At 41.9% G+C, this 144,179-nt stretch overlaps 2 protein-coding genes and 2 long non-coding RNA genes across 21 annotated transcripts; 2 read left to right on the top strand and 2 right to left on the bottom strand.

Moving 5' to 3' along the window:
* The first annotated feature begins 5,033 nt into the window (after positions 1–5,033).
* Positions 5,034–17,113, top strand: PPP1R3B (protein phosphatase 1 regulatory subunit 3B). Of its 2 annotated transcripts, none has more exons than XM_086379706.1 (2): positions 5,034–5,289; positions 12,219–17,113. In XM_086379706.1, exons 1-2 carry the CDS (start codon positions 5,153–5,155, stop codon positions 13,099–13,101), a joined length of 1,020 nt encoding a protein of 339 aa, XP_086235832.1. In that variant the 5' UTR covers positions 5,034–5,152; the 3' UTR covers positions 13,102–17,113. The 2 variants fall into 2 exon arrangements, with proteins under 2 accessions (XP_086235832.1, XP_086235833.1); XM_086379707.1 differs by lacking the exon at positions 5,034–5,289 and adding an exon at positions 6,011–6,123.
* Positions 17,114–70,285: 53,172 nt separating this feature from the next.
* LOC147343674 (uncharacterized) lies at positions 70,286–74,088 on the bottom strand. 2 transcript variants are annotated; one of them, XR_015155993.1, is made up of 3 exons: positions 73,993–74,088; positions 73,660–73,779; positions 70,286–72,366 (listed from the first exon to the last, which is right to left on the bottom strand). It is a non-coding gene; the product is annotated as an uncharacterized LOC147343674 (long non-coding RNA). The 2 variants fall into 2 exon arrangements; XR_015155992.1 differs by lacking the exon at positions 70,286–72,366 and adding an exon at positions 72,913–73,056 and having other exon boundaries at positions 73,993–74,082.
* Positions 74,089–116,651: 42,563 nt separating this feature from the next.
* ERI1 (exoribonuclease 1) lies at positions 116,652–133,800 on the bottom strand. Of its 2 annotated transcripts, XM_086379702.1 has the most exons (7): positions 133,558–133,800; positions 129,506–129,684; positions 128,051–128,261; positions 123,411–123,494; positions 121,964–122,073; positions 119,081–119,195; positions 116,652–117,786 (listed from the first exon to the last, which is right to left on the bottom strand). In XM_086379702.1, the coding sequence occupies exons 1-7, from the start codon at positions 133,663–133,665 to the stop codon at positions 117,544–117,546; spliced, it is 1,050 nt and encodes a 349-aa protein (XP_086235828.1). In that variant the 5' UTR covers positions 133,666–133,800; the 3' UTR covers positions 116,652–117,543. The 2 variants fall into 2 exon arrangements, with proteins under 2 accessions (XP_086235828.1, XP_086235829.1); XM_086379703.1 differs by lacking the exon at positions 123,411–123,494.
* LOC147343672 (uncharacterized) lies at positions 133,798–142,369 on the top strand. Of its 15 annotated transcripts, none has more exons than XR_015155978.1 (6): positions 133,798–134,077; positions 134,951–135,057; positions 135,376–135,496; positions 135,723–135,867; positions 136,176–136,280; positions 142,188–142,369. It is a non-coding gene; the product is annotated as an uncharacterized LOC147343672 (long non-coding RNA). The 15 variants fall into 15 exon arrangements; XR_015155977.1 differs by having other exon boundaries at positions 135,643–135,867; XR_015155980.1 differs by having other exon boundaries at positions 135,354–135,496.
* Positions 142,370–144,179: the final 1,810 nt, after the last annotated feature.

Genomic DNA, 144,179 nt, shown 5'->3' with positions numbered 1-144,179 from the left:
TTTTATCTGTTTGACTTACAAGTCATTGCTTTCTTAATACAAATTATATTATTGCTCGTTTCTAAGAGGACAATCCAGGCAGTTTTATAAATATCAGGATGGATCCGGCCCAAGTATAATTGTTTACACAAAAGCCCGAAGTGCCTTCAGCATCTGAGGCATTTGACTCCAGAGGCACGCGGCAGAACAGCCCAGCCTGAAGGTCCAAGGCACGCAAGAGCCAAGTGGCCTGTCGTGGCCCTCCAAGCAGCTTGACATGTCACTCTCCTCACAGAAACGCATGCCGCTTGTCATGACATTCTGAGTGCTATACGTTGCATCACGTGTATATAGTTACAATTTCAAATATAATTTATGATCAAACCAGTCATGAATGGGGGATGGATGAGCAAAGAATATAAATACATACTGGGTTCTGCCTAATTCCTTTTAAGCCTGTGGCCAAGCGGTACCCTCTGGTTCCCAGCCTCTCCCTTTCTCTCTGACCAGCCACCACTTAATATCGTTTAAGTCAATAATATGGTTATGAAGTCCCCATTCATAACTTAAAATGGCTGTGTACTTTGAGACTCAGAGCTAAAGCAAAAGACAAGTGTGCAGCTATTTTTACCCGGGGCACAGAGTATATGATTCATTAGTGAAAATTCTCATATGGTTTTTTGGTGAGATGAGGTATAATTTACCCAAAGTCCATAAACCAAGACCTTATTAGGATTACTTAACACTTAAACTTCCTCAACAGTGAGACTAAAAAGTCAATACTGATCCTCCTAAAAATGATCTGGTGACATGAATTAAAAGTCTAAAGAAGGTACATATCCTGTGGGAAACAGACTTATAAGAAAGAATCAGGGATGCTGTCCTCCAATATAAAACAAAAAGTTTAATATAAAAAGAACAAAACAAAATGAAAAGTTAAAAAAAAAAGAATCAGGGATACAGACAAAGATTTAAATATGAAGGTCCTTATCGAAGTATATTTTTAATAGAGAAAATTTGGAGTAAAAAAATCTAAGTATCCCATAATAAGAAAATAAAATGTGGTCTCTTTATGTGAAGGCATATTATGCAGTCATTAAAAAGCATGTCAGGAAAATTCTAATATCAATACACTGAAAATGAGCAGCCATGATTAGAAAATTAAAATATTAAATTTTATATATACTATGATCCTGATAATAAAATGTTTGGGCACAGAATAAATACTGAAAGAAAAAACAGTAAGTTACATTGGTAGTTTTGACTGGGTGGTGCTGATTCCGTTTTCATCACAATATTTTTCTGTGTTTTCCACAATGTCCACAGTGATCTTGTATTAGTTTTAATAAGCATAATATACAGTGCAAATTAAAGATATATCTGGATCATACAAAGCACTGCGCTAGATATAAAGCTGGAGCATAAAAGCTGTTTTGTTAATGTAACTTTTAAAGGAATGGTCCGTACATCAGCATCATACAGAAACTCAGAAACTCTCAACTATGTAAATTACTGATGGGCTCTAGGAGCTTTGACATGTAAATTACTCAAGATCTTTCCAAGATCGTCTCTACTGTGCTAAGGACATATTCTCATTGACAGAGGCTTACAGAATCCCTTTACTGGTATTCATCTGCCTGTCCCATAAAACATGACCTAGCAAGTCCCCTTCAGCAATTCTGAAAGAGGGACAGAGGGCCCCAGGTAATATGATGCACCCAGAGCGCATCTGCAGCTCTGACAGGTGCAAACAACGCCTCTCATCTAAATATAAATGGACTTAAGCAGTTTGGAAACAGTCTTTCCCACTTTCTATTCTGATCGAGCAAAAGAATGCTCTCTTCTTTAGTTCTGACTCTCTATGCTGGTTATTTTTTTATTTAGATTCACTTAAATTCAAAGAGAAGCAATGTTAGAACTCTAAGACGACAGAAAGAAAAGGATTTCCAAAATCTTGTGTGATTTGAACTGTTTTTGAAATTGTTAAGTTGAGGAGGAGATAAGGTATTAACATTTTTTAAAGTTTTCTGGACGAGCAAAAAAAAAAAAAAAAAAACTGATGTTAACACATGCAGAAGGAAAGACTATCTAGTATTTAAGCCAGAAAGAGGATCTGGTTTTTAATCAATGGAGTGGAAATTCTTTGGGGGAACATATAGAAGAACTCTGTGCCATTTCCAATTCCTGCCATTCTCTCTCCCATTACCCCTAAACGTTTTCTCCCCCTTCAGGATCCTGCTCAATGGTCACTTCTCAAAGGTCAGCCTTCTCTAACCCTCCCCTCTTCCCTCTCCCCCACTGACACACACACAGTCTTTCTTTTAGCTCCCCAGAGATCTGCCTTTCACACGTTCATTCCACATCATTATTTGTCAGTTTAAGAGCTTCTTGAGAGTAAGATAATATATCACTCATTTTTCCATTTCCAGCACCTAGGCTTAAGTTGGTTAATAGTGCACTATAGAACAAATGAACAAATGTGTAAGACACAGCTAAAAAGTCACAGATGAACCCAAGTGCAAGAATAAGACAGTGCTACCACTAACAACCATGAAAAAAGAGAAGTTTATGGATGATCATTGGCTATCCTTAGCCACTGGCTTCTTTTTATTTGGGGGAGAAGAATAGGCTTATTAAAGAATATTAAGGCTACAATTCAATGCCAGATATTAGAAAAGGAACTTGGTAAGCATTGACTAAAGGGTTGAAATTTTCCGTTTTCAGTTTCCCTCTTTGTTGCTAGAAAATGAAACCGCAAAGCAAGATTGTCTAAGGACCAGTACATCTCTCAGGTTCTGGGGTTCAGGACTGATATGAATTCTCCTGCAACAGTTCTCCAGAGCTTGCAACCCAGCTCTATTCCAATCTCAAAGACTGTACTCTTTTCAAACTCTTAGATGCCACAGTCCTACCTACCAAGACTGTGGTGTGCCACAACTAAGTTTAGCCCCACTCTCCTGGTTTGAAATAGTCACCTAAACCACAGGGGAAATTATTACCCATGATTTCCTAGATCTATGTAAGGAAGATACTTCCAAACCCAAATGCTATAAAATTGTATTTACTTGTCCCAACTCCTTCCCACTTGGGTTCAGATCACCCTTTACCTGCATATGTTTTGCAATACCTGTTGGCTCTTTATCTCTGCCCACTCCTCTAGCATGCTCCCTCCACTTGAGAAATGTAGGCAGCACTTGGCTTCATAAATTTTCAAACTTCTCATCAGCTAATAAAAGGGTGTTTAGAGTTGGCAAAGGAATTATTGCATAGGAATTTCATTTGCCAACTGCCTAGCAATAGTTAATTTCCCAGGTGGTCCTTAATTAGATTTATCCACTGAAAGAGAAGGAAGAGGACTAATGATCACCCTTCAGACAGGAAGACTGAGTCTGAGGAAGCTCTCTATAGCACCGAAGACTCCAACTACATTATCGTAATGGACCAGAGTTTTTGTCTTACATTGCTAGTAAAGTTAGAAGCTGCTTTTAAATCTCTTATAGCAGAAATTCCCATATGCTATGGTCAACATAATAAATTTTTATAAAGCTAAATATACGCAATATGAAGGGCTAGCCTCTACTGAGATTAGGCCCTTCCTGTATTTTGTTGTTGCTGTTAAAGAGTGTGTGCATGTGAACTCAGTAGTGTCCAACTCTTTGCAAACCCATGGGATTCTCCAAGCAAGAATAGAGTATTTCTTTCAAAAATAAAAGGTGGTAACAGAAGATGGTAGGACTTGTTTATGTTTTTAATTGGCACTTTAAAAAGCTGGTAATCCTATATTAATTTCCAAAATTCAATAAACCTGGAAAACTGGGATCCTCATCCCTAAAGTGGTTAGCTCAGAGCTGGTCACCAAGGAAATGATATCTATGACTGCTGCTGCTGCATGCATATTAAATTGATCTCATATGGGTGGAGGGGCTTCTAAACTCTATTCTAAACTCATCATTCTCTACAGATCTCAAGCTGAAGCCCAGAGATCAAGGAGGCCCTGTAGATACAGGTTGAATCCGTTCATACAGATTCAAGTTAGGTAGTTTCCTCGGAAATATACCTACCTGCTGCTGCTGCTGCTGCTGCTGCTAAGTCGCTTCAGTCATGTCCGACTCTATGCAACCCCATAGACAGCAGCCCACCAGGCCCCTGTCCCTGGGATTCTCCAGGCAAGAATACTGGAGTGGGTTGCCATTTCCTTCTCCAATGCATGAAGATGAAAAGTGAAAGTGAATTCGCTCAGTCGTGTCCGACTCTTAGCGACCCCATGGTCTGCAGCCTACCAGGCTCCTCCATCCACGGGATTTTCCCGGCAAGAATACTGGAGTGCGGTGCTGTTGTTTTCTCCAATACCTACCTGAGAAACCCTCAACTATTATGCAATATTCTGAGATGGGTATTGGTCCTTTGCCTCAATAACAACTTTATTAAAAGGATTTTACTGTATTCCATTCACAAGGACACCCGGACGGTGATCGGCACAAAGCAAGCGTTCAGTAATTACTTATTTTCAACAGTATCCTAGAAGCTGGGGATACTGATCCCGACAAGGCTCCACCTAAAACGGAGGGAAACACATTTGGCATTCTCTCCGGGCTCCTCTGGGCTCCACGTGTGATGGAGGAACTAGCGGTCACCTGTGAACCCCGTGGCTGAAGAGTAAGACGAAGGCGGGGCCGACGGGACGGGTGAATGGCTCTGCAATCCCGTCCGCGCGCGTAGGGTGACTTTTCCCGGCTAGGACTTTGCCTAGGCAGTAGGAACTGTGCCAGGCGCCGGCGTCCAGCCCTCTGGCTGTAACGGGATGCCGTGCAGCAGGCAAGTGCCTCTGCCCCCTGGCGCCCGTTCCCCCCGGCTTCGGATGAAATTGTGACCCACCGCCCTCTTCCCAGCCCTTGGAACCCGGCCCTATCGCTCTGGGCGCGCAGCCTATCACGTGGCGCGGCGGTGCTGGGGAGGTGGGACCGCGGCTCCGCGGTTATTGGTGGACGGCGCGAGTCTCGGGCGCGCCCATTGGCTGCGGGGGGCGTTCTCGGGAAAGGGGGGTCTGGGAAGGCGTCCCGAGTGGGGAGAGGTGGCCTGAAAGTTAAAGGGAGCCGCGCGGCGGCTGGAAGTTAGAGTCCCAGGTGAGGGGCCGCAGGGAGGAGGCGGGAGGGCTGCTGTAGCGCACGGACGGATGCGGCTGCCCGCGGAGGGCGCCCACCTGAGCCCCGGCCCCCGCTCCTGCTGTCGCCGCCGCTGCCCCTGCCACCCTGGCTGGGATGCTGCCGCAGGCTGGCGCCTCCGCACCTCGGGGCTTATGAGCTGTACCAGGTACGTCCCCCACCAAGCCCTCAAGGCCCGGTGCCCGACCGCAGAAACGGCGACGAGGGCACGCATTAGGGACCCTCTCTGGTTCCTGCCTCACACACTTTCTCAGGCCAGCTTGCAGTTACACTGTGGGCATGGGACACTCTAGAAGGGCTTGAGGAAACTGTTGCTTCCTCGTGGAGAGGGCAATGCAGGGACCAGAGGTTGGATGGAGCCTGGCGGGACCCACGTGATGCACCGATTGGGGGTCCTGGCCAGGATGGGAGGCTGGGGCTGGGAGTCCAGACGACTCTTAGTCCCTACTGTGCCGAATTCGAACCTGACACTAGGCTTTTCCGCCTGGGAACCGACACTCCTAGAGCTGAGCCCTGGGATCTTGAGCAGAAGGGAAAGTCGCTGCGTCTCTCACCCCGCCTCGATTGCCCGTTACAACGTAGGGAAACACACTAGGTGATCTCTCAGGTCGCCGAGGGCTACGGGACACGGAGCGCACCGGCGGCTGGGGCCACTCGGAGCCGAGCCACCTCGGGTCCCCGGCCCCCAGACGGGCCGTCCTGGGCCGGCGGGGTCGAGGTGGCCGCGCGGGGACGCTCTCGCGGCGCCTCTCCGTCCGGGGTGGCCCCGCCGCCCCGCCCTGGTGTGATAACTAGGGCTCCTCCTCCTCGTCGTCTTCCTCCCCCTGCCGGTCACAACTCCGGGAACCCAGCCCAAGCCCTGCCTCCCGGACACACACCGAGGCTCACGTAGTCTGGTGGCGGCAGCCTCCCCTGCCACCTCCCTCCGGGTTCTCCGATGCAGCGAGCCAGCTGGAAAGGGGGCTTCCCCGCGGCCCCACAGGTGGGTTCCCGCCCGGCGAAGGATCTCTGGGAGGGGTTGGGAGCGGGGTGCAGCCCGGGCCTGGCTGGACCCAGGAGACAGTGACCTGTGGGATCTTCGAAGCCAGGACGCCCCGGCCTGCCCCTGTGTCCTGTTCCTGTCCGTTTTGAGTCCAGAAAAAGAGGTGTGGAAGCGACTCAGTGCAAAAGAGGGAGCAGAGAGCCCAGAACATACTAGAAGGTTTGGGCTCTCTCCTGGTATTGTTTGCTGCAGAAGAGGAGAAAATTGAGAACTTGGAGAGTTGCTAGAAGATGTTGGGGCCTGTGGTGTGTGTGGCCAGGCCTCCCTGGGAGACCCACGGCCCAGGAGAAGCCAGAGGAAGGCCTTCAGGCTGGGGTGCAGAGGAGAAGAGGAAATGGTTCATTTGGCAGGGTTGTCCAGGAGCCAAGACTAAAGTGAAGACAGCTGGAGGATTTACCCCAAAAGTAAAGTTGAGGTATTTAGGGAAAAGTTAGTGGGAAAAGAAGAACCATCAGGCAATATCAGCAACCCAGAATGTCAGAGCTCAGAGGGATCTCAGGGGAGAAGCTCAAGCCCAGAGAGTTTGAGTAATTTGCCCTGAGTGCTACAATGGCACCCCACTCCAGTACTCTTGCCTGGAAAATCCCATGGACAGAGGAGCCTGGTAGGCTGCAATCCATGGGGTCGCTAAGAGTCGGACACGACTGAGCGACTTCACTTTCATGCATTGGAGAAGGAAATGGCAACCCACTCCAGTGTTCTTGCCTGGAGAATCCCAGGGACGGGGGAGCCTGGTGGGCTGCCGTCTATGGGGTCGCACAGAGTCAGACATGACTGAAGTGACTTAGCATAGCATAGCCACAGCAACGTGTAGGCATTCCTAGGCCAGTGTGCTGTATTTCATATTGGACACTTCTAGATGCAAACACTGTGCCATTTTAACTTATCTCTTTCCTATAACATGCAACCTCATCCACAGATATTTATCTCAGAGATGCTTTGGATGGCAGTGACAGAATAGAGGAGTCCAAGTGGCATCTAGGGCTGCGAATAACAGCCCCATGGTCAGAGTACCATGGGAAAGATGCCAACTTTGTTCACACTATGGCAGCCAAACCTTTTGGGAGCAAATAGAGAAATGCCAAAGGCGTAGGTGGCCACATCTTTAAAGCAAAAATTATACCTGGTAACTTGGTTGTCAACGCTTACCTTCACAACGTAGCTTCAGTGTTCCTGGTGAGTTATTGGTGCGTCTGATATTTCTGTCTTTTCTTATCAGAGTGCAAGAGAATGGGGGAGGCAATGTGTTGGCCTCAATACAAAAGAAAAAGATTTGCCTTCTATAAAAGGCACAGCCAGAGAGTCAGTAGTTCAGCTGCTTGAAACTGTGAAGGTTATAGGGTTATTTTCTGTACAAGTTGATAGATTTTAGAGAAGAATCACCATTACACGTAACCCTTGCCAGCTGTCTTGAGAGGGTGTGTTGTTTGTTACTAGTGGAACAGGGAAAACTTTTATGCAAAACTCTCCATGTTCTTTCTGATTTGCATGGAGTGTTAGGGTTTGTCCTCTTTTTGACCAGAAACACTGAAATGTACCCTTAGACACGTCCAGTCTCTCATGGGGCAAGACTGATCTCCTAGGCATCTATTTGGAAGCAAAAGTTTTGAGAATCCCTGCTGGTCTGAGTAACAGCTACTCACAGTCTCGTGACCTTGTCCTGCAAAGAACTGGTATCCAGGTCCGATGTCATCTCTGCTGGTTCAGTTGTGTGTCCACATCTCCTTCTGGTTTTTTTTTCCCTGACCAACCTTGGTGACTCATATTACCTGGCTTGGGCGAGGGAAAGGGCAGAGCTCCCAAAGAGTCTCTCATAAGAGAGGGCGTGAGTACAGCCCAACGCATCCTGTGTTGGAACTGATCATTTTCATGCCATTTAAGGATTAAAGCACCTATCCAGGTGCCTGCCTTTCAGGAACTTAGGAAGCTCTGATTACCTTGCGTGTCTCCAGTGACAGGAGTGTGTCTGGGTGTTGGTCATCGTGGTCAGGGTCCATCAGGGAGTTTCTGAGCAGAAGATCAGGAAGGCTTACACCAAACCAGCACTTTGGTGCACCAGTTCTTGGAGAATGATCTGGTGAATAAAAACTAGAATCTACCTGTGAGGACAGACAAGGGAGCCAAGAGTCAGACTTCACCCTCTGTTGAGGCCACAGGGGTTAGTGACCTCCCCTCCAGCGCTGGCGACACTGAAAAAGTGAAGGGATTCTGGGCCGGAGCCCAAGAGGAACACCTGGGCCCCCAGGTGGTTCACCTTCCTTTTGCCTTTCATGGAGAAAGTCACACAACCAATTCCACTCTGGAAAGTGCCAGTGGAATTGTTTGTTTAGTTCCAGTCCACCGTGCCAGTGGAGTCTGGCTCTGACTCCAGCCTTACCTCCTTAACCCCCCAACCCCCTGTTCTTAAAGCTCGGTGATAAAAGGGATCCCAGGGGTACATTTATACCTCTGGGTCCAAATACTGAAACTTTACCAAGGCTTTCAACTAAGCCTCTCCAACTGGCGGGGTTAGAACTTGAGAGCAATTGCAGTTGACTGCAAGTGTGCAGGAGAAGGCAATGGCACCCCACTCCAGTACTCTTGCCTGGAAAATCCCATGGACAGAGGAGCCTGGTAGGCTAAGAGTCAGACACGACTGAGTGACTTCACTTTGACTTTTCACTTTCATGCATTGAAGAAGGAAATGGCAACCCACTCCAGTGTTCTTGCCTGGAGAATCCCAGGGACGGGGGAGCCTGGGGGGCTGCTGTCTATGGGGTCGCACAGAGTCGAACACGACCGAAGCGACTTAGCAGCAGCAGCAGCAAGTGTGCAATTGCTTTTGCTGATCTGCTTGTGTCAGAATTCTGTTTCCAAAATATTTTGAGAGCTCCCCAATCATTTTCTAATGATCTGTTTTAAGGTGGTGCGGGAAAGCACGTAGAGAGCCTGCAGTTGACCTTGTGCTGACTCAGGCCAGGAGGAAGCTGCTGTGGCCGAGGAGGAACCCTTCCTCCCTTAGTTCATACCCAGGTTGTCAGGGGTGGGCAGAGGAGGAAGGGCTGGGATATGTGGCTTTGCCTGCTGTTTGGTTATTTTTAATTAACAATTCATTCAAAAAACAAAAGCTACCTGTGTTAAAAGTAGAACTGAATGATTCCAATGCATTCTAACAGAGTTTTGCAATGAACAGAGGAAAAGAAAAATTGAATTACTTTTTAGGCATAGGGTTTTTTGGTGTTTGTTTGTTTTACATTGAACCCCTTAGTGAACCCCCCACTGACATTTTTTTTTTTTAAAGCTGTCTTGCCCAGTTCCGTCAGAACTTGCCTTTCCAGAACAATTGCATGGGTGTAAACAAATATAATAGCCAATTTGCTCCTAAAATTTTCACTTGTTTCACTGTGTTAGAGGAGAAACAGTAACACAGATATCCTTTAAAATGCATCTTGATGGCTACTTTCTGGCTATAAATTAAGATAAAAACATTTAGAAAGGTTGGGCCATTTCAGACTAATACAGGTACTTGTGTTTATTGTTTTGTCTCTGAACGTGTGGGTTTCTCCACTTGGTCATTACTAAGTGATTCCTGCATCCCGAGGAAGTGCTGTTTTTGTTTGTTTTGGAAAATGGGATCAAACCCAATATGTCTTCATACTTTCTCATTTTTCTTTATATATTTGATCATCAAAATCAAGCTGAAGAGCAGATATTATTTATGGGTCTGGTATTGTATGTGAGACCAATGATCTCCACTCTTGTCAGAAGATGAGCAACATTTTGCCAGTCTTTCTCCTGAACTACCATCATCAATCCACAGCACAGCAACCCCCATGGAGGGGAGATGAGGGGAGGCCTGAGAGTTGGTACCCCAACATACCACCACACACTGTTGCCACACTAGAGCCTTTGCCATGCAGGAAGATGTGATTGGCAACTAATCCAGATCCTGTGTTCTGTGATTCTCAGACCAAAGATTTTAATCCAGATTTCATCACTGACTTCTTCAGTTAGCCCTTTGGAACTGTCAAATCAGGATATCAATTTGCCATGGTAAATAGAAATTCAAATAGCTTGGCTCTAGTGTGACAATAGTGTTGGGTGAATTTTGGCAAATCTTAAGATATCTGAGATGTTTTACTATATTCATTCTTTTTACTTGGTTAGAGAAGTTCTATTATTTTAGAAAAGATAAGACAGTACAAATCAGGAAAACAGAAATTTCCTGAAATCCCATCACCTTGATATTTTGGCAGTTTTAAGTATATCTCTAGTCTTTATTCTGTGCATATATGTAATAATTTTGCCCTACAAGTCTAGTCTTTCTGTATAATTTTATCTTCTCCATTTTTTACATTGACAGTGAAAGTGAAAGTCACTCAGACATGTTCGACTCTTTGTGACCCCATGGACTGTATAGTATAGACTTGATTGTATAGATTGTACAGACTGGACTGTATAGAATTCACCAGGCCAGAATACTGAAGTGGGTAGCCTTTCCCTTCTCCAGGTTATCTTCCCAACCCAGGGACCAAACCCAGGTCCCCTGCATTGCAGATGGATTCTTTACCAGCTAAGCCACAAGGGAAGCCCAAGAATACTAGAGTGGGTAGCCTATCCCTTTTCTAGCAGATCTTTCTGACCTCAGAATCAAACCAGGGTCTCCTACATTGCAGGTGGATTCTTTACAAACTTAGCCATCAAGGAAATCCATGTTTTACATTAATCTTATATTATGAATTTTTATGCCTTTTAAATATTTTTTACAAATAATGATTTTAATGATGATATAAAATTGTATCACATGAATATAGTGTATTTGATTTAATCGGCTACCTGTTATTGGTCAGTTTATTTTCTCACATTTCTCCCTCCACTTAATGTTGCATTGAACAATTTAATACATTAATCTTCATGCATTTTAAATTATTCCCTTAAGTTTAACACTTGTATGTGATATAAGAATCTGAAAATATAAGATTTAGAAATTTTGTGCCATTTGGACTAATACAGATATTTGTACTATCTTTTGAAATTCTTTCCTAACTCATTAGGTAAAAACAGGCACTATTTTCTAATCTAAATTTCTTAAATTATTTATAGTTTTGACATTTTGCATATTTATAAGCCACTTTTAAATTTCTTCTATGAATTTTCTATTTGTGCTCTTTGCTCATTTTTCTACATGGAATATTTGACTTTGTTATTATTTTATAAAATCTCTTTATATATTAAGGTATTAACACTTTGCTGCCATGCTTTTTGGAAAATATTTCCCCAGTTTGTCTTGTTTTTTTTTTTTTTAGTTTTACTTACTTTATTCCCTTATAGAAAAAACATGGTTTTTATGAAGTCAGATTCATGTAATCTTTAGCATGATTCTCTTTGCTTTTTATTCTTACAGAGGCTGTTTTCACTGTAGAAAAAAAAATTATTCACTGATATGAAAAGTTTAAAAATACTAAATTTCTGGCACTTTTTAAAAAACATACTAGAATATAAAAATCTATTGTACATTGAATGAAGACAGGTTGGGGTCTGTCTTCACTACTGAATCTAGGGTCTGGCATCATGCCTGGCACATAGCAAACGACAATCAGTATTTGTGGGAGGAATTAATTTCTTTTTATTGGATGAAAGCAGGATTTACCAAACTGTGTTCAGCAAGGTGCTCCACAAAAAATGGAGGCTTCCCTCATTAGGAATAAGTTTTGGAAACTCCACAAACAGCATGCGCTTTTCATTATTCCCCACAATCATCAGTGCACTGAAGGCCTCAAGAAGTCCTGACAGGGAATCCCATGAACTGGTTTTAAGACCAGTGGTTCCATACTTCTTTGGTTTTAACCTTGGGCCTCTCCCCCTGCCCACCCTCCACTTATACGCTTTTAATCTCCCCTGAAACCACGGTCACACTGGACCACCCTTGAGTTAACAATGAGCTGTGGCCACGTGGGCGGAGATGAAGGCAAACGCAGCTTGCCAGTCCCTGTTGGAAGGATGAATCTGAATGTCTGTCTGACCTCCTTTCTGTTTCTGTCTTTCCTCTTGGCCAGGGTTCTAGCGTGTTCCTCTAGCCCCGTGATGGCCGTGGACATCGAGTGCAGGTACAGCTGCATGGCCCCCTCCTTGCGCAGAGAGCGGTTTGCCTTCCAGATTGCCCCAAAGCCAAGCAAACCTCTCAGGCCTTGTATTCAGCTGAGCGGCAAGAATGAAGCCAGTGGGACGGTGGCCCCGACGGTCCAGGAGAAAAAGGTGAAGAAGCGGGTGTCCTTCGCCGACAACCAGGGGCTGGCCCTGACGATGGTCAAAGTGTTCTCCGAGTTCGATGACCCGTTAGATATTCCGCTGAACATCACCGAGCTCCTGGACAGCATCGTGAGCCTGACAACAGCGGAGAGCGAGAGCTTTGTGCTGGATTTCTCGCAGCCATCAGCGGACTACCTGGACTTCAGAAATCGGCTTCAGACCGACCACGTGTGCCTGGAGAACTGCGTTCTGAAGGACAGGTCCATTGCAGGCACCGTGAAGGTGCAGAACCTCGCGTTCGAGAAGACGGTGAAAGTCCGGATGACCTTTGACACCTGGAAGAGCTTCACAGACTTTCCCTGTTGGTACGTGAAGGACACGTACGCGGGTTCAGACAAGGACACGTTCTCCTTTGACGTCAGCTTGCCTGAGAAAATTCAGTCTTACGAGAGGATGGAGTTCGCCGTGTGCTATGAGTGCAATGGACAGACGTACTGGGACAGCAACAAAGGCAAAAACTATAGGATCATCCGGGCGGAGCTGCAGTCTACCCAGGGAACAGCCCAGCCGCCAAACGGACCAGATTTTGAAATAGCCTTTGACCAGTTTGGAAGCCCTCGGTGTTCCTACGGTCTGTTTCCGGAGTGGCCTAGTTATTTAGGATACGAGAAGCTTGGGCCATACTACTAGTGACAGCCTGGGATGGAGCCGGGCTCAGTGGGTGCGGATGAGCCGAGCTGCAGTCGTCCTGAGATGGAGAGGGAAGCCCGGAGAAGAGCTGAACTGCCATCATACACAGTTTTGAAAGTAAAGGATCCTAGTCACTTTTCTCCTTCAATCAGCCAAGACAGCCAGGTTTTGATCACAGAACTGGGTTCACGCTTGGAGGAGATGGCTGTGATGGTCCGTTTGGCAATGACGGTCTGTCTGAGCAGGATGATGCTGGAAAGGGTCTGGACGGGACCCAGGCTTGTGGGCAGCCCTGGCTAGGCCAGAGGATGTTGGCTCAGTGATAAGGAGTCCCTCTCCTCTTGGGTGTGGGAAGTCAGTCCCCTGGCAAGCCCTCGGTCCTCCCCGTGGCCCCTCTTCTGGGGGTCTTCACCACCCAGCCGGGGCCTTCTCACCTGTTGCATGGGCTTTACACTTTATCTCTGCATTTTTTGTGCACTTGGTTTTCTTCCACAGTTCAGCTGCTGTTCAGGAAAAGATGATGCAGGCCGATCAACTTGTGATGGAGACGGGCATTTCCTCTTTCTGACCCTGTTTTGACAGCCCAGCAGAGAACGACACACCAGCAATGGGAAGTCAGCTGGCTCCTGGGCGGTGTCACCAATGGTGCACTAGGCTGATGCCAGCAGGACAGGCATGAATGGGACGCTTAGCTTCTCCTCTTGGCTTTGGGGGAGCTTTCTAAGCCCTCGCTCTTACCCTGAGTCACCGGACAGCTTGGTTACAAGACTTGTTGTAACTTGCTCAGCTGGCTTGCCCGTGTCTCTTTCTTCACAAAAGGATTTTAGAATCTCTTTTCCTGGAGAGTCATCATTTACGCCATGTTTGGGACGTTTGGATTTGCAGATTCAATATATCCTCCACACCTCCAGAAAACATTTGGTTGTATTTTGACTCTGATTTACAACATCCACATTGTAAACAACACTTTACCAGCCCCCACGGACTTTGATTTGGTAGTTCTTATTTATGGTGTGTGGGTGTGGAAAGGGATGGGGAGAAAAACCTCATCAAGTTCTCAGATTTGATTTTTACTGTTTGCCAACTCTGAAGTATCATAGACTCATTGTTCTTAACCACATTGGACTAAAACATTAAAAGTCTGTTGGTTCACCCTGTTGTGAGATTCCTGGGACTTTCCTCATCCAATGGATCCCCAAATCCTGTGATTTTTCTTGGGCAAGATTCATTGGTACTTGGGAGTGTTTAAAAAGTACTTTTATATGTGTATTTGTAGAAGGTTTGGGTTTTGTTTTTATTTTCAGAACTTAATTAAAGGACCGCCTCGTTTTTCTTCTGCCTGATCTTACTAAAGCGAGGTCTTCCTAAGGGGAGGCAGGAGACGGGATACCCCACTCCCTAGATCTGGGGACACAGACCTTGGACTCTGCACGCAAAGAGCCTTCTTTTGCTTGCATTCTCCAGATCAGTTGGAAGAGACCTCCTGGTTTCTGTGGCTTTTGTAAATCAGCATTGAGCAGATCTCGAGTGTCTTGGCTCCTAGAGTTTTGTGGTTGGGTTTATTTTTTTTTCTTTTCTTTTTGAACTTTAAAATGTTTTGATTTTTTAAAATGCTCTTAAGTGGTGTTCCATAGAGTTCTTATCCCTGAAACCGGCTGTGATTAGTCTGCAACGTAGTGCTTAATTTTTTATGTCTCTCCCCCGTGGCCAGTGCTGGGGGATTACATGCTAATAAAATTTAAGGGACAATCACATTTTTTTCTTATGCTGACATTGGGCAGAACTAGGTTTTATGTAAGCATGTCTTACATCCAGTACACAGACAAGATTCTCTATATTATAAATCTGGTGATCAGAATTGTTATACAAGAGTGTAAATCTACACCATTTGGAAGCAAACCTAATTTTATACGGGTCATGAATTTATTTTGCTTTAAGAAGTCCCCTCCCTGCTGTAGTTTATGAAAGGTACAAAGTGTGCTGTCATTTCCTTATGACTAGATCGTTCTCTGTTAGTAAGAAAAATGCCCCAAGTGACTTCTGTATGGTTTTCAGTCATTGTGATCTGAAGGCATTCCCGTGTCAAAATTTGAAATATGGTAATTCAGTGATAAGTATCTCTTTCAAAACAACCACAAACCCTCCCCCTACCCTTCTTTCCTCCCAGCTCACCCCAGCTTTTGTGCTGGGGGCACTGGTTGCAAACCCCCTCACCAGCGCACCTGGGTTGCTCACCCCACCGGGCAAGTCCTTACCTGCTGGCAAAGAAAGACCCTTCTCTGACTAAAGCGAGTGCCTGCCCTGGCTCCCCAGCAGCATTGTCAGGCAGTGAGGTTTTGGCCTCTGAAGAGCACTATCTCCTCTTCACCAGTCAGTCTCCTTTTGGGCTTCCCACATGGTGCTAGTGGTGAGGAACCCACCTGCTAATGCAGAAAACTTAAGACAAGTTTGAGCCCTGGGTTGGGAAGATTCACTGGAGGAGATCATGGCAACCCACTCCAGTGTTCTTGCCTGGAGAATCCCACAGACAGAGGAGCTTGGCGGGCTGCCGTCCATAGAGTCATAAAAAGTTGGACACTACTGAAGTGATTTAGCACACGCATGCTGTCTGCTTTGGGGCCAGTTCTCTCCCAGGATACCAACAGCTGGCCTCAGGACCTGCTCCCAGGGGCTCTCTCCTCGGTTCCTAACTCACCAGCAGTAATATGTCCACACACTTCAGAAAGGGACAGGTTTCTTATCTGGAGACATGACTGTAGCCTGACCTGTAGGTCTGACTGTCTTGGTTATAATGACAAGTGGCCCCTTCCCAACTCGCCCCCGCCACCGCCCCCCCAAAGGACCAGCCTTCTGCCAGTGGTGCAGCTGTCCAGGGGCGGGGAGGCAGCTTCATTTCTGTTTCACATTTATTCCCCCATATGTCCTGGGGAGCGTTTGCAAATTAGGTGCAATAAATAAACTAGGTGCTCTAAAGATAGATTTTATACAATAAGCTTTCAGTGTTTCTTGGAAGATGGCAGCATTTGGGCAAGACTGTTTGTTTTTTTCTTCAAGTGTTCTTGTTACAGGTGAAAAACAGTGAAGTTACGTAGTTCTCCAGAGATTAAAATGATTTCAGAGTCAGGGTAGAGTGTATTTTCTAAGATTGAACGGTGGCAAAACATTATTCTTTCAATGTTTTTTCTAAAGATGTAAATTTTAAACTGCTAAAAGAATGTTTTGGGGTTTTGATCTTTGCTTATTATTTGACATTTTTAAAAACAAGCATTACTTGTAGTCACTGGGATACTAAATGACTTCTCTCTATATATACATATGTGTACAAACCCCCCAAAAGTATTGGCTCACTTTTCAGAAGAGCCGTGGGCTAGGGTTTCCCTCTTAATGGACAGTGAGTGAAAACTTCAGTATCCTTCCGTCAAAGCCCTTGACAGGATGTGATTTGCTAGAGAAAGCACCATGGCTTCTGCCCTGGGAGGTCCTGACGTCCTCGTCTTTCCTGAAATGACCACGGACATTGGGGCTAAGATGTTATACTTACAGTGGGATCTCTCAGGTCATCTGAAGACACTTTGCCAGCGTATCTTCACTTCCTGAAGTGGGACACATCTGAACGAGGAGGGACAGACAGCCGTGCAGACGGGCAGCTTTTCCTTGTTAGGGTTGTAAAGCATTGGAGTGCAAGTTGTAAAGCTGTGGATGCTTTTAGTCTTGTTTATCAGTTTCTAAAGTCGGCTGGACCTGTGAGGACTCCAAGAACACAGCTGTGGTGGTGGCAGTCTGCTCTTACTTCTATGTGAATGTAGAACCGGAGACTCAACTTCATTTTCATGCCTAAAAGTGCCTTGTCGAGAAAGTTCCACAGGTTTTTTTTTTTTTTAATACATATTTTTGTACAAAAAGGGGAAATGCACTTTAAAAATCACAAGAATGGATGCCTTGTGTGTAGTATAAGAGAGTGGTTTGTTTGGATCTCAAATGCAAAAATGTAATAAAGGTAGAAAACCCAAAATGGAAAGTGTCCTATTTTAAAACTGACTCTCTTACAGTCAGAGGTTGGGGAGGAACATTTTCAATCAGTGTGTTTCCACATATAGAAAGCCAGTTTCCAAAAGGGCTAGGACACAATCAGTGGCTAAGCTGAAAAGCTGGAAGATGCAGAGAAAGGAGTAATTGCTTTTTAAGCTGTTAAAGCAGCCAAGGCTGATTACAACTAAGAAAGTGATTGCCAGGGAAGAGGAACAGGGGCCTGAGTTGTTATAAATCGTTTTTAATGATCTCAGGGTAGATCTCTTCCTACCCTCTCACTTGCTCTTGAAGAGTATTTTTGGTTTAATGTATGCAACAGTGGGAAAACTAATAAGCAGCTATCATAACTTGGAACTGTTTAATCAGACAGACTTTGCAACCAGCAAACCACACAGCTCCTAGTGGGGCCCTGCCTCCAAGGGGTGCAGGACATTCACCCTAAGTAAGAGTTCAGAGATGTTTTATTTCAAAGTTCAGAAGATGGGATGCAGGCGAGGTCAACTGCTGCCAGATGTTTCCTGCCAATCAGTCTCAGCTACAGGGGAAAGGCAGTGGTGTTTCTGCCGTAGAAAGAGTATTTTCAGTCTTAGCACCTGGTCAATAAGTGCCCAAAGTGAGCTACAAGCGTAACCATCTTTCTCAAGCCTGGCAAACACTGCCCACGTTTTGGCTTTCCAGAAATAAGGGGAAAAAAGAACACTTGTTTTTATGAATGTCGACTTGAGATACAATGTGGTTTTCATAATCATTACATAATTCTCATTTGTGAGATGGACATTCAGGAGATATCTAGAGTAAAAAGAAACAAGGAAAGAAAAAAAAAAAAAAAAAGCCAAACCAGTTTTCTAGAGCAACATCCCCAGAATAGCAAATATCCAGCTCTGTGAATAATTCAATGGAATATTTGTTGCTCATGGGCAAGGCCATTTCTAGGTACTGTTTCTTTTTTTTTTTACCTTCAGTTTCGGCTGTACCGGATGCAGGGTCCACGTTGCTGCCTGCGGGCTTCTCTAATCGCAGTGATCCGGGGCTACTCTCTAGTTGCAGAATACGGGCTTCTCACTGCAGTGGCTTCTTTTGTGGAGACTGGGCCCCAGGCAAGCAGGCTTCAGTAGTTGGGAAACATGAACTTAGTTGCTCAGTGGCATCTTCCCGGACCAGGGATCAAACCTGTGTCCCCTGCATTGGTAGGCGGGTTCTTACCCATTGTGCCACCAGGGAGGTCATCTAGGCACTATTTCTACTCAACCCTGTATGAGACAGTCATGTTTTAGGTGAGTCCTCTAGGAGCCGTGGAAACTGGTACTGCCAGGGTATCAGTAGTGGGTAAGCCTGGCGCCTGGCCTTGACCCTGCCGCCCCCTGTCAACTGCTCTGCTGAAGGGGTTCTGAGTATTTTTAGCAGGAATAAGGTAACCAGGGGCTCTGGCAGTGCCCTGAGTACTTCTTAGAGTTGGCCAACATGTTTGCTTTTAAAATGCTTCTAAATATAAACTTGTAAGAAGTGCCACGTACACTTTGCATTCTTCGTGAGGATCACAGGAACAAGAGCATTCCAGACGACGGTGTGGTCGGAAAACCATCAGTGTTCACGCTGGAAGGGCTATCTGGGAGCTCTTTTTATGGATTAAGAGACAAAGGCCCTTGGTGTGTTCCCAAGAGTCACAGAGCCAGTTGGTGACAAAGCTGAGTGGACTGCACATGAGAGTCTCTTTTTCTTTTTCCAAGAACTGTCCCCCAAAACTGGAGCCTCTCTCATGGAACCGAGACTAAAATTCTGAAAAGACATTCCTCGTGCTAGAAAGATGTGATTCCCTGGGGAGGCATGAACACCTGCATCTTTTTTTTTTTTTTGGCTGCACCCCGTGGCTTACAGGATCTTAGTTCTCTGACCAGGGATCAAACCCATGCCCTTCCTGCAGTGGAACCGCAGAGTCCTAGCCACTGGACAGCCAGGGAAGGCCCTGAACACAAGGGGCATATGGCAAGGACCATTGACCACGTGGAAGCATGAAGGTCAACATTAAAAGATTTGGGTATCCTAGGGCCTAGCTGGACAGCAGGGTGTGATTGATCGTAGGAAACCGCCAATGGGCCCCATCTACCCACTCATCTAAGGATTCGGAGCCCACACTGCCTTCCACCTGTGGCCCAGGACCCCCTAACCCTCATTTCTTCCCCTGTGACATCACCCATTCCTGGAGAGGAAACAAGTAATCTCAACAGAGGTCTTCGTCCACAAGGGGTTCTCCGGTAGGTGACACTCCCCAGACACTTCCCCAGTATCAGACCCAGTGCCAGACTTGAGTCGAGACAAGGTAGGAAGGGGATGCCTAATACTCAGTCTTCTTTGGAGCCAAAGACAACAATGATCCAGGACCCTGGGCCTCGACGCCAAATGCAAGATCAGGTGGCTAGATCAGGGCTTGGCAGCCTTTTCCCATAAAGGGCCAGATAGTCATTATATTAGGATTTGCACATCATGTTTACCTATGTCACTATTCTTTAAAAAAAAAAAAATATATATATATATAATAACCATTCTCAGCTGTGTTCCAAAAGCAAACTGGCCAAGGGCTGTAGTTTGCTGACCCTGGTTGAAGAATCACATAGAGTGAGCCCTCAGAGGAGACTTGTAGCCCCTCAGCTGAGGCCTGGAGTCAACTTTCTAGTTTGTTTGTTTAAACACCATGTAATTTATGGTCTAAACTGGGATGCTTTTCAGAATGAATGGGGGGCTCTGAATGACCCTGGAGAACTCATGGAAACCAGCAGCTGGGCAAGCCCTGCTGTGTCAGGCCTGCCAGGCTCACCTATCCTAGACTTGAGGATCTCCTTAGACCTCAAGGAACTCCAAAAGCCCCAGCCATGGAACTTATGGAACTTCCCTGGCTGTCCAGTGATTAAGACTACTTGCTTCCAATGCAGGGGGTACAAGTTCAATCTCTAGTTAGGGAACCAAGATCCTGTATGCCACTAGGTCAAAAATAAATAATAACTAAAAAATTTTAAAAGCCAGGAGAAACTATTTTTTAATGCCTTAAAAAAAAAAAAAAAAAGCAGAAAAGAATGATTAAAAAAGAGAGAAAACCCCAGTGAGTCATGGGCCAGAATCAACTCTGGCTGGATAGTGCTTTTGGGGAGATGGGTTATATCAGAGTGGTGATTTTGTCTGTGGTTTCGATGTGTTTTTGTTGGTTAGGTTTGTTTCCTAATGGTAGTGTTGATGGCCAAAAGGCCTCTGGAAACTTCAGCCAATTCACTCTTAAAAGCAGAGAATTTAAAAGGAAAGGGGTTATTAATGGTTTGGGCTTACGTCCTACGTCTCTCCACCCCCACCCTGGCGCCCCAAAATAGGGCACGCACAGCCTAGCTCCCCAAGAAAGATGTTCACTGTGGACTGAGACATAGGCTGAGTCTCGCAGTATTCCAAGCCCCAGTCGCCAGAAAGTATTTACCACTGAAGTGCTCCCAGGAATTTTGCAAACCACAGAGTCTCAGCTCATCTAACTCTGGCCCAGCACATTCAAGAGGCCTTAAGCACCACAGAAGACCAAACAAGTAGAAATTTATCTCCAAAATGCTCTGGGTGCAGACTCTGAAGGTCCCCTCTCCCTTGCCAGTGGCCATCTTGGTGATGTGGACACACAGGCTCTTCAAGTTTTGTCACCTCCTGCAGCCAGCAGTCAGCGGCACCCAGTGCTGCAGGAAGGGTGACAATGGGGAGAGGACCCCAGTATGAGTGCTGCGGGGACTGGGAAATGTCTTTATGAAGCCCCGATTCATCCAGCGTGGGCGGGGTTCAGCTTTCCCAGTTCACTCCTTTTCAGGGAATGTGGACACATCACACGTCACAGCCTGCACTGCAGAAAGAAAACGACCCCCCGCCCCCACACCTACTGGGCTCACTCCCAGGGCCATCTCGTTCAGTGCCATCGTAGACATCTTGGTCCCATTTGAATGTGGAATTAGCCAGGTGGCATTTTGCAGATCTTATCACATCATTTTATTATAATTTATTTTAGTATTAATTATTCACCATTCATCAATTGCCTATTGAAACAAACACTGAAATATCTGCCAGATATTTTCACAAATTCTTTTTTGCACACTGCTTTGCACATTCCTCATGCAAGAAGCATTTGTTAGTTTGAATTCTCCAGTCTCCAGTTGCTTTTCTTACCGACTGATCGGTGACCTCACTGTCTTGGGTCCTCCCGTCTTATGTTTCTCGTATGTTACCACTCCAGTATTCTTGCCTGGATAATCCTATGGACAGAGGAGGCTGGCCAGTTACAGTCTGCAGGGTCGCAAAGAGTCAGACAGGACTGAAGCGACTTAGCATGCATGTACATGTTATGTTACTACTACTGCTACTACTCTCTCTCACACACACACACACATAGACTGCAAAGAAAAATAAAAATGTATTTTCTCTGCAAGCATCCTTTTGCAACTGGTTTGTTTTCCTACTTTGAAATGTGGAGTCCCTACCCCAGAGTTTCTGCAGGCGGTGTGTTCTGTCCCAGTGTTGCAGAGGCAACACTAAATGCACAACACAGTTGGCAGTGGCTGCAGCAGGAGAGACAGAATGCCGCCAGGCACTGTCGCCCCTACACAAAACCCCTACACAAAACCCTCACCGCTATCTGCTAGGTCTCTGCACTCTCTCCCCAGATGGGGGATTTGAGACACTGGGTTCTAACTGCAACTTCAGCCTCAAGGAACGGTGAATCCCTGGCGGTTCAAAGGTTTTATGAAGCATTGTAATCTGTTCTTAAACCAAATTTTACAAGAATCCAATTTGCAAAATAGACAGAGAGGAAGCTGCCCAAGGTAGATACTACAGGAAGGGATCAACAGCCCTCTGCCCCCACCCCAGATTCCTGAGACACTTCCTAAGGGCCCTGAGCTTCTGAAATAGAAGCAAGGACCTTTGCCTTCAAGCCCAGAGTACACTGCCCCTGCTTCCTATGCTAGTGAATGTGGGTCAAGGATACTCTGTAAAATAAAACAAAAGAGAGCTAATAAGCAAACCCTCTATGGAAGGAAAACACAATGATTTAACCTTATATTATGCAAAAGGACTTTGGTTATGTTATGGTTATGTTATCAAGGTTAATTACCATCCATGTTTCACAAAAATCATTGGCTTGTTCACACAGAACCACATCTGACTTGCATATTATTGTACCTGCATGTCTTACACTTAAATACAAAAAAATAAACTGCTCGACATGGCAACTTCTACTCCTTACTGACAGTGCTATGTACAACAAAATGACTGAGTGCTTCTACGGGTAAGATTGTGACCGGGGCCAAGCACTCTGGCAGATATAGAAAGAAAAAGACATCACCATCACCAAGCTATTTATAATCTCTCCAGTGGTTATTCAAGTCTTTTCCCAAATTGTACATCTTTTTACTCCATTTACTTGTATCAAACTAAGCCCAAAGAGAAGCCTAATGTTTCTTTATTTTAAATTAAGCTTTGTTATTTTGAGATAATTGTAGATTCACATGCAACTTTTAAAAATAATAAAGAGAGCCCATGTACTCCTTACTGAGATTACCCGAATGGGAACATCTGGCAAAACCATAATACAACGTCACACTCAGGATGCTGACGTGGGTAAAGGCAATAGAGAACCTTTCCACCACCACGAGGCTCTCTCATGTCCTTTTAAAGACACACAGCCTCTCCTTGCTCTACCTCTCCCTACACTCCCTGCCCCCACCCGCTGAGTCCTTGACCCTGGCAACCACCTCTCTGTTCTCCCTCTCTATAATTGTGTCATTTCGAGAAACGTTATATAAATGGAATCATACAGTATGTAATCTTTGGGAACTGTCTTTTCCCACTCAGCATACTTCCCTAGAGATTCAGCCTACTTGTCCCATGGATCAAAAGTGTTTCTGTCTATTGCTAAGTATTATTCCATGGTATAGATACCCCACAGTTTGGTTAACCATTAATACACCAAAAAGCAATTCCATTGTATCTAATCTGGGGCTATTAGGAATAAAGCAGTTATGAATATTCATATACAGGTTTTTCTGTGAACTTGTTTTCACTGATCTGGGGTGAATGCCCAAGAATGAAATTACAGGGTCACATGGTAGTCCTGTGTTTATTTTTCTGGATTTTTGTTGTTGTTGTTTTAATTTTTTGGCCACGCAGAGTAGCATGCAAAATCTTAGCTCCCTGACCAGGAATCAAGCCCTTGCCTCTACAGGGGGAAGCACTGGAAGTTCAAAGTCTTAACCACTGGTCTGCCAGGGAAAAGCCCTAGTTTTATAAGAAACTGCCAAACTGTCTTCCAGGTGGCTATGCTATTTTACAATCCACTGGTGATGTATCCCATTTCTCTACATGCTCATCAGGTTCTGGTGGTGTCACTATTTTGTATTTAGCAATTCTAATAGGTGTATGCTTCTGCGTCACTTCAGTCATGTCCGACTCTGTGCGACCCCATAGACGGGAGCCCAGCAGGCTCCCCCATCCCTGGGATTCTCCAGGCAAGAACACTGGAGTGGGTTGCCATTTCCTTCTCCAATGCATGAAAGTGAAAAGTGAAAGTGAAGTCGATCAGTCGAGTCTGACTCTTCGTGACCCCATGGACTGCAGCCTACCGGGCTCCTCCGCCCATGGAATTTTCCAGGCAAGAGTACTGGAGTGGGCTGGTGGCTTTAATCTGCATTGCCCTAATGGCTAATTCTATGGAACATCTTTTCATGTGCTTATTTGCCATTATTATCTTCTGTGGCAAAATATCTGTTCATGTCTTTTGCCCATTTTCGAATTAGATTTTTGGGAATTCTTTTAACTGTTGAGTTTTGAGGGTTCTTTTTATATTGTCTATACTAGTCTTTTGTCAGATATGTAGTTTGAAAATATTGTCTCTGATTCTGTAGCTTGCCTTTTCACCCTCTTCACATGGACTTTCCCAGAGCAAAATTTTTTACTTTTTATCAGTTTAATTTTTCCCCTTTATGAGATCACGCTTTTAGTGTCAAGTCTAAGAATTCTTTGACTAGCCCTAGAACCCAAAGATTTCCCCCTATTTTCCTTTAAAATTTTATAGTTTCACATTTTAAATTCAAATATTCAATTCACTTTAACTTTTATATGAGAACCTTAGCTCAGAGTTTATTCTTTTTGCCTATAGACATCCATCTGTTTTACCCCCACTGGCTGAAAAAGCCTTCTCTCCTCCATTGAATTAATTTGCTTCTCCATTGAAAAGCAGTTCGGCATATTTGTGTGGTTGATTTCTGGGTTCTCTATTCTGCTCCTTGATGGATATGTCTGTCCCTCCGCCAATACCACACAGCCTTGATCACTAGCTGTATGGTCAGACCTAATACCAGGGAGTGAAACTTCCCACTTTGTTCTTCTTTTTCATGATTATTTTAGCTATTCTAGAAATTTTTTTTTTCATAAAAACTAAAAAATAATCTACAGCAGCAGCTGTAAGTGTCTTTCTATAGTTCTTTCTGTAATTGCAAGCGAATGTACATACATACACACTGAAAAAAAGAGGTTTAGGTTTGAGCATCGGAGAATGGTCTTAGTGTTATCATAAACTACACTTTCAGTTTTCCTCATCAGTTTGCTTGTGTTCTCATTCAGGATGTGTCCATGAATCAAAGTATTTCATAAGGCCCGAGTAAGGCAACTGTAGAACCAGGGGCTGTTAGGAGACCATGAGTTCCAATCTCCAATTTTACAAATGCAGACAATGAGGCCCAGGGAGGTTAGGAGACTTGATGAAAGCTGAACAGAAAGTTCTTGAGGAAAGTCAGCCTACAACCAGGGCTCTGACTGCAGTCCTGAGCCTGGATGTCCTGTCACTTGGCTGGTTCTGAACTTGAGAAAGCACATTTCAGCAGCAGGGCTATTTACCTACCAAGATCAGAAGTCTTTTTTTTTTTTTTTTTATAAAGTCTTTTTTTTTTTTATAAAATTTTTTTTTATATTTATAAAGTTTTTTTAAATAAAGTCTTTTTTTATATTTATAAAAATAAAGATTTTTAAAATGGTTCACATTTTAAAAATCTTTATTGAATTTGTTACGATATTGCTGCTGCTTCTTTTTTTTTATGTTTTTGTTTTCTGGCCAAGAGGCATGTGGGATCCTAACTCCATGACCTGGAATTGAACCTGCACTCCCTGCATTAGAAGGTGAACGCTCAGCCACTGGATCACTGTGGAAGTCCCCAGAAGTCATTCTTGCATCATCTTCTGCTGGGCTTTCAATCAGGGGCAGGGAGGGAGGCAAGGAGGAAGACAGGACAAGAAGATGAAATTTTAAGAGCTTGATTTCTGCTTCTGCCTGCCTTAACCAGCTCAGAAGTTTCCAGATTTCAGTCCTTTCTAACATGTGAACAATGGAGGTGACTGGAACATGATAGAAAAATAGACATGCTCCCCCCAGTGTTAGGTCTAACTGGGTGGAGAATGAGGAGAATAACACCTTGAATCATCAGTCACTGCTGCAGCTGCTGCTGCTGCTGCTGCTGCTGCGTCGCTTCAGTCGTGTGCGACTCTGTGCGACGGCAGCCCACCAGGCGCTAGTCAGTCACTAATTACAAGTCACTGTGGGTGATTCCGTAAGTAACCATCCTGTCCCTTGCCCTCAAGGAGCTTACAATCAACTTGAAAGGCTTGCAACTACTAATTGCCCAAGTGACAGGAAATGTGAACTCATAATGAGGTAACTGTCATTACCAATCATGGGAATACATTCATTTTCTGGTGCTTATTTCAGCAGAGATCAAGGCCACTTTGGGGGCAGAAAATATAACCTCTTGGTGAGAACCACTGAAAAAAATCAGTTGTTTGTTTTTGTCCTTCTTTCATTAGGCACGATACATGTACAGACCAGCCGACAAGCATTCTGTGCTGACAGTCCTGTTCCTGTTATTACAGCCAAGGCCCAGATGCAGCACAGAAGGCACAGGCAGCTGCCTCCTCCCCACCTCCTGACCATTATTACAGTCCAAAAGTGGACTTAGAGGCACTTGAGACCCTCTAATGTTAACAGTTGTACCATACCCGTGGATGGCCTAATAGTTTAAATCCTAAAGTGAACAAAAAAGCAACCACTGCAGGTAATTTCCATTTAGCCTTTGCTTACTTTTTCCTTCTAATCTTAATTAGATTTTCTTAAAACAAAAATTTTCTTTTCTTCCCTTCCATCCTTATTCAGTCCAACAGTCATTGGGTAGATACAAGCAAGGGGTTAACAGGGCCTGGGAAAGGATGGTATTGAAGCAGGGTGACGGGGCAGCCTGTGCTAGCTAGGAATGATGATCTTTACAAAGACTATCAAGAGCATGGTGGAAAGGCAGACTCGTGTTGGCAGGGAGAATGGCTACACACAGGGGATTGAGCAAATAAATATATTAAGGATAAGGGGACCCAGAGAAACAGAAATAAAGATGTAAAGATATGCATGTATTAATACATACAAATGTATGCCTGCATGTGTGTATAAAAATGCATACATTTCCTAGCTCTGTCCTCTGGGATGGCCTGGGAGAAGCAATACCCTGGTAGCATTAGGCACACTCAGCATCGAGATCTTGGCTTCTAAATATCATCCTCCACGAAAAGGACCAAGGTTCCTTAGAGAACTGACTGATTCAAAGCTGGGACAGGGAAAGTACAAGATAAACCAGGAATAGCTTGTTGTGCAGGCAGTGGTCAAGAATGCTGGGCACAAGTCAAAATGACACATAAGACTGTTTCTCAGGGCTCCTTTTGTCAAAATCTAGGTCAATTTGAGCACCAAAATAATTAATGAAAATAATGGATTATAACTCATTGAATAATAGACGATAATGAATAATAACTTATTTGTTTATAAACAGATACACTTAAAAATGGGAGATGAGAATTCCTCCCTAAAATACAATGCCTACTAGTAAATGTGTAAGAAGGATGCAATTTAAAAATTACTATTTGGCAAACATCAGGGTAATAAATTTAGGCAAGAAACATCAATGGGAGCTAAAACAAGTATGTGAGAGTGGAATGAGTAATGGGATATTTATATGATAGTATTAATTACAAAAGAAAAATGTAACTTTCCATTGGAGAAATGGGACACACTCTCTTAAATCAAGGGATCAAAAGCTATCACGGGGGCACAAAGTTAATGGGACAATACGAACACAATAGCACTTTCCTGATATTCCTGCTCCAAGGGCATAACCTGGGGCTAATCATGAGGAAACACAGGATAAACCTAAGCTAGGGATCATTCTGGGAAACGTAAACTTCATAAAGGTCAAGGGCATGAAACTCAAGATCTAGACAGACTAGATCATGTGGTCGGGAAATGGCATGTTTGCTACCAAGCACATCATGAGTGAAATGCAGAAGGGTTTCACTCTGTGTGCAATGTATACAATTCTTTGTTCTAATCTTCCAACTTTTTTGTAAGTTTGCAATTGTTACAAAAATTTTTTTTTAATTAAGACAGATTAATAGTTATAGGAAAAGAGTGGGATAGACTGGGAGTTTGGGATTAGCAGGTGCAAACTATTACATTTAGAATGGATAAACTATTAGGGTCTACTGTGTAGCACAGGGAACTACATCTAATCTCCTAGGATAAACCATAATGAAAAGGAATGTTTAAAAAAGAATGTATATATGTGTATAACTGAGTCATTTTGCTGTATAGCAGAGAGTGGTACAACATCGTAAATCAACTATACTTCAATAAAATCTTTAATGACATTAATAGTTATAGATTAGAAACATGACATAAGTGACAGTAATGTGTGTGTCAAAATGCAGTCTGCAGACAGAGCTTGGTCTGTGGATTTCACCACCCACATCAGGAGAAAGGGCTTGCGCCACACTGCATATCAACGCTTCACAAAACATGCTGTGGTTCAGCAGACGGGTTTTTCAAAGCCTGACTTTCTCCATGAAGGAAGTAATACATTGACTTACATTCTGCACCAAGCCCGTCATATCATTGGAGACCGTCACTTATTAATAGAATAGCACTGGTGTAAATGACAATGAAACATGGATTAAAACTGCACAGAGCAGGCTATTGGACTGGAGTTCTCTCCTGTGAGTCACAGTTAAAAATAGTCATAAGCGTATGCTTCTCAAGTGTCCAGTTCAGAACATACTCTTAGAAGCATTTTGGATGAAAGTGGTCATCACCCACAGGACCCAGAGTGAACTGCAAGTACCAAAAATCTCATAGACTTTTTCTGTTCAAGATGGTTTCTATCTTGGTGTCTATATGGCCCTCAAAAGACGGGAACACCTTTCCATACTCCCACAAACTCACTGTTAATTCTTACCAAATGAACACTGATCTGATTCTTTTTATGGAGAAGAAAAAATACTAACTGAGGAAACATGTCTAAGTGAATTAACAAAGGAAAAAAAGTTGCATGAAACTTCAAGGAAAACCTCCCCTGTACCTAAAAGAGAGGTCTCCTACAAATATCATGCTTAGCATTTGTGTCTAGAAAACTGGAAAAAAGCATCTGCATTCAATTTTAAAGATTCTTGGTCTTCTACTTGTTAGTAATTCTACTATTTGAACAAAATTTCTACTGGGCGTGTCTCTCTTACATGGCTGGAGACAGTTCTACTTGCTAGTTTAACATTTTGCCTTTTGGGTGGATTCTACTTGCTCATTCCAAAACAGTGAGTGAGTTTTGTTTTTTTTTTTAACTTCCTGTGTTTATGCACCAACCCATACTGTTCCACTTCTGTTGCTGAGAACGTGTGTTGCCAGGGTAAATATAATCACCTAACTTCCACATTGCAGTTCAGAGTAGGAGGGACTCCAGTAGCTTGGGGAGTGGCACAGCATGCTGGGTCACATGGCCTTTGGGGCCATCCAAGTCTGCCAGCTGGAAGAACCATCAAAGAACCAGCAGGATATTTGGTGCCAGCCCAGCACTGTCAGCAACTGTGGCACATCCAGGAAGAACACAAACACCACTGCCTTGACCCAGTAAATCAAAGGTCCTTCCTGCTCCAGCTCCTCTGCAGCATTTGGAGGTGACATCAAACATGGGGCTGTCTGCTCTGCGCTGGTTATTCCCTCCTGGATCACGTTCCTTGTCCTGGTTCTCCAGGAACAATCTCATCAGCACTGCTAAGTCTGAAAATGTGAGCAGCACGCATGCAAACAGAACCCTGGGGATCGTGAGGAACTCTGAAAACCAGATCACATCCATGGAAATGTAGTGGCTGCTGGGGTAGTGAGAGCCCTAGGGATGAAGCTATGTCTGAGATACCATTTGATTTCCAAACTTAAAAAACACTATGTGTCTTGATGCAGGTTCTCCATCATCTGGCTTCTGCCTACCTCTGAAGCCACATCCCCTGCTACCTACTGACTCAACTCCTGCTGCCTGCTGACTCACCCCTTACCAGTGCCAAGTTGCCTGGTAGTCTCCACATTTCCCACACTATCTCCTACCTCCTAGGTTTGCTCATAAAACTCTTTCTGCCCTATTGGCTAAAGGCCAGTGTTTGGCTTGGAGTCAATACTCAGGATGGGCTGCCCAGGTGGCTCAATGGTAAAGAATTCACCTGAAAATGCAGGAGATTCAGGTCCAATCCATGGGTCAGGAAGATCCCTGAGGAGGAAATGGCAACCCACTCCACTGTCCTTGCCTGGGAAATCCCATGGACAGAAAAGCCTGGTGGCTATAGGGATCTCAAAGAGTTGAATGTGACTGAGCACGCACGCAGGCACGCAGGTACTCAGGATGGTGTTGAACTGAGCTGATGAGACCCCAAGCCCCTTTTCATTCTGTGGACTACACAAGCCGCTGCCGCCTACTTGTCCATTCCTTAAGGTTTCTTGCTGGTCTGTTTTCCCATAAATGAAAGATCTGACACACCTCAGCAATAGGTTAAGCCCATCTCAGAGACATAAATGCTGATCAGAATTTTAACTTGGAGAAAATAACCCTTTGCATCAAATTAACCAACAATACAACATAGCCCATACACACGTCTCAGGTAATGAGGGGAACCGCCTCATCCAAACTAAAGAAAACACCCAGGGTGTGACAATGGCTATTCTTGTGCTGTTGTCATTTTTCAGTCGCTGAGTCACATCTGACTCTTTTCAACCCCATGGACAGTAGCACACCAGGCTTTCCTGTCCCTCACTATCTCCTGGAGTCTACCCAAGTTCATGTCCATTGAATCAGTGATGCCATCTAACCATCTCATCCTCTGTTGCCTTCTTCTCCTTTTGCCTTCAATCTTTCCCGGCATCAGGGTCTTTTCCAATGAGTCTTTGGAAGGACTGCTGCTGAACCTGAAGCTCCAATACTTTGGCCATCTGATGTGAACAGCCAACTGTGCTAACAAAGCACTGATCCTCATGATTCTCAGTTGCTATGGTAATTGTCTCTGTTGCTGTAACTCCCATGGGTGAAGATATTTGACAAGACGCTGTCATTTCCCATCATTCAGTTCTGTTCAGTCACTCAGTCGTATCCAACTCTTTGCAACCCCATGGACTGCAGCACTCCAGGCTTCCCTGTCTATCACCAACTCCCAGAGCTTGCTCAAACTCATGTTCATCAAGTCAGTGATGAAATCCAACCACCTCATCCTCTGTCATCCCCTTCATTAAGGCAACCTTATAATTTTTCACCCAAACTAGGACATTCCTGAAGGTCAGAGGATTAATATTAATAATCATTTCAATACATATATAAGTAGGACATTTCTGGGAATTTGGGATACACTGCCACACTACCCATCAGGCTTCATGGTATCCCACACAAAGAGTCCCTCAGTGATGTTTGCTGACTGAATGTACTTTAGTTTTTCCTCCTCAGTTTCAGTGTGAGATCCTTAAGCGCAAAGGTGATGTCTAATGCGCCTCCGATATTACTCATAATGTTGGAATTATAAGAACTGCTCAACAATAGCTGTTGACTGACTTACGGTGAGACATGCTTCCCAAGTGAAAATTCCCAGTGGGTAGCTGAAAATACAAGAATAGGACTCTGCTGATAATATTCTGAAGGAGATCAGCCCTGGGATTTCTTTGGAAGGACTGGTGCTAAATCGGAAACTCCACTACTTTGGCCACTTCATGTGAAGTGTTGACTCATTGGAAAAGACTCTGATGCTGGGAGGGATTGGGGGCAAGAGGAGAAGGGGACGACAGAGGATGAGATGGCTGGATGGCATCACTGACTCGATGGACGTGAGTCTGAGTGAACTCCGGGAGTTGGTGATGGACAGGGAGGCCTGGCGTGCTGCAATTCATGGGGTTGCAAAGAGTTGGACATGACTGAGCGACTGATCTGATCTGATCTGATCTGATAATATTTTAAGGCTAGAATGTTTGCGTGGCTCTTTAGCATAGAGAGAGCTTCCCTGATAGCTTAGTTGGTAAAGAATCTGCCTGCAATATAGGAGATCCTGGTTCAAATCCTGGGCTGGGAAGATCCCTAGGAGAAGGGAAAGACTACCCACTCCAGTATTCTGGCCTGGAGAATTCCATGGATTGTGCAGTCCTTGGGCTCTCAAAGAGTTGGACAGGACTGAACAACTTTCACTTCACTTTAGCATAGAGAAGATGTGTTAGCTAGAAATAAAAACTCTCCCACCAAGGAAAACTCAAGTCAATGATGAGACCTGAAAGACTTCTCTAGAAGGATGAAACCCACCTGTCTTCAGCTGACCTAGAACATGACAAAAACACTAACTGTCGTGCTTTATGAAGTGGGAGAAGGGGAAGAGTGGAGCTTGGAGATGAATTTGTTCAGAGGGAAAAAGTAATGAAATAAATAATTTTAAGCAACACCAACTTTGATAATGATAACTGAAAAGAGTAATAGTAAAAAGACAGACTTACACTGTTGAAATAGAAAAGGACCTTGGCTCTCTCTGACTCTTATGGCCCCATTTCACAGCTGAGAAAATTAAGGCCCAGAAAAGTAAAATGGCATCTGGTTACCTTGTCCCCTTCTGGGAAATTATTGCCATGAGAATTTGACAGTATTTAATTATTCACCGTGGTTGCTTCAGCAGTCTTGGGAAAGCTTAAGTCTTCCTTCTAAGGCAAGAATATTTTCCCTCTTTAGATAAGGAAGTGGAAACTTTTCAAAAGTTTTGCCAAGATAAGAGCCTTCTCTTCTAACTTGGTGACTTCAGTCCACAGATTAAAAACTATGGATAAGAGCCTAGAAGTGGCAAAGAGGTGAAGACGGAAAGGCAAATAGAAGTCATCAGCAAAGTGGCAACACCTGGCCCCTCACGTGGGCCCAGCCGGTCCTTGCCAGCTTCAGCACACAAACTGTGAAGTGTCAGCCTCTGATTTAGACAGCCCCAGAGTGAACTGGACAGTTTGGTCTCCGAGCAAATGGAGGCCATAAATTGATGACAAACCAGAGAGTCCTATTCAAATACTGTTAGCATTTTAAGCAGTGACCAGAAATGTCACCCTTGTAAGGTCACTTTCTTTTTCTGAGATTCTTGCAATATTTCAAGGGTCTTCAAAGTGAAGTCAAAGTGAAAGTCGCTCAGTCGTATCCGTGGACTATACAGTCCATGGAATTCTCCAGGCCAGAATACTGGAGTGGGTAGCCTTCCCCTTCTCCAGAGGATCGTCCCAATCCAGGGATCAAACCCAGGTCTCCCGCATTGCAGGCAGATTCTTAACCAGCTGAGCCACAAGGGAAGCCCACTGTCACAAAATTGTGAGAGGCAACACCTTGGTACCTATCATTCACACATGGACCACTGAAAGATTGAATTCACTTCCTACAGCTATGCAGTGAGTCAAAAGGAAAGTTTATGCTCCTCCTATGAGAACCATTTCTGGAAAGATAAGGATGGTGAAGGTCTCCACCAGCTCTGACCCAAACTGTCATTTTCAAAAAGACTGTCTGCACACCAAGTCTGTGGAGGAATAGTCTTCTATTCCATTTTTTCCGTCCAAACAGGATGATTTTTCTAGCATGATTATTTCTTTTAAAGGCAATGCAGAGACTTCCCTGGTTGTCCAGTGGCTAAGACTCCATGCTCCCAGTGCAGGGGGCCCAGATTTGATCCCTGGTCAGGAACTCGATTCCACAAGCTGCAACCAAGAGTTTGCTTGCCGTAACTAAAGATTCAACATGTTGAGACTAAATATCCTGCAAGCCACAACTAAGAGCCCGGTGCAGCCCAATAAAAAAATAATTTTTTTAATGCAATGTGGGGGTGAGGAAGGGACAAGGTGGGCCCTACTGATTCCAGAAACTGACAAAATTCTGGTGCCAGGGAGTCATTTCAATCAAGACTTGAATTCCAAAATGGATTAAAGATCTAAACGTAAGACCAGAAACTATAAAACTCCTAGAGGAGAACATAGGCAAAACACTCTCCAACATACATCACAGCAGGATCCTCTATGACCCACCTCCCAGAATGTTGGAAATAAAAGCAAAAATAAACAAATGGGACCTAATTAAACTTAAAAGCTTATGCACAACAAAGGAAACTATAAGCAAAGTGAAAAGACAGCCTTCAGAATGGGAGAAAATAATAGCAAATGAAGCAGCTGACAAACAACTAATCTCAAAAATATACAAGCAACTCCTACAGCTCAACTCCAGAAAAATAAATGACCCAATCAAAAAATGGGCCAAAGAACTAAATAGACATTTCTCCAAAGAAGACATACAGATGGCTAACAAACACATGAAAAGATGCTCAACATCACTCATTATCAGAGAAATGCAAATCAAAACCACTATGAGGTACCATTTCATGCCAGTCAGAATGGCTGCAATCTAAAAGTCTACAAGCAATAAATGCTGGAGAGGGTGTGGAGAAAAGGGAACCCTCTTACACTGTTGGTGTGAATGCAAACTAGTACAGCCACTATGGAGAACAGTGTGGAGATTCCTTAAAAAACTGGAAATAGAACTGCCTTATGACCCAGCAATCCCACTGCTGGGCATACACACTGAGGAAACCAGAATTGAAAGAGACATGTGTACCCCAATGTTCATCACAGCACTGTTTATAATAGCCAGGATATGGAAGCAACCTAGATGTCCATCAGCAGATGAATGGATAAGAAAGCTGTGGTACATATACACAATGGAGTATTACTCAGCCATTAAAAAGAATACATTTGAATCAGTTCTAATGAGGTGGATGAAACTGGAGCCTATTATACAGAGTGAAGTAAGCCAGAAAGAAAAACACCAATACAGTATACTAACACATATATATGGAATTTAGAAAGATGGTAACAATAACCCTGTATACAAGACAGCAAAAGAGACACTGATGTATAGAACAGTCTTTTGGACTCTGTGGGAGAGGGAGAGGGTGGAATGATTTGGGAGAATGGCATTGAAATATGTATAATATCATATATGAAACGAGTCGCCAGTCCAGGTTCGATGCACGATACTGGATGCTTGGGGCTGGTGCACTGGGATGACCCAGAGGGATGGTATGGGGAGGGAGGAGGGAGGAGGATTCAGGATGGGGAACACATGTATACCTGTGGCGGATTCATTTTGATATATGGCAAAACCAATACAATATTGTAAAATTAAAAAATAAAAAAAAAAGACTTGAATTCCTTAATTTACCTAATGAACACATGTAGATTGGTGGATTCCTCAGAGAACAGACCCCACATCCAGCCTACTGTGCTGTGAGTCTAGGGCTGGACACGGTGACTGATATGCAGGCGTAGAAACTGAGCCCCACGAAGTGACTGGAAATGTAAACAACTTTTCCTCCCATCCTGAGCAGATTAAGCAGATAGCTTTTCTTCTGTTAGGTGGAAAGCTCAACCACTCAGCTCTAGAGCACAGACCATGAAGATGGATGACTGCTGCACCCTCAAGTTTGGTTCATTTATAAGAATTAGAGCCCTAAAAGCCAAAAGTGACCCAGCCAGGATCTTAGCACACCCAAGAAATGACAGATAGGCCAACAGGACTGAGTGGAACATGACAGATGCTGCAGGGAGGCGGGCTATAGAAGGGGTCAGAGATTGAAGAACACTATGTTAAAATGAGAGATCCTCGTTCTATTATTTGAGTTAAGTTATTGGAAGATATATGGGGATTAAAGATATCAAGGACAGTTACCATGGATACTACCAAATTTATGGTCAACAGGTAAAACTTTGCCAAGAGACTTCTTTCTAGTTCTTGGCCACCAAAAATAAACCTGAGAATTAGGCAAAGTAGTTTTGGAGAAGACCTCAGAGTTCCTCCAGACTTACTGATGAGGAAGTAGAGGTAAAAGTTTAAAAAAAAAAAAGGCAAGATGAGTTGTTCAACCTCACACCAGAAGTAGGCAACAATGACGGCTATAGTCAGACCCCTTGACTCTCAGATGAAAGCAAGTCTTCACCATCCAGAGGGGACTCCTGGCACTGCAGGGGCCACTTGGACCTAGATAACTCTAGGTAACTCTCCCTACATAGGAATGAGACAAGGGAATCAGAAAGGTAAATATTCAGGGTATATATTTACATGGTCATGTTTTGTCTACAGGGAAGGAGAAGTAAAACCCATATCCACCCTATGCTTATAAGAAAAGAGACCTTAAAGATCCAGACTTTAGTATTTTTTCCATACACTTTCAGCTATGTGTGTGTGTGTGTGTGTGCGCGCGCGCGCACGTGTGTGCTTAGTCACTCAGTCATGTCTGACTCCTTGTGACCTCATGGACTGTAGCCCCCTAGGACTGTAGCCCCCTAGGCTCCTCTGTCCATGGGGATTTTCTAGGCAAAAATACTGGAGTGGGTTGCCATGCCCTCCTCTTCAACTGTGTGACTGGGAGACAAATTACTTGATCATTTTAGGTCTCACTAACTCACTTGCATAATGAGAATAATAACTGTACCTAATTGAAAGGTTTTGGAGAGGGCTAAATGAGATAATGCTTATGCAACATTTAGCACTGTGCCTGGCAAAGAACATATGAGCTGTCATTATTACAGGCAGACCTCATTTTATTTTGCTCCACTTCATTGTACTTTTCAGCTATTGCACTTTTTATAAATTGAAGTTCTGTGGCAGCCCTGCATTGAGCAAGTCTATAGGTGCCATTTTTCCAATGGCATGTGCTCATTTTGTGTGTCTGTATCACATTTTGGTCATTCTTGCAATCTTTCAAACTTTTTCATTATTATCATATTTCTTATGATTTGTTATCAGTCATACTATTCATACTACTATGACTCACTGAAAGTTCAGATGGTGGTTGGCATTTTTTAGCAATTACATATTTTTTAATTAATGTACATATGTTTCTTTAGATGTAATGCTGTATGTGTGTGTGTGTGTGTTTCTGTGTTGGTCGCTCAGTCATGTCCAACTTTTGCAACCCAGTGGACTGCAGCCCACCAGGCTCCCCTGTCCATGGAATTCTCCAAGCAAGAACACTGGAGTGGGTTGCTGTTTCCTTCTCCAGACATAATGCTGCTGTTAAGTCGCTTCAGTCGTGTCCGACACTATGCGGCCCCATAGACGGCAGCCCACCAGGCTCCCCCATCCCTGGGATTCTCCAGGCAAGAACACTGGAGTGGGTTGCCATTTCCTTCTCCAATGCATGAAAGTGAAAAGTGAAAGTGAAGTTGCTCAGTCGTGTCTGACTGTTAGCGACCCCATGGACTGCAGCCTAGCAGGCTCCTCCATCCATGGGATTTTCTAGGCAAGAGTAGTGGAGTGGGGTGCCATTGCCTTCTCCGGATGTAATGCTACTGCATGCTTAATGGACTACAGTATAACATAAACATAATCTTTATACCCACAAGCTAAAATATTAGTGTGACTCACTTTATTATGATATTTATTCTACTTAAGTGGTCTGGAACCCAACCCACAACATCTCTGAGGTATGCCTGTAGAAAACAGTAGGCCTAAATCCAACTGTAGGAAAAAATATATTAAATATTAGTGGAATACACATCCCAATTAAAAAGTAGGACTTGTCATAATGGATTAAAAAAAGAAAGCAACACTGTCTACTAGAGATGCACAGTAGATATAAAGAGAGATGGGTTGTGACCAAATGTAAAGTAAAATAATGAAAATAGGTACACCATTCAAAAAGAAAGCATACTAAGGCCAAGTTGCAGTAACATCAGATCAAGTTGACTTCATAATGATAGAAGTATCCATTTATTAGGAAGACATAACAATTATACATGTGTATGCACCTAATGGTGAGCGACTTCACTTTCACTTTTCCCTTTCATGCATTGGAGAAGGAAATAGCAACCCACTCCAGCACTCTTGCCTGGAGAATCCCAGGGATGGTGGAGCCTGATGGGCTGCCGTCTATGGGGTCTCGCAGAGTTGGACACGACTGACACGACTTAGCAGCAGCAGCAGCAGTGGTTCAGTGGTAAAGAATCTGCCTGCAAAGCAGGAGGCCCAGGTTTGATCCCTGGGTTGGGAAGAGCATGGCAACCCACGCCAGTGCTCTTGCCTGGAGAATGGGACAGAGGAGCCTGGCGGGCTGCCGTCCACAAGATCGCACAGAGTCGGACACGACTGAGTAAGCAGCAGCAGCACCATGCACCTAGTAACAAGAGCTTCCAAACATACAAAATGAAGGAGATGTGACATTTTATTGTCTCTCATTTTATTATGAGAAAAAAGGTGATAGGAAGTGTTGATGGCAGGTGGAGGGGGACACCGTGTTTAGGTAAGCACAGGGGAAAGCCTGGCTCATTTCCTATAAGCATTAGGAACAATTCCTATGTTCTTAGCCTCTCTTTGATATGATTTTCACAGCAACCTGGGCATCATGTAGAAATATTTCACTGGAGTATGAGAATAATTGTATATATTGGTAACTAGTAATTTTATGACTTTGGAATCAACAGACTTTCTTGAGATCTTTGCGAACTTGCTCTGTGCCTGCCAATTGTGCTGCATACTACAAACTCTCTGACTTCAAAAAGCTTAAAATACATTTCAGGAGATAAGTAGGAAAGACAAAAAAGCAATTCCTAACAATACAAGGCATAACTGAAGTTTCAAATAACCAGTGCAGATATACAGTAACCTATGTAAAAGGGTATTCAAGAACAGGAAGAATTTGGAAAGAAATAAGTAAGGGATTCAAGGGGAGCGTGTGTTGTAAGCAAAGTTTCAGAAGCAATGATCCTGACTCCCCAGGAAACAAAAAGCGTATCAGACTGGCTGGAAGAGAGCTTCGTCTAATAACCCTGCCCTCCAGATGAACGAAACAGATCAAGACAGCAGTTATTGTTGGCCCCGTCTTTTGCCATTCATAAAACAATGCACACGTTTGGATTAAAACTCTGCAAACAATGGTCAGGGAGTGTGGGCCAGATGTACCCTGCAGGAGGTGGGAAGAAAGCAGAAATCCCTCCTCATTTCATGCGGGGAAGATATGTTTTTTTATGCCAAGCAGAGCCCCTCAAATGGTGTGAGAAAGCCAAGGTCTCTGTGGTTGGTGTGATGGATTACCCAGGCAGGGGAGGACAGAGGCACTCTTAACTTCTCTCTGAAACAAAGGAGAATGATTTGCCCCCAAGAAGAAGCAGGCCAGGGATAAGGATTTAGTGGCGATTTAAGCACGTAAATGAATAATATCACCCTGAGCCATCCTCTGGAGTTCATTCTCTTACTTGAGGTTCCCTCGGCATTTCTGTACACCCCTGGCCTCTCCAGAAGGCACTTGCTTAGGTAACATCTCGGGATTTTCCTTCTCATTCTTTCAGGTATGGATACCTCACCACTGCATGGTGACTAGCTGCACAAAGTCAGGGGCTGCTTCCTCTTCCCCTTCAGGTGTCCCTAAGGTGTGAGACCCTGCAGTGCCATGGACTAGTGCATGAAAGTGAAAGTGTTAATCACTCAGTCCTGTCTGACTCTTTGCAACCCCACAGACTGTAGGCCACCAGGCTCCTCTGTCCATGGGATTTTCCAGGCAAGAATACTAGAGTGGGTTGCCATCCCCTTCCCCAGGGGGATCTTCTCGACCCAGGGATCGAACCGGGGTCTCTCTTATTGCAGGCAGATTCTTTACTGTCTGAGCCACCAGGGAATTCCTGAATGAATGCATAGTTAATGCCAATTAATGAATCTGGAGAGAATTGCCTACCCTGCAGTTTTTACTACCCGGCCTGCACGTGTAGGCAGACTGGTTATGGGCTGAGATAACCCACTGGTCAAATGGGGCTCTCAGAGAGGTGTCTGCTGATAAACTGGCCCCTGCTGTTTTGTTCAGTGTCTGACTCTGAAAGCACAACCGCTTCCTCCTATCTCACTACAGAAATTCCATGGTGCAAGAGAACAGGTCTAGCCTTGAGGCCCAGCTCTAAAAAAGGTAAATAGCAGCACCAGAGGAGGTTATAGGTCAAAGTGTTACAAACCTGGGTTCTTGGATTCTTTAACCAATAGAAATGGATAAGAGGCCAGATGAGGAATTGAGGCAAGGCTTTATTGGGTCTCAGGAGGGAGAGAAAACAAGTAACAGATTCCTTTGTTCACTCCCTAGGCAGAGGCTGAGCATGTTCCTTAAATGGGCCGAGTAGGGGCTGGGTTGGTGGCTCTGGCCAGAGGAGGGGCTTAGGCGGTCTGCTGTTTGGGGCCAGAGTGAGGCACTCTGCCTGTGGCAAAGGTCATGAGGAAGGAGGCTAGACATACGCAAAGGCAGGGTTGAGCCTCAGGAGTCCCCCTGGAAATCCTCGAGCATCTACCCCCATAACCAGAGCCTGCCTGCTTTACTACTTGTGCTCCCACCTACACCTCTGACTTTAAGGGGGGCTGTCCCCCACCACCTCTTTCAGAGAAGGAGTTAACCTAGAGCTCCAGTTAATAAAAACTCCTGGGCGTGACAAGAGTGTTTTAACCTACAAACTCCTCTGAAGGTTCTCTGGCCTGCCTGACAGGCTTGTCCGGCCACATGTGATTGCTCACAGCCTCCCAACGGTGAGAGGCACGAGATGCTTTAAACCTTCTAAAAACAGGTTCCTTAGAAAAGTTAGAAAACTATTAGTATAAGTATAATGGGCTGATTAGAAATTGTATTGGTGAAGGGTTTTTCATTTGTTGAGCCAATGTTTGTTGCTAAGTCTCCACATCCCCTGCCCTTACACACGTTAATGAATATATAGAAGAAATAAGTATTAACCTTTGATATTAATCATGTTAGACCTTAGGCTAAGTAAATTCTTTCCTTAACTAAAACCCACTACCCCTCACCCTATAGGAATGTAACTTTATTTGGGTGGCGTCTGTTTTAAGAATAATCACCCCTGGAGAAATAAGTGTCCTGGTTGACTGACCACTGTCACAAGGAGAAGGTCATAAATTGTCAGCAGGCCCCCTGGCCAGAAGATGATGTAACACCCCTAAGACCTCTGTATACATTTGTATGAAGCACCTGACTTTGATAAAAGCCAGGACTGCTGACCCCACGTGACTTTTGCATAACATCTCAGTGTATAAAAGTAGACCATGGAAAATAAAGAATTGGGATCAGTTTCTCGAAATACTGGGCTCCCCATGTCGCTGTCTCTCTCACTCTGGCTGAGTCTCCATCTGGAGCGCGGAACCCGCCATGCTTACTAATTAAGCCTGGGCTTCTAAGATCTGACCAGGGAGGCCTCAGTGTCTCCTCTCCTCTGGGAGAACGGAAGGATGCCTGCGGCCTACGTAAGTGGTGCAAGCTTCTTGTCTTGAAGTTTTATTGGTCTCCCGCATAAACCAAGCTACTCAGCCTCTTTTCTCCACTGAATTTTCGTACTGAGCTATTCTCATTCTATTACTCTTTACATCTCTAATTAATATCTAATTGAAGCTATTGTATCCTGATCTTTGCCGACGCTATCCCCGCTTTGAATACCCTGGATCAGCCGGGGCTGGACCCCGGCAGTCTGCCCACCTCCTTGGTGGTGCAGCGTACAGGGTTCATGGGCAGTACCCTGCTTTTGTTCCTGACACTTCAGATATGGCAGTTGAATTTGGGTCTTTTTGTATCTTATTTTTCATAATTTGCCCCAACTTTGCATGCATACAGTTATTTTTATTCCCTTATAATTTCTTTGCATTCTGTTGCTGAAGGAGACATTTGTCCAGGTACAAGTACTGCAGTAAAGGGTCCCTGGTTCCAGCCTGTCTCAAAAACATTCAGTTCAATTCAGTCACTCAGTCATCTCTGACTCTTTGCGACCCCTGGACTACAGCTTGCCAGGCCTCCCTATCCATCACCAACTCCTGGTATTTACTCAAACCCATGTCCACTGAGTTGGCGATGCCATCCAACCATCTCATCTTCTGTCATCCCCTTCTCCTCCCATCTTCAATCTTTCCCAGCATCAGGGCCTTTTCAAATGAGTCAGTTCTCATCAGGTGGCCAAAGTACTGGAGTTTCAGCTTTAGCATCATTCCTTCCAAAGAACACCCAGGGCTGATCTCCTTTAGGATGGACTGGTTGGATCTCCTTGCAGTCCAAGGGACTCTCGAGAGTCTTCTCCAACACCACAGTTCAAAAGCAACAATTCCCCAAATCTTCAAATTGATTCAAAGAATTGACACAGTCCAAATCAATTAGATTTGGACTGTGTCAATTCTTCAAAAGCATTAGTATGTAAAAAAGAAATCACCATGCAAGGAAAGGTAGCTAAGCAAAAAATATTCATTTAACTATGCAACTTTCAAAAGATTAGTTCTAATCTATCATTTGAACATGACAGCTACAGTAATGACTGTCTACATACAAAAGCACCAAGCTAGGGGCTGGTATTGTTGTTTAGTTGCTAAGTCATGTCTGATTCTTTTGCAGCCACATGGACTGTAACCCACCAGGCTCCTCTGTCCATGGGATTTTCCAGGCAAGAATACTGAAGTGTGTTGCCATTTCCTTCTCCAGGGGATCTTCCTGACCCAGGGGTCAAACCCACATCTCCTCCATTGGCAGGAGGATTCTTTGTCACTGAGCCACCAGGGAAGCCCTAGAGGGGTTGGTATAGGACGCTGCTAAAAACTCAACACTGGACTTTGGAAACAGAGTAGAATTGGCCTTCTAGGCCTGGCCATACGTCAGACTAAGAAAGTTTTAACAAAAGTGTGTTTAAATGCATAGGTGAGCTCCCAAGAAAGAGTGAAATTCTCATTGCCCAAAAATGCAGTGGAAAATTAAAAACAAAACCAGAAAACATGAGCAAATAACATTGTCCCTTCTCTAGGGGAGAGACTGGAAGAACGAGCATAATATGACATGGTGATCCAGGGCAGGGCTTCTCAAACGGTAATGTGCACATGAATCACCTGCGATCTTGTTAAAATGAAAATTCAGACTCTACAAATCTGGCTGATCCTGAGATTCTGTGTTTCTAATGACCTCCAAAATACTGCTGGAGGTCCCTGTGCAGCACCGGGTTTTAAAGTAAACATTTAGCTTGTGTATTTGTGTATTAGATCTCAACTAGGCTTTGTGCCTGATAGAGATATGGAGCTGGGAACTTAAATTCCTGCATTAAGATGGGACCCTAATAGAGCACCCTCCTCGGGTAAAAGACTGGAAAACTCTACCCATCAGTACCACAATATTATGAGAATGTTTTTCTGTTTCTGGCTGGACTCTGGGTGGGGAAATAAAGTCTCCCCAGAAAAACAGGAACTCTAGCCTGTGTCTTACATGGATGAGGGATTCAGATTTATCTGTATAACCTGCTGCTGCTGCTGCTGCTAAGTCACTTCAGTCATGTTCGACTCTGTGCAACCCCATAGACGGCAGCCCACCAGGCTCCCCCATCCCTGGGATTCTCCAGGCAAGAACACTGGAGTGGGTTGCCATTTCCTTCTCCAATGCATGAAAAGTGAAAAGTGAAAGTGAAGTCGCTCAGTCATCTCCGACTCTTATCGACCCCATGGACTACAGCCTACCAGGCTCCTCTGTCCATGGGATTTTCCAGGCAAGAGTACTGGAGTTGGGTGCCATTGCCTTCTCTGCTGTATAACCTAGAAGAGCCTAAATTCAGGAATTAATGTAAAAACATAGTCCTGGGCCAATGATACCCAGAGTCTTCAGCAGAAACAGAGCAACCATGAAAGAGATGTTCTCAAAATCCATGCCACAAGAGCTTTTCACAATCTTCATCAGAAATTAAAAAATTTTAAAACACATAAGGAAACAACCCACCAATTTTGAGAATGAGGAAACAAAATGGAGAATTAGGTGTTACAGAATAGAACAGCAATCTGAAAGAGAATCTAAAAGAAATATCTGAAGTGACTAAATACAGACCCCTCCCTAAAATGCCAAAGCTCCAAGAAAATATTAGGCATTAAAAAAAACGGGAAAATATTTGAAATTTTTTTCTTAAAAGGAACAAATGTCAATATTAAGATTAAAATGCAATGTACAGTTTAACTGAAGATTAGCAAAACTGAAGAGAGACTATGTGAATTGTAAAATAGGTTGCTACAATTTGTAACTGGGAAATAGATACACACAGATTAGCTACTATGAAGCCAGAGATAAAGAGGTAGAAACTATTAGAGTGTTACAAGAAATAAGAGAAAAGAAGGACCAACATTTCATTTAAGTTTTGAGAGAATAGATAAGGATTCATATTTGAAGATATGAAGGCATCAGTCTCAAACAGAACAGAGGAAAATAAACCTACACCAACTAAGATGACTTAGGGTGAAGCTACAGAACACACACACACACGCACACACACACACAATTTTTAAAAACTTAAGCACAGCTGAAGGAAGAAGTGAAAGAGGAAAAGAAAAACCAGAGGGAAGAGAAGAAAAACAATGAGAGAGAAAGACAGATTATGCCAAGGACGACAATTAGCCTGGTAAAAAGCTGTTCCCTGGCTGCAGAAGATGCTGGAGGACGGCGGAATATTGCCACATGCCCCAGGACCATTCTTTTAATCTAGAATCTATACAGGGCTAAGGCACCAAACAAAAGTAGGGATGAAATAAAGATGTAGAAATAAAGACTGGAAGACTATAGCTAATCATGGCCCCTCAAGGAAAAGGGCGAATTTTGAGAAGGAGATTAAACCCAAACGGAAGAAGTTAAGTCCAAACAGAGCTGAAATCTGAATCAATGACAACATAACAACGGGTGGGTGAGATATGGGTAAGGGGAGTCCGGGGGCATTTCTGGGGAAAGAAATCGCCGAAATGCACCCAGTAAAGATTAGAAAAAGCAGATACTATCTCCCCTTTCTCTGTTCTTTTTTTTTTTTCAGTCTTCTTTTCACTACCTGTCATTATATACTTTGTTTCTTCACTTTCTCTCCTACTAGAATCTAAACTCCCCGAAGGTGGGGACTTTATATCATCCCCTAGCACAGAACTGATGCTCATGTTTTACTGAGAACAAGATAAAGAATCAGGTTGTGCAGAAAGCCTCCAAATGTGTGGGGCCGAGACTGTCTTCTTTCAGGAACAGGCAGAATGGGGTCAAGATGTAACCAGCATTTCTGAACATCTCTCAGATTCTGGGCTCCACACGACTCCCATCTTCTCGTTGTACGTGGACTGTGAGATAACAAAAACCATATGCCGGTGAGGGGCTTCCCAGGTGGCGCTAGTGGAAAAGAGCCTGCCTGACAATGCGGGAGACTTAAGAGAAGCAGGTTCAACCCCTGGGTCGGGAAGATCCCTTAGAGGGGGAAATGAAACCCACTCCAGTATAGGGTCGCATAGAACTGGACACGCCTGAAGTGACTTGGGACACACACACACACACACACACACACACACACACACACACATGCCAGTGAGCAAAACTAACTGGTCTTTCATTCTGATTTAAAACCCAAGCTGAGCATTTTTTATCTGCGTTTAGTGTTTATAGACATTTCTGCCTGTTTCCAAGGGAGACACAGGCTGTGATCTTACATCCAATGTAATATCCTGTCTGACTGAGGCAGTAAAGATCCTGTTTTGTATTCTGGGGGAAGCTTTCACACTCTGGATATAGCCACACTCAATACCACCCAGTGACCCAGTAATTCTAGTTCTCAAACGCCTACCTGTGTAGACCCCAGGCCACAGGAACCCTGAAATTCCGGTTCTAACAATGAATCACTGGAAATCAAGAGGCCCCATCTTGAGCTCACAGGCAGCCCTGCCTCCTTGTCAACAGGCTTTCCGTTCTTTGTGCTCTAGCTGCACCTAAGGACACCCTCCTTAGGCCCCTTGAGGTCTGCTGTTGGGTGTGACAGCCAGAGAGACTCTCCAGTTCTAACCACCACCCCGACCCCACCCTCACCAACAGCCCTACAGCCCATGTGAGGGGCACACTGACCGGACAGCTGCTCTGATGAACAGGGTCGGACACTGTGTCCTCACTCGAGTCCTGACAGCAGGGGATGACCCCGTAAACACAACCGAGGGCAAAGAGCAAGAACACATTCCCTTCCTCCATCACGGCAAACACAGCTATGCACCTGTTCTTCGAACACCTTCAAGAACAGGTGCAGTAGCTGCCACACAGAAAAGTCACTAGTTAGCCATCTATAGACAAGATGATGAGGAATAATCCTGAGAAGCACACAAAGCGTGGCCAGTGCTGTCACGACCCCCAACACGCTGTCTCCTTTCCAGTGGAATCACATTTGCTGCCCCTCTCGTGCCTTTTCCAGGACCTGCAATCTCATCTCCTCCACTTGCTTCCTTCCTAGAACAGAAACAAGCTGAAAATCAAACAAGCAATTTGCTCTTCAGCATCTTCTTTCTCTGTTTTCTCACCTTCCTTGAGCCCCTGTCAAAGTGTTTCTTGCTTCTAAACATCTAATTGCTCTCCTGACAAGCCCCAAAACAGCCCAACATCATATGTTAAGGGTTCTTTCTCAGTCCTTATAAAATTTCAATGGATAAGTCTTTTCTCCTAGATAGTAAGCTCCATTGGAGAAGGAAATGGCAACCCATCCCAGTATTTTTGTCTGGAGAATCCCATGGACAGAAGAGCCTGGCAGGCCACAGTCCATGGGGTGGCAAAGAGTCAAACACGACTAAGTGACTAACATACACACACAGTAAGCTCCATGAGTAGAAGGAGTACTAGTTCCATGCTGACTTGCCTTGCTGACCCAGAGCATTGTCCACGTTCGATGCCTAATAATTGCTAGAAGGAAGGGAGGCTGGTTTGGAAAATGATATCATTGCATATAGCATTCTTTCCGAGGAGTGAATCTCTGACCTTATGAACCTTGGAGAATTTTTAAGGGATCTGGTTTCAGACCCACTTGGAGAATGTCAAGGCAATGTGATTTCAAGACTGTCAGCCCACGGTCCCTAGGTTATCAAGCTGGCTGAGCTAGACCCCCCTTTCCTCTCTCACTGAGTGTATTCAAGAAGTGGTTCTGCTGTCACTTGGGGCCACCTGTTCTTGCCCACAGTTCACCAGTCCGCTAATGGAGGTCACAAGAGATGCTACCAGATTCAGAGAAAAGGGAAATGCCAGCTTGCACCTTCTTCCACATTCTGAAGAAGATGGGAAGTTAGAAAGTAGCTCATGTTTTCTCAACACCGACTAGAGTAAGTAGGTAAAGACACAGACTCCAATTCTGATGAGCTTTCACTCTCATTTTGCAAGATTAAAACCACAAAATAATTTATGAACCATGCAGACAACTTGTAACCAGCACAGTAATCACTACAGATGGTAGAGAGCAGGGTTGACAGGACAGTTAGGGAGAGCTTTGTGGAGGGAGTGGGGTTGGGCACTTGTTCCTGTATTCCATGGACTCTGGTGGCAATTTCCAGTCTCTGACCCTACATAAAGCCACTAAGCAGACTCTTCCAGGGATCGTTTAGAAGGTCCTAAAGGAGGGAAGGATGTTACAAACACTACAGACACTTTCTATGTCCCTTCAAAGGTCCAGGGGATGGGGAAGGGGCACCTGCCATGCTGTTCAATGGAGAAGAGGGGCCAGTCTCTCCTATGATGTGGAGACCTGGGCTTTCTGCACACAAGAGACAGAGCAGGAGGGCCGCCTGTGATGAGAACTGATTTCTTCCTGAACCCAGCCATCCGTGTTTTGGGTGATGGTTTCCATCTAAACGAGAACTCCCCTGGTATGAAAGCAGAGCTGGTAGGCGCACCCAGTCTGCGGGCTGGGCTGGAGTTTGCACACACACGGGAAAGGGACTGACACGTGAGGATGCCTCTGGTGATAGCGAAGGTTATATTTAGTCCGGAGCTCGAGTAAACACGGGGCCGCCTGCAATATGTATGAAGGGAGCTCCAGGAACAAACACAACTGCGGGGCAGTGAACATAAAAGAGCAAAGTGCAGGACTGGAAAGAATAAACACACGTGGGCTCCAGCCCCTAGATACGATGGGGCAGGTGGGGCCCGTCACTGACAGCAGGGTTGGCAGAAATGAGGGTGGCTGCAGGAGGCCCCTTTTCATTGTCTAGTGCTCAAACCGTGAGAAAGGATCTCCCAGAAGGTGCCTTCACAAAGCACCCACATCGCAGCTCCTTTACCTCTCAAGGGCAGCCGGGACTTAAGGAACAGCCTCTAAATCCCAGAGAAGTCACATCACCAGGCCCCAGTGCCTTCATCTATAAAATGAGGGTGTTGAGTCACACAATACCACCAATTGCCGGCCAGCTTCAGGATTTTTCCAGCACACCTTGCTAAATGCCTGGAAACAACTTATTTATGTTCCAAACATAACGAGATCCAACTGTTATCTTGATCACATCCACTAAGAGATCAGGTGAGCAAAGAGCACACTTTTTTTTTTTAAAGGACTGGAGTTGATCCACTTTAAAGTTTAACAGCCCAAGTGCTAGAGGGAAATTTGACATTGTGTAGCAGGACCACATGGGGCTGGCAGCCAACACAGAACATTTGAACAAATTAGAAAAAATGAGCCCCCTCCAGGTAGGCAGAGTTTTGAGGGCCTCCCAGATGGTAAGGGGCAGGCCAGCTGCACTTGTTTGCTCCGCATCCCATCCCTTACACACCACACACACGTGTGTGCATACACACATCCTGGCTGGCACTTCAGTCCTGGCAGAATCTGTGCTGTCTTCTCCAGCAATCGAGCAGCGGGCTGCCACTAACACACGAAAGTCAGGAAGGGTATGTTTGGATTCCTGATCCTTTTCCCTGCAATGATTGTATCATGTCCATCTCCACTGTAGCAGTCTTCTAGGAATCTTCTGCTTTCTTCTTCACACACCAAGCTTTCTCTCTGATGTATGTAATTACTGGGGTAACACACAAATCACAACACATTGCAGGTTTTTTATTCATTACTCGAAACTGTAAACTTCTTAAAGGCAAGGAGGGACAGAGTTAATCTGTATAAAATTCTTGATCCATACATAGTGGGTATTCAGTAAATATTGTTGAATGAATAAATGAACGACTAAATGAATGAAAAACAGTCTCATGGTGGTTCTGAACTGTTTTTGAATCACGGAGTTTTCTGAAATCTGATAGAAGCCAGGGACATTTCCCCAAAATGCACAGGTATAAACATACACAATTTTGCCTGTTGTTTGGAAGGATCACCACTCTCAGGCAGAAAAGGCTTTAGATTTTAAGCCAGGATGAAAATTGTGAGTCCTTTCTAAAAACAAAACAAAAAAAAATGAAATGGAAAATTAAACTAGAATCTGACACTCATTGAGAACCTAAGGCTTTGACTTGTAATTGTCTTTAATCCTCAAAACAAACCATTGAAATAGTCATGATGATCTCTATTCTCTACAGGTGAGGAAAATTAGGTTTAAGTAGCTTCTCCGCTATACAAATCAGACCCAGTATTCAATCCAAGTCTGTTTTATTCCCAAACTCGTGTTCTCTTGACTCTATCATCTGCCTCCAAATATCACAGACTCTCGGGATTCCTGATACAATTTCCATCTATTGTGTTTTGATGGATGAAGCCCTCTAAAAAACTATGATCTAAACTGAGTAAAAAAGACATACATTTTATATGTAGTCATATACTTGGATTCGACACGATAAATGATCTCTACGGAGTTCTAGAATAATCCATAAAAATGAATTCTAAGTGTATCTTGCACATTGTATTAATATTTTGCTTGGATTTTTAGACTAATGGTTAAAACAAAATGAAACCAGTGTCTTAACTAAAGAGAACCTCTCTTGTAGGCACAGAATGTTCTGCTTCCTACACCCCTCCCCCCACCCCCAGTCTGAGAAGAAAGCAAAGCATAAGACAAGTGTCTTGACTTTAGCATCTGCTGGCTTAGTCTTACACTGTGGTTATAAACACAAACTTGAGAGTCAGAAAGACCTAGGTTTAGGTTCTGCCAGGTGGCCCTAATGGTAAAGAACCTGCCTGCCAATGCAGGAGACACGAGACCTGGGTTCGATTCCTGGACTGGGAGGATCCCCCGGAGGAAGGCATGACAGCCCCCTCCAGGATTCTTGCCTGGAGAATCCCATGGACAGAGGAGCCTGGAGGGCTGCAGTCCATAGTGTTACATAGAGTCAGACACGACTGAAGCGACTTACCATGCACACACTTTGTTAGTAGGTCAGAGACCTCGGGCAAGTTATTCAATTTCAGAAAGTCTCAGGTGCTTCTTCTATACATGAGGCTAAATCATAGTGCCTACCTCACTACCTCGGAAGGTTTGTTGGAGGGATTAAGAAATAAGGTGCTTAAAAATTCTTAGCACAATGCCTGGAGAAGGAAATGGCAACCCACTCCAGTATTCTTGCCAGGGACAGAGGAGCCTAGTGGGCTGCTGTCTACGGGGTTGCACAGAGTCGGACACGACTGAAGTGACTTAGCTGCGGCGGCGGCGGCGGCAGCAGCAGCAGCAGCAGTGCAATGCCTAGACTATGGGAAACAAATACTAAACGTTAGTGATTCTTTTCCTTTGTCGCCATCTTTGTCTATGTCCGCATTATCCTACAGTAATCTTACATGAACAGAATGATGGCCTGGAGGTCCAAAAGACCTGGCAGTTCTTTAAAAAACCAAACATAAATTTACCACATGACTGAGAAATTTCACTCCTAGTTGTCTACTCAAAGGAAATGAAAATGTATGTCTACATAAATACTAGTATTTATGGTTCCGAGTAACATTATTTATAAGAGCCAAAAAATGGGAATAAGCCAAAGGTCCATCAACAGGTCAACGGATAAGCTAACTGGTATATCATGTAATGGAATACAGCTCAGCAGTAAAGAAGGATGAATGATCAATATGTGACACAATACAGATGACTCTCAAAATCAGTATGCTGCAAGACGTCCATGGTAGTCCAGTGGCTAAGACTCTGCACTCCCAAAGCAGGGGTCCCAGGTTCAGTCCTTGGTCAGGGGACTAGATCCCACATGCCGCAACTAAAAAGATCCTGTGTGCCAAACTAAGACCTGGCACAGACAAGAAAAAAAAAGTAAATAAATATGCTTTTTAAGTATGCTGAAAGAAGCCACATGCAAAAATATATACTATAGGAGTATTTATTGAAAATTCTAGAAAATGCAAGCTAATTGGCACTTGAAGCAAGGGCTAAGGGAAGGAGAGAGGACAAGAAAACTTTGGGGGGCATAAATATGCTCACTATATTGTGATGATGATTTTCTGGGTACACACATATGTCAAAACTCAGCAAGCTATATATTTTAAATATGTGCAGCTTATTGCCAATTATACCTCAATGAAGCTATTTAAAAATGTTTTAAAGTCCCCTACAATGGCTTTCATTGCTTTCCTAATGAAATCCATGCTCTTTACTGTGTATTCAGTCCAGTTCAGTTCAGTTGCTCAGTCATGTCCGACTCTTTGTGACCCCATGAATCACAGCACGCCAGGCCTCCCTGTCTATTACCAATTCACAGAGTTCACCCAAACTCATGTCCATCACGTCAATGATGCCATACAGCCATCTCATCTTCTGTTGTCCCTTTCTCCTCCTGCCCACAATCCCTCCCAGCATCAGGGTCTTTTCCAATGAGTCAAACTTTGCATGAGGTGGCCAAAGTACTGGAGTTTCAGCCTCAGCATCAGTCCTTCCAATGAACACCCAGGACTGGTCTCCTTTAGAATGGACTGGTTGGATCTCCTTGCAGTCCAAGGGACTCCCAAGAGTCTTCTCCAACACCACAGTTCAAAAGCATCAATTCTTCAGTACTCAGCTTTCTTCACAGTCCAACTTTCACATCCATACATGACTACTGGAAAAACCATAGCCTTGACTAGACAGACCTTTGTTGGCAAAGTAATGTCTCTGTTTTTGAATATGCTATCTAGGTTGGTCATAACTTTCCTTCCAAGGAGTAAGCGTCTTTTAATTTCATGGCTGCAGTCACCATCTGCAGTGATTTTGGAGCCCCCAAAAATAAAGTCTCTCACTGCTTCCATTATTTCCTCAATCTATTTGCCATGAAATGATGGGACCAGATGTCATGATCTTCGTTTTCTGAATCTTGAGCTTTAAGCCAACTTTTTCACTCTCCACTTTCACTTTCATCAAGAGGCTTTTGAGTTCCTCTTCCCTTTCTGCCATAAGGGTGGTGTCATCTGCATATCTGAGGTTATTGATATTTCTCCCGGCAATCTTGATTCCAGCTTGTGCTTCTTCCAGCCCAACGTTTCTCATGATGTACTCTGCATAGAAGTTAAATAAGCAGGGTGACAATATACAGCCTTGACGTACTCCTTTTCCTATTTGGAACCAGTCTGTTGTTCCATGTCCAGTTCTAACTGTTTCTTCCTGACCTGCATATAGGTTTCTCAAGAGGAGTATTAGGTATTGCTTATTTCTTCTCTCTTTTTTTGAAATCTCCCTTCTTGCTTACTAAATGTAAGAAAGAATTTCTTCTGGGGAGAGGCCAGTTGTGTTTGGTTCACCATTGGATTCCTCAGGTCCCCATACAGTGCCTGCTCCAAAGGCAAACTGTTTACAAGTGAAGAAGGAACGGAAAATCATTAAAGGCCAAAAGTGACGGCCGCTTAGTCACGTCCGATTCTCTGCAACCCCATGGACTGTAGCCTGCCAGGCTCCTCTGTCCAGGGAATTCTCCAGGCAGAACACTGGAGTGGATTGTCATTTCCTTCTCGAAAAGGTCAAAAAGTAATATGGAAAATATGTATTCTACTCTACTCTACTCTAGTATACTATACTCTACCAGCGGAGGGAGAAAGAGCCGTGTGATTGAATTGTCATAAAAGATCTCATGTGTAGAGAAAGCATGAAGTGTTCTCAAGGACGAGAGGGTGTAAACAGTAAGCGAGGAAAAAGGTACCTCCAGGGGGAGTGACAGATGGAGCCAAGGCACAGACGTGATGGGGCCACAGGTAGGAACAGGAGGCTTGTCTAGATTGGGGCTACCCTAATTCCCATCCCAAAGGCGGTATTCAGGACATGCAGGATGGACTGGTGAGACTGAAGGAAACAGACTGCAGGCCTCAGACGGAGAATGGCAACAGAGGGGAAGTGACAGGCACTTCAAGGACAAAACGCACAGGGCTTTGGATTCATTCAGGGATCTTCTCACAGTGAAATGCGTGACCCAAAGTCAAGATGCTGGACCGTGCTTCCCAGGCTGGCCCCAGACCTCCATCCACATCCTCTTCCTTATAGTAACGTTTGGCATGATCCAGCGTGCTACTGTCCAAGTGTGTACATATGTGTTCTCCTGGCATTGCCACCTCCTTCCATGTGGGTAATGCCCTTTACTCCATGGAAAAATGTGGCAATTGTCTTGGGGGTACTTGGCCCTGGTTTAGGGCTTGAGAAAAGGCCAGTCCCTTAACTAAGAACCAGGTGCAGCTGTCTTTAGATGCCCTTGTTCTGATGTCCCACTTTCCCCCTCCTCTAAGGTCCTGTGAGCTGGGGCTAGATCTGTAATCCCGCATCTCTTTCTCAACTCAGCAGGAAGGACTTAAAGGGCCTGGCTTTGTTGTAAAGGGTAAAGAGAGGAAGCAAAGCAACTGCAAAGGTACTGTTTACTTTTCATTCAATGCCAAAGCCAAACAGAATGTGTTTGCTCTCTGCTGAATGCCGAGGAATGGAGAGTTTGTATTTGAAGCTCATGAATGGGACAGAGTAAATGTTCCCGGAGCCTCACGTCCGCAGCAGTGCGTTCAGATTGTGCTCCAAGTTTACCAAGTACTTTCACAAACGTTATCTCATCTGATCCCCAGGTCCACCCTATGGGGATGCTTGTGGTTCCCATATCAGAGATGACCCAGTGCCCTGGAGCTGGAGGCAGGGTCTCAATGGGTGTTTCTTTAATGAAGTTACTGAGGCCAAGTGACATGCCCCGGGTCACAGAGCTGGATTAAGCCATGCTGTCTCCCTGCCCCCTAGTGATGGTCCTTAAACACAGATTGAAGCTCTACTGTAAACATCTATTCCCTAGATTGGGGTGACTCTTGGCCACAGGCCCTGTATTACCAATGCTGACATTCCTCGCCAGCACACAGAAAGATAATAATAACAAGAGGTACCAATTACTGAACACCTAGAATGTTTTCATTCAGCATGTGACTTAATCTTCACAACAACCCTCAGGAGTAGGTTACATCATCTTCTTTGCAGATGATAAAGTAAGACCCAAAAGGTCAAGTCAATTTCCCAAAGTCACTAGCTGTTCCAAGAGCCAGTAAGAAAGACTTGGGATGATCTTCTAGCTCTAGGGCCTGTCTTCTTTCCATTATGCCATAATGGCTTTTAACCTTCAAATTATCTCTGGGTTCTTCCTACCACTCACCTCCCCTTTTCAAATACCCTCCTACCCTGCCCAACACCCTCATAATGCATATACACACCAGCCAGAAGGAAATAACACCTTAAAAACAAAAAAACAGGAAAAATCTTCTGAACCTTAATGTTTGGTTGAGTCTTTAAATTCAGCAAAGCACTTCAGGATTTCCTGTCTCGGAACGGACTGCTGCTGTTAAACATTAAGGAAGGGCCAGTCTTGTATGAGATGAAATACCTAGTAATCCCCACAGCAATGAACCCCAGCAGGAACGTACATTGTAAAACAGACCAAATAATGAGAAACACATTTCTGTTCCTGCCAAGCACAAAGAGAGAGGAGAAAAGAAGATGTGGTCTTTATTCTGAGCAGTTGGGTTGCTGGAAAGGCATCGTCTGTCAAAACACCGGACAGAAAGAATGAGCAAAGGCAAGTTCCCCTTGTGGTCAGAGCTACCAGGTAGGGTAGATGGTTGAAGGGGTTTTGCCTCATCAAAGAGGTTCACAGACAGAAGTCTAAGAGATGCAGTACATACAGGAACTGCAGGGGGAGAAATTGCTAGGCAAACTATCAAGTCTTAAGTCCTGCAGAGAGGGCTCTGGGCTGTTGCCCAAGGGAGGGTGAGATCCCCCGCTGTTGGAGACTCTGCCAGACGCCTGGATTCCTTACAAAAGAGTCTACAGTGACCCTCAGTGTCCATAATGTAACAGGCTATTGTTGCTGGAATTGGAGCTTATTATCTCAGTTAATTTTTCCATTTTCCTCAATGCTTTGTTTGCTATTTGTAAAATTCTTCAGCAAAACTTTTAGATCGCTAATGACTGCTATTGTGATGGTGATTATTAAACAATTAATTTATAATAATTATTAATAACTGTTGAAGCTAGCAGATAGGTGTGTGGGGTACCTAAGTTCTTTGAAGGTTTTTTTTTTTTTCTGTATTTGAATAATAAGTAACATTTAAAGTGCATTAACACTCTCTCTTAAAAATCAGAACTACCTCTCTTTTTGAAAAAATATTTGTGAAGTCTCTTATTATATGGGTGCTGTGCCTTCTCACTTGGTATTCTCATATCTGTACCCGGGGGCTTCACAGATGGCTCAGTGGTAAAAAGCCCGCCTGCCAATGCCGGAAATGTAAGAGACACGAGTTTGATCCCCGGATGGGGAAGATTTGCTGGAGGACGGCGTGGCATCCCACTCCAGTATTCTTGCCTGGAGAATCTCATGGACAGAGGAGCCACGTGTGTTATAGGCCATGGGGTCACAAAGAGTCGGACATGACTGAGTGACTGAGCACACAGAGCGCTATTTGTAATCCTACACTCATCCACTGTTTTCTGGTGGATTCGGCTGTCTAGAATACTTGAGGACTTATGGTCTGTTTCCTTAGATGTGTATTTTGCTCTCTTGAACAGACGTGATGCTTTCCTGACCCCTGGTAAGAAGTTAATCTAGATTTGTTCTCTGAAGGACTGGTACCAGGAAACATGTAACAGCTACTCTGCACCCATCAGCTTCTCCATGAAGGACTTCAAAGAACAGATGAGATCGGGCCTCATCAGAACTGGCAGGATATTATCACAGCATTTCCGTTGTTACCCATGGGCGCCTTGCTGTGAGGAGGCCAACCAGAAAAGCCATAAAAGGTTTTTCCCAGTCACCACAAGGCTGTAGAAAGTTTTAAGTTCTAGATGAGCCATCTCTATCATTTACCTGACCCAGAGCATGAGCACCTGCTCTGACGATACATGATCGCCCAAGTTGAAACTAAACTCGTGTGGAATAAATAAAACTTCTAAACCAAAATGAAGAAGTAAATGACACTATCAACTGTGAAAAACGGGAGAAATTCTGTGAAATCATAAACAACATCTCGTAAGCTTTTTAACTGGCCCATGTGCTAGTTGCGTGCATATGTGGCTATAATTATTGCCAAAAAACATAGAAATACATGAGACATCAAATTTGAAAGGCAATGCCACAAATGTATGTTTGCACAGCTATGCCACAAACGTATGTAGTGCACACCAAGTTCAACGTATCAGCAGGCTTGGTTCCTTCTATGTTGTGATGGGGGCTGGGGACTGTTCCATGCTTCTCTCCAGCTTCTGGTGATTTGCTGGCTTTTCTTTTTTTTTTACATTCTTTGGCTTGTAGATTCATTACCGTAATCTCTTCCTTCATATTCACATAATGTTTTATCTCTGTGTGCCTGTCTCCAAATACCTCCTTTTTATGAGAACACCAGTCATACCGGATTAAGGGCTCACTCTACTCCAGGATGAGCTCATCTTAACTAATTCCATCTGAACAACCCTATTCTATCCACATCCTAAGGTACTAGAGGCTAGGACTTCAACATATGATTTTTAGGGGACACAATTCAACGTATAACAGACACTGATGTGTGCATACATGTGTGTATGTATAATATTTTTTGAAGGGAGATAAGCATAGTGAAGGCCAGTTTGGCCTGCCCTGGACCCTGATTGGGTGATGGAGTTTTTCTTGAAGTCTTCCTACAGCATTACTGTGCATTTAAGCCACCCAGGCTGTGCTATTTTTGTTACAGTGGCCCTAGCAATTGAATACAAAGTACGTCTATAAATATATATTATATATCTCACCAGGAATCAAGAATTCAAATTAGGAGGAAGTAAAACTTTGAACTAATTCTAGATCACTGCCCATAGCCCTGCTTCCTCAAGGTTGCTGGCACTATCCACTTACAACCTTCATGTTTATCCAAATAAAGTGGTAAGTGTGTGAAGGACTGAAGGGAGAAACATTGTTCATTTGATGCCACGTGATCTTCAGTTGAGCCTCCTATCTGTTTGTCCAAGGCAAGAGGAAACTGGAGTAACTAACATCAGTATCTATTTGACCAATTAACCAGTCTGTGGATATAAATAGGATATTTGTTTGTTGTAGCCCAGACTCAAGTGAACCTGACAACTGGTGTAGACAAGAAGATTCTAAAGAGAATGAGAAGTCAATGCCCTTCCAACTCCTCTCCCATAAGGGTTCTCACAAGACCATGGGAATCTCATGGTGAAAACACATACACACATTCCAATATAAGTGCGAAAAACTCTTTCCAACATCAGAAATGAACACTTTTGTTACTAGGTCTTTTTAGGAATATCCAGAAACGTCTGTCTCTTTAAAATGTGTGTGTGTGTATTCTGAAATACTGTTGCACTGGACTGTCAAATGTACGTTTATCATTTTGGGGAACTTGGAGAGTTTGTTCCTAAGTGCTGTCATATACAAACCAGACAAATATTTTCCCCTGGGATTATTTTGAAAAATCTCATAACATTAGACCTTGACCTAAGAACCAGTGTCAAATTTGTTTTCCCTGATGGATTCATTTATAGAAAGGCAAAGTTCATACTGCAGCATTTGGCACTCACATGCAAAATAAGAGGAAGTTTTTTACTTGAGTACAAGACCAGCAAATAATAACAAGAATTTTCTAGTGTGTGTTGATTTGGTGGAATGATGGAGAAGGGCTGGGGAAGAGATAGATTTTCTGTGTTTTCTAGAACAAAAGCATATTGGCCTACAGTGTTGTTTTAAACTTACACATGACAGGAATAGGGGAACATATCTGTAAATATCATGGGCTTCCCAGGTGGCGCAGTGGTAAAGAATCCACCGGCCAATGCAGGAGATTCAGGAGACAGGAAGACTCCCTGGAGTAGGAAATGGCAACCCACTCCAGTATTCTTGCCTGGAAAATCCCATGGACAGAGGAGCCAGGTGGGCTACATCCATGGGGTCGCAAAGAGTCAGACACAACTGAGCGCGCGCGCGCGCACACACACACACACACACACACATGTAAATATAAAAACCCTTGCTTTAAAAAAAATTTATTATTTTAAGAAGACCGTTTGTGCTCTTTGTTGAATTCGAGCTTGAATGCAATTTTTAGCTTCATAATTACAGAGTATAAGAAAGCAATAGGACACATTATTAAAAAAAATTAGAAAACACAAAATAAAAATTACTCTTAATTTCATCACCCAGAAAGAGTTTGGAATATTTCCTTTCTATGTTACCCTTACCTCATTCCTCTCAAACTGCAATTATACTGAAAAGTTAGTTTTCTTATCTGTGTCTTTCTTCCACTCATTGTTGCTTTGGAATCATTTTCCTTTTTTTTTTTTAATTTATTTTTTAGTGAAGGATAATTGCTTTACAGGATTTTGTTGTTTTCTGTCAAACCTCAACATGATTCAGCCATAGGTATACATATATCCCCTCCCTTTTGAACCTCCCTCCCATCTTCCTCCCCATCCCACCCCTCTAGATTGATACAGAGCCCCGTTTGAGTTTCCTGAGCTATACAGCAAATTCCTGTTGGCTATCTATTTTACATATGGTAATTTAAGTTTCCATGTTACTCTTTCCATACATCTCACCCTCTCCTCCCCTCTCCCCATGTCCATAAGTCTGTTCTCTATGTCTGTTTCTCCATTGCTGCCCTGTAAATAAATTATTCAGTACCATTTTTCTAGATTCTGTATTTGTGCATTAGAATATGATATTTATCTTTCTCTTTCTGACTCACTTCACTCTGTGTAATAGGCTCTAGATTCATCCACCTCATTAGAACTGACTCAAATGTGTTCCTTTTTATGACAGAGTAACATTCCATTGTGTATATGTACCGCAACTTTATCCATTCATCTGTCGATGGACATCTAGGTTGCTTCCATATTCTAGCTATTGTAAATAGCACTGCAATGAACAATGGGATACATGTGTCTCTTTCAATTTTGGTTTCCTCAGGGTATATGCCTAGGAGTAGGATTGCTGGGTCATATGGTGGTTTTATTCCTAGTTTTTTAAGGAATCTCCATACTGTCTTCCATAGTGATTGTATCAATTTACATTCTCACCAAAAGTGCAAGAGTGTTCCCTGTTCTCCACACCCTTTCCAGAATTTATTGTTTGTAGACTTTCTGATGAGGGCCATTCTGACTGGTCTGAGGTGATAGCTCATTGTAGTTTTGATTTGCATTTGTCTAATAATGAGTGATATTGAACATCTTTTCATGTGTTTGTTAGCATATGTATGCCTTCTTTGGAGAAATGTCTGTTTAGGTCTTTTTCCCACTTTTTGATTGGGTTGTTTGTTTTTCTGGTATTGAGTTGCATGAGCTGCTTGTATATTTTGGAGATTAATCCTTTGTCAGTTGTTTCATTTGCTATTATTTTCTCCCATTCTGAGGGTTTTATTTTCACTTTGCTTATAGTTTCCTTTGCTGTGCAAAAGCTTTTAAGTTTAATCAGGTCCCACTTGTTTACTTTTGTTTTTATTTCCATTACTCTAGAAGGTGGGTAATAGGGGATCTTGCTTTGATTTTTATCGTTGCATGTTCTGCCTATGTTTTCCTCTAAGAGTTTTATAGTTTCTGGTCTTATAGTTAGGTCTTTAATCCATTTTGAGTTTATCTTTGTGTATGGTGTTAGGAAGTGTTCTGATTTCATTCTTTTACACGTAGCTGTCCAGTTTTCCCAGCACCATTTACTGAAGAGTCTGTCTTTGCCCCATTGTATATTCTTGCCTCCTTTGTCAAAAATAAGGTACCTGTAGGTGTATGGGTTTATTTCTGAGCTTTCTATCTTGTTCCATTGGTCTATATTTCTGTTTTTGTGCCAGTACCATACTGTCTTGATGACTATAGCTTTGTAGTATAATCTGAAGTCAGGAAGCTTGATTCCTCTAGCTCCATTCTTCTTTCTCAAGACTGCCAAGGTTATTTGGGGTCTTTTGTGTTTCCAAATGAATTTTGAAATATTTTTGTTATAGTTCTGAAAAATGCCATTGGTAATTTGATAGGGATCACATTGAATCTGTAGATTGCATTTTGTAGTATAGTCATTTTCACAATATTGATTCTTCCTACCCAGGAGCATGGAATATCTCTCCATCTGTTTACGTCATCTTTGATTTCTTTCATTAGTGTCTTATAATTTTCTGTGTACAGTTCTTTCATCTCCTTAGGTAAGTTTATTTCTAGATATTTAATTCTTTTTGTTGCAATGGTGAATGGGATTGATTCTTTAATTGCTCTTTCTGGTTTTTCATTGTTAGTATATAGAAATGCAAGTGATTTCTGTGTATTGATTTTGTATCCTGAAACTTTGCTAAATTCACTGATTAGCTCTAGTAATTTTCTGATACTATCTTTAGGGTTTTCTATGTACAGTATCATGTCATCTGAAAACAATGAGAGCTTTACTTCTTCTTTTTTTGATCTGGATTCCTTTTATTTCTTTTTCTTCTGTGATTGCTGTAGCTAGGACTTCCAGAACTATGTTGGACAATAGTGGTGAAAGTGGACATTCTGGTTTTGTTCCTGATCTTCGGGGGAAATGCTTTCAGTTTTTCACCATTGAGAATAATGTTTGCTGTAGGTTTATCATATATGGCCTTTACTATATTGAGGTAGATTCCTTCTATGCCCATTTTTTGAAGAGTTTTAATCATAAATAGGTGTTGAATTTTGTCAAAGGCTTTTTCTGCATCTACAGAGATGATCATATGGTTTTTATCTTTTGATTTGTTAATATGGTGTATCACATTGATTGATTTGCATATATTGAAGAATCCTTGCATTCCTGAAATAAACCCAACTTGATCATGGTGTATGAGCTTTTTGAAGTGTTGCTGAATTCTGTTTGCTAAAATTTTGTTGAGGATTTTTGCATCTATGTTCATCAGTGATATTGGCCTGTAGTTTTCTTTTTTTGTGTTGTCTTTGTCTGGTTTTGTATCAGGGTGATGGTGGCCTCATAGAATGAATTTAGAAGTGTTCCTTCATCTGTAATTTTTTGAAAGAGTTTTAGAAGGATAGGCATTAGCTCTTCTCTAAATGTTTGCTAGAATTCTCCTGTGAAGCCATCTGGTCCTGGGTTTTTGGTTTTTTGGGAGATTTTTTTATCACAGCTTCAACTTCATTGCTTGTGATTGGGTTGTTCATAATTTCTGTTTCTTCCTGGTTCAGTCTTGGAAGATTAAACTTTTCTAAGAATCTGTCCATTTCTTCCAGGTTATTTATTTTATTGCCATATAGTTGTTTGTAATAGTCTCCTATAAGCTAAGCTAAGTCACTTCAGTCGTGTCTGACTCTGTGCAACCCCATAGACGGCAGCCCACTAGGCTCTGCTGTCCCTGGGATTCACCAGGCAAGAATACTGGAGTGGGTTGCCATTTCCTTCTCCAATGCATGAAAGAGAAAAGTGAAAGTGAAGTCGCTCAGTCGCATCCGACTCTTAGCGACCCCGTGGACTGCAGCCTACCAGGCTACTCTGTCCATGGATTTTCCAGGCAAGAGTACTCCTATAATCCTTTGTATTTCTGCATTGTCTGTTGTAAACTCTTTTTCTTTCTAATTTTGTTGATTTGATTCTTCTCTCTTTTTTTCTCGATGAGTCTGGCTAAGGGTTTGTCAATTTTGTTTATCTTCTCAAATAACCAACTTTTAGTTTTGTTAATCTTTACTATTGTTTCTTTCATTTTTTCCCCCATTTATTTCTGCTTCGATCTTTATGCAGCCAAAGTTCTAAAGAGGGAAGTTTATAGCAATACAATCCTACCTCAAGAAACAAGAAAAACATCGAATAGACAACCTAAATTTACACCTAAACCAACTGGAAAAAGAAGAAGAAAAAAAAAACCAAAATTAGTAGGAAAGAAATCATAAAAATCATAAAGAAATTGAAAAAACCCTTGGTTTTGATGGCTTCCCTTGTGGCTCAGCTGGTAAAGAGTCTGCCTTCAATGTGGGAGACCTGGGTTCGATCCCTGGGTTGAGAAGATCCCTTGGAGAAGGGAAAGGCTACCCACTCAAGTATTCTGGCATGGAGAATTCCATGGACTGTATAGTCCATAGGGTCGCAAAGAGTCAGGCACAACTGAGCAAGTTTCACTCACTCACTCACTCATAGGTTTTGAGTTGTCGTGTTCTCATAGTCATTTGTTTCTAGCAAATTTTTTTATTCCCCTTTTGATTTCTTCAGTAACCTACTAGTTATTTAGAAATGTGTTGTTTAATCTTGATGTGTTTGTGTTTCTTACAGTTTTTTTCTTGTAATTGATATCTAATTTCATAGCGTTGTGGTTGAAGAGGCGTGATATGATTTCAGTTTTCTTAAATTTACTGAGGTTTGACTTGTGACCCAAGATGTGATCTATCCTGGAGCATTTCCATGTGCACTTGAAAAGAAGGTGTATTTTGCATTTGGATGCAATGTCCTGAAGATATCAATGAGATCCATCTCGTCTAATGTATCATTTCAGACTTGTGTTTCCTTTTTAATTTTCTGTTTTGATTATCTCTCCATTGGTGTGAGTGGGGTGTTAAAGTCTCCTACCATTATTGTGTTACTGTCAATTTCTCCTTTTATATCTGTTAGTGTTTGTCTTATGTATTGAGGTGCTCCTATGTTGGGTGCATAGTTATTTACAATCATTATGTCTTCCGTTAGATTGATCCTTGATTATTATGTAGTGTCCTTCCTTATCTCTTGTAATCTTCTTTATTTAAGGTCTATTTTGTCTGATATGAGGATTGCTACTCCACCTTTCTTTTGCTTTCCATTTGCACGGAATATATTTTTCCATCCTCTCACTTTCAGTCTCTATCTGTCTTAAGGTCTGAAGTGGGTTTCTTGTAGACAGCATACATATGGGTCTTGTTTTTGTATCTATTCAGCCAGTTTGTGTCTTTTGGTCGGAGCATTTAATCCATTTACATTTAAAGTAATTATTGATATATATCCCTAAGAAAGGCAATGCCAAAGAATGCTCAAAACTACCGCACAATTGCACTCATCTCACACACTAGCAAAGTAATGCTCAAGATTCTCCAAACCAGGCTTCAATAATACATGAACTATGAACCATATTGTTCAAGCTGGTTTTAGAAAAGGCAGAGGAACCAGAGATCAAATTGCCAACATCTGCTGGATCATGGAAAAAGCAAGAGAATTCCAGAAAAACATTCATTTCTGCTTTATTGACTATGCCAACGCCTTTGACTGTGTGGATCACAATAAACTGTGGAAAATTCTGAAAGAGATGGGAATACCAGACCACCTGACCTGCCTCTTGAGAAACCTGTATGCAGGTCAGAAAGCAATAGTTAGAACTGGACATGGAACAACAGACTGGTTCCAAGTAGGAAAAGGAGTACGTCAAAGCTGTATATTGTCACCCTGCTTATTTAACTTCTATGCAGAGTACATCATGAGAAACGCTGGACTGGAAGAAGCACAAGCTGGAATAAAGATTGCCGGGAGAAACATCAATAACCTCAGATATGCAGATGACACTCCAAGGCTCAGGGCTTGATGTATGGTCAGAAATGAAGATTCCACAAATAGTTTGTTATGGCATTAAGTGAGATTAAAACAAATATCCAAAAACAAGAAACCAAAGATGAACCCCAGACAAATGACAGTTACAAAATCAGGCAAATAATAATTAAAATAATAGAATATACACATATACATATACACACATGAGCAAAGTTAAAACAGTCCAACAGAAATAAAGTACAATTGATTGATCCAGAGAACAAAGGAAAGAAAAAATTATATTTACCTGTTAAGAACAAAACTAACTAAAGCACAAACTGGAAAACAAAACTAAAGAAGTGTGCCAAGTAGGGAATAAAGTAATGAAAACAAAACTAACAAATATGTTGAGAGGAAAGAAAAAAAAATAGATATGCAAAGTTAAATAGAAGTGGATAAAGAAGATTTATATACATTAAAGATTAACTGCAAGGGCAAAAAAGCAGTAGGAAAGGCAAACAAAGGAATAAATGTAGAAAAAATATAATAGGTTTAAAAAAATTAAAAGTTAAAATTATGAAAAAAAAAGGAAGAAGAAACAGAAAAGAATAAAAAGGAAAATTCCACAGAACTGCAAAGGCCCAGTGCCGAGACAGCATGGTTTATAACAACAATAAGAAGTGTGACTGAATGTACACCCATAAGCAAAATCAAAACAGTCCAACAAAAATAAAGTACAATAGATTGACCCAGCGAACACAGGAAACCAAAAATGATGTCTACCAGAACAATACTAACTAAAGCACAAATTGGAAAACAAAACTAAAGCAAGGTGCCAATTGGGGAATAAAGCAATGAAAATAAAACTAACAAATATGTTGAGACAAAAGGAAAGAAAGAAAAGAAAGAATAGCTATGCAAAGTTAAATAGAGGTAGATAAAGAAGATTTATATATATATATATTAAAGATTAACTGCAAGGGGAAAAGAACAGTAGGAAAAGCAAATAAAGGAATAAGTGTATAAAAAATAATAATAGGTTTATAAAAATTTAAAAACAAATTTAAAAAACTCCCCAGAACTGCAAAAGCCCAACATAGAGGTAGAGGTTTATAACAATAGTAAAAAATGTGACTGAGGAAAAAAAAGAACAAAGAGCTCAAAAGCTTAATTAGACTCATAGTGCCAATAAAATTGACAACTACAACAGAACAGGGAGAAAAAAGGAAAAAAAAAATTCCAAAAGAATCTACAGAACAAGTCAAAACATAAGAATAACAAATGTTTTTCTTGAGTCACTGCTTTCAGAGTCCTTTCCCTCACTGGGAGTCACAGTTCACTTCAGCTCCCTAGGATGCCCTCCAACACTGTGCTGGTCTCTGGACTTGCTTTGGGGGCAGCTCAGATTCTAATCTGCTCCTACTCCTTCGTGTTCTTGCCTCCAATGTCCACAGCTATCAGAGCTAGTGCGTTTTCTTTTGTGGGAGCTCTCACTGTCCTTTTATATATTCCATAGACACAGAGTCTGCCTAGTTGATTGTGTGGATTTAATCTGCAGCTTGTACAGCTGGTGGGAGGGTTTTGGGTCTTCTTCCTTAGTCACACTGCCCCTGGGTTTCAACTGTGGTTTTATTTCCACCTCTGCATATCGGTCATCCACTGGGGTTTGCTCCTGAGGCTGCCCTGGAGGACTTGGATTTGCCCCAGTGAGGGCCAGGTGTGGAGGTGGTGCAGCTGCTTGGGTGGCAGGGGTTCTAGCAGCACCAGGTACTCAGGGGAGTTGGCAGGGCTAGGGCAGCAGGAAATATGCTCTAGAAGGGTATGACAACCAGTATTGGCCAATACGCTCCAGTATTCTCACCTGGAGAAGACAGAGAAGCCTAGCAGGTCACAGTCCACAGGGTCGCAAAGAGTCAGACACTGCCAAAGCAACCCTGCGTGAAGAGGCGCAAGACATTTCTTTTTTTTTTGCCTGTGGCAGCTCTGCCCCAGTGAGAGTTGAGCGTGAAGGTGGTGCAGCACTTGGCTTGCAGGGACCCTGGCAGTGCCAAGTATGCAGGGACACGGACTGCCTCCACCGCAGGAGTTATGGCCCTATTAGAATCTTTTTTTGAGCCTCTTGTAGCTGGCGATCAGAAGGCCTCTTTGGCCAGTCTTTCTCCATAGCTCTGTCTGTTCAGGCACTTAGCAGGCTTCCTTGCCTGGGGTCCTTCTCTGTTGTTCGGTGCATCAGGCACATAGAGGGGCCCCCGGCTGGGGTCCAACTCTGTAGACAGTGCGCCAGGCCTTTGCTGGGCCAGCCTTTCTATTGTTGTGCTGCCAATGCTGGCATGTGGGGGGAGAGAGGCTATGGTGATGGACCCACTCCCTATGCGTGACTCAGCAGTATCGCCTTGCTTCCATGGCTGCCTGGCTTTCCTTCACAGGCATTTCCCACCACAATCTCCTCTTTCACATCCCCTCAATTCTTCCCTCCGCAGTCAGCAGCAGCCCTCACCCAGGGACTGCTTCACAATCCCTAAACTCCAGGTCCCAGCCACTGCATCGTCTGGGGTATGTATGGCTGCGGCAAGGGCTGTCAGATTCTCATTCCATTTAAGCTGCCACAGATGAGCTATTTCACTCTCAGCCTTAAATGTTTCTCCTCTGACTCAGACAATTGCCCTGATGTGGGGACTGGAGCCCTGCTTCAGCTCCCCCGTCCGCCGAGGGCAGATCCAGTCCCACTCACACTGCTGTTTTGCCCCCTAGCTCCTTCACCCTACCGAGTTTTGCGTGGGTCTACATGTTCTTTTCTGCAGGTCAGGCACTCCTGTCCGCTCTCAGCTGGTGTTCTGCATGCACTTCTGTGTCTGAAGGTGTATTGCTGATGTATCTGTGGAGAGAGATGTCCTCCACAACAACCTACTCCTCCACCTTCTTGTTCTCTCTGGAATCATTTTCTTATTTCACCCCTTTCTTTTCTAAAGCACAATCTATAACTGATCTGCAGAGGATGAGTCTGAGATGAAAGCATTCAAGCTCAGTCACTCAGTCGTGTCCCAGTCTTTGTGGCCCCATGAACTGTAGGCCATGGGATTTCCCAGGCAAGAATACTAGAATGGGTTGCCATTTTCTTCTCCAATGAGTTGAGAGACCTCCTTCTTATTTCAGCTCTTTTGCACTATTTAAACCTTTAAACAATATGCATGTATTACTTGTGTTTCTTTTTAAATTTATTTTTAACTGCAGGATAATTGTTTTACAATATTATGTTGGTTTCTGCCATATATCAATATGAATCAGCCATGGGAACACATAAGTCCCTCCCTCTTGAACCTCCCTCCCACCTTCCATCCCATGCCACCCCTCTAGGTTGTCACAGAGCACTTACTTTTCAACTTAGAAAACAAATACATCTAAAGCATCACCTTCACTGGCAGTCTGATTCCATCATATAGAAGTACTTGAATGTGTTTTGATATTTCCCATCCTTGATCATGTCTGTATTTTCTCAATATTTTACTATACTACATAAAGCTACAGTGAGTATCCTTAACATACCACTCTATATCACCAATGGGATAGTTCCTCTGGCTGGATTCCTAGAACTAGCATTATTGGACCAATGAATGAGGACTTTTAAAGGTGTTTATATTTGTGCACATTTCTTTCTAATATACGGTATCGGTATGCCCCTCCCATCAGCAAAGTACACCTGCGATCACCTCACATGTCCTCTCATTACTCCACCTTCTACCTTTTCTCTCTCTCTAAATAAAAGGAGGATGGAGCAGTTGAGTTCCTGAGTAATTGGGTCAAGCAAGTATCTTGGGTCCTTGGATTAGGTTTGCTTGCAATTGCTATTTTTATTACCCACTCTTGAGTGGACGCGGACGTCTATGTGTTGCACACGTACACGTGGAACAGATGGGAAAGGTGATGCAGAGTGAGACATGTGCCAACTCAAAAAAACAAAAAATGCAAGCTGTGATCTCATCTTGCTGCCAGTCACCCTTCATCTGAAAGCAGCACTCCCTCTTTTCCATCCATCAGTCATGTCAGGAGGCGTTCTCCAGGGTAACTGCAGGGACTCTGCCTTGCTGCTCATATTCACGTCCTCCTCCTCTGGAACTTATTTGCATTCCCACCAGCAAAATCCACCTGAGCCCATCTCACCACACCTCTTATTTCTTCACCCCAAAGCTAAGTGGCCTCTCCTGCCTAATCCCCTTCTTCTTCCTAGGGGTGTAAAATAAACAACAAAAACCCAAGGGATTACTTTAGTCACTGAACCTTGTCATTTTGTGCTGCCAGTGAAGACGAGGTGGGGAGAACAATAAATGATGGGGGCTCTCAGGAAGACTGAGATAAGTACTCAGAGAAGAAGAAAAAAATCAGAACTTTCCTAGGCTCTTAAAGTAGAACCAAGCATCCCCACCCAGAGCCAATGGGACCCCTGAGTTTCATTCTCACAGGGAAACACATACTCGCTGTGAATGTCACAACACCTGGGGGGCCAGCAAAGCGCCAGCAGTCCACGGAAGAGGCTTTACAACCCCCTGCCTCAGCCTTTGTCCAATGACTGAAGTTCTGTGGAATAAGATCCAGGCTCCATGCTGGAGGCCACGTGAGTGCTGGAAGATGAGAATCACTTCTGAGTCTCCTGGATCCATCTCACTCTCCTTCCTTATGGTTTTCAGGCAACAAAGGAACAACCGGTCAGGGAAACTTGGAGGACAAGGAAAAAAGTGAGAATGGGGTGGGAATGGTGAAGTTCGCATTAGACATTTGAGGAAACTGAGATGTGCTGATATTAAGGAACCTGCCAAATGGCATACGGTTAGGAAAGGGTTCCACTCCACGTGCTGACCCTGTGGGCCAGGAAACAATGTAGGTTTGCACTTCAGAGGAGAAGACAGCAGGAATGCTGTGAATCCCCCAAGAACCTGGTCAGGGAATGGGTTCAGTCTGTTTTGTGGAGGTGCTCAGCCACTCACATCACCGACAGAGCACCCCAGTACCCTAAGATCCACAAGGGATGATGTGAATGTGAGTGATGAGAGTCCATGAAATTACCCAGGAGGACATACCCTGACTCAGCTGGTGCAAAAAGTGTGCTCCTTTCCAATAACAGATGACAGGCAGCAAGATGAGCCCACAGCGTCCATCTGCAGAACTGGCACTGGGCCCGCTCTGCAACATCTCACCCACCACCTTCAAATGTGTGCGTGGAAAACACACAGAGAGAGGTAGTCAAGGCTGATCATCTGGCAGTTACTCCAACTTCCACTTTCATCACATGTCAGGTTTCCTTTCCACACCAGCAGGGGTTTGCCAGTCCCCATTCCTGATCCCTTTCCTCTTTCACTTTCATAAAAAGGATGTTGACAGCTTTAATGGAATGGGCACAATTGAGCTAATGGGATCCAATGAGTGCAACTTCAGCAACATTCATTAGTTCAATCTTTAATAACGACTGAAGTGGGAAATTCAAAGTCATCCAAGTCACTGAATGAGAAATCTGGCCTGAATTATTCAGATAACACTTGGTTTCATTTTACTCACAGAGGCCCAAGGCACAGACCACATGCGTGGATTAATACAGTCAGAAAAGAGAAGGAGTCTCCTGAAATGGGTTCTGCTTTCTTGTGCTGTCAGACAGCCTCTTCCGGGCCTTCCCTGGCATTATAGTGGTTTAAGAGTCCATGCTGCCACTGCAAGGGACAGGGGTTTGATCCCTGGCCAGGGGAGTAAAATCCTGCACACTGCATAATACAGCTAAGGAAGAAAGGAAGAAAGCCTCTTCTGAGTCCTGGCCCCATCCTGCTGAGCTCACAGTCTCTCCCAGCCAGGAGAGCCAGTGCTCCAGCAACAGTTTCTTAAATAAACTATCAAGAGACCGCATCCCATGGAGTGAGTCAGAAGATGCGCTCTGCGTACTTGCATGAGCACCAGGCACTCTTCTCCAGTCAGACAGAAACAGGACGGCCAACTTGCCCCAGCTTGCCTGGGACTTCCGCAGTTTACTGCTGAAAGTCTCACACCCTGAGAGACCTCTCAGCCCCAGGCGCACCAAGATGCTTGGTCATCTGGGCCAGGAAATGAGGGAGGTGCAATGAGTCCTCCAGCGTCTTCCCCTTTACTGCTCTACAACAGTAGAGCAAGGTGTACACTTATGGGACCTGCTGCTCCCATCAGGCTGCATGGTGAGGGCATTTATGTCAACTGGGACAGAGGGCAGTGTCCAAACATATCCATTTAAATGTTGTGTTACTTCTCTGAACTGAGATGTGTGCGTGTGTGTATGCCTTGTGCCTCTGTGCCATTAACATGCACACACAAATATGTGTGAAGAAAATTTTTAAATAAAGATGAAACAAGAAAGGCATAAAAAGTATGTAAAATCCTACTATCCAGCATTCACCATTTTGAGAATTTTTATATGTGCCCTTATAGATTATAATGTAGGTATATAGATAGGTATTAAAAACAATAAGTATGTTCCAGAAAAAAAAATGGTAATAAAAAAATGATGCTTTGAAGTTGTTCTGTCAACACTATAAGTATGTATCCACATCAACAAGTATAGTTTTACAGCCTCATTTTACATGACCACCTAGTATCCGCAATATGTATACACCACAGATTACTCAATCACATTGATTATGTAGGACATTAAGGCTGCTTTCAATTTTTCTTTGTGATATACAGTACTTGTTGCTTGGTCATCGAGCACATCCTGTTTTATTTTCTTAGAATAAATTATTGAAAGTGGAACTGGTGAGTCAAAAAGATTGCTTTGGTTTTAACTCCTCTGATGTATACTATAAACACATTTCCCAGGAAAGTTACCACACTAGCAGTGTATAAATATGGCTCTTTCCTTCTTACTTGGAAACCTAGTATTTGAAAATGTGTGGCTTATAAGAAGTTTGAGGGTTATAAGAAAGTGAGCTCAATGTCTGGTCTTTCCAGGACAGGGAGGACTCCCTCTAACTTTTATTGACTCAACATTTAGCATCATTCGAAATCATAGGTCAGGAAATTTTCTCTGTAAAGGGTCAGGTTACAAGTATTTTAAGCTTCATGGGCCATATGGCCTTAAGCCTGTCATTGTAGCACAAAAGTAGAGACAATACATAGGTGATTCTGACTGTGTTCCAATAAAACTTTATTCACGAAAACAGGTGGTGAGTGGGATTTGGTCCACATGCTGCCCTGGCTGACCCCAGATTTAAATCATCTAGAGCTTGTGAAAACACAGATTTCTGGATTCCACCAACACCCACTCCTCATTCTCCTAGGGAATCACTAGGTCTTGAGAGTAGACCCAAGCATTTGAATTCACAAGTCTTTAAGTAATCGTACTGCTGCTGTTTGGGGGCCAAGCTCCAAGCACCTCTGCTCTCAATTTAGTTCAATTCAGTTCAGTCGCTCAGTCGTGTCCAACTCTTTGTGACCCCATGAATTCCAGCACGCCAGGCCTCCCTGTCCATCACTAACTCCCAGAGTTCACCCAAATTCTTGTCCATCAAGTCGGTGATGCCATCCAGCCATCTCATCCTCTGTCATCCCCTTCTCCTCCTGCCCCCAATCCTTCCCAGCATCAGGGTCTTTTCCAATGAGTCAACTCTTCACATGAGGTGGCCAAAGTGTTGGAGTTTCAGCTTTAGCATCAGTCCTTCCAAAGGACACCCAGGACTGATCTCCTTAAGAATGGAGCAGTCCAAGGGACTCTCAAGAGTCTTCCCCAACACCACAGTTCAAAAGCATCAGTTCTTCAGTGCTCAGCTTTCTTCACAGTCCAACTTTCACACCCATACATGACCACTGGAAAAACCATAGCCTTGACTAGACGGACCTTTTTTGGAAAAGTAATGTCTCTGATTTTGAATATGCTATCTAGGTTGGTCATAACTTTCCTTCCAAGGAGTAAGCATCTTTTAATTTCATGGCTGCAATCACCATCTGCAGTGATTTTAGAGCCCCCCAAAATAAAGTCTGACACTGTTTCCACTGTTTCCCCATCTATTTCCCATGAAGTGATGGGACCAGATGCCATGATCTTCGTTTTCTGAATGTTGAGCTTTAAGCCAACTTTTTCACTCTCCACTTTCACTTTCATCAAGAGGCTTTTGAGTTCCTCTTCACTTTCTGCCATTAGGGTGGTGTCATCTGCATGTCTGAGGTTATTGATATTTCTCCCAGCAATCTTGATTCCAGCTTGTGTTCCTTCCAGTCCAGCGTTTCTCATGATGTACTCTGCATAGAAGTTAAATAAGCAGGGTGACAATATACAGCTTTGACGTACTCCTTTTCCTACTTGGAACCAGTCTGTTGTTCCATGTCCAGTTCTAACTGTTGCTTTCTGACCTGTATACAGGTTTCTCAAGAGGCAGGTCAGGTGGTCTGGTATTCCCATCTCTTCCAGAATTTTCCACAGTTTATTGTGATCCACACAGTCAAAGGCTTTGGCATAGTCAATAAAGCAGAAATAGATGTTTTTCTGGAACTCTCTTGCTTTTTCCATGATCCAGCAGATGTTGGCAATTTGATCTCTGGTTCCTCTGCCTTTTCTAAAACCAGCTTGAACATCTGGAAGTTCATGGTTCACGTATTGCTGAAGCCTGGCTTGGAGAATTTTGAGCATTACTTTACTAGCGTGTGAGATGAGTGCAATTGTGCGGTAGTTTGAGCTTTCTTTGGCATTGCCTTTCTTTGGGATTGAAATGAAAATTGACGTTTTCCAGTGCTGTGGCCACTGCTGAGTTTTCCAGATTTGCTGGCATATTGAGTGCAGCACTTTCACAGCATCGTCTTCCAGGATTTGAAATAGCTCAACTGGAATTCCATCACCTCCACTAGCTTTGTTCATAGTGATGCTTTCTAAGGCCCACTTGACTTCACATTCCAAGATGTTTGGCTCTAGGTGAGTGATCACACCATTGTGATTATCTGGGTCATGAAGATCTTTTTTGTACAGTTCTTCTGTGTATTCTTGACATCTCTTCTTAATATCTTGTGCTTCTGTTAGGTCCATACCATTTCTGTCCTTTATCGAGCCCATCTTTGCATGAAATGTTCCTTGGTATTTCTAATTTTCTTGAAGAGATCTCTAGTCTTTCCCATTGTGTTGTTTCCTCTATTTGTTTACATTGATCGCTGAGGAAGGCTTTCTTATCTCTGCTTGCTATTCTTTGGAACTCTGCTCTAGGCAGCCCCAAAAGCCTGAAGAGATCAGTACATTGTTAAACTCGCAGGAACCATCACATTTTTCTTCTAGGAGACTTAAATGCTTTGTGTGCCTCTCCTCTCTTGCCTCTTGGAAGGTTGCGTCAGTCAAGGTAGCAAGTTAAGGTCAATGTAATCCTCTCTAGCCAGTTTATGAGGGAAGGATGTACTTAGGTATATTAGAGTATTCAGACTCTTTGCAAAAGCTGGAGCAATTGTTCTCAGATCAGCTCCCAGAGTGACACTGCAGAGTGAGCCCAATGATGCATACCTACCACCCCTCCTGAATCCTTCCATAACCCAAGTCCCAACCAAAGTCTTACGCCAGGTGGGGTTTTCAAGTCCCATGTATGGGCCATGGGGCAAGGGAGGCTAGAAAGAATAGATTTAGCAATTTGATATTGGGAAGGCTAACAGCTATAGAACTATGAAAACATGGAGCAATGTTTAGCAGATTTGGAGGAAGCGCTATCCATACAATTCCATTCCTGGGAAAGAAAAGGCACAGTGAGGAACAGAAAGGTATAAATAAAGCAATAAAGCTTCAGCTCTCTAGAATTTACTTCAAATTAGCAGGGCTGGGATGGACAGAATATGTGGGCTATAGATGAGGCAGTGTAGATTATGAGTTGATGACTGTTGAGGCTGGGTGAACATGGAGGTTTATTGTTCTTTCTTCTTTACCATCTGTTTAGAATTTTTCATAATAAAAAATAAAATTTAAAAAGGCATCAAAAGAAAGAGTTAAGTAATGATTTCTGAACCCTCAAAGGCAGGATCTTTCCAAGAAGCCTGTACACCGTAATGAAGGACCTTCAGATGGGAGTTATTTTCATCGCACAATCATTGTTTTCACAACATTCCCAAAGGGAAAAAACAGGTGACTTTTCCAGTGAAAGTAGGCCAAGATGAGGCACTACTAAGGGATAATCATCATGCTTGCTTCACTGGACAAATACACCATGACAACTTGCTACATCAATGGAGCAAAATGAGATCAAAATGACTGGGCTACTACACAAGATCTCAAGCAAATAAAAATGCATTTTTATTTTTGGGTTTCTGACAAATAGTGAATATCATTTTTATTTTAGTATATGGGTGTCCCATGCAATATTCGGGCCATGCTTATACTAAAAATGCATTTGTTGTTCATCTGAAATTCAAATTTAATTGGTATCCCATAATTTATCCAGCAACTCTAGTTCTATGGCCTGTAAAATTTAGGAGAGTCCATCCTCCCCACCCTTCTCCAACTCATGGCACACTTCACTTCCCCCACAGACTTACCAGACAGGAGTCCCATAATTACAGCTCTCTGGGTAGTTCACCGTCAACTTGCCTTATTTTCCTAGAATGGCATTCTTCCCCCTCCTTGACAGGTTCAGACTGTCAGCCTGACCTCTGGCCCTTGAAGAGAAGTAGAGAGAGAGAGTAGCTATTTCCCTAAAAGCCATATTCAGCTGCCCTCCCCTCACTCAAGTTCCCTTCAATATTCTCCCACCATGGCTGAAAAGACCTCTGAGATGTATAGGTCATTCCTGACCCTACATCTTTCATCCACACAGATGGACTCTGCAGAACCCAAGCTCCAAAGCATATAGGGAAAGAATGATTTCATACTGCAAGGGAGGAGCCATCTCTTCATCCAGCTTAACTCTGTCTCAGTTTGTCTCAGCCAGTCTGATTGTTAATGCTCAGGTAATCAAGTCTCTGATTGTTAATGTTCAGGTAAGCGAGTTTTTATAGAGGGACGTTGCTTTTGTCCCGTCTCGCCTATTGGTCATTTGACAACCCATTAGCATCTCACTGGCGGTGAGCCAGAGGAAGGAAGTGACAAAATATCATGAGTCAACATGTTACTTGCCAGAAGTTCTGGTAAAATGAGTTAAAGAATTTCAAAGGAAGATGACTACAGAGAAAATAGGAGTTTTAGATTACTGGAGTTTCCCTTCTCCTGCCCCATTCAACCAGAGACAAACCAAGAGTCAAGTCTCATAGCTGAACCTCTCCTGATGGAAGTTCTACACAGAGACTAAATTCCCTCTGCTGGAATCATGGGAAATATTTACCATTCATGACTTTTACTTTGAGGTTAAACAAATTTGAGTGTTCTGATGGGAGAAATACAGTGATTATAAAAGCCAGCAGCAAAGGACTTCCCTGCTGGTCCAGTAGTTAAGACTCTGCTTCCACTGCAGAGGGTGCAGGTTTTATCCCTGTTTGGGGAACTAAGATCTCCCCTGTAGCATGGCGTGGCCAAAATAATAATAATAAAAATACTATTTTTTTTAAGCTGGTGATAGGATCCAGATGGACTAGGAGGAAGGCAGAATTCTTCAAGAGATTAGAACAGCCTCTGCTCAGAAAAACAATATGAAAGGCTATGTTTTGTTACAAAAGAGTAGGTGCTTTCAGTGGATGGGAGGTCCCAGCACAGAAAAATTAAACCGCTTGCTTTGCACAGAATAGGATAATTATTATTCATATTTTAGAGTTCCCCTTAGGTGGGGAAGACAGGGTTTCAGTTGGTCATGGAAGGGAAGAGAGGTGAAGAAGTGGGAGACAGAGGGGAAGGGTTATCCAAGAAAATGCATCAGCAGGCATGGCCATAGAGAAAATGATGGCCAGGGAGTAAATGCCCATGCCAGGGGTGGCTGAGGGATTCCAGGACAGATCAGGGCTACCTAGCATAAAGAAATCCTTTGTTACGAAAAATGTCAAGCATATACAAAAGTAGGCAGGCTAATATAATGAGCCTCCATGGACCATACCCAATTTTAACAATTAACTCACAGTTAGCCTTGTTTAATCTAAAGTGCCCCACCCACTCACACGAAGTGCCACGCCCACTCACACGAAGCGCCACGCCCACATCCTCCTCCATCAGTTACTTTGAAGGAAGCTCCAGACATCCTATTTCCTGGGTAAACCTTTTAGTACAGCATTCGAATTTAAGTAGTAGCCTTTCCTGAGCTGTGCTGCTGTCTCCCTAAACTAGCCACTATCTTCCTTAAAAGCCTATATAAAAGAAAGACACATCCCTACCTGCATCCTTTACTCTCAAAACTCTACTCCAGCACCACTGCACTTCCGAGACTAGATGTGTGGTAGTTCACCCACATGAAGCAATTCTGTGACACCAGCTGGGGGTCCTACGATATAATTCCAGTCCGACACCATCTATCCAGGGAGAACGTCAGACCTCAGGCAGGTTAGGGACTCAGACCCACGAGGCTGTCCCACTCAGATGGGATGCCAATTCCATGCCAATCACAAGTCCAGGTTGTCACCTGTAGCTCTGACCTACTGTCTGTAAACCAGAGGTTCCCATAACCCGTTCTCCTTGGGTTCAATTGATTTGCTAGAGTGGCTCTTGTAACTCAAGAAAACAGTTTACTTACTAGATTTCTGGGTTATTTATAAAAGGATGTAATTCAGGATCAGCCAGATGGAAGGGATGCATGGGGTCAGATGTGTGGGAAAGGGCACAGAGCTTCTGTCTTCCTGGCAGGCGCATTGCCTTCCTAGCAATGCCATGGGTTCACCTACCCGGAAGCTGTTGGAACCCTATCCTTTGGGGGTTTACAGAGGCTTCATAATGAAGGCATGGTTAAAGCATTGGCCATTGGTGACTGAACCAGAGGTCAGGGGATGGACTAAGTTCCAACCCTCTAATCATGTGCTGAGCTCTCCTGGCCAGTAGCCCCCAGCCCTAGGGTCTTCCCAAAAGTAACTTCTTTGCCATAAACTCAGATGGGGCTGATACATAAAAATTCATATTCAAAGGCAAGTCAAGGAAAATTTAAACATGATTTTTCTCTGCCCTTTGGCCTCCTCTCTTCCCTCTACCGAGCACTGTGTGTCTACATTATGCATGGACCAAACCTCTCCATTGGCAGAAATACCTGCTCAACCATAAAGAGCAATATTTTCCCAGCATCAAGACAACTCCTTAAGAGATAACATTCCTTCTTAATCTTATAAGGGGCCACAATGACCCATGGCCCACTACTCACATCGTATGCTCAGAGATGGATTGTGTAAACTGTCCATAATATGTCATTTAACATTCAGTCCTCTGTCTCAAAAACTTACATAACTACATTTTAACCTCTGATGGATGGAACAGACCTCAGAGCTTTCTGAAAGACTCCTTGCTAGGTTATAATCCTCTATTTGGTGTGAATAAAATTTTCTGTTTCTTTCTTAGATTGACTGGTTTTTTTTTTTTTTTTTGTCCACAGGGTTGAAAGGGGCTTGTTATGACTAACGAGAGACAACTTTATCACTCTTACCACATAGAAAATTCCAAACATTTTAGGAGTGCTGAGCAAGAAACTGGGATGAAAATATGTATGTCATTTTTAAAAACAAATTTGTAACTCCTGTGTTTTCGATTAATGCAAGATTTTTTTTTTAATGTGGACCATTTTCCAAGTCTTTATTGAATGTGTTACAATATTGCTTCTGTTTTAAATTTTCATTTTTTTTTGACCTGAGGCATGTGGGATCTTAGGTCCCTAACCAGGGATCAAACCTTGCACTGGAAAGTGAAATCTTAACCAATGGACTGCCAGGGAAGTCCCTGTATTTCTTATAATAAATCACAATATTACCTGTTACCTGCAGGAGCCTAGATAGTGATGTTTTGGGGAAGGGGAAAAATGAAAAAGAGGCAACGTTCCAGTGGGGTTATGCTCTCAGACTGAAATAAGGTGACAGCAAGGGTGATAAGGGGAACAGGAACCCACAGAAACCTACAGGAAGGTCAGGGCAGGGTGTGGGACTTTCCGCAACATGCTTACTAAGTGATGATCCAAGCCCTGCTCTCAGGACATTCGATGAAAGTTCATACCAGAGAATTCCTGGAGACTAACACGGCATATCCACACTGGTGACAGACTATCCGGGTTATACGTTCATTTAACTTTAGCAAGTTCCTCTTTTTCACTAGCTAATTCTGTGTACATTTCAAATGACAGTCCCAAGCAACATTTTGCATTATTCAAAATAGCTTAAAGAAACCAAGAACCTTTAGAGCTGTTTCTCTCTCTATCTCTTTAGAACAATGAATTGTTTAGGGAAAATAAAAACAGTCTATAGCTGAATTCACACTGATGTTTCCAGAAAAAAATGGTCATGGGGACTCAAGTGCCTGGTTCCATTCTCTGGACAAAAGGGTTAACCTCGCCCTTCAGTACTTTATCACCTGTTCTCTACACCTGGATAGTTCCACCCTTTCATCAAAGGTCTGTTGTCAGCGATTTTCAAAGAAAAAAACCATCTCATGTCGTTTCTTTCCTGAATTAAAATTCCGTCATAACTCTTTTTCTCCCCTCCCGATGAGTTTTTCTGACACCCATGAAGAATTTCCCCTTCAAAGCCCTGTCTTCTTACCTCCATCACTTAAAACTCCACTTGACACCTGCCTTCCAGGGGAGACAACACCCTTTACAGTTCAAAATCTTGCCAGTTGAGTCTTTAATTTTTTTTAATCCCTGATAAGATCTTTGCTCACTCAGCACAATATATATATAGTTTGCTCACCCATCCTTTCCTCTGTGAATTAAGGTTTGTGTACCTGCTAATGATCCCATAACGCCCCATCCCTGAAGGACAAGGGCCCCACAAAGAAAGGATAATCCGCTCCCATGGAGGGCTTGTCAGTAGCTGATTCAGCATGTCTGGGGTGGACCTGAGAATCTGCATTTATATGCAAAGACAAAAGATGAACACGACTTATCTGGCTTTGAGAAGATTGCTGTCTGATGGATAAATCCTTCCTTTCATCTGAGCAGCATTTTAGATTTGAAAATTGCTCTCAACCTTAAGAGATTTTTTTTTTTTTTTAAACTAGCCCTCACTACAATCCAAGGAGAGAAGTAGATTCCAGATTGAAAGTCACAAAACCTGCATTTGAATTTCAGCTCTACCAAATATTAGCTCTGTGACTTTGGACAAGTTACTTAAACTCTCAAAGCCTGAGTCATCTGCAAAATATGAATAAAATCCTCCCGGGTAGATAATACCCATGTTTGTGAAAATACTTTGTGTCTGCAAAGTGCTGTTCAAATATATGATAGTAGAAAAGAAGACAGCTTAGGATCAGTGTGAGAAAGACAGCCAGAGTACTGTGAGGACAGAGAGGAGGAAGATGCATTCAGCTGGCATGAGAAAGGATTGAATGAGGGGAGCTTTGTGAAAAACAGGCAGCGAGTTCAGTGGGGAAGGGGGATGAAGCCTGGAAAATGCATGACATACAAAAAGATAAAGGGTATGGGGAGATGATGAATATAGTGATGCAGGTGGAGAAGGATTTTAAAGTCACATTACTGTGGGCTTTGAGTACCAACAAAAAAGCTTGAACATGATTTGGTAGGTAATGGGCAGTCAATGAAAGGTTCTGATCACAGCTCAACATGTTCAGAAGATAATGAACATTGGTCTGTGGACTAAGAGATGGAAGGGGAGGGCCGTGGAGGCGGAGAGCAGGAGAGAATGGGACACACTGAGACTGTAGCATTGACATACGTGCACTATCATGTGCAAAACACACAGCTAGTGAGAAGCAGCTGTATAGCACAGGGGGCTCAGCTCGGTGCTCTGTGATGACTAGAGGGGCGGGGTGAAGCGGAGGAGGGCTCAAGAGGGAGGAGATACATGTACACTTATGGCCGATTTACGTTCTTGTATGGCAGAAACCAACACAACACTGTAAAGCAATTTCCTCCAACTAAAAATAATTTTTTAAAAGAGTCAATTTTCCTTAACAAGTCTTCTCCCTCCCCAACCCCTAGATCTTTATCCACCTCCCCATATCCCATCACCATAGCCTTAGAGTAAATCCCAACCCTTCGAATGATCACCATTTCCCCCAGAGAGCCCCTTGGAAACGCCGGGCAGCTCTGTCTTCTGGAGTGTTACAGAGAACACACGCTCCCTCTTCCTCCTCTCTTTCCTGGCCACCCTCTTGTCCTTATTCATGCTTCTCTTCTTATTGCCAAGCCCTCTTGGATTTTTCAGCCATTTCTCATTTGGGAGGCTTTCTCTGCCATTCTGGTTACCCTCCTCTGGGTATCATTTTTTTTTTTCTTCCTTAGAAAGATAAGCACACAGCATTACCAAAGACACTTGGGAAATTTAAGCAAACAACCTCTTGATGTTTGGATAAGAACTTAATTCCCTGGCCCACCTCTTTTCTTTACTGGGTAACTTTACTGGGAATACTTGAGAAAAGGTCAAGTTCAAGGTCCAGGTGAGTTCTTACTGATCTGTGTTGTCACTGATCCCCTGAGCCTTGATGGTAGTTAATTAAATGCATCTCACTCTGACCTGGGTTTGCTGAATCCTCCGTGGGGCACATTCTTTCCTTTTACAGAAGCCAGCCTTGAAATTCACACCCTCTCTGTTGTCCCCTAAATGAGCCTGACTTGCTTGCATTTCCTCCTTAAATTTTTCTTTATGCTTTTCACATAATGATTGTTAAGTTCTAGACAATCATTACAATGCTTTCTTTACTTCCATTTTCCCAAGCCTGAAGGGTGAGCCTGTCCATGGCTGATGTGTGGACATCTTGGGGATCTCTTGTGGCCTCACTAGGCTCACTAAAAGTCTCCTTAGCAGCAACAGAAGAGAAATGCACAGTTAATAAATTCCCACTTATCCTAATAGCAAGGCCAGTGTGGTTTCAGGTCAAGATCACATTCAATCATGCATACAAATGAATCCTATCACCTAATATTTATATGGAGGCTCTCAGGAGTTCAAAATACCTCTAGACTAATGAATAATCATTTCATTATTATTGTACAAAGAATTCCTCGGTAGCTCCTCCTCACTCACCAAACCCCCCAAACATTTTCCAACACATCATTCTCATTTCCTCAAACTACATAGCAAGTGTAGCTGAGGAAAAAATAAGGACAGATTGGATTTTCACTTTGTGTGGAAACTCATTTCCTTTGCTTACAGAAGTGAAAGGTCTGTCTGAGCTCAGTGGAGGAAACGAGATGTTTTGATTTGATAAAGATGTTTCTTTCATGTTGCTCGGTGAGGAGGCATACTCAGATTCATTTGGAGAACAATTTTTATTGACTGTGACTCATTATAAAGAATGTCATGTGCTGGCATTTCATCATGAGGCAGGGAATCTTTGCCTTATAGGGCCTTTGGCTCAGATATGATTCAGGAATGGAAAAATGGCTTTCGTGGGAAATCTACTAACTCAGCTGGGACCAGATGAATGCAAGTGAAAGTATGGCACTCCCTACCACTCTTTTATGCTACCTCCTGAGGTGCTGGAGGAGAAGATATTATTCTTATGCCTCTGAAATTAAGAACACAAGCAAATGCTGATTTTCCCTTAAAAGGGCTGAAATAACCCCAAAGGACTATGCTATCTATTCATTAAAGTTTCAGGAATTTTTTTTTAAGGGAGATAGGTATTACAGGATGTATCCATCTATATATAAGTGTGGGCACTTTAAGAATAAATCACATGTAGGGCTTCCCTGGTGGTCAGTGGTTAGGAATCTGCCTGCCAATGCGTGGAACACGGGTTCGATCCTGGCCCAGGAAGATCCCACATGCCAAGAGGGAACTCTGCTCGTGTGCAGCAACTATTGAAGCTCACGTGCCCGAGCCCAGGCTGCACAACAAGAGAAGCCATTGCAACGAGAAGCCCTGAACAAGTAGAGAAAGCCCTTGCACAGTAATAAAGATCCAGTGCAGCCAAAAACAAATAAATCTAAAAAATGAAATAGTGAACTTGTTGATTAAAGATAAATAAAAACAAAGCACAGCATTGACTGTGCTGGAATTATATAAGACACTATATGGTTTGAATATTTCATGAAATGAACTATTAATAAGTGAAAGACCCTAAAAGTTTTACTGGCTAGATAAAGTTTTGTACCAGTCTCTACAGCCCTGATTACATCAGAGGGAGAACAGTTGAAGTATGGTAAAGCCTGTTGAAGAAGCAGGAGGCTTATTCTAAAACCACAAACTTTTCGCACCAGAAGAATATAATTATTCAGTGACATTTTTAGAAGCCTAACTCATGTGTCTTCAAGACAAAATTGAATACAGAATGGTTTAGAGACTTGTAGTTGTGAAAATAAAAGTTGAAGTAGAAAGCCAAAAGAAAATCATCAGAAATCTTCTACACAGAAATGGTAAATGACTGGTTACACTGATCTCCTCCATGTTGCTTTCTAACATGCCTTCCTCTCCACCTAAACGTCCCCACATATACCTTCTTCCATGCTCACTCTTCTTGGAAGTGTTCAGGACCATAAACGTAGCTATTTTAGTAAGAGAGTGGATAATCTCCTTCAATACACAAGAAGTCTCAGTTTAGACAGTATATCTGACTTACATCTTTGGGGTGATATGGCAGATTAATGTTACTAGAAGGTGGTTAACAGCCTTCAGGGAAGATAAATAATGTTGATTCACTCTTCTTCCAAAACTAAGGACAAAGCCGTGATAAACTTCATGGCTGAGAAGACAACCAATATTCAAACGGACTGACAGCAAAAGACAGAAGAAGGATGATGCATTTGTTCCCTGATGAATGTGGTGGATACAGGTGAACATTGTAAAGGCAAACAGAGTAGAGTCAGTTCAGTTCAGTTCAGTTGCTCAGTCGTGTCCGACTCTTCGCGACCCCATGAATCGCAGCACGCCAGGCCTCCCTGTCCATCACCAACTCCCGGAGTTCACTCAGACTCACGTCCATCGAGTCAGTGATGCCATCCAGCCATCTCATCCTCTGGCGTCCCCTTCTCCTCCTGCCCCCAATCCCTCCCAGCATCAGAGTCTTTTCCAATGAGTCAACTCTTCGCATGAGGTGGCCAAAGTACTGGAGTTTCAGCTTTAGCATCATTCCTTCCAAAGAAATCCCAGGGCTGATCTCCTTCAGAATGGACTGGTTGGATCTCCTTGCAGTCCAAGGGACTCTCAAGAGTCTTCTCCAGCACCACAGTTCAAAAGCATCAATTCTTCTGCATTCAGCTTTCTTCACAGTCCAACTCTCACATCCATACATGACCACTGGAAAAACCATAGCCTTGACTAGACGGACCTTTGTTGGCAAAGTAACGTCTCTGCTTTTCAATATGCTGTCTGGGTTGGTCATAACTTTTCTTCCAAGGAGTAAGCGTCTTTTAATTTCATGGCTGCGGTCACCATCTGCAGTGATTTTGGAGCCCAAAAAAACAAAGTCTGACACTGTTTCCCCATCTATTTCCCATGAAGTGATGGGACCAGATGCCATGATCTTCGTTTTCTGAATGTTGAGCTTTAAGCCAACTTTTTCACTCTCCACTTTCACTTTCATCAAGAGGCTTTTGAGTTCCTCTTCACTTTCTGCCATAAGGTTTCTTTCTGCATATCTCAGGTTATTGATATTTCTCCTGGCAATCTTGATTCCAGCTAGAAGGTGGATGTAAATTAGAGAAAACCAGAGAGGGAAGGTACAAGGAAAAGCTAGTCGACGACATGTTTCTGTACTTCACAAGAGGCTAAATGAGGAATCCTGCAGTGTGATCTCCATGGAAAGACTTCAGGCTGGGAGGTTCTCCAAATGCTGGGTCAAGATGTTCAGTTCACCTGAGAACACTTTGTGTCTGACCCTCGCCCTTAACTGTTCTGTGGCGCCACTTTTAGATCACTGTGTTCCCCAGTGGCCGGGCTCCAACTGAAGGGGAGAGCACGTGTCAAAGTCTGGTGAAGAACTGATCAAAAAATGGTGGAGATTTATAGCAAAGTGCTGATTCATGAGAGCGTTAGAGATTTTAAAAAAGAAGAAAGGAAAGGAAATCAGTGCTTGTTTAGGCCTGCAGCAGGTGGAAACTAGAGAAGAGACAGTAAAGGGATGTCACACTTCTTCAGGTGATGAAAGTGTCCTAGAATTGACTGTGGTGATGGTTACACATATCTGAATGTACACTTTAAATGAGTGAATTATATGGTATGTGAATTACATATCAATAAAGCTGCTTTTAAAGCCTATAAGAAATTAGATAGATGGTCAATATGGTATGTGAATCAGCCTTGACACAGCATCCTTCCAGGGCTAGAAGTTAAAAACCTGGGCAAAACTGATCCTGAAAGTGGAAAGTATTATCAATGCTTAAAGAACCACAGGGAAACTCAGAATCATTATATTCCATCTTTCACACCTCTTAGGGGAATTCTCTCTCTCTGTCATTGTCTTGCATGTGTGCTCAGTTGCGTCTGCCTCTGCAACCTCATGGATTGTAGCCCACCAGGCTCCTCTGTTCATGGAACTTTCCAGGCAGGAATACTGGAGTGGGTTACCATTTCCTTTTCCAAGGGATCGTCCTGACCCAGGACTCAAAGCTGCAACTCTTGCATTGGCAAGTGGGATCTTTACCACCAAGCTACCTGGGAAGCCCTCTGTCATTGTCTAGATACCGCTGTTTCCAAAGTTGAATTACCTTGCTCTGTTGGAGCCTGCAGACTATGGGTGTGATGAACGTGTCACAGTTCAAACACTTGAAAAGAAGGTACCAGCCAGAGAATGCCCCAATGGGAGCAGTTTCCACATCTCCCTGCAGAATGGGCGTCCAATTAAAGGAGTCATTACCCTGTCTTATCTGGAGAAAGTATTTCTCAGATGAATGAATTGGAACTGAAACCCCGTAAAGATTCTTTATTCCTTTGCATAATTAAGACATCATTTACAGGTCTTGGACTTCTTGGGTATCCCCCAAAGTTCCTCATGTATGGCTGGCATTCCTAGAAACTTAATAAATATTTTATGCTTTTAATTAGATTGAATTCCAAAGAAGGAGCTTTAAAGGTTAGGCATTTTATAATGGGTGAACATTCTACTTCCAAATGTAATAGCTAGAATATAAACCCTAGAAAAGGAAAGTATTCACTAAACACCAAATCTCCTTTGAGAAATGATTGCATCAAGTTTACTGGTTAGCATTTGTTTTATTAAGATGCTTAAGAAAAACTGACCTAGCAGATACCTATAACTATGAAATCTTCAGCTCTGAATAATATATTACATACTGCGTAACTATTAGAACTTTTCCTTGTGAGTCCAATAATCTTAGCAACAGCTCCCTTTCCAAACATGCCAAGAAGATATGTTGCTTTTGGTTACGGACACTGGAAAATCAACAGACCAAAACACCCAGAAGAACCAAGTAGAGAGAAGACTGACTCAGGTCATCCTGCAGCCTCTGAGGAGCTGAGGATGACCACAGACTGTGATGGCCTCGAAAACTTCTCCGTTCACTTCCAGACCACCACCAGATCATTCCCACCTGGCCCTCCATATGTGTAGTCTGCCAACATGCTGAGGAGAAGGGGGATTTAAACTAAAGTCAGTCCCAACAGTTCCCAGAACCACAGTTTAAAAAGAAAGAAATTAACTTTGAACCATACCCTTGAGACTAGAGCCAGATCCTTTTAGATAACAAGTGTTCTCTTCTGTGTGCGTTTACAAGAGTGAAATGCATTAGTTAAGAGGGTTAATTGGTCCTTTATAGCAGGGAATTCTTGAGGATATTCATTATGAATGCCCTGTGGGTGAATAAATGGTTGAGAAGAGAACCAATCAATTTCTTCCTCTCCATCCATACTGGTTGCTCTGAACACCGCCAATGTCTCATCAATTACCGTCATCTGTCGGCATCTGTGGGGGATTGGTTCCAGGACCTACCCCTGCTTTCCCATTAAGGATACCAAAATACAAGGATGTTCAAGTCCCTTATATAAAATGACAGTATTTGTGTACAACCTATGCATGTCCTTCCGGGCACTTTAAATAAATGCTAGATTACTTATAATACTTAATATAAATACTATGGAAAAAGTTGTAAATGTGAAGTAAAGTCTATCTAAATAGTTTCTGGCATGCAAATTCAACTTTGATGTTTGGAAATTTCTAGACTTTTAAAAAGTATACATTTTCAATTTGAGGTTGGTTGAATCTGAGAATGTGGAACCAGTGGATACAGAGAGCCCGGCTACCTAACTAGGTATCTTTACAGTATTTTAAATGCTGAGTAAAACCATTATTAGTGTCCTCTGCACTCCCATCTTGAGTATAACAAATCGTTATGATTGCATAATTTGGTTATACTCCTTAAAATGCTGTCAAACATGTTTGATCTTCATAACTGAGAGAAGCTATATAGTAATATTTAATTTACTCAGCATTCCCAGGGAAGATTAAGTGAATTTTCTTGACCACTAAAGTTTATCCCTTTATATTACCATAATCAAGAAAAAAAAGCATAACCAGTTTGAACAAAAATCTCTCTAAAACACACTGAAACAAACAAATATAAACTAAAATGAGAATAATAAGAATTCTTTTTTAGTTTTTTGTCTAGGATATCATCAAGAGTTTTCCACTGAGTTACAAAACCCAAGTTCTGACAGGTTACAAGGAAAAGGATCCTACTGAACATCACTGATGAGTTGTGAACTTTGACATTTTAGGGGAGGTTATATGACAATATGGATCCAAATCTTGTGAATGTTCAACTCACTGACCCCACAATCCCTTTAGTCTTTTAATAATATTTGCTGCTGCTGCTAAGTCACTTCAGTCATGTCCGACTCTGTGAGACCCCAGAGACGGCAGCCCACCAGGCTACCCCGTCCCTGGGATTCTCCAGGCAAGGACACTGGAGTGGATTGCCATTTCCTTCTCCAATGCATGAAAGTGAAAAGTAAAAGTGAAGTCGCTCAGTCGTGTCCAACTCTTAGCAACCCCATGGACTGCAGCCCACCAGGCTCCTCCGTCCATGGGATTTTCCAAGCAAGAGTACTGGAGTGGGGTGCCATTGCCTTCTCCAATAATATTTGAGTGAATATTAAATACAACACAATTGAGGTACACTGATGACCAACATAGGTGAGCTCCCTGCTCTCAGGAAGCTTACATGTTCATGAAGAGAGAGCGAGACAATTTATAAGCACACAGATGGACAGAGGAAATAAATTCAGACTCTGGTAACTCCTGGCAAGAGAAGGATAAGCAAGGGGGGAACTTGCTTCTGTCGGTGCCAAGAAAGACCCTGCAGCAGAAGGACTGGTGTCCTGGCGATGCCCAGCCGCCCTCTCACCGTGAAGAAGACAGCCTTGGCACTTCCCTGGTAGTCCAGGGGTTAACACCCTGTGTTTCCAATGCAAGGGGTTCAGGGAGCTGAGATCCCACACGCTGCATGGCAATACATAAATAAATAAATCATCATCGCAGATCACAGAAAGCAAGGAAGGAAAAGAAAAAAGAAGAGAGCCCTAACTCAAAAAGAAAACGTAAAACTAGACCCACATTTCCTGGCCATCCTGAAGAGCAGGCTGGCATGCGAGATGTAATGGAAGTCGTTTGCTGGAACTTCTAGAAATCCTTCTTCATAAGTAAGACAATGTCAGGTCAATCATGTAAAAAAAGACTTCAGAGATATCGGGGGTGGGGGTGGGGAGGGGGTTGGAAAACTGGATTTGGAAAGAAATACATGGATGGAAAGAGAAAAGCAATTTTGATTTCACTCCAGCTCTGAAAATACATGCCCTCTGCTTCTCCTCCTTATTTAGCTGTAAAGCTTTAAGTGAAATAGTTCAAGGTTTGGTAGAAAGTTCTTGCTTGGGGGAGGGATGTTATATCATGTAGAGGTGGTGTAACGCTGTGTGGTAACACATGTAGAAACATTACACAATACAGGAGAGAAGTAGACTGAGATGGAAAGAACACTGGACCAGGAGTCCATTGACCTGGCTTCCAGTCCTGGTTCTGCTCTAATAAGCTGTGTGATCTTGGCGATCAACCACAGCCAGCTTCCTCAACTGAAAATGAGGAAACTGGACTCACTCATCTATAAGGCCTGTGTAAGGCCTTGTCCACATATCTTTTACCCTTCCTTCTACTATTAATGTCACACCCACCCACCCACACACCCACACATACATAAACACATAGGTTAAAGGTTAAATCTTACTATGATCTTTATCATGAATGGATCAACAGAGAGGAAAAATTACAATCACGAGGGAATTCTCTGGTGGTTCAGTGACAGGATTCTGTCCTTTCACTGCTGAGGCCCCAGGCTCAATCCTTGGCTGGGGAACTAATATATCACAAGCCATGAGATACGGCCAAAAAAAAAAAAATTATAATCATGAAATGATGGTTACTTATGTCCAGAAAACTTAATTTAGATCTTAGGATGATGAAAAAATGTGTCCATGCTCTCTGATATAAATCATAGCAAGATCCTCTATGACCCACCTCCCAGAGTAATGGAAATAAAAGCAAAAATAAACAAATGGAAACTAATTAAACTTAAAAGTTTTTGCACAATGAAGGAAACTATAAGCAAGGTGAAAAGACAGCTTTCAGAATGGGAGAAAATAATAGCAAACGAAGCACTCACAAAGAGTTAATCTCAAAAATATACAAGCAGATCATGCAGCTCAATATCAGAAAAATAAACAACCCAATCAAAAAATGAGCCAAAGAAGTAGAGACATTTCTCCAAAGAAGACATACAGATGGCTAACAAGCACATGAAAAGATGTGCAACATCACTCATTATCGGAGAAATGCAAATCAAAACCACTATGAGGTACCATTTCACGCCAGTCAGAATGGCTGCTATCCAAAAGTCTACAAACAATAAATGCTGGAGAGAGTGTGGAGCAAAAGGAACCCTCTTACACTGTTGGTGGGAATGCAAACTAGTACAGCCAGGATGGAGAACAGTGTAGAGATTCCTTAGAAAACTGGAAATAGAACTGTCATACCACCCAGCAATCCCAATGCTGGGCATACACACCAAGGAAATCAGAATTGAAAGAGACACATATACCGTAATGTTCATCACAGCACTGTTTATAATAGCCAGGACATGGAAGCAACCTAGATGTCCATCAGCAGATGAATGGATAAGAAAGCTGTGGTACATATACACAATGGAATATTACTCAGCTACTAAAAAAAACACTTTTGAGTCAGTTCTAATGAGGTGGATGAAACTGGAGCCTATTATACAGAGTGAAGTAAGTCAGAAAGAAAAATGCCAATACAGTATATTAACGCATATATATGGAATTTAGAAAGATGGTAATGATGACCCTATATGTGAGACAGCAAAAGAGACACAGATATAAAGAACAGACTTTTGGACTCTGTGGGAGAAGGTGAGGGTGGGATGATTTGAGAGAATAGCATTGAAACATGTATATTACCATATGTGAAATAGATCACGTGTCCGAGTTCGATGCGTGAAACAGGGCACTCAAAGCCAGTGCACTGGGACAACTCAGAGGGATGGGGTGGGGAGGGAGGTGGGAGGGGGGTTTGGGACAGGGGGACACATGTACACCTGTGGCTGATTCATGTCAATGTATGGCAAAAACCACCACAATATTGTAAAGTAGTTAGCCTCCAATTATCATAATAAATTAATTTTTAAAATGTGTCCATGATCATTAGGTTAAACACGTCTCCTATGTACGAATGACACACCTTGGTGCTTGATCAATAGTAGAAGCTTACATTTATTTGTACAATTAGTGTTTACAAAGCAATTTCGTGTAATATGTCCACTTTTGAACTTCAGAACTAATTTAAGAAATAGGAAGGAAATCCAAATTGTTTATTTTTTTACAAATAGACTAAGATGTGCACCTGTTAAATGATTTGCTTGAGTTTACACCACAAGGGGTCAACCTCAGGCCTTCTCCCAATTCACCAGCACTGATCTGTGCTGCCAGGCAATTACGATGCCAAAGCCTGGTACTTCCCTTGCCTCCCATTTTGTCTTTTCTGTTCTGCCTCTTCTCATAACTCAGTGCTTGCCAATCCCTGATTCAACACTACTGGCCTCATTCTGTAATGAGAAGTTATGAAGGAAGAATGGTCTAGAGCTGGGCCAAATATATGAAAGAAATAAGTGGCTAAACCCACATGAGGAAAGAGTGTTTAACTTCAAGACTAATTGAAGAAATCTATATCAAAGCAATAAGTCCAATTTTCAACTATTGTGTTAACAAAGGTTTTGAAATATTATAATAATACTGACAAAGGAACAGAAAAAAATACACTTTAGACACCACCTTTTAGAAAATAGAGACGTTTGGGAAAATTATTTGACTAATGTGTCTAAAGTCTTAAAATATTCAGGGATTAATTTGTACAGTTTTATCCTAAATGTGGAAAAAGCTTTATTGGGCAAAGATTTTTATCACAGCTGTATTTATGAAAGCCAAATTCGGGAGCCACCTAAATGTCCCACTATAAGAAAATGATAAAGCAAACTCTACATGGCTCATCAACTCCATTCCATTTTTAATGACTCATTAATAGCTTATCAGTGTGGGATAGTCCTAATGTGATGCTGTATAACCTCCACCCAAAAGATTAGGGGGAAAAGGTGGGAAGGAGGTTGGTCGGATGTAAACAGAGGTGACCCAGGATAGAGCAGGGCTTCTGGGGTCCAGGCTATTTGACCTCAACCAGCTTATCCCAAATCCCCAGACAGCATCTTCTGCTCTTTTGCACCTGAAGATGCCAATGAAGCTTACTGTGTCCAAACTCTTGGTCACCATCTCTCCTTGGGGCTCCAGGAACCCTAAGTACGTGGGCTCCCAGTGATCAGCTCTGAGATTGTTGCACTGTCCCCTCATATGGTTGCCAAATTACAGTGACCTCACTCCAAATACATGAAAATAAGTACGAACAAAAATGTAAGAACAGAGGTGTTCAATACACAACAAATTTATCTGTAGAAACGTAACACTGAATCCTATAAAAGAGTGAATCAGAAAATCAGGACTAACTGGACACAGAATGGTATATTTTGTCCTCGGAAGTGTTTTCTCATGGGAGTCTGCCAGGCAGATAAGTTCCATCCCAGATACTTCTAAAATGCCATTATCTCTACAATTTATATTACCTTTGATGCATCTAATTACACGGCATTGTTTTTACACAGTAAGATAATTGGATTCACTCTGAAGAGCTTCAGCAGAAAAAAATCACAAATTGGATAAACTACATATATGAACATGGGCCTAGGCAGAAGTTCATTATCACACCAGATAGCATACAGAGTCTTAGAACTTGGTACGATGTTTATTCAGCTATCTTGGAAACATTTCTTTAGCTTCAAATGGATCTGCTGAATACTTTGTTCTATCTTTTAAGTGTTTAAATGTGCTCTCCTGGAGGCAACGGAGGAATGAGTGCTTGGCTGCTTTTCAGAAGAGAGTTCCTATAGGCCAGTTCCTCCAAAGTTCTTACCTGGTTCCAATAGTGAGTCACTGACACCAACCGGGGGTCCTACAATTCAATCCCGTTCTGACACTCACCACCCGGAGTGGGCATTAGACCCCCAAAATGAAGAATTCAGTCTCAGGAGATTGCCTGCCCTTCAGATGCCAGTGCAAGTGGACTTGTTAAGCAGATAAGGTGGAGGGTCCCTGGAGAAAGAGAACCAGGCATAATTTTCTTGACGTAAGAGAAGCCATTTTGGGCCTAAGCCATTTTGTGATCTAAACGCTTATCCTTGAACAGTTCTCCATAATTAATGATCTTAAGGTAACAAATGACCTTAAGGGAACAAAAGAATGCAGGAGCAGAGGAGAATCAGTCAAAAAACAACAGCTCAGCCAGTGAAACAGACTCCCAGTTCCTCCTCAAGGGATATACATTACAATTTGATACATATCTTTGAGTTCTGTAGGAACTAAGGCCCCCACCCGGGTGGAGGGTGGTACCTGCCTGTTGAGAGCCCAGACTGGTCTGAACCTAAGGGATAATGATGTTGACCTTTCCCAACCCTCTGTATTCAACCATGGACAGAAAACCAAGGAGCTTCTGGGACTCCAGACGTGGGAATCCTGTCTCCAAAAGCATTCAGTCTCTGACTCTCAAGGTCTGCTTCTGTTTCTGTCTTTTTCCCCTCTCTCTGGTCTCCTCCTTTTAAATATTGCTTTTTTTGGTACGCTTTTTTTAATTTTAATTTTTGTTATCTTTTCTCCTTCTGCTGATTAGCTTCTTCCCTGATACAGCAGCAGCCACAGCTTTTGGACTAGAGGGCAAAAGAGTCTTCCTGCCATCCCATCTTAAGAATTTAGTTAGAAATAGCCAAGCTTTGGGCTCCAGGATTTTACTCCTTGATCAATCACTGTAGTTGGGGGATGGGGGGGAGGGGGATTGCATAAGGGGAAAATAATTAAAATATCTGACACATTGAAATTTACTGTATGGCAGGCATCATTCTAATCTTTAGTTGTTGTTGAGTCACTAAGTCACGTCCAACTCTTTTGTGACCCCATGGATTCTAGCCCGCCAGGCTCCTCTGTCCTTGGTATTTTCCAGGCAAGAATACTGGAATGGGTTGCCATTTCCTTCTCCAGGGGATCTTCCTGACCCACGGATTGAATCCATGTCTCCTGCATTGTCAGGCAGATTCTTTACCACTGAGCCACCAGGGAAACCCCAATCTTTAGTTAGCAGACACTTATAAAGCACTCAGTAAATTAACTAATCCTCACAACAACCTTTAGGCAGGTGCTATATTATTCCTACTTTACAGGTGAGCCAACTGAGGCATGAAGAGCTAAAAAACTTGTCCAAGTCCACATGGCTAGTAAAGGATAGAGCTGGGATGTGAACCCGGCAGTCTGGTTCCTAAGTTTATGCTTTCAACCGCAATGCTACACCATCTCCCCACCCTTCCTGTTTTAAACTACCTGTGAGGTAGCTAGCCTAATTGTCTCCATTTTACAGAGGAAGAAGTGAGAGACAAACTTCGTCCATAAAGTGGTAGGGTCAGGATTTAAATGCACAGAATCTGAATCCAAAGCCTATGCTTTCACTGATTCTGCTGTGCTGCAGAGTCGGGGGCTGGGAGGCACAGTGCCTTGGAAAATGGGGCATCATAAGCAGGCACTGCATCTTTTGCATATATGGAGAGTGCAGAGCCAGTCACTCTTAGGAATTCTTAGCAGCCCCAACCCTAAGCTGGGGACTCAGACATGCTCAGCAGTAGAGGACCTGTAGTCAAGACCAAGTCAAGGTCAAGAAAGAGAGAGCCAAGAGAGCCTTGGGAGAAAACCATAGCTAGGATAAGGGTCGAGGAAACCCTCCACAGAGTGATTGACCTGGGATGCTGATGCATACAGCCAACTCTCTGTGAGTGTACATGCAAGAGTCCCTAAAGTTGCAGTAAAAAAAATTACTACTATTCTTTCTGAGCTCCTAGTGCACTGGTCTTTCTTTGCTCCAGAAAACCACAGGACTGGGTCAACTCAGAGTCCCTGAGAAATGCTTTCCCTGAGTTATAGCTGGATGTCATGCTCTCAGTTTCCATCAATAATTCACATAAGTAATGACCATTTAAGGAACAGCTTGTGTTCTTCAGAAAATATGCCACTGAATTCATTCTTTTTACTTCTTATACCATGAGCCTAATACCCCACCCTCAGTTTAGAGCAGAGAAATATTAATCTCTCCAGGCAAATGTGTGCTTATTTTTATCAGACAATGTGAATGGCATGGTACATGTTTTCCTCTCTGCATTGGCCCCTGTGAACCGTTAAGTTAAATTCAGTGCTGAATTGTTCACATATCATCCTAGGTTCTTGGATGTCTCCTAATAAATTTTGATTTTCCTTTTTGTCTTGAACCATCCTAGTGTTTTCTGGCTTCATTTTTGTTTAACTTTTTAATTGTAAGGGGAAACACTGACTGTTTCTGACTGACTGCCTATGCTGGCCAGATGAGATAGTAGCCACTTGCATGAGTAATCTTGGAACAGGAGGTCCTGGTAAGGAACTTGGAATTAACAAGCTACCACCAACCAGAAGAATTTAGGAAAAGTCAAAAGGATAGAGAAGTCCATATGCCCTACCAACCTCCCAGAATCCTTTTTGCTGGAATCCATTTTGGCTGAGTGATGCGTGCTCCACCAGGAAGAACCCTGAGTCAGAATGATCAGCCAGAGACAACTCAGAAACTAATCCCATCACCATAAAACTTGAGAGTGCAAACCACTTGGCAGAGAAGTCCTCCCAGGTCCCCTTACCCTCGTGCTCTCCACCTGAGTGCCCCTTCTCAATAAAGTCTCTTGCTTTGTCAACATGTGCGTCTCCTCAGACAATTCATTTCTGAATGTTAGACAAGAGCCCACTCTCGGGCCCTAGAAGGGGTCTCCCTTTCTGCAATAGAACATACATCCAAAGGAGTGTACAAAACAAAAGCATTCTGTACAATGGTTATCTCAAGATAAACACCCATACAACCACCAGCCAGGTCAATACTCAGGAATTGCCAGCACCCCAAAAGCCCTTTCTTTCTCCTCTTAAACACCACCTATCCCTGACACAGAGCAGGACCCTGTGGCACAAAAGCCTTTCTGTATCCTCTGGTTTTTGTTTGTAGGAGATGGGTTTCATCCAGCCTCCATGACCTTCCTTGAGTTCCAACAGGCGTTTAAACACTTACTAATCAGGGAAGAGAGGGGATGCAGAGACAAGGGAAGAGCAGTCAAGAAACAATATTGTAGCCCTGGGAAAGGGTTCTGGTTCCCCTTCAAAAGATACACACAACAATATCTTTGAGCTGCTTTGGGCAGATACTGAAACCCTCACCAGGTGGGAGAAGCTAACTGTTTGCCCACGAGCACATAGACACCAGACCAGCTGGAACCAGAAGGTTGATGATGCTGACTCCCATTTATCTCACCACCAACTGATTAGAAGAAAGTCCACGAGCTGATCATGCCCTCCTCTTTGAACCATTAGTCAAACTTTTCACCACCCCCTCCAGGTCAGGATGCCCAGTTCTGAGGGCATTGGCCCACTGTGGCCCACTTTGCCTGGAAAAGCAATAAAACTATTCTTTTCTACTTCACCCAAAACTCTGTCTCTGAGATTCAATTAGGCACTGGTGCACAGAGGCTGGTTTCAGCATCATCTTCTCTCCCCAGTATCCCTCCCTTATCATTCTGACTGCTTTGCTTGAATTTAGCCCCGTGAGGCCCATTTTGAAGTTCTGACCTCCAGAACTGAGAATTTATGTTGTTTTTAGCCGCTAAGTTGTAGTAATTTGTTATAGCAGCAACAGGAGGGAGAAAGACCTCCTGGAATCAGTCTTTCTATATAATCCTTCCCACTGCTACTGTGAAGAGAAGAAGAAAGCAAAGAAATAAAGACAAAACATTGCCACGAAGTGTAATAGGGAGCAGTAGTTGTAATTCGTAGCAACTGCCCCATAGAACAAGATTCAAGCTTCAGAATTGTGCAGACCAGTGTAATAGCGAACACAGCTAGGGTCAATACAATAACGGTTAACGTTTATTGAATGGTTGCTATTCACTAGACACTTTATGAACATCCACTCTGACATTTCTCACTGTAGTCCTATGAGACCAAGTCTACCATGCCCCATTTAACAGAGAAAGGCCCTTTGCTCGGTGGCACCACATAGCATCAGAGCCCAGCTCTCGATCAACACCCTGCACTCATTCTCTAATGACGGTTGGAAGGTGACTCTGCCATTCAAGTTCGAGTTTGAATTATGAGCACTTAGTGTCCAAATCACTGAAAATTCTCATGAATTAGTGCATGAGCTTTGGGAAAAAGAAGTGACCCTTCAAACACATTCACACAAAGAATATGTAACTACATGGGACATTTAAGGAGATCAAAATATACAGTCAGGACAACACAAGTGGCGGTACTTCTCAGGACTAGGAGGAAGGCATTTCCCCAGTTCCCTATGGAAAGTAACATGGTTAAGGCCAGAACTAATGTCTATTCTCTCAGAGAAAGAGTTGGGTAAGTAACATGTAGCTCATTCTAGAGTTCAAATTTTGTTACTCTCAATTAAACTTTTCTGCTATCATTTTAAAGTCCTGAATAAAGAATCTACTTCTAAGGATTATTGAAGTTCAGTGTCAGATCTGGGTGAGTCAGTCCAAAGAAATGAGCCCACTTCAAGAACTACAACTGTGAGTTACTTCTCCACCCTTTTTTCTTTGACCCCACAAGAGGAAAACAACAGGAAAGATACTAATATTTATATCTTCACTTCATAAAGCAGAAATAAAGAGGCCCAGAGATGTGAAGGGATATAGCTAAGCCTAGAATCCAGGCTTCTCCATCCCTTTTCTAATCCTGGTCCATTTTAGTGATAAATTCCCAGACTTATTTATAAGCAACAAAATTGACTGGTTTGACCCACCCTCTGGTGAGTGATCAGTAAGCAGTGAGATGTTCCCCAAGTAGACTGAGATTAGGAAGGTAGAGCTTCTAGAACAGACTTAGAAATGGAATCGTCAGATGATAATAAATGCCATGTTTTTAGCGCTTAGAATATACCAGGCAGTGTGTGAAGTGATTTACATATATGATGTCACCTCTCCTTAAAACATCCCCATGAGGAATGTATATTATTGGCTCTTATCCTACAGATAAGGAGTGCTGAGGTTAACTTACCAAGGGAAAAGTCAGGAGCCTGTATGATGGACGTTGTGTTCAGGTCCTAAATACATCCCTACCTCAAGTTATCAGCAGACAGGACTCCAAGGCTGCCCCTAGTGACATGGACTGGTCCGGCACACAGCTCACCCTCTCCTTACCCTCTCTCTTTCTCACCTGCTGGTAATTTTTCTGTTGAAGTGTTCACTCTGAGGCAGGAAATTGCATCAGGTCCCTGGGAGGTTAATGTTGGAAGGCTTTTGTGATATTCCCATCACTTAATTCAGAAGGATCTGAACAAGCCATAAAGAAGTTATCTACTCCCCTTGAGTAAACAATGGGGCACAACATTTAAGAAAAATAATACTTTTAAAAATCAAAATTAACATCAAAAAAATCTATTTTAAATAAATATGGGAGATCAAAGCCTACACTTGCACCTCTCACCCCACTGCCCTCATCCCAGCCCCAACCCTGTCAGATTCAGTCTATAGTTAATGACATTTTGTTCACTGTGAGTCTTTTTTGCATTAAATTTGTATTTTTAAATATAGTACTAGTATTTATCTTGATGATTGAGTTTTAGGGTTTTTTTTTGAGTCCCCTTAAATTCATACCTGGGGTGAGCACCTCTCTTGCCAGTTGCAGTGGGTACATAGAAGACAGAATCCCAGACGCTGGACCCCAATCCCCAGTTTATAATTTTCCCATGTCCTTGCCATCTCCTCTAGATGTCAGCTATTCTCCATGCAGCCTCACCAAATTAGTGACCGTCCCATGATCTCAAGTTAGTTCATGGCTGAACCATGGGAGAGAAAGAGAGCAGCAAAAGTCTTGCAGCAGAGCTACAGGGAAAGTCTGTTGTGTTTCTCTTTCTTAAAGGACATTTTTTACACCGTCAGTTGAGTAATTTGCCATGAGGGAAATTCCTATCTTTGACACCCTCAAATCAGTGTTGACGTGTAATTTTAATTATTGAATTCCTATCACAGTTTCTCTAATGTAGTGGCTCTCAACCTTGAAAAAACAAATCCCTAAGCCTGGGCTGCTCCCTAGATCCAGGAAATCAGTATCTCCAGAGGCGTGAGCCTGGAGTCTGTAATCTTTAAAGCTTCCCAGAGGATTCCAACGGGCAGGCAAGGCTGACTTTCTGTTTTCCTCCCTCCTTTCTGTTTTTCCCCTTGTGGTCCTTTCTGGAGGCCATTAACAGCCAGCATCCAGAGTCAGAAGGAGCAGCACCCAATTCCTGGCTTTCCCATATGCTAGCTTTATGACCTTGGATAAGACAGGTGACTTCTGTTTTCTCAGTTGTGCTATGGAGACAATCAGAGAATTGTCTGAAGGCACAAGCTAAGGCATCTAAAGCACGGAGCACAGTGTCTGGTGTGCATGTGCCTGCATGCCCTCACATATCCACACATCCAGCATGAGCGATTAGTCTTTATCAGTTAGGAGTCCATTCATCCAACCCAATGATAGGAAGCCCAATGAGTAAATAGATGAAGGCCGGACTGATTTTGGAAACCAGGGGTTAGGAGAGATTCAGATCCCACTCTCCTCTTCCAGGGGTCTGGAAACCTTCTGGGGTTCTGGGAAATAATTTGAAAACCACCAGAAGGGACATAATGACATTCCAGACTCAATTTACCCTGTTTGGGGTGGCCTTCCCAGTCTTAGAACTGGTGGGGTCCATTTCCAATGTCTCCTCTTGAGGCAGGGTCTGGCTGGCTGGATTCAGGATGGTTCTACGGCCACAGGAGCCAACAGAGAACTGATTGGCCAGAGTGGCCTCTGTAGCCTCAAACTCATTAGGGGAGTAAGCAGCCAATAAGTTAGACCACTGACCCACTCAAGAAACACGGCTTTAAACCCCCCACCCCCTGACTGGCTTGATGTCTCTGGGTTTTAGGCGTGTGGTGGTGGCTTAGGAGGCTTGAACTTTTTCCTGTTCAAGAGTAGAAGAGTACTGAAGTGCTCTGTGCAGGAAGACCCTGCGGACATCCTGGCTTGGCAAGGATGCTCCCTTTGAAAAGAGTGGCTTGCCTGTTTTCCCATCTGAGAACAGCTGTGCTCTATTTGTTTCTTGGACGGTGTTGATTGTTTTCAACCCACCAGGGCAAACATGCCGGCTCAGTTCAGAGACCTCTGCCAGCCTCAGGCTGACTCAGAGAGGGCGAGGCAGAAGGAACAGATTGGGATCAGTATAACGGAGGCTGGCTCAGCCTCAGACATCATCTGAACCACAAAACCAGCTATAGTTCCTTTTCCCTTCTGGAGGCCCATCTGGGCCCCGCCAGTTCATGCGTGGCTTCCATCTCTTCCTGTCATCTTTCGTATAGATATAGCTAGATACAGCATCTTTTTTTTTCTTTTTCCTTTTTTCAAAAAGGATTACTAAATAAATGACTCAATAGTTAGAATGATTCGGTTTTTTCCTCCCCTGAGCCCATTTCCAGACTTGTTTGAAAGAAAGTTATGTTGTACCAGAGCGTGTTCACAGTGTATGCCTGGGGGAGGGATAAAGTAGGAGTTTGAGATTAACAGATACTCACTACTATACATAAAACAGACAAACAAGGACCTACCTGCCATAGAGCATGAAAGAAGTGAAAGTGAAGTCACTCAGTCGTGTCCCAGTCTTTGCAACCCCATGGACTGTAGCCTACCAGGCTTCTCCATCCATGAGATTTTCCAGGCAAGAGCACTGGAGTGGGTTGCCATTTCCTTCTCCAGGGGATCTTCCCAACCCAGGGATTGAACTCAGGTATCTCACATTGTAGGCAGACGCTTTACCCTCTGAGCCACCAGGGGAAGCCCAATTATATTCAATGCCTTATAATAACCTATAATGGAAAAGAATCTGAAAAAGAATATATATATAGCTAAATAATATATAAATGGCTTTCCTGATGGCTCACGTAGTAAAGAATCTTTCTGCTGGAAAAGAGAATGATAACCCACTCCAGTCTTCTTGCCTGGAGAATTCCATGGACAGAGGAGCCTGGCGGACTACAATCCATGGGGTCACAAAGAGTCAGACACAACTGAGCAACTAGCACACACACACGTACATAACTGAATCATACTGTATACACCTGAAACTAACACAACATTGTAAATTCACTAAATTCCAATAAAAATATATCCCTCAACTGTTCTTTAGAGAAACGATTTTAGTCAGACTCCTAGTCATTGGGCTCTTTAATTGTAACAAAAATGACTCATGTGGGCTTTAGCCACTGAGAATAATTTATTATAAGGATAAAGGAACATCTCCGGGAAGACAAGAAAGGAGTGTGGCCATGCTTCAGGAGGGGACGGGGGACTGGAAGGCTGCCAGGACATGCCTGCAATGTCTCGTCTGCAGAGCTCTGCATGTGAGTTGCTTCTGTATGTCTCTGCTCACTGGCTTTTCTTGCCTCTGCCTACAAGGAGAAACACTGCTACCACTCAGATGGCTGTACCTCCACTTCCAGACCAGAGCATGACTGGTATCTTTTGGTATCTCCTCTCAGGAAGCAGAACCTGACTGGTGAGATTCCATCAGCAGTGGTCAGTGAACAGACAGCCCAGTGACCCTCTCCTCAACCGAGGTTCCCTGATCTGGCTGATGATCGCAGTCACTTGTGGGAGACTCTTTTTTTTTCTTTAATACAGACCCAGGCTACATCCTAGAATCTCTGAGTAGGAGCTGGGACTCTGCATTAAAAATTCCTCAAGCAATTCTGATGATAAATTAGATTTGAGAGCCACTGAAATGCAAGACCTTGGTATCCATTAATCTTTCTACTGAGGTCTAACGAGAGACTGCCTTTTAAGCTGTCTACTCTTCGTGGAGGCTATTACTGTAGGGCTTGAGTGAGCAATTCATTTCAGTGCAAATATACGTGAGTGGGCTGGGGAACTCCCTGAGCCACAGAACACTTGCTGTAGAACCAGTCTAGTGGAAATCTGAGACGCTGGCTCAGAGCTGAATCTAACGTCACTATTGTTGAAGAGTTCATGGTCAGGGCTTTCGGACAAGATGTCAAGAGCACTTCTTACCAAGTGAAATCTCCCTTAATGTTAGCCAAGGAGATGAGGCAGGTAGTGTGGGTCAGTGTAAGAGACCAGAACCAAACCTAGGCTTAGAATCTAGGTCTTCGTAGTAAAGAAAAATGGAGCTCCACTGGGAAAATATCATCTTAAAGAATCAAACTGTGTTTTCTGTCCCCACGCTTTTCTTTCTTACACATGCCATTTGTGCTGCTTGGGGATATTACCTCTGCTAATGCCTAATGATTTGTTTTGTAAGACTTCACTTGTGTTCCACTTAGGGGAAGCGTTCTCTGAGTCCCTCATCTGGGAATCTCTGCTTCTGCTCTTACACTATTCTCTCTGCGCCTCCACCACGTGGCTTGTAATCATTTTACGTCTCCATCACATCCACTTGATGATGGGTAGTTGGCACTTCAGTAAATGCTCTTATGTGGGGGTTGGTGTGAACTGTCCTTCTACTGAATTGGTGTATGATCTATCTGCTCATCTGGCCCCTGGCCTCCCTTCCGTCTTTCACAGCACCCTTATTCCCACAGTCTGAGCCATTTTGCTTTTGCCAACCATCTTGTGGGAGTTTTGTGTGTTTTTTTTTTTTTTTTGCTCCAGGTTCTGGGATCATTCATCCTTGAATCATGAAAAATAAGGTGACCTGTAAGCCCTGCAACCCATTATGCCAGGCCAATTAGGACACCCTTTAACACCATGATGAATTTTGCAGATGTTTTATTTCTGTTTTACTGTACAATATTCCAGCTACCTCGGCCATCATTCACTAGGCATGATTCAGATATTACCTCATTTAACTCCTACAACAGGCCTACAAAGAAAGCGTTATAGGGAAAACCGGGAGTCAGAAAGCCTCAGTAACCTGCCTCGGTTACACCACCAGCAAGTGTCAGGACAAAGATCAAAACTCCAGATCCTTATGCTTTCAAATACCAGCTGCACTTGAGGCCCCTTGAGAAACCTCCTTTACAGTCAGCTACCTTTCCCTGTGTCTGTCTTATTTTTGGATGAATATAAGCAATTATGGATCTGAATGTCATTGATCTGAACAACAACAACAAAAATGTCTAGCCTGTTATCGGTTACCAAGCACAGAATGACTCTGGAAGTGTCTGTTTAAAAGTCTCCAACAGAATGGGAACCTAGGTGTACCTGCATCCCAGCTGTGTACTATGGCTGATTTCTCCATGGCTGTCTTCACTTTTTGTAGACATTCCTAAACTCCAAGGAAGCCCTACTTTCACGGTGCTGTTTGTTTCAAGTGGGGCACCACAAAGTAGAGTCTGAAAGCACCTACGTGCTCTATGATGAATAGAGCACCTATGTGCTCAGATGAATCCTCTGAGATTCATCACTGAGTCACAGAAGTGTCCCACATTCAGAAGGTCTGGAATTGGGCGTTAGGGGAAGGCACTACACTCACAGGTTTCCCAAATACACCATCTACATATCTGACAGCCCACACAAGAAAGCATTGACCACGTGTCTGAAAGGACAGATTTTTAAGAAGTTCTCTGGGATATCAGAAATGACTGTCATCAATTATAAATGAAGGACAAAGACAATTTTAAAAATACACTGGAATTATGCACCCCCTTCATGCCCAAGCATGGTTAAGGGTGAGAAGCTTAAAGAGATGCACTTGGATGTAAAAGCAGAGTCAAACCCCACCTAATCCAACAGAAGAGATGAAAAGTAATCTGCAAAGGGGCAGGAGCCAAGCTGTTTCTTTGCAGGGACCGCAGAGGCACCAGGCAGATACTCAGCACCACTCGTTGAAGCAATGGAGGGAGTGTTGATTGGAGCAGGCTCAGGCATTGCCTCCTGAAAGCTCAGCACTGAAGCCTCTAGCTCATCAGCAAACTTTTTATTCTAGATGTAAAGGGTCATCACATCTAGGCTTCCTTCAAGAGCAGAGAGCCATGGTGTGCCTGCACTGCGATGAATTAAGCACCTCCTAAGCCCAAAGAACAGGCAACTGGCAGCTTTGCCACACATTCTGAAAGAGTGATGAGCAGGTGGCAGAAGTGGGTGGGGGCGGGGTGGGGAATAACTCTGCCTTTGTTTTTAATGTATTACATTTAAGGTGCTGGTGATGCTCACAAAATATCCAGTAAGCTGGTAGAGAACTTCTAGAATTCATGAGAGGTCAGGGCACTAGATTTTAGGAATCTTTTGCAGGAAGGTGATAAAATCTTGTGCATCCAAGGCAGAAAATACAGCAAATCAAGGACCAAGGATACAAGTTTAGGGAGACATACCCTGGGTGAGGCAGACTGGTTACTAGGTCCCAAGTCCTTTCTCTTCTTTGTACAAAGATTCCTCTTAGCCTTGGGAAATTCCTAACGCTTATCTTATTCTGTTTCCTTCTACCCTGAACAGAAGTTAAAATTTTCATCCCAAACCTGACAGTCACATAGAGCCTTGGAATAAATGACTTACTGAATGGAATTATTCAGTAAGCCCATAAAAAACCTTGTAGTAACATGCAGTCTTTGAATGGATAAATAACCTTTCTCAAAAAACAAAACAAAACAAAACTATGGTATCTAAAACAGCATACTGCACACCATTATATTCATATATTGTGCAAAAAAATCCCTTATATTTGAAACTGTAAGTCGGGCTTTTAATAGATCTATTTTGTAAAAGTTCCCCCTCCTTTTCTCCTCCCCAGACACTACTGGTAGAACACAAGGAAGGTGACTATATAAAGAATGTAGGATTTAATGCAAGTTTTATGACTTAAGGTTTACTTATTTTCTTTTACCTGTCTTTCCTGAATTTCCTGAATCATCATTAGTTTACTATTTGCAGTTCCCACATTTTTCTCACTATACACACAAAATGAACAAAAGTCATGCTCATTGTTCCCAGCGGTGCTCTTTACACATTTTAAGCAAGCAAGTAAAGTGCGGTGCAATCACCACAACACTCAGCAGAGTGAGTGATTGGGTTTCAGCTGTCTGCACTGAAAACTGTTTCTTAACATTATACCTGGTATGTATGCAGTTTCAACACGGCTCAGGGCTGAATAAGCACTAGACGGAGGTGGAAAGAATGCTATAACCCAGGTGTTTCTGACATTATCTGATAAAGGGAACTCAAAGGCTTGGTGTTGGTTGGTTGACGGATAAGCTTCATGACATTAACGAGTCAGGGGCAGGTTAGTTTGTTTTACACTCCCCTACAAAAGAGTAACCCAGTTTTCTCTAGTGCTCACTAAGAAAGTCCTAAATAAGAACTTTAATCAAATGGGAACTTAAAAAAAAAGTTCAAGGTCACTGATGAAAACGTTTCACAAACACATGAAAATAAGGACAGAAATCTTCAACGCTCTGGAGAAGAGTGAGATGGGGTATATCTAGCCCTAATGTGGGTGACCTCAAAACCTTTCAAGGGGTTCTTGAGAAAGGGTTATTTTATTTTTTTAATATTTATTTATTTGGCTGCACTGGGTCTTAGTTATGGCATGTGGGATCTAGTTCCTCGACCAGGAATCAAACCCAGGCCCCCTGCATTGAAAGCGTGAAGTCTTAGCCACTGGACCAACACGAAATCCTTAAGGGGTAATTTTAAAGGAAATTTCCTCTACATCCTCACCTTTCATATATTAATATAACCTTCCCTCAAACTGAGCAATCAAAAAACAACAAAATACTGTATAGACAATAATTCTTGTCTTGTCCAAGATAAATTGTCTTGGACAATTCTTCCATTCTATAAATTGAAGGCACACTACTCCCCTACAAATCATGCTAGGCTGTACTTCCTTGAAGCATTCAAGTCTCCAGAGTCCTTGGGGCTGCCTGAAGCTCCCTGTTCTATAGTTCTGTTCAGGGAGATTTAGAGACAAGGTGTTTGGGGAATTGTTAAGATGTTTAAAATCTGAATATGTGGTAAAGTGGGATACAGTGGAAGTAATGCTGATTTTTATTCAACAAATAGGCTACTTCCATCTTCAGATTCATGCCCAGGAAGAAATAGATCACTCTTGATGGAAACCCTACCACCAGCAAAGCAGGAAGTACCTGAAAGAAATGTTGAATACTACAAACAGCTTTTCTCATGAGTACTTTTTATATTATTTAAAATATTCATCCTCAGAACAATCACTGAATCCTCATAAAAGTACCTTTGAACAGTTAAATAAGAATAGTTTAGTAGTGCTGATTATTTTAATTACTTTTCAGTGAATTATTTAAATTATTACCAGAATTTTCATGATGCATTGAATAAAACCTACATTAAAAAACTTTTCATGATATCATGAAATATTTATTTCAAATACAGTCAAATCTCAAATTTTATGAAATGATATTTCCCATCAGCTAGTAACAGAAAATTAGATTTTAGTTGCCATACCAGTTAGTTTTTAGCACCCTACAGAATATTCTACAGAAAAATCTGATCCTGATAATGTTATTGATTCCTAATTCTGCTGTTGCTAAGTCACTTCAGTCGTGTCCGACTCTGTGTGACCCCGTAGACAGCAGCCCACCAGGCTCCCCCGTCCCTGGCATTCTCCAGGCAAGAACCCTGGAGTGGGTTGCCATTTCCTTCTCCAATGCGTGAAAGTGAAGTTGCTCAGTCGTGTCCGACTCTCAGCGACCCTGTGGACTGCAGCACACCAGCCTCCTCCGTCCATGGGATTTTCCAGGCAAGAGTACTGGAGTGGGGTGCCATTACCTTCTCTGGATTCCTAATTCTACTAAGCGTCAAATACACTAGTTCAATGTATGCCCACATGTTTAGTGAAAGATTACTTCTTGTTTTATCAACCTACATGCTTCCTAATAACTTACAAATTTTAGCTTACAGAGACTGTGACTTATTAAAAGTTAAATACTGGGAAATTGTATATTGACTCATACTAAGCGTCAAATACACTAGTTCAATATATGCCCACATGTTTATTGAAAGATTACTTCTTGTTTTATCAACCTACGTGCTTCCTAATAACTTACAATTTTAGCTTACAGAGACTGTGACTTATTAAAAGTTAAATACTGGGAATTTGTATATTGACTCATATTGTTTTTAAAAAATACACATTAAGTCTATGAATTTTATACTTTGAGTGCTTTTAGTAATCTCTTAAAAAATATTCTGTAATTTTAAAATAAATTTTATTCTTTAAAATTCATTACCACAATATTTGAATGGTCAGGTCAGACTTTCTGACAGAAAGGAAATATGATCTGGTTATCTGATTTAATGAGAAGATGGTGGATATCTGACTTGATTTCATTATATGGTAGACATTTACCATAAATTGAATGATTAAATCTGCAGCTCAGTTTTTGAATGAGTTATATATTTAATGAAATATATATTGTGATAAAAATATATACAAAGCACTAATTTTATCAAAAAAATCTGAAAAAATGTTTTTGAAAGTAACTGGTTGGATTTTCCAGCTGGATTAAATGAAGTTTTTCTAAGTGAAAGAGTGACGGGTACAGTTAATAACCATTTGATCGTCTTGGTAAAGCCATTTGGGTTTATATCCCCAAATTTGAGAATGAATCACTAAGTAACAAATATTTCTAAAAGTGAGAGCTACCAATTCTCTGTTTTCAACAACAAAAAGAACAATAAACTAATCATATTTTCAGTTGAAGGATGATATACAATCTTGGCATGGGATTTTAAAAATTGAGTAAAATTTTTTAATAAAATTACTTCCAAACCCATCTCTTTATTTAGGAGCTGTTCTTCAGCATTTACATAGATAGAAATGAAAGGCAGAAACAGAACTGACATTGAGACCTCTTTCATTCTAGCTGGCCACACTTATCCAGGGATAAACTAATTAGAAAATTACTCTCATTAAAAAAGGACTTTCAACAATTTCACATTTCATTTAACAAGTGTCAAAATCTTAAATGTATTTTGATTAGGTAAAATAAAAGATTTTCATTATGCTAAATAGAAATTTAGCACAATGCATAAATTTTAAAATGTTAATTTATATATTTTTGGCAAAGATGTATGATAGTGTAATCAATATTACTTTTGGACATAAAGATATCTAGTAAACTTTATGACAACAAGCTCCAAGAATATAAGAATCTGATCTAACAGAATTGGACCCTCCCTCCAGTCCAGCCCCTTATTCCCAAATGTGCAGGCTTCTCTGGGGAAGCCATGTGGTGGGGCCTTTCTCAGTTCAGTGAATGGTCAGTCTGTACAATAAATGTCACTACATTTACTTTTGTCCCTTGTGTGATAATACAAACTAAAATATCCTTTTTTCTTTCATTATAATAGCAATAACATGACCCTACATTTTCACAATTTGATTTTTTGGATTCTATCTAGGGATTATTGTAGTAATCTATAGGATAAAATCCTGTGGGGAAATTGGAATGAAATACAATTTCAAAGAGAGAATCGCCAGTCGAGGTTCGATGCATGATACAGGATGCTTGGGGCTGGTGCACTGGGATGACCCAGAGGGATGGTATGGGGAGGGAGGTGGGAGGAGGGTTCAGGATGGGGAACACGTGTACACCCGTGGTGGATTCATGTTGATGTATGGCAAAACCAATACAATATTGTAATTAGCCTACAATTAAAATAAAGAAATTTATATTAAAAAAAATAAAGAATAAACAAAGATGTAAAATTTTCAATATCTTTATCTTTTATATGGCTGATGGCATTACATTTCTAAGATATTTTGCCTGCATTGGATATATTTGAAAGAGCAATGTTTTGTTTTAAAATGTCAATATTTATACTATGCTGGAAATTCTATCTTTTGCCAATATTTATACTTAGGAACAGCTTTAAATGTAGAAAAGAACAATTTCCTTTTAAGATGATTTCTAAGAAACTATTAGGGAGTATTTGGGCAAATAAAGTTTGCAGATCACTGTTCTAGACAGAAGAAAGGTTAGCGATGACATTTTCAAGGCCAAGGGTGGTTGGAGCAAATGTTTATCAGCAGTGCGCAGACTGAGAAACTTTGCATTTGCTTGCTTTTCCTGGCACCTAGAGGGAAAGTCATGCATAGACAGGAATTAAACATTTCTTCTCTAAAAGCTGATTTATGGAACACTGTAAGAGGAACTCTGTAACTCTGCCCAAGCAATAACTCCTTTTTGACCAGAGACTAGTCAAGACAGGGAGACCTGGCATGCAGCAGTCCAGGGGGTCGCAGAGTCAGACACGACTGAGTGACTGAACTGAACCGAGTTAAGACTTAAGCTCTTTACTCTGCAGTTTTAGGAAAAGGTACTCATTATCACCATTAATTATTTTTAATTGAGCATCCCTTATGAAACAGAAAAAACACTGAGATAAATATGGATCCATGTAGCACAAATTAAGGATCCAGTGACTATGACAAAACTAAAGTGAACAAATAGGAGTTATTGCCAAAGGTCAGGGTGGTCTGGGAAGAAAACTGAAATCAAATTGGGTCTTTAAAAAAACAAAACAAAAACAGAATCAAGAGAACAAAACTGATCGACTAAGTTGTGGGGACAGAAATAGGATGCTGCTGGTGTGATGCAGCTATGACAGTGAGTGGCAGAATGATTAGCCCAGAGCAGGTAGCTACTATAAAAGCTGCAAGGTAGCTAAAAACCAGACTGTGGAGTGTCTTAAATGCCAACCAATAGCTAGCTCTTGCACCATGAGAAACGTGAAGGTTTCTGAGGTTAGTGAGAGACATTTTTTAATGACAGCAGAATGCAGGAAGAGAGAAGAGTCAGTTCAATTTTAGCAAAAGTCTGAGGAGCTAGGATGGAAACGGAGACTGCAGTAAGGATACTGTGACTGGAAAATAATCAAAGGACAATTTGATAAAAGGGGAGAGGGAACCACAAGTAATTCCAAAGTTTTAAGCCTATGTGACTGTGATAATCATGGTCCTACTGACAAAAACAATCCAAAGGGAAAGTAGGCTGATATTGGAAGGAGCAGGGTCAGCAAGAATGGACACATGCAGGAGAAGGTCCAACCTCTAACCCATCTGCCATCACCACCTAGATGGGAAATCAAATGCTTTCTCCTACGCCTTCTTATTCAACGTGGGGAGAAAGGATTGGCATCCTCCACTTGATCATACTACATGACACCCTAAAAAATCATACTGCATGACTTAATGACCCTAAAGAATCATACTATATGATATAAGGATTTACTAGTATTCACTCTAAAGAAATCTAAGGAAATTTTCCTTGAGAATACTCACTCAGAAGTCCAAAAGCAGATCTAGCTTAAAGCCTCAGAATCATCAGCCTTTTACGCAAGTCTTGATACAGAATCCATAAAACAACCACCTCCACCTTCAGTCCCCTCATCAGCCAAGCTTAAGCCCTTCAACCACTATGTCTCATTACAGACTCATCATACACTCTGCCTTGAGAACAAAAGGAAAAATGGTCAACATAAATCTTTACCCTTCCTCACTGACCCCCGTCCCTGACAAGCCTTGAAAGCTGTCATCTGTGAGATTGACAATATTTTGTATGTTTGTTCCATCCAAAGAATGAACATCAAATGCTTTCCTGATATGTAATATTTAGTACAATCAGATACTGGAAATATCTAATTTAAACTGCAGCAGGGGGATTTCCCCAGGGGTCCAGTGGTTAAGACTGCACTTCTCCTACAGGGCACATAGGTTCCACCCCTGGTTGGGGAACTAAGATTCCACATGCCCACACAGTACAGCCAAAAAAGAAGAAAAACTGTAACAGGAAGATGTTTGTGCAATGTAGGACAACCTAGTTGTTCTCAGAACATCAAAGGAGCTGAAATATGTAAGGGGAGGTGGCATAGCAAAAGGGTACAGTGCAAAGGCTCAAGGCAGACCCCCAAGTCTGAAACTCTTACTATCTAAACTTTGGCAGGTCAACCTCTCTGAACCTCAATTTTTCCATCTGTAAAATGGAGGTGATACTGTGCAGCCTATAGGCTTCATGCTGAACAATGGATTAACATGCTTTCAGTGTTCAAAATCAGGATTCTTATTATATCTGAATACTCAGCTCTAGGCTATCATTCAGCACAGCTGACTCCTCATTTATTGATGGAGCTTACATATTGCTCCAGATCAAGGGGTAGGAGTAAGTAAACTTTTTCTGCAAAGGGCTAGACAGTAATAGTCTCATTCTGGCTGGTCATGTGGTCTCTGCTGCAACTACTCAATCCCACTATTGTAGGACAAAAGGAGTTGCAGGTAATATGTAACAAATGAGCATCGTAGCTGAGTTCCAATAAACCAATAAAGCTTTAAAGAAACTGAAACCTAATTCCATATAATTTGGGGCTACCAAACACTCTTATCCTTTTGATTTTTTTCAACCATTTAAAAATGTAAAAACCACGATTAGTTTGAAGGCCGTGGGCCACATTTGTCCCAGGGATTGGTAGTTTGCTGACACCCGCTCCATAATACACTTTATAAGTTTATGGGCTTTGGAAATTTGTAGAAGCAGGGAAGTCTGAAATACAGGTTCAGTTTGTGGTGCAGAAGAAAGAGGAAGCTTCTACATATTATGGGAAAAAGCTTATTTAATGCTATCATTCACTTATTAACACTGGACTCAGTTATATGTGGAACATTTAACTCACACACTGTTGTAGATGTCACTGTGCAATTAAAGATGTGGAAATCATAGTCCCTCTTCTCAAGGAGCTTATACTCCTTCACTGTAACTTAGAAACTGAAAGGCTTCCTTCAAAATACAGTACATCCTATCAGGCTTTCCCAGCACACACAGGCACGCTTATACAAGAGGCCTGGAGTTTCTCTGGTGACCCTACCCACAGCCCATGCCAAACACACATTTTATCGTGACCACCTGTTTCTTTCTCTCCTCAGTAATTTTATGACCAGTTCTCTCGTGTGCCTTTATATTATTGTGTTTTGCATGATCATTTTGGATGTAATATTTATGAACATGTACTAAAGACAGCAGGTCAACTGATCCGAGCTTTAAAAAAAAATGACCATTTAAACTAGTCTTCAAAGATACCGTCTCCCTTCTAATAGGTAGCAGTTTAGTGATTCCCATAGTTTTTCACTTCAACCCACGTAGAAACGTGCCCCTGGGAGGCAGGTTAAACAGGTCTATCTTTTAACTTCAGAAAACAGACTTTTTCCACAGCAACTGTTTTGAAGTATTTTATCTAAAGAACACAAAACAAACACAGGCAAAATACAGTGCTCCCTTATTCACCTCAGTTGGTTCTGAAGGTTTTGGATTTAAAGTAATATAGCATACAGATGGTATGGGGAGGGAGGAAGGAGGAGGGTTCAGGATGGGGAACACATGTATACCTGTGGTGGATTCATTTTGATATTTGGCAAAACTAATACAATTATGTAAAGTTTAAAAATAAAATAAAAAAAAATAAAGTAATACAGCAGAAACCCAGTAAGTCAATATGTCATAATAAGTGAAAAATGGAGAGCAAGGCAATCAATGTAGCTAATGATTAGGAAAAAAGTGTTTGTAAATAATAAATATTAATATTGTAGTATATAGTATAATAATATCAGTAACAGAAAACAAAAACTGATAATAAAATATTCCTAATATTGTTGACTTTCTGGAATACTAAAGAGCAAAACTGCTTAAGAGTAAGCTTTTTTCCTTGCAAGAATTAGCAGTACTGAGTATTTTAAAAACAGGAGACCACAACAAAAATTCAAAACCTGTACTCTTGATGTTTAAGATCCTCTCATCAGAACAATTAGTCTCAACCCCTACCCCCAAAAAGTTCATCTGATACAGGGAATATCACACAGGAGGAAGGGGTGGAGATGCAACAGAGCACTTAAAAATGAGTGAGGAGAGGGCACCAGCGAGGTGGAGGGCTAAGAGGCACTAACACTTCTCTCCACGAAAACAGCAAATCAATAAAAATAGGGGAAGCTATGTTTCCTTAAAACACAGAAAGCTCTGGACTACAACAAAGCAGCAGCAAAACCTGTGCAGAGCTCAAAAAGCAGGGACAGCCGCACAGTGAAGGGAACTGTGAAGGAAACATTTCAGCTGCGTCCCCTCATTTCCCAGTCCAGAGCAGCTCGGCTCCAGGAAGGATGCCCTCAGAGGAATCACTTGATGGGGGAAGGAGAGAAGGAGAACCCCAGTGAGCCTCCCTGCTGTGGACGTCTGCAGCCTTTGCTGTCGAGGACCACACAGTCTTCAGCAGGGCTATCTGGAGTGCCCCCACTGCATCTGCTCCTGGGACCGCACTACGGTGAGGCCTGCCCCCAGGGGCCCCAGAGGCAGCGGTGCCCCACTCTCCATGGGTGGATGCCACACGCCTTGCCATATACTGAACCAGGGCTGCCAGTGCTCTGTGCCCGACTCCCAGGCCTCAGTCACAACTCTGTCCCACCATTTCTGGGACATCGGTTGCTGATAAAAATCCAAAGCATACCACTAAAAAAAATCATCAACTCACAAGGACAAACATAAAGAGAGGAACAAAGGGCTCACAAAATAATCAGAAAGCAAAGAACAATACGGAGGTAAGTTGTTATCTATCAATAATTACTCTAAATGTAAATGATTTTTTACCACTAAAAAGAGTAGCTGAATAGATATAAAAACAAGACTGAATTATATGCTCACTACAAGAGACTCATTTGCGCTATAAGGACACTCATAGGCTGAAAGTAAAGGGATGGGAAAAGATATTCTATTAAAATAGAAAACAAGTCAGGAGTAGCCACAATTACATCAAACAAAACAGACTGACTCAAAAGCTGTAACAAAAGACAAAGGTCACCATACAATGATAAACAGGTCTGAATTAATTTAAGCAGAATATAACAATTGTAAATATGTACATACCCAATACTCGAGCACCCAAATATATTAAGCAATTATTAACAGATCTGAAGGCAAAAATACACAGCAATGCAATAATAGTAGAGGACTTCAATATCCCACTTTCAACAAAGTATAGATCATTCAGACAGAAAATCAATAAAACAATAATGGACTTCAATGATACTTTAGATCAAACAGACCCAGCATGTACACACACACACATATATATAAAACATTCCATCCAACAGAATACAGGCATACCTCATTTTTGGATTTTGCTTTATTGTGCCTCACAGACACTACAGTTTTTACAAACTGAAGGTTCGTAGCAACCCTGTGTTAAGCAAATCTATCGGTGCTATCTTGCCAACAGCATTTGCTCATTTTGTGTGTCATATTTTGGTTATTCTTGCAATACTTCAAACCTTTTCACTGTTATTATATTTGTTTTGGTGACCTGTGATCAATGATCTTTGATATTAATATAGTAGTTGTTACAGCAAACTTAGTAAATGTTTGTTCTGACTGCTCCACTGACCAGCTGTTTCCATCTCTCTCCCTCTCCTGTGTCTCTGAGACACAGCAATATTGAAATTAGGCCAATTAAGAAGCCTATAATGGCTTCTAAGTGTTCAAAGTGACAGGAATAGTCCTGCATCTCTCATTTTAAATCAAAAGCTAGAAATGATTAAGCTTGGTGAGAAAGGCATGACAAAGGCAGAGATAGGCCGAAAGCTAGGGCTCTTGCACCAAACGGTCAAGTTGTGAATGCAAATGAAAAGTTCTTAAGGGAAATTAAAAGTGCTACTCCAGTGAACACATGAATTTTAAGAAAGTGAAAGTCTTATTGCTGATGAAGTTTTAGTGGTATGGATAGATCAAACAAGCCACAATATCCCCTTAAGCCGCAGCATAATTTAAAGTAAGGCCCTTACTCTCTTCAATTCTGTGAAGGCTGAGAGAGATGAGGACAAGTGTGAGGAAAAGTGTGAAGCCAGCAGAGCTTGGTTCGTGAGGTTTAAGGAAAGAAGCAGTCTCCGTAATATAAAAGTGTAAGGTAAAGCAACAAGTGCTGATGTAGAAGCTGCAGCAAGTCACCCAGAGGATCTAGCTAATTAATCCAGGTGGCTACACTGAAAACAGATTTTCAGTGTAGACAAAACTATCTTCTGTTGGAAGATGCTGCTGTCTAGGACTTTGATAGCCAGAGAGAAGTCAATGCCTGGCTTCAAAGCTTCAAAGGGCAGGCTGAGTCTCTCGTTAGGGGCTCATGCAGCTGGTGACTTAATGTTGAAGCCAATACTCATTTACAGTCCCCCAAATCCCATGGCCCTCAAGAATGATAATCTACTCTGCCTGTGCTCCATAAATGGAACAACAAAGTCTAGATGACAACACGCTTACAGCATGGTTTCCTGAATATTTTAAACCCACTGTTGAAACCTACTGCTCAGAAAAAGATTCAAGATATCACTCCTCATTGGCAATGCAGTAATAGCAACATTATTCAACATTGTTTTCATGTCTACCAACATAACATTCATTCTGCAGCTCATGAATCAAGGAATACTTCAACTTTCAAGTCTTATTCTTTAGTCGAGTAGTCATGTATGGATGTGAGAGTTGGACTATAAGGAAAGCTGAGTAACAAAGAATCGATGTTTTTGAACTGTGGTGTTGGAGAAGAGAGTCCCTTGGACTGCAAGGAGATCCAACCAGTCCATTCTGAAGATCAGTGCTGGGTGTTCTTTGGAAGGAATGATGCTAAAGCTGAAACTCCAGTACTTTGGCCACGTCATGTGAAGAGTTGACTCATTGGAAAAGACTCTGATGCTGGGAGGGATTGGGGGCAGGAGGAGAAGGGGATGACAGAAGATGAGATGATTGGATAGCATCACTGACTCAATGGACATGAGTTTGGGTGAACTCTGGGAGTTGGTGATGGACAGGGAGGCCTGGCGTGCTGCAGTTCATGGGGTCGCAGAGTCGGACACGACTGAGCGACTGAAATGAACTGAACTGAAGGCTACAGTTGTGATAGACGGGGGACTCCCCTGATGGATCTGGGCAGGGTCAATGGAAAACCTTCTGGAAAGGAGTCATCATTCTAGATGCCACTAAGAACATTTGTGAGTTATGGGAACAGGTCAAAGTATCAACATTCACAGGAGTTTGTAAGAAGTTGATTCCAATTCCATCCAATCCCCTTGGATGACTTTGAGAAGTTTAAGACTTCAGTAGAGGAAGTAACTGCAGATGTGGTGGAAATAATAAGAGAACTAGTGTTAAGAGTGAAGCCTGAAGATGTGAATTGCTGAAATTTCATGATAAAACCAGTGGGGAAGAAGTTGCTTCTTATGGATGAGTGAAGAAAGTGGTTTCTTGAGACAGAATCTACTCCTGGTGAAGATGCTGTGAAGACTGTTGAAATGACAACAAAGGATTAAGAATATTACATAATAGTTGATAAAGCAGTTTCAGGGTTTGAGAGGACTGACTCCAGTTTTGAAAGGTGGATAAAATGCTGTCAAACAGCATTGCACGCTACAGATAAATAATTTGTGAGTCAACTGATGTGGCAAACTTTCATTACTGTCTCTTATTAAGAGACTGTCACAGCCACCTCAACCTTCAATAGATACCAGCCTGGTCAGTCAGCAATCAACATCAACCTAAGATCCTCCACCAACAAAATAACAAAACAAAGAGTTACTGAAGGCGCAGATGATGACTAGTATTTTTTAGCAATACCATGTTTAAATTGTTTTAGACATAATGTTGTTGCATACTTAGTAGACTACAGTGTAAACATACATAAAAAGTTAACATGACTCACTTTCTTGTGACAATTACTTTATTGTAGTGGTCTGGAACCAAACCTGCACTATCTCTGAAGTATTACCTGTACTTATTCTTCTCAAGCACACAAGGAACATTCTCAGGATAGACCATATGTTAAGTCACAAAATAAGTCTCAACAAACTTAAGATGACTAAAAATCATACCAAGTTATCTTTTCTGATTGCAACAGTATGAAACTAGAAATCAGTAACAGAAGGAAAGCTGGGAAGTTCACGTAAGTGAACTCACATGTAACTGTAAATTATACATATACTTCTGAGCAACTAATGGCTCAAAGAAGTCAAAAGGGAACTCAAAAGATACCGTGGGGGAAGAAAAAATGGTATACACACACATATACACACAGAGGAATATTACTGACCCATAAAAAAGAAGGAAATCCTACCATTTGAGACAATGTGGATCAACCTGGAAGTTTAACTGAAATAAGCCAGATGGAGAAAACAAACACTATGGAAGGCCAACTTCATAGAAACAGACAATAGAATGGTGGTTGCCAAGAGCTGAAGATGGCAGAAATGAGGCAACGTAGGTCAAAGGATATACATTTTCAGTTACACAAACAATAATTTCCAAGGTATAATGTATAGTATTGTGACCATGCTTAATAATATGGTACTGAGTACTTGAAAGTTGGCAAGAGAAGACCTCAAGCATTCTCACCATCAAAAAAAGAAAAAAAAGCCAACTATATGAGGCAATGTACGTGCCAATTATCATGATATTGGTACCATTCCATAATGTGTATCAAATCACCATGTTTATACTTAAATATATTGGAAAAGACTCTGATGCTGGAAGGGATTGGGGGCAGGAGGAGAAGGGGACGACAGAGGATGAGATGGCTGGAGGGCATCACTGACTCGATGAACCTGAGTTTGAGTGAACTCCAGGAGTCGGTGATGGACAGGGAGGCCCAGCGTGCTGCGATTCATGGGGTCGCAAAGAGTCGGACATGATTGACTGATCTGATCTGATATACATATTTTTCAATTATTCCTCAATAAAGTTTTAAAAAGAGTCAGGACAGTAAAGAATCACCAGATAAAACATTCAGTTGAGCCAAAAGGATACTGAGAGCTTATATTGTTGAAGGTCTTAAAAAGAAATATATATATATAAGAAATATATATAAAATGAAATATAAAATGAGCTTGTTGATACTTGGCAAAAAGAAAAATAGATTAGCAGCTGGACTTGAAAACAAGAGAGGAAGGCAATTTAATATATTTCTTTGCTTTCCTCGGATTTCTCCCTTGCAAATTTCAGCTCTTGTGAGCAAATCTGGAAGTTGGTGAGAGAGGACTCCAGCTTTGCTGTGGCATGAATCTGAATTCTACAGTGAGGTGGTTATGTGGAAAAATTGCCTAGGGAGTGTGATTGGACATTCCAGCATCCACACCTTGCTGGTGACTTACTGTTTCCAAATATTAATACTTTGCCCTGGCATGGTCCCTCTGTAACCATTTGAAGGAAATTCTTTAAAATGTCCAGTAATACTTCATGGTATACTGTATGGTGCTATTTGTGTTAACAAAAATCTTAGCATATATCCCTTTCGCCCCAAGAATTTACTGTTTAAGCTGAAGATACCTAGATGTCCTTGTTTTACTATAATCTGTATGTCTAAGGGCATCACATACACTGTGCTTTCTGTTATCCTCTAATTATTCTTTATTATAGTGACTCTATAATTCCTCAGAGGCAGGAATTCATTATTTTAAGTTAAAAACCTACAGCACTCTGTGGAGAATTCTTATACCAAGAAAAATGCCTACTTTCCTCCTATGCATCAGGGTTGGAAGACCTCTATAAAATTCATTTGATTATAATGTATAAACCATCAAAATAAAGTAGCATCACAATTACTATTAGGAAGTGAATGAAAAGAAGCAGTGCTAATGAAATTGTTTCAGGAAAGTTACAGTGGGAAATCCAATTCTGAAAATAAGTATTTCTAGATTAGGAGAACTTCACTTTCTCAACTATATACACACATTTTTGTTCTCAGAATTAGTTAAGAATGAACTTTTCAACATTTGGTGGTCACTATGTAAAATCAGTTTTTAACAATAAAAACATAAGATATGGTAGAAAGTATTATTCGACTTTATTAACCTCACTCACAATGTTGAATACAAATGCAAAATTAAGTAGAGACCTTGAAAGTCTAATTCAAAGCATGGTTTCTTAGATTTAAGAAATAGGGCAGATATGTCACAAGAGGGAGAGGAACCAAAAAACCAAATCCAAGACTTCAATGATTTATCTATATATTATAAACTTCAAGCTGTAGCCCTTATATTCCTTTAAATGAGATTTTCTTTTGACTTTCCGTTGACCTCATCAGTAACTGAATTTTTAACCAGATCTTATAACCTATCACGAGCCTTCCAGTTATAAATTAAAGAAAAAACAAAAAACAAAACACAGATATGTTTACTAAGTTCTTTATGAAATTTACCACTCACAGCTCATGTTCACAAATAAGCTTCAAAAATCAAAAGGACTGTGATATTCTTAAAACCCAAAGGCTAGTAGATAAAGGCCCACCTTTCGGATCTCTTCTGCTTTTGAAGACATGATCTGATCTAATGATGTTACTGTAGAAATACATCACATATTTTAACATCAGTAAGATATGACATTCAAGGGGAGAGCCAATAAACCTTTGCATTTTAAACCCAAAGGAACACATGTTGGACACCTTAAATTATAAAATTCAATTCTAAGCAGGAACTGTTACTGTGTAACAAATACTGCTCATATCAAAAGTGCTGGTGACAAGGAATTCAATATGCCCTCCCACAGAATCTGTTCACATATGTATGCATATACCTATTATTGTAATAAGATTTTAAATGTTTAAGGTGCTTAAATTTTGCACTGCAGGACTAATTCAATAGGTATTCATCTGCTACCTCTTTGTAGCAGCTCCAGTTACAGTGAGTGATCCACAGGCAAAAGGGCAAAAATGCTGTTATTTTCTGGAATGTGGCATTTGTGGCGCTGGAGTGCCCTCTATTGGTAGTGAAGAGGACACACTCATTAGCTGCCCCGCATGCATCTTCTCGTTAACCCGGAGTTCACATCCATCCTGCAGCATTCGAACTGCTATTCGTGCAATGTTCTTAGAGTCATCAAGACCACTGTGGGGCCGCCCGTCGTAATCCATTCCGAGTTTTTCAAGCATTATTGTCAGCTTAGTTTGGCTTCGAGGAACCTGAAACACGAACAGCTCAGTGAATAATTCTTTAGTATTTTGAAAGTCTCAATGAAGTGGAAAATAAGAGGCCGAAAATTAACAGTAATAGGCAAAATAGTAAAAATTTAGGCAAAGGGCAAATACTCCTAGATCAAATGAAGCAAATAAAATTCTCAGACTTAGAAAAAAAATGATCTTAGAGTTTTAAATAAAAATATACATAAACAGATGGAGTCCATAAAACAAAAAGTTTGCAGCTTGGTAACTTAATTATTTATGAAAGGAAATACATTGTTCTGAACAGCTAAGTTGAAGCCCTACTGTTTTAACACAAACTGTTTTGCATGGTATTTTTCTGTAATGTATTATTTTAATTGACTGACAGTATTTATAATTTTTATATATCAAATGATACTATCACCACAGGGAAAAGGCAGCCCACAGAATGGAAGAAAATATTTACAAATCACATATATGAAAAGGGATTAACATCTAGAATGTATAAAGAATTCTTAAAATGCAACAACAAAAAAAGCAAACAATCTGATTGAAAGTTGTGAACACTCTCCACAGTCATTAGAAATGTAAACACTGAATAATGATTATAAAGCTAATGTGACTGGGTTAGAAAGATGCAGGGAGGGGAAGGATAGGCAGGAATGGTCGCTTTTTAATGGAGCTAAATCTTCGCTGTCCACTGCATGAACTCAACAGATAACTCAGACTGAAAACTCAAGAAATAGCATAAATATATAATTTAGAAATAGGAAGGTTAATATGAGAAGAAATAGCTTAAAAAACTGCAAGTGTTTGGGAGAAATGGAACCAGTACTGGTAAGGGCCATGGGGGAAGACTGCTATTTAAGACCTGCAGTATTATTTAGTATTTTAAAAAATTCATACTGCACACACATATTAATTTTGCTAAAATTAAAAATCAGTATGAAGTGTTTGTTCCAGAAGCAAGCCATATATTTCAGTTTCAAATCTGTTACTAAAGATCATCAGTGGACATGGGCGTGTGCAGAATTTGGGAGATAATGAAGGAAAGGGAAGCTCAGACCATGGGGTCACAAAGTCACAAAGACTTAGCAACTGAACAACAATACGTATACATTTACCCTGTTTGAGTAACAGGTTGAGTAAGGAAGATAGCTTATTTTTCTAAACTCACATGAACATAACTATTTAGAATCTGATTAATAATTATATGATCTTTTTCTGTGAAAAGTCCCTAGTAAATTACAACTTTATGTACATGCAAAATATAATAAATTTATCAAGAGCAATATAATCAATATAGTAATCTTACCTTGTAAAAGTTTCCATATGACTTTCGAATATTGATCCACTTTTTGGCAAAAGGTGGATATTTGAGCCTGCTTAGCTGGCACTGAATGTTCAAGAACTTACTCATATCCCATGAACTTAAGTCGAAAGAGGAAAGAAAACTGAATTAAATACATGCCATACCATTCTTTAAAATGAGGATCTTAAGTCATTCTATTCGTTTTTATTTATACATCGTCCTTCTTATATTTACACATAACATCAAGCTCAGAAAACTAACTTCTCTTTTCTCCACAATAACTCAAAAATAAACTTCCCCTCTATCCTCTTGAGCATTTTTTCACAACTCTAAAGAATTACCCAGCTTCCTTTTAATGCCAGGTTTATCACATTAGGAAGGTCTTTGAGGGTATGCTTTGAAATAAAACAAAAACTACAAACAAATGAACAAAATACTTGAGAGAAACACAGATGATGTCAAGTAGTTAGAACACAATTTGTTCTGCCACAGTACATGCTTCTTCAACACAAACCAAGAATCCTGACTGTATCATGTGGAAACTGTGCTGCTTCATACAGTTTTTCCTCAGCCAAAGGAGTCAGAATTGAAGCAGTTGAAATCATACTCTTCAGTAAGAAAGAAAAAAGAAAACTTCTCAACTCAACTGCTGTAATGGCAAGTGGAGTACTTTCAAGAAAATTAAAGACAAGTGCCTGCCCCCACGATCCTCTGGCTTCTGTGTACTTGTAACATCCTCTGAGGTGACTTCCATAGACCCCAGGCTGCTTGCCTGTACTGTCCAAATTATCTCTGGAGGTATATCAATTACTGTTTTTTTTAGTCCTCTGGTTACAAAATTGCATAGATTTTGAACAATTTGTCCCAGAATGCAAGGTTTTATAGAACTGCACACACCATGTTATAACAGAGATACCTGTGTAATTAAGCAGGGACACTACTCATTTATCCCAAAAATCAGTTAATAGATTTCTAAATAGGCTCATCAATGTTTTCACAAATTTCCATTTCTAATCCCTGTTTTAATCGCTCTGATGTCCATACTTGACTGTTCCTGTAACTAATGCTTAGGAAGCATAGTTTCAAGCTCAGCACTACAGTAAACAATATGGAGGATTCTCACGTTGCAAAACCTCTTGCTCTGAAAGGATTGTTAATTTCCTTGCAAACATAAATCTTACACACATAAAGTTTAGATATCAGAATATTTAGTCAGATGCCAACATGAACGGTACCTATTGCAGAGGCTGTAAGACTTCAACAGAAACATCAACATGAGTTATAATGTCTGGAGTAAAACACAAGGTGGGCTTTGAGTAATGAAGTAAATAGTGAAGGAAGGGAACCTTCCAGCAGAGAGGAAAGTTGCATGCATACACAGAGGAAGGATAAACCCCTGTGATTCATGGGTCAGCCTGACTGGAGTGAAAAAGAGAAACAGCAGGAGGATTAGGCTACACAGGTAGGGTGGGATTAGATGAGAGCCTTGAAAGCCAGACTGAAGAGTTTGGACTTTTTTGAGCAAGAAGTGTTGTGATAAAAACAATAAAACCATTTAGATTTTGCATATTAATATTTAATCTTCTTCTAGTCCTGGATCAGACTGTTATTTCTTTCGCTCCTTTCTTTGACCCCTCAGTTCAGTTCAGTCACTCAATCGTGTCTGACTCTTTGCGACCCCATGAATTGCAGCACGCCAGGCCTCCCTGTCCATCACCAACTCCTGGAGTTCACCCAAACTCATGTCCATCGAGTCGGTGATGCCATCCAGCCATCTCATCCTCTGTCGTCCCCTTCTCCTCCTGCCTGCAATCCCTCCCAGCATCAGGGTCTTTTCCAATGAGTCAACTCTTCGCGTGACGTGGCCAAAGTACTGGAGTTTCAGCTTCAGTATCATTCCTTCCAAAGAACACCCAGGACTGATCTCCTTTAGGATGGACTGGTTGGATCTCCTTGCAGTCCAAAGGACTCTCAAGAGTCTTCAACACCACAGTTCAAAAGCATCAGTTCTTTGGTGCTTAGCTTTCTTCACAGTCCAACTCTCACATACATGACCACTGGTCTCGCATACATGACCACTGGAAAAACCATAGCCTTGACTAGATGGACCTTTGTTGGCAAAGTAATGTCTCTGCTTTTGAATATGCTATCTAGGTTGGTCATAACTTTCCTTCCAAGGAGTAAGCGTCTTTTAATTTCATGGCTGCAGTCACCATCTGTAGTGATTTTGGAGCCCAGAAAAATAAAGTCTGACACTGTTTCCACTGTTTCCCCATCTATTTCCCATGAACTGATGAGACCAGATGCCATGATCTTAGTTTTCTGAATGTTGAGCTAAACCAACTTTTTCACTCTCCTCTTTCACTTTCATCAAGAGGCTTTTTAGTTCCTCTTCACTTTCTGCCATAAGGGTGGTGTCATCTGCATATCTGAGGTTATTGATATTTCTCCCAGCAATCTTGATTCCAGCTTGTGCTTCTTCCAGCCCAGCATTTCTCATGATGTACTCTGCATATAAGTTAAACAAGCAGGGTGACAATATACAGCCTTGATGTACTCCTTTTCCTATTTGGGACCAATCTGTTCCATGTCAAGTTGTAACTGTTGCTTCCTGACCTGCATATAGGTTTCTCAAGAGGCAGGTCAGGTGGTCTGGTATTCCCATCTCTTTCAGAATTTTCCAGAGTTTATTGTGATCCACACAGTCAAATGCTTTGACCCCAAGGACTTAAAAATTTAACTAAGGATAAGGATATGAAAGGAAAACTACTGTCTGCTGTGGGGGCTCCTTCAGGAAATATTTTCTGTGGTTATTCTAAAAGTTAGATGAATAAGGACATCTTTAATCTTAAAAAGCAGATTAAGATAAATTTCCTAAATACTTACCCATCTGTTAATATGGAATATTTATACTTTGTCCCTAATTCCTTCAATTTCATCCAGTCAATGACTTTTTTCAGTACCTGAGGGAAGGTATCGGCTTTGTCTACTTGATCCTGAGGATATGAAAGTAAAACACACAAAAATCACGGTAGTTACATGCAGTCCTCCAAAATACTCAGCACACAAACACTGGAGGGACATGAAAGAACAGGACACAGTCTTATCTATGATGTTTTGAACTCTATGGTTTCTTAGGCTAAGATTCACCCAAAATTCCAATTTTAAGACAATTAAAAATTGTTTATAGCCAAATATTAGGAACTGCTTTCAACTGAAGTATACAATCGTCCCCAAATGAAGATTTAAGATCATCCGCAGGCATTCTCTTTTTTTCAGGCCTCAACCTAGTGGCTTCCCGATTCTCCAGAGGGGAGAAAAGGGGAATCTCTTCTTAGCTGAAAGCCCTGGCCCTCTACAGTGTCTCCACACCTCAAAGCTCACATCTTTCCAAAACATACTACATCCATCTTCCTAAGATGTAAATCATCCATCACATCACTTTCATACTTAAAATCCTCCAAACACTCCCCAAGGCTTTCCAGACAAAAAGACACATAAGACCCTTCATGATATAGCTCATCTCTATTACTTCAGCTTTATTTGTGACCATTTTCTCATCAGCCCATAAGACACCTGAACCATCCTGAAGCACTTAAAAGTGCTGCCCTTCACACCTGAAATGCCCAGTCATTCTTTTACATCTGTTTACCCATCGTGACTGTCCAAGCTCACCAACTTGAGTTTTGCCCAGGACAGTCCTCCGTTCCCTTTGTCAGAGAAAGGTCTTTCTACACGGGCCCATGACACCCTGAGGAAACACTGACTATCAGTCTTCCTAACCATACTGTGACCACTGTTTCTTTGTGTCAGTTCCCCCAACCTACAATTGCTAAGCGAGCTGAGGAGAGACTATCCTGACTATTTCTGTATCTCTTGTAGCTCGGCAGATATTATAGCACACCCTCAAATATTTGCTGAACGAATGAATAAAGCAACTAAGTAAATGGACAAAGGGCCTGCCATATTAGAATACAACCAAAAATCAGAGACCTAAAAAAAATTACATTATATATAAAACCAGGTTGTAAACAGATATATTTTAAAACTTCATCCCCAAGTGCAGCATGGTAACTTAACTCTTTCTTCACTAATGCTCCAAACAAATGAAATGCTTAGATTCATCATTACAACACTTTAAAAGGAATGGCTGAAAAAAAATCTTATCAGGTATAAAATGTGCTTTCCTGTTTTCTAAGTATTACAAAGCAAAAGATCTTTACCAAGAAAGGAAAGTCTCACATTTAATTGTTTACAACAATAATTTTATGAAATAAATCCCTAATTTCAAAACTTCCTTCAAACTCTAGAAAAAGGAACACAGAATGATAACCTGAGTAATTCCAGTTAGATTGATGCAGAAGTCAGAAAGTTGGGTGTTAATCTCTGGTCTCACATACTGCTGAAACGTATCTTCCTATAAGGGAAGGACAGCAAATTGAAGTATTTCTATGACTTAAGATACATGACATAATATATGACAACATCAGCCACACTGGGTTGTAACCTTACAGGTGGTTAAGGCAGAGACTACAGTTTTAACAATTTAAGGATAATGCCCTATTCCCAAATTACTCTGATTTTTTAATTAAAAAATTATGTTTCACACTTTACAAACGTTTAAGACAGAACAAGTATCTGAAGTCTTCAAACCAAAGTTTAACCAGAGGAGCAAAACACTGATGATTTTGCTTATAATATTTTGGAAATGTAAAGCCTATTAATGCAACCTCTAGTTGAAGATATTAAGAGCTTTTTAAATAACAGAAAGTATGCTGAAGAAATGCCAGTTTGCAGTTACAATAAATTAGTTCAGATTCCTGCTCTCATTCACTCCTAATTAGATCTTATTTTTATATTAAGATTTCATTAAACTGAATTCTGAGTAATCAAAATTTAACTATATGACATGAAGCAGTTTAAAGCGTAGTAACAGCACTGATTATTTTAGCAATGTTTAACCTCTTGAAGAAGCTTTCACGTTTGCATTCTTATTTTGTGCTCACAACAACTCTGTGAACTCAGTAAGGACAGAACTGTTATCATCAGGCTCAGATCTAAGTGCTTCTTCCTTTAGCCCAATGCTGCTTCCCTAAACCAGATCACACTAAGATACTTGTTCAAATTAAAGACAATTGGCAGCAATTATTAACACTAGGTAGCTATGAAGGAAAAGACAAAGAATATTCCTTATAATAGAAGATTAAAAATTTAAGAAAAAATAAGTGTTTACAAAATTCTTTTTACACACCTGTTTATTAAGCAGATGAATTATCAATAGTTAATAATTGTAAAAGAGTGAAAGAACAGCAAAGAACATCTGAACGTCTAAAGTTAAGAGATGTCCTTTACTTATCAGACATATTTCAAAAGAAAAAATTCTACCTCTTGGATTTCTTAGATAAATGAAGTCTATCCTTTTAAGTATCAGGATTTTATTTCATAATTTTATATGAAAATCTTTAAAAAAAAATCCAGTATCTCTTACCATTACAAGCTGGTATTATTTAACATTTGTAACAGAATGATGCCAGAGAACTAACTATGCATTCATTGACCAAATACTGAGTAATTACTTAAATAAATTACATAGTAAGTTAAAAGGTGATGAAGGTTCTTAAAAAATAAGAGTAGAAACGAAGGATCAGAAACACTGGTGTCTGGGGGTGTTCAGACTGAACAGAGAACCAGTTAGACTTTATTTAGAAGGCAAGAGTTAAGGAAGGCCTGGAAGGAAGGAAAGCCTGGAAGGATGGGTGGGAGGAAGGAAATGAGCAGCAAGATCTCTGGAGGAAAGGAATTTGAGCTAAAGCTCTGGGAGGTGAGGGGGTGGAGCATGCCTGGCATTTCTGAGAAGCAGCAAGCAGGTCAACACGCTGTAATCAGAGGTAACTAGAGGCCAGATTGTAAAAGGAATATCACTTTTATTCTGAGTTAAATGGGGACCCATAAAAGAGTTGTGAGCAAAGGAATGAAATTATATGACTTACATTTTATAAGGCGCACTCTGGTCACTAAAGGGGCTTCCCTCATAGCTCAGCTGGTAAAGAATACGCCTGCAATGCAGGAGACCCGGGTTTGATCCCTGGGTTGGGAAGACCCCCTGGAGAAGGGAAGAGCTACCCACTCCAGTATTCTGGCCTGGAGAATTCCAAGGACTGTATAGTCCATGGGGTTGCAAAGAGTCAGATACGACTGAGCAACTTTCACTGGTCACTAAATTGAGAACTGGCGGTAGGGAACAAGGACACAAGGGAAGCCCAAGAATACTGGAGTGGGTAGCCTATCCCTTCTGCAGCAGATCTTCCTGACCCAGGATTGAATCGGGGTCTCCTGCATTGCAGGCAGACTCTTTACCAACTGAGGTATCAAGGAAAGCCCTTAGACAGAAGCAGAGACTGGTTAAATGGTGAACAAATGCAGTAAACCCAGACAAGAAATCAATGGGGCTCAAACTACAGTCATAGCAATGCAGTTAAATGGCTGGTTCTGGAAACACTCTGAAAGCAGAACAAACAAGAGTCGCTGATAGCCTAGATGTGTGATGCAAAAGAATAGGAGTCAAAGATGATGCCAACGTTTCGTGATTGAGCAAGCAGAAAGACTGAGTTCCCAGCCCTCAAGCCCGGAAAGGCTGAAGATAAAACAAGTTGACAGTAAATTCAGTCTGGGACACGTTAGGATGGCTGTTTAGATGTCCAAGTAGAGATGTTAAGTGACAGCCTGGATTTTGGATAGAGGATGAGGTTGGAGATATATATTCAGAAGATACCAGTTTCTATGGAATTTCTAAAAGCTATGGAACTAGATGATAGGTGAGTTCATTAAGGGAGAAAGCATATACAGAGAAGAGGACCTGGGATTGAACTTATAGCATCCAATACTAGGAAGTTGGAAGAAGAGGAAACAGCAAAGGAAATTGTGAAAGGGAACCCAGTGAGGCTGGCAAAAATGTAGGACAATGAGGGGTACTGGCAGTCCCCTGAAGAAAGTGTTTCAAAGAGGGAGTGGTCAGTTCCACCAGGACTTAGGTAAAGGTCAAAGATGACACTGAGGAGTGATTTTAGTGGAGTGATGGGATGGAATACATAAGTTACATCTATAAGTGGTGGGGATTTAAGAGAATGGGAGGAAACAGAGACAAACGTGTATATAACTTTTATAAAGAAATCTGCTATAGAGGAACAAAGACACAGGGTAGTTGTCAGGGAAGTGGCATCAAGCTAAGGCTTTTTATGGTGTGAAAAATGACGAGTTTGTATGTGATGGGATTGCAGCCATGAAATTAAAACACACTTGCTCCTTGGAAGAAAAGCTATGACAAACCTAGACAGCATATTAAAAACCAGAGGTATCACTTTGCCAACAAAGGTCCTTACAGTCAAAGCTATAGTTTTTCCAGTAGTGATGTACAGATGTGAGAGTTGGACCATAAAGAAGGCAGAGCACTGAAGAATCTATGCTTTTGAACTGTGGTGCTAGACAAGACTCCTGAGAGTCCCCTGGGCTGCAAGGAGATCAAACCAGTCAATTCTAAAGGAAATCAATACTGAATATTCATTGGAAGAACTGATGCTGAAGCTGAAGCTCCAATACTCCAATACTTGACCACCTGATGCAAAGACAAACTAATTGGAAAAGACCCTGATGCTGGGAAAGATTGAAGGTGGGAGGAGAAGGGGATGACAGAGGATGAGATGGTTGGATGGCATCACTGAGTCTGAGCAAACTCCGGGAGATAGTGAAGGACAGGGAGCCTGGTGTGCTTCAGCCCACGGGGTCTCAGAGTTGGACACGACTGAGCGACTCAACAACAACGTGATGGGAACAACACAGTAGAAAGCAATGAATCATTCATGTCTAAATGTGGGAGGAGAGTGGCAAGCGCCTCATCCATCACTGAGAAAGTAAGACCTAGTGAATTATGCAAGATGATTTTTCATAACTGTTAAAATTTTTTCTTTTAATTATACCAGAATACTGGAGTAGGTAGCCATTCCCTTCTCCAGGGACTGAACCTGTAGAATTGATCCCTTCCCAACCTAGGGATTGAACCCAGGTCTCCTGCACTGCAGGCAGATTCTTTACCAGCTAAACCACTAGGGAAGCCCAAAAATACTAAAGTGGGTAGCCTCTCCCTTCTCCAGGGGATCTTCCCAACCCAGGAATCAAGCCAGGGTCTCCTGCATTACAGGTGGATTCTTTACCAGCTCAGCTACCAGGGAAGCCTTCTTTTAATTTATTGACCTTTAATCTGCTTTGGACAAGGAATTATTTAAATGGGCTGATTAAGACTATAACTAAAGAGGCTTCAAACGGCACAAAGGAAAAAATGCTGTGTATTTTAATGCACAAAGCCTCTTTATATTTATTCCCAGTGTGTGGCAACTGGGGATACCATAAAAGTGGTACCTCTGTACAGATGAGCAGTTACAATCCTTGGTCAGATTTTACAAGGCAAATGGCATTTATTTGGAGGGATCCTGTTGAACTCCTGAGCTAACAATGCATGTATGTCACATGGCTTAAAAGCCAAGGTTACAAGAGTTGTTTCACCCATAAACTTTTCATCAGAAAGCTAACTGGTTTTAAGTTGAAAGGTAATTTCTGTACCTTAGCATTTTTATAGATCAGAGTATACAGTAGTCTACTGCAGTAGTTCTCAACCTGACTACATACCAACTGAGCTTTAAAGAAAAAAAAAAAAAAGCTGATGCTAGGGGCCCCACCATAGAACAACTAATCTTTGGGACAAGGGCCAGGCATCAGCGGGTTTTGTGTTTTTTTAAGCTACTGGAAAAGGAGAGCAGCAGACTCTGAAATTATTATAGCTCATCTATTAAGAATGAATCAAGAGCAAACACCCCCTCTTTAGAATTCTAACTAAAACAGCAAATGGAATCCTCCACCTTACTAGTCAACCCCAGAACAGCTGCTGGTAAAACAAAAATTAAAATATAACAATTCACTTACTATTTCTAAGGTATGAGTATTCAGTAAAACAACAGGAAATTCAATTATTTCATGTATGAACTCAGGTGGGTTTCCCTCTTCACAAGTGGCTTCAAAGTCAATAATACAAATGTAATCGTAGTAACTGTCAGCACAATTGCTCTCTTTCAACATCAGCTTCTGCTTCTTGTAATAGTTTTTCAGTCTCTTCTTTAGTACATCCTTTACACCTCTATTGAAAATAAGAATAAAATGAACTCTTAAGTAATTTTACAGACAAGAATGTGAACTCCTACTTGCTGGCACTGGTTGAACACTGATAGTCACAGCCTAACTTAGCAAATGTTAGCCAAAATGAAGGTAAAGAAAGCAGGAATCAGAGCTAAGTCAGCAACCAACTAACTAAAACAGAACATCTAATACGGCATCAATATTTTCCTTCACATGTAATTTTTCATTTTTCTTGTACAGTATACAAACTATATATTGGTCTTTCACACCAGAAGCTTTGCTGGCATATACCACCTACCTAGCCCTATTGCCTTATATAATAAGATAACATACAGGATACAAAAACTGAAATTAATACTGAATTATTCTACTGACCAAACACAAATTTCAGAGAATAAAAATTCAGGCAAATTAAATTTATTATGCTTTTTCCTTGCTTTGGCTTTTTTAAGTTAGATAACTTATTAAAAAAAAAAAAAAAATCCATGTGACCTTAAAGGTATTATGAGCCTAGTATATAAAGTTGAATGCCCCTTAGCTATTTAACTAGGCAAATTCATTTAGGAGACATCCTAAAATAAACCATGTCCAGGAGAACACTGCCACAGTCAACAGATTCTTAACTCGAATAAGATTTCTAATTTACCATGGGTAAAATATGATTTAGGAGATTCAGTTTCACAGTTTTGTTTTTTTTTTTGGCCATGCTGCGTGGCATGCAGGATAAAAGTTCCCCAACTAGAAACTGAACCTGCAGTGGAAGCTTAGAGTCTTAACCACTGGACTGCCAGGGAAGTCCCTACAGTTATTTTTAAAATATATGTTCTACAAACAGAAGGTGGGACAAGATTGTTCTAAACAGATAACTATGGTGGGTAAAGGCAGTCACACTGGTTCATCAAATAGTATGTGTTTCTTCAAAAAATCTAAAGTCCTTCATTGTTACTTGGTTGAGTCCTAGAGGGTCTAGCAAATAGAAAATGGTAGTAAAAATAAGAGGATCTAAAAACTGTAACTAATGGGAAGTGACAAGGAAGACATTTTGGTCACATCACCAATTAGTGACTGTTAGAAATCTTTTGTTTTCCTTTTGAAATTACCACTGAAGAGGAATCTTACCCATGAAAAATCCTGATAACTAATCAGCTGATAACCAATCATTACAGATGATTTTTGTCAGTGTTTTCAAGCTTTTCTAGGATGAACGTGTACTACTTTTGCAATTTGAAAGTTATTTTTAGTTACCTGGTTTCAAGCTTGAATTCTGAAAGTTTGGCTCTGAGCTCTTCCTTACTCATTCTGTTAATGCAACCATTCGTAATTGCAATTTCTTTGTAAACTGGGTCACTGAAATCATTTGCACTGGAGGTAATCAACGTAGATGTTTTTGTTTCTTGGCCATCAAGTCTACACCGTTGCTTTTTCTACAAAAAAATAAAGTGTGGGTATATACAGAGTTTACAGTTAGTATAAGCATCTTAAAGATTAAGGCCTCTTTGTGCTATATGTTCAATAAAAGGGCATAGGAAGAATAAAGATGTGTTTCTGGAACAATTTACCCTGCTGTCTTCTGAGTCGTGAGGCTTCTTACAGGAAAAGAAGCTAAGTAAAAATATCCCTGGTGCTGGGAGTCAGAACAACCTCAGGACAGAGCCCCCGGCTGATTATTTACTAGTTGCATAACCTTGGGTAATTATTTATTAGCCTCTGATCTTCAAGATATAATAATAAGTATCTCAAATGGTATTTAGTATTGGTAATGATAAACAGTAGGTGGGAGACATCGTTATAAGGATTAAATGAAATCAAGTATATCAGGTTCCCAATGCCACACACACCATGTGCTTAGTTGCTCAGTGGTATCTGACACTTTGCAACCCCATGAACTGTAGCCTACCAGGCTCCTCTGTCCATGGAATGTTCCAGGCAAGAATACTGGAGTGGGTTACCATTCCCTTCTCCAGGCGATCTTCTTGACCCAGGGATTGAACCCACAACTCCTGCACTGGCAGGCAGATTCTTTACCACTGGCATCACCATAATGGACAAATCCATACCTACCATGGCTATCAATAAACATTACCATCACAGACTGAAGGTTAGACCTTTTCACAAACAATATTCTAAAATTTACAAATGAACCAATTTTTAAATAAACTTTCACAACATTCAACACGTATAAATGAGTGTCTTCCTGAGAATTTTTAGCCTGACTTCGTTTCACAAAGTTAACAGAAACTGGCCAATATAAAAATAAAATGGCCAGAAATCTAATCCAAAACATGTTATTACCCAAAGCAAAGATGAAAACACATTGTTTCAAAACACACAATTTCCAAAAGTTAAACACACACACACACACACACTGAGAGAGAGAGAGAGAGATTATTCAGGAGAACTATAGTTACTACATTATAAATTGTTCTTCCTTTCTTAAATTAAAGTTGAGAAAGACATAATTCGACTCTAATCACACCACAGGTAACCCCCAAATTACTAAAATGTTAAGCTCCAAAGATTCATTTACAAGTTATTTTCCACATGCAATGTCATAAATATTAGGTATGTTCCAGAATTTTCAAAAATACTTTGGAGTTTACTAGCAATCTATACAAAACTTGTTAGTTATAGTTTACCATACTGTCCCCATGTGAACTTTAATTACACATTAAGGAAGGATAACCATGGAAAGGCCACAGTCTCCGAGTCAGAACCAATCCTGATGACTCAGGGACTATCTCTCACTCTTAGCTCTCCATTTACTGTAACACACGTTTAGCAGACAGTGCTAGAAATACTCCCATCTCCTCTGAGGAAGAGGTCAGGAATTCCAATGTATGAACTGTCTGTAAAGTGAAGAATAATTATATTGAAGTTACTTGATAATAAATGTTTTAGAAACCTTATTTCACAGATCTTTGACTTAAAGGTAAAGAAAATAATTTGCTTTCAATAATAAATTTACAATGCTGGGCTAGTTTATCATTAGAATATAATCAGGATTCCTAATTCATCCTTTGTCTTTATACTTAGAGTGAATTTTAAACTCCATCTTCAATCAGGTTAAAATTTAGATTCTACACTGAACAACAGTTTGCCTACCAAAACAGATGTCTCAGTCAATTTAAGTGACTTTTCTCTTTGGTTAAGTCCTCTCTCCTACTCACATGCTTTATTTTTATCTAAAACTGTAGTTACAAAAATTACCCACACGTAAGAGGCCTCTTCTAAATATGTTATAAATCATGATTTCAATAAAGAAAGTTCTGTCTCCTCCCCTGCGTCCAACTCTAGTCCTCCTCCTTCGGTGAAGTTCAGGACACGGTCAAGGTGCAGTTCTCACAAACTTCAGTCTACACAAACTTCCAAAGAAAGTCATTCAAGACAATCCACTAAGAAGCAGAAAGTATTTAAAACCCTATATGTATTATGAATCTACAAAAACACAAGGTTAGTTTACCACGTAATACACGGATTGACAACGGCACCCTCCCCAATGTCTCAGTCCATCTGTCCAATGTCATGAAGTATCAGCCATACAATGAGGAAAGTAAGCACAGACTCCACTGTATAGGAAGGAATATTCAACTTCATGCTACTTTGACATTTTGCAATTTTCACATGTCCCAGTAAATGGTTACATAGGTTATATTATCTCAAATGAGAGTATCTTTACAATATGGAAGCAACCATGATCAAAAGAAACCTTTTCTGTGGCAAGAACATTTAGGAAATAGATGTTTTGGAAACATTTCCATTATTTTATTGCCCAAAACCCCCCTGCACATTACCTATTTTTTTAAAAAGCCTCCGAATCTACACATTAAAGAAATTAAAGGCAGAATTAAACTTGATTAAAATCCTTCCCAAAGAAGAGTTCTGATGAAATCTGAACCTACTTCATTAAAAACATAAAAATGTAATACCTATTCATTTATGAAAACACTTTTGTTGATATAATGAAAATTTACTTAGCTGAAATCCAAACTTGCTTACTTAAGCCTGAAAACAAAAGGACTGTATCATCATTTATTAAAAGCATCCAACAACAGGTTTTTAACAAATATGACAGTCACTAAAACCAACCAGGAACACAGATTCAGGCCTTGAGTCACTATAGTTCAAAGTTTGTTTTTTTTTTTTAGCTCAAAGTTTTAAGATATTTAAATAAAGTAAAGTGTATTCAATCACGCTACTCTCATTAAACATAAACTTTTAAAAATTATTTTTGTACCAACTCACATGATGATGTTATTGACAGTATCTTAAACTGAAGAAGGATGGTGGAGTAGAAATGGTTCTTTAGAGAGAAGAGATATGGAGCCCTCTTTGAAAGTAGCATCATAAGGTGAACCAGATAACTGTTCCAAGACTCAGGGCAAAGAAAGCACACAAAAGACCTTTAACAAGAAAGACCACCCACCATGACACCAAGGATGGTGGCCACTGAGAGCAAAAGGGAAGAGGTACAGCTAACAATGGAGGAAGGAGCCAAGTCCTGGGGCCAGCAAACTGAAGATTCAGGATGGGAGAAACCCAGTCAGATTCATGTTACTAAAGATTATTCCAGCTGCTATGTGGAGAATTGGCTGTAGGTGGAAAGAGCAGAAGTCTGGACGCCTCCTCCAACTACCCACACTACGAGGCACTCAGCATTTGTATATTAATAGAAAATGACCAGTTTTGGTATTATTTACAGTCTGCAGCTAGTCAACAATAATTATACCTATCAAAGAAGACGATTAAAGACGTTTTAAGACCGTCTTTACAACTTTGTCACTGTAGGATCTACTACTGAGCTGTCAAAATCATTAACATCATTCATACATTATGTTTATACGAAGCAGGAGTAAAATGGTCCAAAAACCAGAGACGAAGTTCCAGCCAACAGGCACAGTTACCTTCTGCCAAGGCTGGGAGATGGCCTTAAAGGTCTTAAGGAGTGATACACTTAGAGCTGGGGTGAGATTTCTAAAAACATAAACTACCAATTACAGACTAGGGCTACCCGGAATGACGACAGCAACCGTGTAACCGATTGTTAACTCGGCAAGTTTAGAGCAGAATTCCCACCCAGAACGTCTAAAACCTCAGTTCGCACACTCAGTTCGTCTGGGCTGTTGACTTACTTCCAGACGGTACCTGGGACTAGAAAGGGCTCAATGACAACTATCCCCAGAGAACGGCTCCCGGAGTTGAGGCCAGGGAAGGCGGCCGGGGCTAGGGTCCCAGGGCGCACAGGCTGCGGTTCCCGCGGGAAACCCTCTTAATTCAGGGGCACGCGGGCGGATTCTCACCTCAGGATTCGGACGCTGGGCTTCGTCCCCGCACTCCGACCCGGGAGACGCGCGCCGCGCGGGAGCCACGGCCTCGTCGCCAGGCTGGAGGGTCTGCTCATCCTCCATGTCGCGTGTCACGTCAGAAGGGAGCTGCTGGAGCCTCCACTCGCTCAGTCTCACCCGGCCAACCTCGAAAGCCTCGACTTTCTCGGTTGAAAAATTACCGGGCTGGCGTTCCCGCGGCGGCGTCCACACAAACTCGAGCGGGGACCTCCCACTTCCGGGAACGTGAAGCGTCCAGACGCCGCGCAGGCGCAGTGAGCCGGCGCACGGAACGAGAGGGCTTCCGTTGACGGGGGCTGGAGAAGCGAGGAGGGAGGGGCAAAAAGAAAGATGGGAGGAGCCAAGCGGGAGGGAGGCGCGCGCGCGCGAGAGAAACAGAACGCTGCCGGCGCGGAGTGGAGGCTACGCCAGGTTCCGGACTCTGGTGCCTGGAGGAGACCACCAAAGGAAATGATCCATCACCATCTCCTGAGAAGTAAGCGAGGATTGCCCTTGAGAGAGGTGAATTTTAACCACAGAGAATAACATTTATAAAGCAATCTGCGTTTTCCGTAAGGCATTTAAGACGCCCACTACTGGACAAGAAGAAATAGGTCTGGAACTATTAAGAAACTGAACAAAGTATGTGAAAATAACTGTTTTCAGACATCGGACGGCAGGCAGTTCCAGTCCTTTTACATGAAAGAAGAGAAACAAATGAGATGAGCCAGGGATGAGCCGGGTTGACCCTGGCTCTCTGTCCAGAGGCAGTTTCCAGTTTGCAAGTACAAGGGGAACTTAAGCAGAGCCTAGGGTCTCCCTGAGAAGACAGGTCTTACCAAATGAAGTAGACGGGGATTGGATTTTGGGGAGACCAAATTGGTTGGAATTTATAAGGCCGAGTTCATGGAGAAAAAGCTTCAGAAATCTGCATCTTTAACTGAATAAAAATCAGTGAATATGTTCTGTGACTATTCCACAAGGCCAGGAAAGATCATGGGGAAGCAGTAAGCCAAACAATTTTCAGAACTCACAGGACAAGGAATCATTTGAGTTCCCTGGAGCTAGAGTGGGGAGACTGTTGAATACAGTCGTTGAATGGAATATGCAATAGAGACCCCCGAAGTGTCATGCCTTAGTAGTGACTAGCCCTAGACTCTGGGGTCTAAAGGAAAAGCTATTTAGACCCTTCAAAAGCTTAAAGAGAAAATCTTAAAAGTAGCTGGTGAAAAAAGGCACATTATGCACAGAGAAATAATAGTAAGTTTTCATAGACTTCTCATTAGAAACTGTGCAAGCCAGAAGAAAATGAAATGACAACTTAAAAATGCAAAACAAATATGTCAGCTTGGAATTCTATACTCCACAGGATGAAACAAAGACTTTTTCAGACAAACAAGTCCAGGAAGGCCACATCCTGAAGCAGCACCATCCCAGCTGACCTGCAGACTATGGGAAAAGAATTAAATGCTTATTGTAAGCCAATGGGGTGGTTTGTTATTCTGCATTATTATAAAAATAATTAATGAGTATAGGATCACTTCTAGGCACATGGCAGTGGGTGAGGACATATAATTCCCTAACGGCAAAAGGGACACAATTGGAAATCTACCACTGATTTTTTACTTTTGGAATCACCTGCTTCTTTCTAAGTGGACTGTATTTTTTCTCTTGTAACTGCAGACTCACCTTTGTGTTTATAAACAAAGGTTTATAGACTTAAGAATCACAAAGATTTCTAAAGCACAACTCTGATCATTTCTTTTTCCTAGGGTTTATTTGTTTTCTTTTCAGATAATGATTGTGAGTCTTGACATGCAACTATAGAAAATTAATAAGAATTGCTGATTGTATCTCTCTCCAAGAAAAAATGATCCAGTAAACACTTACCAGGATTCATATTATGTGAACATTAGTAAGTGCTAACTACAAATTGTCTGCTTGAACTTTTTGATTTGATTATTGTATCTCAGTTGTTAAGATTCACTATCAAGGATTGATTGGTATTTATCAATAAATTTATCAATCAACAAATCAATTGATCATTTATCTACACTTCAGATGATGAGCTATACCTTAGTACTGTTGCCAGTATCTATGGGAACGCTAAGATACAATAATCATTCATTCATTCAACAAAGATGTATGGAGCACCTTCTACCTGCCAGGAATGAGCACTGAACAAAATGACAAAAATTCTGCATGAGTTTATGTTCAGGAAGTGGAATAAAGACAACAAACAAAAGAAATAAGCAAAACATTTACATATGGAGGAAAATTAAGCAGGTAAGAGGAAGGTGGGGATGATTCTGTGGGAAAGGGTCTTGCAGTTGTAAATAGAATGGTTATGGGAGGTCTCTTTGATGATGTGCTACTTGGGCAAAGGCCTGAAGGAGGGAAGGAGCCAACTTTGAGGCTCTCTGAGGGAAGAGAATTGCAGGCAGTGCAAACAACAAATGAAAAGGCCCAGAGCTGACAAAGTGCCTGGAATGTTCAAGAAATACCACCATATCTCACGCTTTCCTTTCACTGTATGGTATCAGCATGCAGGAGACCCATGTTTTGTAAATGGTGATTTTGCTGTTACTCTCCAGGTACACCTAGGGAAAAGTCCCAATGATTCCAGTGCCTTCCACCTAAGAAAATGACTTCCCCAAGTTGGACAGCCTCAAGGAGGAGAGCCTCCCTAAATGTTTCAGGTATGGCCCAAGCCTAAAAGGGGTTTTAGAATCAGTTATTCTCTTACTAACCCCAGTGAAAAACATACCTGCTTTCATTTAGCGTTAAAGTCCCGGGATGAAACCACTGTCTATGATAGATCTGTATGTTGAATAGCAGGTTTTGTAAATTGTTCTAGACTGAACTAAATATGTGATCTTTGGCAGAGTAGAATGCCATTTGTTTCTGAGTGGTTTACCCATGGCTGCCTGGTGCCAATATATGTTTAGTTCTATATGTTTGGGTTTGTATCTGAGCTCTGTCCTGTTAGTCCGTGGTGTCTGTTCTTACATCCTTCCCACACTATTTTTATTGCTTGACTCTGCAATATGTATTAATATCTGATAAAACAAATTCTCCCTCTTTTTCAAGACTAGCTTGACTCTTTTATGTTTTTGGTCTTTCACGTACATTTGAGGATAAATTCATTGGTACTTAAAATCCAATAAAGCTTCTCATTAAAATTGAATTCACTAGATTAACCTGAAGAGAACTGACATAATAAATCTTTCTGTTGAAACATATGACTGTTTATTCAGACCATGTTGTATGCTTTAAAATTTTTATAGTTTTCTCCATAGAAGTCTTGTCTGTTCTTGGTTAATTTCCTAGCCACATTATGGCTTTTGTTATTGTTATGAATGGTATATTATCTTACATTATACTTATTTAGGTTGGTTATTTGTGGTAAGAAAAAATACTATTGATTTTTATAATGCCTAAACTCCCTTATGAATTTTAATATTTTTTTATTCTGTTGATTTTTTCCTAAGATGGCTGGTCGTATTTTTATAAATGTTTTAGCTTTATTTTTCCTACTTTTATACACCTTTATCTTTTTCTTTTCTTACTGCATTTTCCAGAAGTCTTGGTAATTTGTTAATAGTAATGATACTGATGCTGAACTCATGGGAATCGCATATAGAATCTCTCTATTTAATGTAACAATTTCTGCAGGTTCCAAGGTCTTTTCCTTTATTACTTTAAAATATTACTTTATTTTTTTCTTGAATCTAGTATTGTTTCAAAAGTCTGATACCAATGTGATTCCTGATCTTTTTAGGTATCTGTTCCCTTTTCCTGAGAATTCTACATCATTTATTTTTGTTGATGATATTCTTAAATTTCACTAATAATGGATCTAGTTAGGGATCTCTTTTAAAAATCTGTTTGAATTTTATTTCTTTCAATCTGGGATCCTTCATTTTTCTTTCATTTAGGAAAATTTACCTTCTTTATCTCTTTAAATATATCTTTTCCAACCCCCCCCCATTTTGAATCCATAAAATCTAGATACTGGCATTATGCTTCTACCTTGAATACCCTCCATATCACATATCATTCCTTTTATGTTTTCCATATCTTTATTTTTTCCTGTAGCTGCCTGGGAAAGTTCCTCAATCTGATTTTACAGTTTCTAACTTACTTTTTAGCTGTATCCTCTGTGCCATTTTACCTATTTGTTGCATTTCCCCTCTAATTATTTTATTTAGTCAAAGGATAACCCAGGGACCTTTAGTTAATTTGCTTCAGCCATTTAGTCACATGAGGAAGGCAGTCATTACACTATTGTTAAGAAACAAAGGCAAAAACAGGATTTAAAACACAAAAGAGAACAGAAAAAGGCCACAGTCTGGAAACAGGGATCGGTGTGTACATATTTGTGGTATAGTGGTTAACCAGCAACTTGAACAAGCCCACAGGTATCAAAGAAAATTATTTCAGTAGTTTGTGGATTTTTAGAAAATGGTGAGTGTTTAACAAGGAAGCCTCATATTTCCACTTTTTCATGATTTCTTAGTTCAGATTGCTAATATCTTCGTTTATCTTCTGAAGCATCTTTGACATTCTTGGCTCATCTGTTCTAATGATTCTGATTCATTTGGTATGTGTGATTCAACTTGTCTGCATTTTATGGTCTCTTTGCTCCTCCACAAGTGCCGGGTTATTTTGAGCTCATGTGAGCTCTTGGGCCCATAGGAATGTCTGGTAATGTAAAGGCGGGAGGAGGCATGTGTGTGACCCTCCAGACGAATTTAAGAAGGAATCCAGGGAGCCCGCATCACCACGGAATTTGTTTTAATCACCCTCGTTTGTTGTCACTCCATTCAATAAAGACAACTCTGTTCAGAGTTATACCATTAATCTCTAAGGAAGAAGTAGCTTTGAGAGACCCACTCCCCAGTCCATTATCCATCAGCCCTGGGGTTTGGAGGGGGAGGGGAAAAAGAAATTAGTGTCAGAAGTTAGCTGGTCAGCCTGTTGTTTTCATCAACCTGTCTCCCCAGCCAAGTGTGCTGATGCTTCTATTCTGATACATCCTGGGCAGACTGGGGATGTTGCTGTTCCTTTCTGCTTTCCTTCAGGCCTTCTCAAGGCTGCTTCTGGTTGCCCACCACCCCCTGGCAGAGCCCTGTCCCCTGCAGATAAACATGTCTACCTCCCATACCGTTTCAAAACTGCCTTCAGGCTCCCAAGGAGTTTCTTGTTCTGTTGTTGTTTTTAATATTCATTTCTCAACTCCTTGTGTTTTCTTAATTCTAGAATTTTTCCAGAGTTCTTGGGAGAAAGGGGTTAATCAGTTATGAAGCGACATTATTCTTTCTGCAATATTGAGATATGTGTTATATTAGTTTACTAGGGCTGTCATAACAAATTACCCACAGACTGGATATTTAAGATTTTGATATTTTATTCATCATACATTCTTTGCATTAATTTTGATCTATATAGAGATTGCACTAAAATAGTGTTTATCTTAATTACTGAGGACTTCTTTTTGGTGCTTCCCTAAATTTTGTGCCCAAGTTGAGTGCCTTATTGCTTTACTCTAGTCCCAGCCCTGCTCCATCTCCCCATGCTTCCTTCCCTCTTTCATTTTCTGCTGACGGTCACCATATGCTCTGAATTCTACACTTCTCACCTTTTCAGGAACCTTGAATTTTGTGCTCTCCATTCTGTCTTCTGTACTTTCAATCTTTTCCTTGCACAGGGACCTTTCCCTTTTGTATTTAAATGTGCTGTGCTTAGTCGTGGACTGTTGCCCACCAGGATCCTCTGTGCAGTTTTTCCAGGCAAGAATACAGGAGTGGGTTACCATGCCCTCCTTGAGGGCATCTTTCCAACCCAGGAATCAAACCCAGGCCTCCCGGATTGCAGGTGGATTCTTTACCGTCTGAGCCACTGGGGAAGCCCAAGAATACTGGAGTGGGTAGCTTATCCCTTCTCCAGAGGATCTTCCCAACCCAGGAATCGAACCAGGGTCTCTTGCATTGTAGGCAGAGTTTTACCAGCTGAGCTGCCTGGAAAGCCCGTATTTAAATGAACTCAACTAAAAAGTTTCCAACTTAAAAAGCCAAAGCAAACCAAACATCTTCAACCTCAGTACCCCTGCAGTTGCTGCTTGCTCACTCGTGCGTGCTCTCTCTCTTGCCCTTTGGAGCTAAACTTCTAGAAAGTACTGTCTCTTTTCCTACACCATCTGCTCCGGATGTAGGCTAACCCTAATTTGGATTCCATCCCCACAGCCCAAGGCCTTTCCTTCTCCATTGAGGTCATCAACTATCTGCATATGGTATAGCCCTGTGGGCTCCTATCAGAGCTCATCCTACATGACCCTGAAAAAACAGCAGCCAGCATTGTTGGTCATAATTTATTTACTGAAACAGTTTCTTTCTTTGGTCTCCTGGACAACGAACTTGTCTGGTTTCCCTCCTATCTCTCTGGCCATTCCTTCTCAGTCTTCCTGGTTAGTCCCCACTCACATTCAATCATTGAATGCGGGAATTCTTTCAGGGCAGGATTTTAGACTTTCTTATCTTCTCTTATTTTCTCAGTTTAGACTTTGATAGGTGCTCCTATCCATTCCTCTAGTTTTGTTTACCATCTGCTTGCCAATGACTCGTCCTAAACATTTTTCATCCAGGATGTTAATTCTCAGCACCAGAGACGCATGACCAATTGCCTACTCACGAACACCTCCAAGTCCACATATCCAAAAGTGAACTCATCTTTCCCCTAAAACCTACTGTCATTTCTTTTCTCAGTAAATGGTTCTAAAAACCCCATAGTTGGTTTTACTTTTGATTTTTAATCTTCTTCACCTTCCTTAATCAAGAGGCTACAAAGTTAGAATGATGTGGATTGTGCTGACCTCTGCAGGTTTAGCAGGAAATACCTTCTGTCTCCTTCCAGACTTCTTTCTGTACTTCGACACCCCATGCTTGTTCTTATCTGAAAGTTTTTCCAGCCTGGTTTCTCTCATTCTTTATATATATATATACATACATACATACATACATATCAGATCAGATCAGATCAGTCTCTCAGTCGTGTCCGTCTCTTTGCGACCCCATGAATCACAGCACGCCAGGCCTCCCTGTCCATCACCAATATATATATGTATTTATTTATTTATTTGGCTGCACCATGTCTTAGTTGTGGCACACAGGATCTTTAGTTACAGCCTGTGAATATTTTTTAGTTGAGGCATGTGGGATCTAGTTCCCTGATCAGGTATCGAACGCTGGCCCCGTGCATTAGGAGGATAGAGTCCCGCCCACTGGACCACCAGAGAAATCCCCCTCACATTCTTTAGATCAGAGATTAAACTTTTCTCCAGAATGTTTCCCTCAAATCTCCAAATTTGGTTAGATTTTACACTTAATGAGATCTGCTTCCTTCTTGGGCATGGCTTTTTTTTTTTTTTTTTCAATAAAGATTTGACTGTGTAAGAAAAGACCTTGAAGAGCAGTGGCTTAGATGACGTAGAGGTTTATCTGGGAGGTTAAAGCTTGGCCTGTAACACAAAGATGTCTGGGGCCTGGGGTCCTTCTATCTTGTCCCCCCACCATTCTAGTATCCCTTCCTTAGCCCCGTGTTCCAGACAGCTCAGCACTCTGAGTGCCTTCCAGCCAGCAGAAAGAGGAAAAAATTGGAAGGAAGAATGTGCTTTTAAGGTCACACCCAGAAGCCATACACATTATTCATGCTTCTATCCCATCTGGAACTTAGTTGGTACTTAGTCACATAACCACACATTCATTGCAGAAGAGGCTGAGCAGAATGTTCTTTTTGGTTCTGTGAACAGTTACCTATGAACAGTTGAAAGTCCCTTGTAGAGAGAGGGGAGATCGAATATCTGGACAACTAACAGTCTCTGCCACAGTCATGGTAAAACACACATATCCATGCACACCCTCTGTCTGCACAGAAGGCACACTCATCCATCCCGTCCCAAGTGGAGACCACCCCAATCCTGTTCAGCTGGTGCCTCCAGCTCTGTGTCTAGGCTCTGTAAGGGAGGCTCAGATGGGGCTCCTCTTGGTCCAGCCACTTATAAACCAAATGACAAGTTATCTGCTCTGATCATACCCAGTATGAAGTAGTAAGAGCAGGATAACTGGAATAAGAATGCTGATTTGGGGGGAAAAAAGGAGGAGGAAGAAATGGAAAATGCAGGCTGTCACTAGTTCACAGAAATGACCAATTGTGCTGAGCAGGAACTAGAAAGACTCTGAGCTCAGAATGTTGAACTCCTGTGGCCCGGCACTGCCTCTGCTTTCAGAGGGATGGGGAAGGATAGGGGTGTATCTCTCATCTTTATCTTCTGTGGTTTTCATCTGATAATACACATTTCTCTTATATTTGCTTGGCATGAACTTCTTTGCTATGTAAAACATTTGAAAGTTTAAATAATTTTATTCAGGTTAGATACATATGTATGCGTGCCATATATAAATGCATATATATAGATACACATATGTGATTTGTGAGTTAAATAATGCTTTTTTCTGGTAGTTTCTCTTCTTGTGTGGTGTTATGCAATTGCTTAAAACATTTCTGAGAACTGTACAAATCATGTCCTATCTCATTTTGAACCCAAACAGGGGCGTCTGCTCTGCCTCCTGCATTCCCATGTGTAGCCTTGTTGACAAGCACAGACCAGCATGATGACCCCGTGATGAGGGAGGTGTGTGCAAATTATGATCCTCTCCTTAAATATATCATCCAAGAAAGTTTATCTTGTACATTTTATATGTATATGTTTAAATAAACATGATTAAACCTACATATTAAAGATTTTAGGTTGATTTTTAATTTGAGCAGAAACAGCTCAGTTCAGGGTTTTGGTATATAAAACATTTTCTGTTGTAAAGAACATCAGATATTTACTTACCGTTTGAATTATAAATAATTCATTTGAAGGCTATTGTAATTCAACTCAGTCAGACTGAGAAATAAGGAAAGCAAAGTAAACATTACAAATAGGTTGTATTTTTAAAACATATAATTTGTATTGGAACTTTCGTTCAGCTTCCTAATGTAATTATATTATAAAAGAAACTCATTGAATGATTTTGAAAATTGTAGCTTTCTTTGATTATAAAAGCTATGCATATTCAATTAGGAAAAATTTTTTAAGTAGAGCAATGCATTCCTTTGAGAATTTAATGTCAATAATATCAGATATTTTCTCTTTAAAGACAACCCATAGGCTGTACATGAAGTTAGTTTCTTGAAATGCCACTAGAGGGCGATAAATTCAAAAATAGATTTATGATGTATAAACAAGCTTCTGTGCTGCGGAGGTGCTGATTTTCAGTTTTAATGTGGAAAGACAGCAAAAAAAGAAGAAGAATTAAAAACGTAGTTGGTAGAAAATATATCCAAATAATTGTGGTGCTGGAGAAGACTCTTGAGAGTCCCTTGCACAGCAAGGAGATCAAACCAGTAAATCCTAAAGGAAGTCAACCCTGAATATTCATTGGAAGGACTGATACTGAAGCTGAAGCTCCAATACTCTGGCCACCTGATGCAAAGAGCCGACTCATTGGAAAAGACCGTGATGCTGGGAAAGATTGAAGGCGAAAGGAGAAGAGGGTAGCAGAGGATGAGATGGTTAGGTAGCATCACTGACTCAATGGACATGAATTCGAATAAACTCTGGTATATATTGAAGGATAGGGAAGCCTGGCATACTGTAGTCCCTGAGGTTGCAAAGAGTCAGACATGACTAAGCGACTGAACGACAACAACATATCAAAATAAGTGTTTGATTTTTTAGAAGGTTCACCACTACTCTTTTGGGAATCTAATTATTGTACTAAAAATTATTGAATGCTTTGAAGGACAAGATTAATTCTGCCAAAGGCAAATAAGTCAGAAGAATGCCTCTTGAAGAATTGAACCTTGCAGAATGAATAGACTCTTTTGAACTTGCAGGTTAAAGTAGTGGGTTGAACATATGTGTTTAATTTTCCTCCCGTTTGAACAGAAAAAAATAAGTGTTTTAGGACCTAAGCTCACACAGATTAGGAAAATAGGAGAGGAGACAATAGCAACAAATTTATGGAAGCTGAAAAACTTACAGATCAATGGTAAGTGATTTAACAGACCTGAGAAAATGAAACTTCAATCCATCAGTGGGAAAGCTGAGAAATATATACCCATAAAGGGAAAGATATACCCATTTGATGCAGAGTTCTTCCCTGGTGGCTCAGGTGGTAAAGCGTCTGTCTACAATGAGGGAGACCTGGGTTCAATCCCTGGGTTGGGAAGATTCCCCTGGAGAAGGAAATGGCAATCCACTCCAGTACTATTGCCTGGAAAATCCCATGGACAGAGGAGCCTGGTAGGCTACAGTCCATGGGGTCTCAAAGAGTTGGGCACAACTGAGCAACTTCACTTTCCTTTCCTTTCCTTTCCAAAGAATAGCAAGGGGAAATAAGGACGCCTTCCTCAGTGATTAATACAAAGAAATAGAGGAAAACAATAGAATGGGAAGTCTAAAGATCTCTTCAAGAAAATTAGAGATATCAGGGGAACATTTCATGCAAAGATGGGCACAATAAAGGACAGAAATGGTAGGTATCTAATAG

This window comes from Bos grunniens, chromosome 27 (genome assembly GCF_055505025.1).
Source record: "Bos grunniens cultivar Pamir isolate PY7600 chromosome 27, Bosgru_T2T1.0, whole genome shotgun sequence".
Classification (NCBI taxonomy): domain Eukaryota; kingdom Metazoa; phylum Chordata; class Mammalia; order Artiodactyla; family Bovidae; genus Bos; species Bos grunniens.
The sequence above is the reverse complement of the archived record's forward strand: the minus strand, read 5'-3'. Positions and strand labels throughout refer to the sequence as shown.

What these genes read in the sequence shown, in the direction of transcription:
- PPP1R3B (XM_086379706.1), top strand. Translation starts at nt 5,153, where the DNA reads ATGCGGCTGCCCGCGGAGGGCGCCCACCTGAGCCCCGGCCCCCGCTCC. An exon ending in GGGCTTATGAGCTGTACCAG is followed by an intron (nt 5,290 to 12,218) that starts GTACGTCCCCCA and finishes CCTCTTGGCCAG; the next exon opens with GGTTCTAGCGTGTTCCTCTA.
- ERI1 (XM_086379702.1), bottom strand. Translation starts at nt 133,665, where the DNA reads ATGGAGGATGAGCAGACCCTCCAGCCTGGCGACGAGGCCGTGGCTCCC. An exon ending in ATCTAACTGGAATTACTCAG is followed by an intron (nt 122,074 to 123,410) that starts GTTATCATTCTG and finishes TCATATCCTCAG; the next exon opens with GATCAAGTAGACAAAGCCGA. An exon ending in TATTCCATATTAACAGATGG is followed by an intron (nt 119,196 to 121,963) that starts GTAAGTATTTAG and finishes TTTCGACTTAAG; the next exon opens with TTCATGGGATATGAGTAAGT.